The following is a 144,179-nucleotide window of genomic DNA, read 5'->3' on the forward strand; positions in this document are numbered from 1 at the left end:
TTCTGATTGTATCAACACAGCTTGAGACATCTGACTCAAAATTATTCACTTTGTAATCTGTCAGAGATGACAACACCCATAGTTTTTTTTTAAAAGAGTAGGATTATAATAAATTAGTTAAAGTAATTATTAAGTATGCAATTTAATTTGCTACGTTGAAAAGATAATTATGTGCATACAGATATGCAGCCTCTGATGGACCAAAATGAGAGCTCATTTTAATCATGTCACCCATACTTATTTCTCATGAAAACTGTCACCTTTACAGACATTTACAGCCTGGGTGAGGAAATGTGTGGGTGTCTTCGTAACAGCCATTACTCTTTTTTCACATACGAATCTAGGCATGACAGCTAAAAACTAGCAAGTATAGTCCAATTCACTGATACACCAACTTTAGATAATACTACAATATTAGATTAGTAATTAAGTCTTAAAAAATAAACTACATTAGCACACATGTTTATGTAAGGAAGATGATACCAATATGGAAAGCTAGGAATATTAAACATAGAATATTATAGAATGTGCATCTATAAGATGTGCTGCCAGTTTGTTGACAACTCTGATAAAGTAGGACAAAAAAGGTGCAGAATAAGACTTTTGTGATATTTCTCTGAAATTGTACATGTGCTCCTTTTAAAAGCTGTTGTACATAGAAGCAAAACTATTCCCGAGATTTCTCTTCCAACAAGCTTTCCCCCATGTGTCCTGACTTCATGCTGTTCTTCCCTGTTGTACAATGGTTTTATTCAGCTAGTCTGTTTTTTCTGTTTTTTTCTGGTGTTGTATTTTATAGTGTTTTAAACGTAATGAGCTGTTTTTATGATGTTTATATTGTAGGTCTTGTATTCTGTTTTTGTATTTCTTTTGCCTTGTAACCTGCTTTGATCTACCCTGGAAAAGCGGGCTATAAATATAAATTATTATTATTATTATTATTATTATTATTATTATTATTATTATTTCAATAGGACTATGAAAATGGTGACCACCAATACTAGAGCTAAGTAAGGTTGTAGGAGTCTACATTGTAGGATTCTACAATGTGATCCTAAACATAGTTACCTGGAAGTACAACTTCCTGTGTCCAACATGGTGTACTGCCTAGAAAGTGTGTTTAGCATTGCCATCCCATGTTTTGTACATTTCAGAGCACAATCATATCCAGAATATGCTTCTCTGTATAATTTGACTTACTCTACCAAGTAAACATAGGATGCATTTACACTTCAGAAATAATTCACTTTAACTGCCATGGCTCAGTTCTTTGAAATCCTGGGGTTCGTAGTTTGTTGTGGCACCAGAGCTCTTTGACAGAGAAGGCTAAATAGCTCACAAAACTACAAATCCCAGAATTCCATAGAACTGACCCATGGCAGTTAAAGCATTGCCAAACTGTGTTATCTCTGCAGTGCAGATGCAGCCTCACTCATAACTAAAGTTGTATATGTGTGCTTTACAACGACTACATATTCTTATATTAAGCTGGCTGGCATTCCTTCTTGCATAAAGGAGAAGCAATTATCCACTTCTCCCTCTATTATCAACTTAAAGCAGAGGAAGACAACTCTTTGGCCTGTTACAGACAGCCAAAATAAAGCTGCTTCGAGTCACAGTGGAGGTATTCTGTTTCAATGATGCATGCGTCCTAAGAGTCCAGAAGTTGCACCAAAGCCACGCTCCAGCCCTAAGGACTGGAGCGTGGCTTTGGTGTGGCTTCTAGACTCTTAGGACGCATGCATCATTGAAACATTATACCTCCACTGTGACTCGAAGCAGCTTTATTTTGGCTGTCTGTAACAGGCCATAGTCTTCCAAAATGCTGTTGGGTTGGAAATCCTGGCACTCCCCATGCTTTGGGGCTGTAAGGCCAGCTATCCAATGGTGAGCAATGATGGAACTTGCAATCCAAAAACATCTAGAAGGCCACAGGTTGTTCAGCCTTAACCTAAAGTAAGCTTGACCCCATATTCTTGCTAGCTTTCAACCAGACAAGTCATTGGAGTGCCTTTTTCATAGATTATTTAGAGGTGCAGTACAGTACAGGATGATGTACTGTATTTCACTGCTTTTGCCAAGCAAAAAGGATAATAAATGGTTCAGTCCCAAAATGTGTTAACTGAATTGTTAAAACCAGGTTTTTCAAGGAGAACTCCACTTCTGAATTAGAGGTTGTCTTCCAGGCTACTCTACCCATTTACAACAAGATGGAAAGGAGAAGGTTTGGTCAGGCCTGCCATTGCAAATCTGGATTCAACAGAGGGAGACAGAAGCTGAATATTTCCAAAAGGATTGCTTTGGGGATGTATACTACTTTTTGTGTGGATCATTCTACCCATTAAATACAACATTATATGGCCCTTTAGTTCTTTAAAGCACTGTCATTATTTGAAATTTTATATATTAAACTGAGTCTTAAAGAATGTTGGAAAATTAATTTGCGATTGGGGTAGAATTCAGAGACATAGCCATGTTAGTCTGGAATATCACTATGCAACGAGACCTTGTAGCACCTTTGAGACTAACTGCGCAAAAGAAGTTGAAGCATAAGCTTTCATAGACTTGGGCCTGGTACAGACCACCCAAAAACGGTGCTCTGCAAGCATTCATTTTAACTCCGGAGGGACTCCACAGCTGCTAGACTGTGCAGTGTCCCTCTGGAGTTAAAAGAACCTGTTTTTTCTGGGTTCTTTTACTGGCCCCTAGGTTATGTCATGAGTGCACCAATGGTGCACTAGTGAGGTAACTGATGTAACGCGATGTGCTGACACTATGTGTCCATTATGTGAAAATGGCAGCGGCTGTGCAGACGGGACACGGCCATCAGGCCGCCATCATTACATACTATGGTTCCAGACTGTGCAGTTGCTGTGCAGTCCGGAACCCTACTATTGCTGCTGCCACACTCCTTTCGGCCCATCTGTCTCGGGTCTTGGTCTACTTCCTCTGAGTTCATCCCATGTATCTGAGGAAGTAGACCAAGCACTTTATTACCCACAGATTTTAAAGCACCTCTCCCTCTCATCTCCCTCCATTCACTGCCTTGTTCTGGAAGGCTGATGCATTTGGGAAATAGACCAAATATATGAAAGCTTAATCTACAACTTCTTTTGCAAAGTTTAGTCTCAAAAGTGTTACAAGATCCCTTTACACCTGATCTTTGTTACTCTTTTGGTTCAGAAGCTTGCGGAACTTCTTGGAATGAGAATTTCCATGTTGGGCTGTTATTATTCTTTATATCCCCACATTTTCCCAGTCTGGAGCCCTACAAAAGTTAAAACACATACAGCTAAAACACTGTCTAGTACTGTATCTATATGACTAAATACAAAATCTTTAGATTGTGTACTTTGTTGAAGTCTCTGATAAGACATGAGAAAAGCTTTGGGGATTTGAAGCTGCAGTTTATCTTGTTGCCGTTGAATGTTCTCAATAAATATTAACAAAACAACCAAACATCTCCTTCTGAAAATAACAGCTAATTAGTTCTTATTAACAAATCCAAGTTGTTGGCTCTATTGTATTAGTGCACTTTTCCTTGCTAGAGGAACCAATGAATCCCATCAACAAAATATCTGCCCTTTTGCTACTAAAAATGGATTTCATAGGACACGTGACAGAGATGTAAATGTTATTTTTATAGTTTTTTTAAAAAATCAGTATTAGTTCTCTTAAAAGTAGGATTGTTTTACTGCAGTCTACCAAGATCACAGGGACAACTAGTATGATCATTCTAAACAACTGGTTGTTGTGAGAAATCAATCCCCTAATCAATTGCTTTTCACTACATAAAGCACTGCTTCTGAATATTGAACAGGATAAACCTGCTACATGATGACTGTAGCCATATGACTAAACTGATAAATAGTTGACTTTTCATTCTGTTATTGCATCAACTATAAAAACTCTAAGGAGACAGTGTGGCCTAGTAGTCTGAGCATCAGACTATGATCCTGGAAACCAGGGTTCGATTCCCTGCTAGACCAAGAAACCCACTGGATAACCTTGGGCAAGTCACATACACAACCATGGGGAAAGGCAATGGCAAACCCAATCTTGCCAAGAAAACCTCATGATAGGTTTGCCTTGAGATTGCCATGAGTCAGAAAAAACTCGAAAGTGCACACAACAACAACAAGAACAACACCACTTCTCTTTACAGACCTTTGATTTAATCTTATAGGCTTTTGACAAATGTTAATAGGAAGATATAACAGAAATGTATTTGCCAGGCTAGAAGAAATCTATGGCCCTCTATGGACAGGCCTTTTAGCACGTACGGAGTACGTGCTAGGGTTGCCTCGGAGCATCTTTTACAGATGCTCCCTAGCCCTAGCACGTACTCCATACGTCAAAATGGTGGTGTCCTGTTCACACGGGCGCCACCATTTTGACGTGACAGCTGTGCCACGTCCAAATGGCCCGGCGTGGCCATGACATGCTCGTGCCGCTGCAGGGTGCTTGTGGCACCCTTTCAGTGGCGCTGAAAGGAGCTCCAAAATGGAGCACCTTCCTGGAGGGCGCCTCGTTCCCACGGCAACCAGATTGCCACGGGAACGGCACCAGGGGGAAAGGGTCCCGAAAAGCGCCGTATTGGGGCCTTTGGGCTGCCGCTGTGGCTGCCTGGTCCCAATACGTGGCGCAAAGGGGCGGCTGCAGGCTGCCCCAAATCGGCAGTCTGTATCCCACCTATGATCTGCAAAATCATTTGTGTGTATGTGTTGATGGGTCATGAATGACCAAACAGCCCTTCTAGAGCATGAACAACTTCCTGAGCATGCTTTTTGGCCACAGAATACTGATAGGAGCAGAGATCAAATATTGTGTGAAGGGGAATAAAGTGGAATGATCTGAAAGAGGGTCTGGCAGGCAGACTAGAACACTGGTGTGCTCTGCATTACAATATTTTGTTGTAGGTTATACTGCCCATTGAAATTTATATTCTATTGTGATGTAATCTCAAAGTATAACACAGTATGACTCAAGTTTTGTGCAATACTAAACCGGCTTGCTTACTTGCTTTTCAAGTTTCATTACTACTCTGGGACTCCACAGCAGCATTCCTTAGAACTCCACCCTCACTTGATGTAGCTTGATCTCTAGCTTTTGTGACTGACAACTGTTATCTCTACAAATAATCACTGTAAACATTATTTTATGCTGCTTCTTCACCTTGAGCAAGAGTACTTGTATAGGTACACTTACTTTCTAAACATGGACTTGGAGAGTTATCTTGCATTTCTGCATGGAAATAAGTTGAACTCAAGGCAACGGAGTTACTTCCAAAAAAGGCATTTGGAATTGCAATGACATTTTCCATAAATTCTTGCCAGTTTGGAGCAGAAAATTGCAATGGCATATGAGTGCTTATTAATAACAGATTTTTTTTAGGAAGCACAATTTTAGAGCTTCTCTGTATCAGAAAGTGCCTGGAGTTACAAATGTGATGCCAAATTCTGCTACTAGGTACATCGGCAGAACAGAGTAACAGATTACTCACCTTTAGAAAGGGTGGGTTTGAAAAAAGGATAGGCACAGATGAAGTAATCTTTTTCAAAACACAACAAGCCAGGTTTCCAAGAAGACATTTATTGGCAACCTTCTTTCTTTTAAGGATATTTTGAGCCAATTTCAGCTAGTACGGCACCCACTCTTCCTTAGCTATCACAAAGATCCAATCCATACTGTGGAAATAATCCAGTTTGAGATAATTTTAACTGCCCTGGCTTGATGCTATGGAATTCTAGGAACTGTAGTTTTCTCTTTCAGAGAGCTCTGGTGCCACAATAAACTACAGTTCCCAGGATTATCTAGCACTGAGCCATGACTGTTTCCAACTGTGGATTGGATCAAAGTGAGACATTTGGGCACAGGAAGGAAGGAAGCCAAAGTGATGCTCCTGCACAGCTCATTATGGGCCTCCTCACACAAAACTATTATAGCACTATGACTCCACTTTCACTGCCAGGATTCTTTTGGAATCCTGGAATTTGTACTTTGGTGAGGCACTAGAACTCTCTGGTTGGAATTCTAAATGCTAACCCTTCCTAAACTGAAAATTCCAAGTTTCTATAGAATGGAACCATAGCAGTTAAAGTGGAGTCATAGTGATGGAAATGTGTAATGAGAAACTGAGATGGGAAGCAGGCCCACTTTATCACCCTATGGAAAGATTACTTCTTGGAAATCTCCTCCCTCAGGAGTCTCCACTGGCAACCATTCCAGGAAACAATGGCCTTTGTTACATGGGGGGGGGGGGGGGATTGAGGGTTTAAACAGGCATTTTCCAGTGACACTTGTGTGATCGCAGCTAAGATTAGAGAGGACTTATCCTGGGAATAACCAGGAATGCTCCAGTAACAAATCATTCACGGGATTTTCCAAGCAGGGTCATGTGAAAATCATGTCTTTCAAGACTGTAAACAAGGAGACACTTGACCATTTTTATAAGTGATATAAGTGGTTTGGAGAGTCTTTTGAATGAGAAGAAGGAGAGCAGTGATTATTGTAGGTGTAACTGTGTGCTTTCAAGTAGTTTCCAACTTATGGTGACCCTAAGGTGAACCTATCATGGGGTCTTCTGGGGCTAAGAGTGCATAATTCATGCAAGGTCACCCAGTGGGTTTCCATGGCAGAGCAGGGAATCGAATCCTGGGGGTCGTTCCCACTACAATTTGAAGTGAATCGTGATTTGGGGTATATGACCCTCGTTCCCATTGGAAACTGATTTCAATCCTCATTGGATCGATTCCAGTTAGGATAAAACGGGACAAACGCCAAAAAAACAAAACAAAACAAAAACCAGGGTTTCTTGACAGTAGTTTGAAAGTGGTTCTTTTGAGAAGAATCGATTCTGACCCATGTGCAATAAGTAGTAACACCAGATGAGAATTGATTCTTTTAGAGGGGAGGGACAGATGGCAGGGGGATGAGTACCATCCTTCCCCAGAGATGTCACACACACACACCAGTGCTGACTTAAAAAAAAAAAGTGATAAAAAATGGATAGATTGGTCAAGCAACTATTTGTGAAGGCAGGTAGTTGCTTGACCAATCTATCAATTTTTTGATGATTTTTTTTAAAGACCCTGCCATGCCTAGATCAAGTGATCCAGGCATGACAGGAGTCTTTTTTGGGACCCTCCAGACCCCTCTCTTGTCTTGGGAACTAAGGAAGAAGTGGCCTGCCAGCTCTCTTTCATTCCTTCCCAAGGCATGAGGGGGGTCTCCAAACTCCTCTCTTGCCTTGCAAACAAAGGTAGAAGAGGTCAGCCAGCTCGCTTTCCTTCCCTCCTGAGGCATGAGGGGGTCTCCAGACTCCTCTCGTGTTGGGAGCGAAGGAAGAAGCTGCCAGCTTCTTCCTTCGCTTCCAAGGCATGAGGGGGGTCTCTGGACCCCTCTCTTGCCTTAGGAATGAAGGAAGAAGTGGCCAGCCAGTTCTCTTTCTTTCCCTCCCAAAGCATGAGGGGGGTTCTCTGGACCCCTCTCTTGCCTTGGGAATGAAGGAAGAAGTGGCCAGCCTACTCTCTTTGAACAGCATTGAGCCATGGCAGTTCAAGCAGTGCCAAACTAGATTATTTCTGCAAGGTGGAAGCAGCCAAGTTGTGAAAAGAGGCCTTCCCCATATGAAGAAAATGAGGGTGGCGTGTGAAGAAAATGAGTGAAGAAGGAAGAAGCGGACAGCCAGGTCTCTTTCCTTTCCTCCCAAGTCATGAGGGGGGTCTCCGGACCCCTCTCAAGCCTTGGGAAAGAAGGAAGCGCCCCGCCCACCCTCCTTCCTTGGGTCTTTTTTGGGACCTTTTCAGTCTCAGGTCACACTCCCTCAGCCTCCACCTCCCCCCCCCCCCCAAAATTTCCACGCCAGGCTGCCGCTTACATCAGAGATGATTGACAGGGGGTTCTGAAGCAGCGCTGTCAGTGGGGACAACAATCATGCCAAAAAAAGTGATTCCACTCCAGTAAGGAAAAAATCCTCTTTCATAGTGGGAACAGGGGACCTTTTAGAATCGCTTTCCAAACCGGGGCAAAGGGGAATCAGGAAGCGATTTATCCTGCCAGTGGGAATGGTGTCCTGGTCTCCTAAGTCGAAGTCCCACACTCAAACCACTATACCACACTCACTGTCTGTAACAACTCTACCAATAAATTAAGTTTTCAATATCTTCTGTCTCTTTGCCAGTATCTTAGGCCTCAGTAAGCTAGACCACAGCTAAACCAATCTCTCTATTCACTACATACCAAGACAAGTTCAAGTGGCAAGTAAACCACAAATAAAAATCTCACCCTAAAGAGGACCAAGTAAACTCCAAAGTACTTTCTAGCTCTAAATCACATGGTTTTATGATGATAAGAATACAACATTGTAGTTCGCATGCTAGTTCAAATCCAAAGTTTTGCTGTGTAATTTGCCAAACAGTAGAACTTGGAAAGGTTGCATTTTGGGGACCACAGCCATGGTACAAAGTAGTGACTATGGATGGCTTCTGTGTCGGCAGGCAATGAGCGCACTCTGGGTTTTAGTCTAAACTTTTAAGGCGTTATACAAGGGTTTCAAATCCCTATCTGGCATGGAAACCCACTGATGAGTGGGCAAGTGCCACTGTCTCAGCCAAACCTCTGAAATCGTGCCAAAAAAAAACGTCCAAAAACTAGGTAAGGTTGTCCTACGTCAGAATTGACCTGAAGGGGCATTACGACAAAGATGCTGAACCCAGGACCAGGCACTGTAAAATGTAAGGCATTCAAGAAAAATGTAGGACATTACACAATAAAAGCTAAAAAGTCTGGTATAAACATAAATCCATGCCTCTTAATTATGCTGTAAAATTGAGGATGTCTTGGAATTCCTCCTGGACAGAAGGTTGGGCCCACAACAAACTCCAACTCCCAGAATCCCAGAGCCTTGAGCCAGAAAGAGTTAAAGCGGTACCAAACTGGGTTATTTCTCCAGTGTGGATGCAGCCTTTAAGTCTCATGGCTTGATGCTGTGGAATTGTGGGAATTGTAGGGGGGGGGGGCAAGGGTGGCACCAGAGCAGGGTGACCAGAGATCCTCCTTTTCCAAAACACGTCCTACATTTCAACAAACTACACTTCCCAGAAACCTATAGCATTGAGCCATGGCCTCTTAAAGCAGTGTCAGACTGCATTACTGACGCGGTGTGGATGCAGCCCTGAATGCATCAGTCCAAAAGACAAAAGCGGAGCGTGGTTTCAAGAGTGCTGACGCCCCCTTAGTGGGTCGGACAGACCCTCTCTCCGCTGGAGCCCCGCCCACCACCCTGGCCCCGCCCCTCCCCAACACAAAACAGCTGCTGGGCGGAGAGGGCGTGGCTAGAGAGGAGGAGGGGCGTGGCTTGAGCCACAGCTGGGGAAGCCGAAGCTGCTGGGTGGCTGGCTCCGCCTTGGGCCCCGGAGAAGAAGAGGGAAGAGCAGCCACAGCAGAAGAGGAGGAGGAAGCAGGGAGGGGAAGGGAAGGGGAGCCAGCCAGCCCCGAAGAGAGGGTCCCAGCCTGAATCTCTGGCGAGGAGCCGCCCTATGCCTCCAGACGGTGAGGATGCCGCCGCCTCTGCTGCCTTCTTCGCCCGGTAAGAAGCCCCGGCGCAGAGCCCTCTGCTGCTGCTGCTGCAAGTCCCTTGCCTTGGCCGCCTCCCTCCTCCGCCCTTTGCCTGCTCCGTTCTCCCTTGGACCAAAGCTTTGCCTCTCTCTCTCTCTCTGTCTGCCTGCTTGTGTTTTCCCGTGAATATATGTGTGTTTGTGTGTGTCTTTGCGTGTGTACCATTGTGTGTGTGTGTGTATATGTGTGCCTTTGCCCTGTCTGTGTGTGTTTGTCTGCCCATGTGTGTCTTTGCCCGCCTGTGCACCTTTGTGTGTGTGTTGTATATATGTGTATCTTTGCCTTGTGTGTGTGCTTGGGTTTGTCTTTGCCTCTGTGTGTGTGTGGACCTTTGTGTGTCTTTGCCCTGGGTGTGTGTGTGTGTGTGTGTGTGTGTGTGTCAGTCCAGTCTTCGCTCTGGGCCCACAACAAACTCCAACTCCCAGAATCCCAGAGCCTTGAGCCAGATAAGAGTTAAAGCGGGGCCGAACCGGGTTATTTCTCCAGTGGGGACGCAGCTGGATGGAACTGGCTTGGGCTCCTTTCCCGGCCGCCGAGCCTTGTGTGCGTGTCCCTTTTGTACCGTTGCGTGTCTGCGGGTGTTGTGTGTGTTGTGTGTGTTGTGTGGAGATGGGTCCAGGGCGTGTGTCTGGGAAGCCCAGCCAGGCAGCCCTCTCGCTCTTTGTTGAGTCCCGAGGCTCCCTCCAGGTTTCGGCGAAGGGAGCGAGGCTTGGTTTGGGAGCCTTAGGGAAGAAGGGCTCTGCAATGGCCGAGGGAGAAGGGAGAGGCAGCGAGACAAAAGCCTGGGCCAAGAAGACGCGAAGGGGATGACAGCGAGAGCAGGCTGCCCGGCCCCAGTGCCAAGGCAAGGCAAGGCGAGCGAGGGAGGGAGGGAGGGAGGGGAAGTGGAAACGTGGCTGGAAAGGCTCCCCCTCCCTCTCTCCCTCTCTCTCTCTCTGTCCCCTTCAGCCCCGAACAAAGAAGACTCTGCAAAGCTGGAAAGGGGGAACTCCTGGGAGAAGCAGGTACAAAGGAGGGGAGGCAGGGAGAGCAGATGGGGCAGCGGGCATCTTGGGGGCAGTTCTGGGGCACCACGATTCCAGAAGGAGGTTGACAAGCTGGAGTGGGTCCAGAAGAGGGCGAAGGGTCTGGAAAGCATGCCCTCTGGGCTAGGGATGTTTACAAGAGAAGGCGAAGGGGTGCTAGGGATAGCCCTGGGTCAGTGTTTGGATACTGAGGAGGGAGCAAGCTTGTTTTCTGCTGCTCCAGAGAACAGGACGCAGAGCAATGGGTTCAAGCTACAGAGATTCCACCTCCACATTCGGAGGGACTTCCTGACAGGAAGAGCCTCTGGATGCTGGAGCGTGGTGGAGCCTCCTTTGGTTTTGGAGGTTTTTTAAACACAGGTTGCTGCTCCAAAGAACAGGATCCGGAACAATGGATGCCAACTGCAAGAAAAGAGATTACGCCTCAACATTAGCAGGAACTCCTTGACAGTAAAGGCTGATCGACAGTGGAATACACTCCCTCGGAGTGTAGTGGAGTCTCCTTCCTTAGAGGTCTTTAAAGAGAGGCTGGATGGCCATCTGTCGGGGATGCTTTGATTGAGAGTTCCTGCATAGCAGAATGGGGTTGGACTGGATGGCCCTTGGGGCTCTTCCAACTCTATGATTCTATGACTGTCAGGAGTGCTTTGACTGTGTGTTCCTGCATGGCACTGGATGGCCCTCAAGGTCTCTTCCAGCTCTCTGATTCTACATGAGAAGAGAAGGCCTGGGAGGAAGACTCTTGGGCTTTGCAGTCACTTTGCCTTCTCCAGGAGTGTAATTCTAGGCTGTTAGGTCCAAGGGTTTGTATTTTAACATGTTGAAGAGAGGCAGGGAAGAATTAAAATGTGTTGTTGTTGTTTGTTTGTTGCTGTTGAGGTTCTCTGGTGAGATTCAGGGCATAACAGAAGGGATTGAGTCTCAGCTTGGGAACATTTGTAGGGCTTGGATCTCACTTAAAATCAGATCCCCCTCATGTGTGGAAGCTAACAAGTATTCGTGATGCTTAATTTTCAGGTGAGGGACAGAAGTGGAGTGTGGGGAGTGACCTCAGCAGCTGAGACACCTGGAGAGGTTTGGTGAAAGGCAAGATTGTGAGGAAAGCACATGGCAGATGTCAGCTGGAAATAAGATTCTCCTGTTTTCATCTTGAGCTCCATTAAACGTCATAACTGTGAAGGACTTCAGTGGACCACAGAAGCTTGCCTGATCTTCAGCTAAGGACTTTGTGCTAAAGTGAGGCAGATCCACCACATGTCGGATGTCATCTATAAACAAGATTCTTCTGTTTTCATCCTGTGTTCCATTAAGCATCAGAATTATAAAGGACTTCAGTGGATGTGCCTCAACTGCTGAATTGTGGAAGACTTCTCACTAAAGTGAGGCAGATCCACCACATGTCAGATGTCATCTGTAAACAAGATTCTCCCGTTTTCATCTTGTGTTTTATTAAGCATCATAATTGTGAAGGACTTCAGTGGGCCACAGAAGCTTGGCTGAACTTCACCTAAAGACTTTGCACTAAAGTGAGGCGGATCCATATCTTTGCATTATAAACTGCATTCATGGAAGGGGAGAAAAGAAGTCAATTGTTCTGTATTTCCTAAGGCTTCACTTTTGGGGAAGGGAGAGGCTATGTGAGGCACAAGATTTTGCAATGGCAGGGATTTAGAGAAGCAAGAACGTGGAAATTCTGCATGCATGTTGACATCTGTTTTTTTGGGAACACTAATTGCATAGGGGAACATGTGGTCCTATAAGCTGCAATCATGGCATGGTGTGACCTTTTAAGCTATATGAGAAGTATTACTGAGCCTTGGTATCAAACATCGCTTTATCTCTAAATCAGATGAACAGCGATACATCATGTGCTAATCAGGAGAGTTGGGATGGAGAGATGTAGCTTGTCTTGCAGAGATGCTGCTGACCATTGTGTGAAGAGATGAAGCATTTGCAGGTTGTATTTCCCTCTCTGACAGGGCTCCGTACAATGAATACATTGGCTTGGATCTAAGGACCTGCTTTAAAAGAATCTTAAGATGCCTTGCTGTTTCTGACCTGTCCCAGAAAAGAAAGTCTGCAAAATGGCTCAGACCAGCTTGCTGCAGGGGAAACCGTTTTATTGTCGAGAGTGGGTTTTTCACAAGCTTCAACACTGCCTCCAGGAAAAGACTAGCTGCAGCAACAGCATTGCCAACAAACCATCCGTTGTGCTGAATGCCGGGACTAATACTTGTGTCGTCCCTGGCAAAGGAGCTGCCTGGGGGGTGTTGTTAGTAGGAGGACCTGGCAGTGGCAAGACAGCCTTTTGTACTGAGTTACTGTGGCCAACCTCACCTGCAAGTCTCCAAAGGGGTTTACATCACCAAGCCCTGGCCTTTCACTTCTGCAAGGCTCAGGACTCAGACACGCTTTGTGTGGGTGGCTTTATTAGAGGGTTAGTTACCCAGATAAGTCACAGTGGACTCATCCAAGGATATGAAGATAAACTGAGAGATCCAGCTGTTCAGTGCCTCTTGCAGCCTGGGGAGTGTGAGAGGAATCCTGCAGAAGCATTTAAGAGGTAAAAACAAAGCCGTCGTCCTATCTCATAATCTGATAAGATATAGTCCTTCATAAACAGGTAAAACCTCCTTCTCATGTGGGTGGTGTTGTGTATCTGCATGAAATGTTCCAGTAGTCTGTACCAGGGTGGTGGGGACTCTGTCACAGGCAGCAAGTATTTCCAGACAAAATACTCTAAAACATATTCCATCTGAGTTGCTTCGGATTACTCTGTAATCTGTGTTTGAGAACAGAGTCATTGACTGGAAAAGAAGGAAAAGGCTAAAGAGGGGAATGAATTCTGGATTGTATTGGCAGGTGGCCATGGATCTACAGATAAGGTTTTGTTTTGGCATGATCTTGCTAAAGTTTTCCTCCTCTCAGTAGCTATGTGGGAACTCTTCATATGGCATCAGAACCAAAACAGACACCCATGTGAGATTGTTTCCATCAAGGCACTAGCTCTGCTTTGGTCTTCTTGTTTGAAACATTAGTTTTAGGTTTGCTGATTATACAGGACACCAAAAATAGGCTTTAAAATGATGTAGAACACTATCTGGATCAATATAAGATACAGAGCTGTCAGATTTCTGCCAGTTTTTGTTCATTGGGATACAGATTATTGAACTAGGATTTCAAAGGAGGAGTGAAAGCTCATATGGTGGACTCTTGCCCCTCATGCGAGAGTATCCTATGTTTAAAAAGCTAAAATTCATCCCTTAGAAATAGACAAATGGGAAAACTTGTAGTATGAGAGATGGGAAGTAAAGCAGTATTTGGGAGATTTGTTAGTAAACAGTGCTCTTGAACTTTCCAAGCTCTTCTGATTGGAAGAGTTAATGCAGTACACTTTCTGTGAATTAAACATGACAGCCCTAATGAGTTTTAAGGATTGTTTCTTCAAAGGTATACTGACAGTTGTGCGTATTCACTCACTGTAGGTCATGTGGTTGCTATCACTTGAGGTAGAAGGTCTGCTATTACATTGAATAGTTAAAATGAATAACAATACCAAGCTAAAGATGCTTTAATGTATACTTGTGTCTTTGCAGCTTTTAAAACCCATGAAAAAATGTTGTGTTTTCTTATTGTTGGTTCTGGACTATAGTTTTCCAGTGTTGGAAAACTATATATTGGCCTGTTACAGACTGCCAAAATAAAGCTGCTTCGGGTCTCTTTGGAGGTATGCTGTTTAAATGATGCATGCATCCTAAGAATCCGGAAGCTGCACCAAAGTTGCACTCCAGTGCTTAGGAATGGAGTGTGGCTTTGGCGCGACCTCCGGACTCTTAGGACCCATGCATCATTTAAATAGCATACCTCCAAAGAGACTCGAAGCAGCTTTATTTTGGCAGTCTGTAACAGGCCATTATTTTGCAGGAGTGAGGAATCTTGGCTTTTCAAATACTTTGGACTGAAGCTTTCATGAGCAGGGCTGGTCATAATTGCAGGGTAAAAGATCTGCTGGGCCAACAGTTCCCATACCTGCTACATGGCAGTATTTTACTTACTCACTTACTTACTTCATATGCTCCCTTTCTCCTGAGGTGGAGCCCAAGGCAGCTTCCAAAAACATTAAACTAAAAAAGTTTATAATAAAAAATTAAAAATAATTAACAAGTAGGAACCTGTTTCCATTCCAGTAGCTTGGAAACAAAAGTTAACATTACACTGGAGACAAAATGAATATTATAAACTTGGTGGCCTCCAGCTGCTTAGGATTACAACTCGCATCATCCCTGACCACAAACCACCAGCATTGGATTGTACTGGTTGTGGCCAATGGCAGCAGTAATCCAAAACATTTGGAAAATTCCAAATTATGGAAGGCAGTTGAATAATCAAATCTTGTTGTCTGGATAGAAACGGCCCAGGGAGTGCTAGCATAATCAACAGACATTCAAAAACATTTATATTACAGTTATTAATCATCAGTGAAGATGATCAGTCATCAACTGATGAGAACCTATTCCACAATAGATTTGATCAGATGGAAGAGTGACATCCTGAAGAAAGATGAAATGGTTTCTTCTCTCTCAGTGCTATGGTCACATCCCTTCTCTCATTGAGTGAGGTTGGTTTTGCTGTATCCAGCACAGTTTTAAAATTGTAGCAGTTCTTATATCAGATTCCTGCACAATTGTGTACAGTGGGTTGGCATGAGTCTAATTTATGTTAGGCTGCTAATATAATCCATCTATATTCATCTACCTGTTCAGAACAGTGGTGCAGTTTATGAGGGCATGTGCCATCTCTGGGTGAAAAGTTGCCAAGTCTTTGGGGTCTGTGCTGCATGAATCAAAGTAGTTGCCTCAGCCATATCTCTGAGGTGATTTTCATGTGGCTTACTTGATTTACCCTTAGTTCTTCTGGTTCACCATTTCTCAACTTGGCATACTGCATATGGCTTGGACTAACTCTCATCAATCCCAGCCTGCAGTTTTGTAGCCATGAGTAATGAGAATCATCTTCCAAAGTATTTGGCCATATCACTCCTTCTCTACAAACTAAAGGGCTCTTGATCCTCTGTCTCCAGGTTTCACAGGCTAAGCTGTTTCTTCCTGGAGATCAGCTGCTTCTCTGAACAACTGTAGTATTGCTTTGCTGCTCATCATTAGCCTTCTTGAAATGGGTTAGATGCTGGTTCTGTGAAGCACCTTGCATTGTGCTGTATGTTGTTGTTGTTCTTAACTGCCTTCAAGTTGACTTTGACTCATGGCAACCTTGTGGATGAGACATTTCCAAGGCCCCCTGTCCTCAGCTGCTCGGCTCGGGTCTTGCAGGCTCAGCTGTGTGGCCGGCCTGATTGAGTCTAACCATTTGGAGTATGGTCCTCTTCTCTTTCTACTGCCTCCCACCTTTCCTAGCATCATTGTCCTTTTTAATTATTCATACCTTTTCATGATATGGCCAAAGTATGGCAGTCTCAATTTATTCATCCTGGCTTCCATTTGTTTGTCTTCTTCACCATCCATAGTATCCTCAGCACTCTTCTCCACAACAAATCTCTGAAATTAGTTGATTTTCTTTCAGTCAGCATTCTTGACTATCCAGTTCTCACAGCTGTATGTTGTGATGGGGAATACATTGACAGTCTTCACCTTAGTGTTCAGATTTATAACTTTGCACTTTAGGATCTCGTCCATTTCTTTCATATCTGCCCTTGCATTTTGATCAATGTTTCATCCAAAGTATGTGAACTCTTTGTTAATTAAATTTATTAACTCAGTTGCAATTTTCTTGTTATCTAGGATGAATTCTTGTAGATCTTCCATGGTCATCTCGCACCCCCCCCCCCCCCAAAGTAATGTTTAGCATTAAGCCTAACTTGGCACTTTAATCATCCACTTTCTTCAGTAATTTCTCCAGGTCTTTGTTGTTTTCTGAAAGTAGTATTATGTCATCTCAATATCTTAGAATAACAGGAGAACTACAGTTCATGATGGCTTGATCCCTTTTAGCCCCCCAAATTAGATTCATTTGTCAGCAGACCAATGCTAGTTTGGTAAAGAAGTTGTAAGTTTCATTTGTATCTGTACAGTCTTGTATCAAAGAGAAAGCAAATCAGACTTTTTCTACCTTATTCCCATGTTCAGCTTAGTTCTTTTTGTGCAAGGAGATACCTTCAGGCCACAGTGGAATAGGCATAGTGACAACTATAGCAGCTAATAAATTTGGTCAGTTTTGATGAAGAAGTTTATATCAGGGTATTGGCACTGGTGTTGTCTAATAAAACATATGTGATGCAGAACATAAGGCTTATTTGAAACATCAGTAATATGAGAGTTACTGCATCTCTGAAACACTGATGATGATCTGTATTCAAACACCTCCATTTGGAATCATGTTTTCAGGCAACTGCTATTTTAAATTCTTGTAAACAAAGCTGCAGATTGAAGCTTTGGTTGCTCATGGAATGCCTGTAAAGTTCTTTCAGGATGTACAAGAAAGCACAAACCATGAACTAAAGATGAGAAAGCTGAATCTTGGTACTATGAAAACAAGAGTAGTATGCGTTCTGCACAGGCTTGTAGGAACTTGAACTTTGTGTACTTTAAAATCTTAAATATAAAACACATTGCTGGGACATCCTCAGTTAATATTGAAATTATATATAAGAGGCAATAGGTAACTGAATCTTAATGGGGCAAATGGTTTAAATATTCATAATCACAATGTGAGAAGCACAGGATTTATTGAAATCAGCTTTTTTAAAATAACCAGAGAAATAGTTTAGAAGTTGGTTCCTTCTTGCTGTATTATTTGGATCAAAAAAGCCCTATCAGTTTCAGGCAATCTCTTTAACACTCTCATACTGCTTGTATTTTACAAGCAGGCTCTAATGTGTGTTTGGAGAACCTATGGACTCAAGATGTTTTGATGTCTAACTCCCACAATCCTTTGGATTATGGGTGTTTCGGTTTTTAGGTGAAAACAGCTTTAAGTTAACACCAAAGATTCCCTATCTTTGGTCTGATATTTATAAACATCTTGCCTTATGTCCTGGTTTTACAGTGGATCCTTGTTATACACTGGGGTTTGGTTCCAAGATCCCCCGTGTATAACAAAATCCGTGTATGCTCAAGTCCCATTAAGTATAATGACATAGCAAAATAGTGTCCCTAATAAAAAATGGAACATCAAGGTAAATTTATACTTTTTTGGAACATTTTCAAACCGTGTATGCTTAAATCCGTGTATAAAAAATCCGTGTATAAGAAGGGCCGACTGTATATTGCGAACAGCATAAGCACCTAAATATGTGGTACAGAATGGTGGTCTTCCATTTGATTAGTCATATTTATAGGTTGTAAGACTTCTTTTGTCTGTGACTGGAGAATTGCCACATGATGTTTATGCTTCAAAGGCAAATTTTGTGGTGTAGAGAATAAAATGCATTTAAATGAGCCCAGTGTCTTGCTGTTCTTTATGCCAAAAGATCTCCTGTTCATTGACAGCATGATGTTGCCTTAGCACTCCAGTTTACAGTTCTTTTAAAAACTGCTAGGATATACAGTGAATGTTTTTATGCCATGGGTACTAGTGCTGCACCTGCAGACAGGTTTGCTAGGAGCTACATTACAGATGCACGCTTATAGCTGTGAAGCCCTAACAAAAGAGCTTGGAATCTGGAAGGGACATTTACTCCCAATATGTGACCCGAACATTTGAATGCCATGTACGTAAAATACTTTTGACCTTGATTTGGGCCCAGCTGGGAGGGGTAGATACATGAGCTTCTTAGTTGATATGGGAACACTATGGTGATTTACCTTCGTAACAGCATGTATCTATATAGGCTATTTGCAGGTTGGAGAGGTGTTGCACCCTAATACCAAGAGTCGGTTGAAAAAATATGAGTTTTTAAAAATTTAAACATACAGCCTTGTAAGGTTGGTGTGCTTTTTAAAAAAAACCTCTTGTAACTATATAGTATCTTTCCAGAATGACTTGGGAACTTGCTGCTATCCAGATATTGTTGGACAAAAAGTCTTAGTATCCCTGACCAGTGTGGCAAATGGTGAAGGATATTGAAAGTTGCAGTCTAATAACTCCATGTCCTTCATTTCTGTTCTGGAACATGTTTATGTCCTTTATGCTTCATTTTTATCATGCATGGCACATATATGCCAATGTCACAATAGATCCCTTATGGTGTGTAAAAATTCTGAGCTTTGATCTGTTCCTGCTTTCTGCTGTTGAAGCACTCTATACCTAAAAAGGCAATGAAGCTGGTCTGAGCTTTGAGGCTTATATCCTGGTGCATGGAACAGGAGAGGGACTCGAAGATGTTGTTGGATAACAACTCCCAGCAGTCCTAGGCAAAAAATCCAAGGGGGCAGAAACATCTGGACTGGGTCAGCAACATCTGGTGTTCTAATCCCCATACCTGCTATAGGACATGGGCAAGCTATTCTCTTTTTGCGCATGCAAAGATTGCAGCTTTCTTAAAAAAAATCTGAATCCTGCTATCTCCAATATTTGAGCTGTGCTGATTTTAGTTGCAGGATAGTGAAGCTGGAAGTGGTAATATAACTTCTGTCTCACCCCACTGCTAAGACTGACCCATTCATCTAGTAGTTCCCATTCTTCCCTAGATTTCTTCAGATCAGACTTTTCAATCCATGCCTTAAGGGGAAAGAGAATTTCTTGTGGAAAGGTACTTATGGGGCAGACAGCTGAAGGCGATTTTCACAGTACAGGTGAAAAAGCCACAAACTATATATGAAAGAGAGAAACCCCTGGTTCCTTTGACAGTCTGCCTGGAAAAATTCTTTGTCTCTTCCCAGACATGGTGCTAAGTCTCTTCTGAAGTGAGAGTAAAGCCAATTAATCCAATGATGCCAAGAAAAAAAATGCCTGTTGCCAAACATGCCTGGTGGCTTTACACATGAAGGAGTAGTAAATACCTGTTTCTTTTGTCTTTGCAAACAGGAGACTATTCTCACCAATACCAGAATTATGGCATGTATATCCAAGTTATGCATGAAATAAGGTTGGATAAATAGGATCAGCAAAGATGCCACAAAAACTTGTACAATCATTTGTTGTTAATTGCCCATGAGTCAACCTTGACTCATGGTGACCCTGTGAATGACACATCAAGCCCCTCTGTCCCCAGTTGCTTTCTCAGGGCAGGGAGTATATGGTCTTCCTCGGTTTTTGTTACCCTCTACCTTTTCTAGCACTGCTTTCTTTTCTAATGAGTCATGCCTTCTCATTATGTGACTGAAGTGTGACAGTGTCATCTTGTCTTCCAGGGACAGTTCAGGCTTAAACTGTTCTAGGATTTATTTGTTTGTCTTTTTGAGCATCCACAGTATCCTGAGCAATGTACTCCAGCACCACATCTCAACTGAGTCGGGTTCCAAATAAATCTGATGCATAAAACAAGGAGAATGGGGAAAAGTTCAAAAAGTGTCCCAAGTGTTGTGGACAAAATGACTGCTAGTCTCTAAATGAATCACGGGGAGGTAGACTCATAGTATTGGAAGGGGCCCCATGGGTCATTGGGTAGAAACCCCTGCTCAATGCAGGATCTCCAGTTTAGAACATCCCTTGCTGTCCAGCCTTATTTTGAAGACATGTAGAGAAGGAGACCTCACCACCAGTTTAGGCAATTGGTTCAATTACTGGACCACACTCACTCTCAAGAAGTTTCTTCTAATGTTCAATTGTAATCTGTTGGGTTTTGCTTAGCGATACATACAGTGATGAAGAGTCAGCATTGGGTTACACTTAGCAAATACATGGAGTGATGGAATGCTGGTGGATGCTCTCAGTTTCTCAAGATAGAAGGTTAGTTCAAGGATCTGTCCCTTACATTAGGTGAAGAATGCAGGTTTCTAGGTGAGTATAGAGCAGAACATAGATTTCCATATTATGTAAGTGTTTGGACATTGTGCACATGTGCCTATATCTACACATGCAGGTACACAGACCTTCTTGTGTGTATATACCTATAGTGTAAAACAGCATGAGTGCTTTACAGGAAGATGGAGATTCTTCCATGTTATGGATGACACTTTATTAATAATAATAAAATGTATTTATATCCCACTCCTCCAAATGACTGAAGCGGCTCACATTAAAATAAACCAATAAAATACAATAACAAAATAATAACATTATAACCCTACCCCTCCCATCAATAATAATAAAATATAATTAAATTATCAATATCAACCGTTAATTAAATGATTAATTATTAAATACTTAACTATTTTTTTTACTGTTTATTTATAGCCCGCTTTTCCAAAGGAGATCAAAGCGGGTTACAACAAGGATATAAAACATTATACAATTTGGACAACAGTATATAAACATCATAATGTGTGGCCCTAACAATAACCAGAGCAGAGGCAAGTAGGATGAATTAGGGAACAGGACTGTTTGTATCATAGGTAACAGTTCGGTCAAAAAGTCTCCTCCTGGTATTCAGGGACTTTTTAGTGCTCCTAAGTGGCGCTTTAATGTCCCCAGGTACCCAAAATAAGGAATGCCAGGCTGGGACTATGTGGGACAGTGATTGAAAACAGTCCTGGTAAGAGATGTCAGTAACATCACCAACGAGGGCCCAGAACTGTATATGTTGCCATTGAATATATTCATATCATAGATCAAAAAGGAAACCTTTCTGAGAAATACAGTATGTGGTCACAGTTAATAGATATAGGCTTTGGAATCATTCCGTAAGAGAGTAGAGACCTGGAGGAATCCAGACCAGACAAAACCAATGTAAGACTTATATTATACTTTAACACAAGTCTGCTTAAATTTAGCCAGGTTTTGTTTTCCTTTACTTTAGTCAGGGACAGAGCTCATCCTAAACCAAAGGTATATGATGGAGGCTATGGTAACCTATGTATGCAGGAGCTTCACTTTTATGTAACATGTCATGCCATCTATTCCTGAGGCCTTGTTTTGCATATTTTCCTTTGACTTTCTTTTGGGGGCCTTTCTGCTTCAAAGGCTGTGAAAATTAATTTTTAATAGACTTCTTCTTGAATACAGCTGCAACAGCACATCAGATGGGACTGTTTCTAATGTTAAAACACAGCTGTTGGTAGAGGCTTCCAGAAAATTCAGTCACTTTCAATCAGAGGTTGGAAGAGTTGCTTTTTTGAACTATAAGAGGGATGATCATCATGTGGTCTTTCACATATTGTTGGTTTTCAAATCCCATCAGCCTGGCTAGCCTTGTGAATGATGAGAAGCATTTGCAGATACAATCCAATAACATCTGGAGGATGATTCCCACTGCTGCATGACACCTTTTAGGATCCCCAAGCCAGCATAGTTGCAAGCAATATTTTGTTTTGTTTTGTTTTTTAAAGCAACTTTCCAAACTTTAGTGTCAGTCAGAGAGAGATGAGGCATGCTAGGCATTCTCTTTCTATGCCTAGAGCTTTTAAGTTGTGTTTATTTCCAAGTGATTGTGTGTAAGAATTGCAATTGTATTGCCATAAAGTCTTAAACATATTTGCTGAGAAGTAAATTCCCACAGACTTCAATGAGACTTACTGTTTAGTGTGTTTAGGACTGGAGCCTTTTTGTAAAATCAAAGAGCTTGCAGTGGATTTGGAACACACCTAATTTTCTCTGCATCGTATCCCTTAGCTGCAGAACTGCAATGAACTGTTGCCATTTCTTATTAAAACAAACTAATAGAAACTATGTATCGCTGAGATGAGAAGGATCCAGACACATTGTTTCTATTATTATTAAAACAGCATACAGTACTTACTTGCCAGGAACTTCTATTGAGTTCAGAGGGATTTTAAAGACAAGCGCACTTAGGATTTGCCTGGGCAGAACCATAAAAAGGTAAAGCTGTACATGAGTAATGTTGCTTGACTTCCAGTGTGTTTGTGTACTCTGCATAGAGGGCTTCCTCACTCTCTCCAGAATGACAGGGAATGCCTCAAAAATGTTGCATTTCATTGCATGCAAGTTAATTTGATGGAGGCTGCATTTACACTGTGGAAGTAACTTTGGCCCAGTACATATGGGTGGGAAGTGATATGCCAGCGCCATTTCTAGGGATCAGGAGCAGCAGCAGCCGCACGCTCCCGAACCCTAGTCTGTACGAATGCTGCCATCATGGCAGCCTCTGGTCTATATAGGGACCACCATGATGATGCCGCTGCTGCCACCGTACAGTGAGCAGACGTTGCTGGCAGGAGGTGGCATCATGGTGGCGCCCCTTCCTGTTTGTGGCGCTTCTTCTAGGCAGCTTTTTAGCAGTGCATCGGTGCTGCAGTGTGCAACCCTGTAGCACCAACACAGTGCAAAGACTGGCAGCATGGAGCTGCCCGTCTGTTGAGTCCCATAGTTTGGCGCCACTTTAAGTGACAGTGGCTCTCAACCTCGAGATGATCAGAAGTTTTTGACTTCGATTCTCAGAATCCCTGATGCTGCCTGGGCTTCTGAGAACTGAAATCCCAAAATCTCTTGGGAGCTCACATATGAGAACTACTGTTCCATTGCAAGACCTGGTTCTTCAACCCTCATTTACCATCCTCCCATTTCTATTGCTGCTAAAAACCTTACGGCTACAGGGGACAATGAGGAAAGGCAGGGATGTGCAATTGTAACACCCTATAAAAGAAAGGTTGTCAGAGGCTTTAACTGATGCATCTCTGTAATTACACTTAAAAGCCACACACTATATGTTGCAGTATAACCTTTTCAAAATGATATGATCTGAGAAAGGTCTCTGCTCTTTTAACTTTTGCTCTCGGCTAATATTATGCTGGTTCTAAATGTTAATATGGCTTATGCATTTTGATTCAGTTGACCAAATAGAGAAGCTGTTCTGCAATAGTTTGTATCAGGTATAAATCTCTCTGCAGTCCCAGATATGCATGACTGACATTGTGTGTGTATGTACTTTCAAATCACCTGTCAACTTGTGAAAACCCCATGAATTTCATAAAGTTTTTATGGGCAAGGACTAGTCAGAAAGCTTTGCAAGTTTCTTCCTCTGAAGAATAGCCTACAGCACCTGGCATTCCTTGGCAGTCTTGGATCCATGTATTAAACCAGAGCTTATCCTGCTTAGCTTCCAAGATCAGACAGGAGCTGTGCAATGTCTGATAGTATCACACTTCTATTTGACAATCCCCATATAGCGTTGTGTCTGAGAACTGGATCACCTTGCAGCTTGAATGTTGTAGTCCACATTTTTGCTAAATTATCATTGGAAAGATTTTGTCTTGTCCCAGCAATCGAGGAGAGTCAGCATAGTTTGAATGCTTTATGACTCATTTTGACAGTATTTAAGTATGTGTGTTTTTAAAAACCATATACCTAGCCTTGTTACACCAACTGGATGAGAGGAGGGTTATAATTAGATACCCTTCACTAGTATTATATTAAAATCTTGTCAGTATGGAATGAAGTTGTGGCGATATTACACCTGCCTCTTTAGCATTGGGACAAGAATCATGGATCCCTCCAGACACTGTACAACTGAAACTCCCAGCATTCCTTACTACTTGATATTTTGGCTAGGGATCCTGGTACTTGTATTTCAGTGACATTCAGAGAGCAGCACAATTTCCACTCTTGGTTTAGACTAAGTGGGGCAAATTGTGGCGTGAGGGCCACCTGAACCCCTTGGACCCCATTTGTGTGGCCCCTGAAGCCTTACCAGTTTCCCAAATTCCCCCCTTGGGTGCCAATTGTAAAGAAAATGGTGTGGTTGTCAGGAAATTTTTGCCTACAAACCACACAGAAACATGTGAAAACAGATGAAAATACCCTCACCCACAGCACCGCAGAACCTTGTTTGCTCTTGTGTGCCTTCCAAATCATTTCTGAATTATGGTGACCCTAAGGCAAACTTATCATGAAGTTTACTTTGCATAAGTTGTTTGGAGGAGGTTTGCCATTGCCTTGCCCTGAGGCTGAGAGCATGTGACTTGCCCAAGGTCACCAGGAGGTTTCACGGCTGAGCAAGGCAAGGAATAGTCAGACATAGACTATCTGGAGCAACATATAAAAAGGATCAAAACCCTTTTGCTGATGAGTTTTGCTAACTGGTATATTTCCAGATATTGTCCTCCCTTTTGTTTGAAGGTGTGGGATATGTTACTTTAAGTCATTTTAATAGTTTCTTAAGCAGTTCTTCTCATATTGAAGGGTTTTATTTTCCTGAAAAGAAAGAAAGCCTCATGTGAAAAGCAGTATTTTTTCTGTATATTCAGAGGGTCTCTACATTGTCTGTAGACATCTCTTTCTTTCCCTGTTCTTCAGAATTAAATTTCCTGTTGGAGAATTGTTAATTAAAACATGTTTTAGAAATGATTTGTAAGCAATTTGTGTAATCCATTTATCCTAAATGCACCAGATTCTGTCTGATCCTGAAAGCTAAGCAAGGTTAGTCCTAGTTAGTATTTGGATGGGAGACCACCAATGAATACCAGGTGCTGTTTTTCAGATGAATGTATTTTAGAGGCTATATTTTAGAGGAAGGAACTGTCAAAACCATCGCTGAGTATTCCCTGCCTAAGAAACCCCTATAAAATTCATGGTGTCACTATAAATTGACAGGTGACTCGAAGGCGCACATACACACAATCTAGCATGTCAGCAAGCAGCCCTCCAATTCAGCATGCTGAACTGCTGAGATGCGTATACTTTGTTTTGTTTTTCCTTTAAATATGTGATATCTTTTTTGCATGAATGACAGTACTGTAGTCTTAGTCATAGCTAGATTTTACTCCTCTTTATATGTGGCTCCAGATCTATGTCTGGTTCTTTTTGGATGAGTTTTGCTATTTCAAAACAACTGAAGCTATTTATGTGGGGGTAACTCCTTGGAAAAAATCCCAGTAGCTCAGTCAGAGATGCTAGGAGAAGTAGGAGGCTGTTAGATTTCCTACCAGAAAGTATTCTATGCCTTGCTGAGTAATAATGATCACTATTTTAGAGAAATTTCATTATTATTATATCACTGGGATTCTCATATATAAAAAACTGATTTTAACTCTTTAGTGAGCAAGGCACTTAGTATTCATTTGCTGCTTATTCATTTGAATCGACAAAGTATGGTCCACTCTCCTCCTTGGGTAAAAGAGAAACCTTTAATCAAACCTTTAATCAAAATGTATTTTAAAGGTTTTCTACAGCACTCTGTGAGCATTCTTGGCCTAAACTACCGTCTTGTTCACTTGGCTGTTACCAGGTCTTCATTCTGAGGCAAAATCTTGTTATTTCAACCAGCTGATCATGAAAATACCATTTTATGAGCCTTGGGAATCAGGCTTACTGTGTTTCACTCCTCTTTAAAAATCTAATTTTCATAATGGAAAAATATACAAACACACACACACACACACACACACACACTAGCACAAAGCCTGACAGGGTTTCCTGGAAGTTTACTCCCAGATAAAATGATATTTGTTATTTGAATTTTCACCTCTTAATATTATAAAATAGCATCCACAATGCTTTATACTGCCCTTTGGCTTTCTTTTTAAAGCAGGGGGGCATTGTGCAATGCAGTTCTCTAGCTGTGACCAGCACCCCTCACTAGTATAATGGCAGGCAATACTGAGAGTTGTAGTCCAGCAGCATCTAAAGGGATACATTCCTACCCTTGATTTAAACCTTTTAAAGGATAGGGAACGTGTACCTCTCCATAAATTGTTGGACTGCACTTGCCATCATTCTACACTAGATCATGCTGACGGAGGTTTCAGGGCTGTATGTGGAAGGCCACATGCTTTCCGTCTCTGCTATATAGCATCCATGCAGCACAGGATTTAAATGAACTGCATAGGCCACCAATACACTTTTAGATAGAGTTTAAGCTATGGGTATGGATTGAATCTCTCCTATCTGAAATTCTTGGGACCAGAAGTGTTTTCGATTTCAGTTTGATTATTAATTTATATATTGGATTTTGGAATGCCTGAGTCTGCATATCCTTACATAATGAGAAGTCTTAGAGATGGAATCCAAGTTGAAACATACATTTATGTTTCATATACACCTTATACACATAGCCTGCAGGTAATTTTATGCACAATAATTTAAATAATTATTTTCACGAAACAAGGTTTGTGTAAAGTGAATCGTTAGAAAGCAAAGGTGTCATTATTTCAGCCACCCATGAAAAGGGTTTCGGATTTTGGAGTATTTTGGATTTTGGAATTCCAGATAAGGGAGACTCAACCTGTAATGATATTTCACCTTGACCTTGAAGCAGTCATGTTTTGAAGGACTGCCTCACCTCATTTACATCTGCCCAGACATAAGGAGAACCTTCTGGACTACCTCCTATGGCTCATAGTTTGGGAATGAAAGATAACTCCAAAGAGTCTTCTGTTATCTTAAACTTTATTTTCATAAACATTCATGGATTGAAGCCCTCAGTTGTGCATAATACAGAGCTGCAGGAAGGGGCCATCACAAAAATTAAAGGAGATACAGACAAATTTTCTCATCAGTGAAAACATGACAAAAGTTGTAATTAAATGGAATCAATTGAATTAAGAAGCAATTAAAAAAAATTGAAAGCAAGAAATAACCACATTATAAAAACTTTCCCCCGTAAAGAGTCATTTCCCAAAGATCTGGAGGGGGGGGGGAAGGCATCACTGATCACTGGAAGGACACTGTGAGAGGGAGGCCCCCTTAGAAAGGGAAACCCAGATTCTGGGAGCAGCCACCAAGAAGGCCCACCCTGCATTCCCACTATACCTGCCTGTAAGGGTGGTGGGACTCCAGGCTGTGGTTCCCCAGTTTGGAAGTCCCTCTGATGGCTGGCCTAATTTAATAGTGAAGGTTAAATCTAGCATCTTTGTTTGGGTATTTTTAGCTCCTGGTGGATTTTGAATTACCATTGTTGATGTCGATTATTATTATTTTACAGTTTTATATACCATTGTGTTTCTTGATTGCATCCCACCCTGAGATTTGCTGAATCTCAGTGATTAATGTTTAACCTGTAAGTGAGAAGGAGAAAGCAAAATGTATGCAGCAATGCATAATTACAGATGGTAAAATAAAAATTCACCAAGCTCCTTCTCAAAAACGTGTTGGTAATAACTGGCCCTGTGGGATAGAAGCATAGCCAATTTCAGCTCTTTCCAATGTTTCTCATGTTCCCAATCTCATTCAGCTGGCATGATCTTCCCCAGGGAACATATTATAGAAAATATGTGACCTTTAGATGTTGTTAGACTACATTTGTTACCAGCCCTTCTCTTCATAACTGATAATGAGAAGTGATGGCAGCTGCTTTCCAACATCTGGAAAGCTAACATGCTCCCTATCAAAATATATAAATCAAAATAAAGTGTACAACATCCAGATCGTATATGGAAAATACAGAGCATGTCTCTATATAGGTATGGTCCATACCAGAAGTATCTAGAACTCATTTCCTTTGTTCCCATCAATACAAAATGAGATTGATGTTAAAAGGTAAGTAAACTGTACAGCTATAGGACCCAATAGGAAGTGGTTGACTAGCCAGTGAAAGAGCAACTGTGTCCTCCTCCTCCATTTACTAAAAACAAGCCTGTTCTGGTGGTTTTGAGACAGTAGAAGCAGAAGATTGGTGTTTTGAGTTTCTGCAACCATCTGGAGAAAGAACTGCTGTGCTGATAGCCACCTTGGGCCACATATATAACTAAAGCTCTCAGAATCCCTCAATCAGCTTGGGACCTGTAGTAAAAAGCAAAGAAAAAAAACTTTTCCAATCTCTGCATTTCCTTATATGTTTTCCATCTCTACTTCTTAGGCCTCATCTGCACTGCAGAAATAATCCAGCTTGACACTGCTTTAATGGCTGAGGCTCAACACTGTGGAATTTGGGGATTTTTGTTTGTTGTGACACCAGAGCCCTCTGGCAGAGAAGGCTAAATATCTCATAAAGCTACAAATCCCAGAAATCCATAGCATTCAGCCAAGACCATTAAAGTGGTGTCAAACTGCATTATTTCTGCAATGCAGATCCAACGATAGATTTTATATATGTTTCTCCTTTTAGTTGACAAATGCATTCACTGATTCTTGAAAAAGCCATTCTCAACCTTACCATTCCCACTTTTAGTGCTCTTTACTTTACCACATGACAGTCTTTTTTCATCTTTTTAGGTGCTACATTTTTCCAGTACCACGTCTTCCAGCAGTATTTGACATGAGGAACTTGAACAAATAGGAGTGAGCCAGATTACTTCATATTCTATACTTTGTTTTTTCCATTGAAGCACTGTGTGGAATCATAAATAAATAACCTGCAGTCTTAAATGATGGTGATTTGCCTATAGTTTTAGCTACAGTTTTATGTATATTATGTTTCATATATTTGAGATCATTAAAATAATTAGATGAGTCATGACCTTTATGCTGCCTTTCGCCTTTATGCTCCACAGTCTGTGACAGAACCCAAAACCTCCAGGGAACCACTAGTGAATCTGAGTCTTGCCATTCAGTGCTGACCATACTGTCTGGATATGGTATAATCCATATTCACATGTTTTCCTTCTTTTGTGAATGGAATCTCACAAAGGGAATGTGAGTTAGAGTTGGCCACTCATAAATTGCAAAAGTAAACACAAATTTACTTATTATTTGATCTACTGATGTACATATTTATAGAAATTTAGAGGTAATTGTTGCAAATTAAATACAAATGTAATACATCTGGGGAAGACTGTGAAAAGGTGGCCTGTGGGTATTCTGCTGAATCTGTTATCCATTTACTATCTTTTGGTGGTCCCATTCCCTCTGCATCACCTTTCCCATAGTTTTTTTTATCCTGAAACTGGACTTGACCTGGAGACAGAGGATGCCTTCAGGTAGATGATTGTCCTGTGAAAGCCAATTTAGATGAAATAAGCAACATTCCCCTACAAACTATGCCCATGGCCACCTTAGTAGGATGTTGGAACTGGTGTGGTATCTGTTTGGATGTCTTTCTTATAAATTTCTGATGGTCTGGTAATACATGAATTTTGGTAAAGTCCAGAGCCAGCATCAAAATTTTACTTTCAAATATTTGAATCTCAGGATATTCATGTTGGAGAATGAAAAATCTCTCCATTAGTTTTTCAGGCTATTTATTATTATTATCTAGTTTTGCTACTCTCCATCCACTAAAGGGTAAATATCTGCAAGAGGGATCCTCTTGTACTTGTGTTGTTTTTCTGCATGGCCTAGAACCCTTATTGAGAGGTCTTTGGATTCAATTTCAGGGACTTTCTCCCCAGCATCCAATTGCTTAGATTGATAGAAACAACTTTGAACCCAATCCAGAAGTGGTTACATGTGTTTAATTTAGATTTCTTTTTGCAGTATATTAGTGTTCTTAACAATAGTTTGGGGTGTCAAATGTGGCCTGCCAGATGTTGTTGAACTCCTAGCAGGTCTAGCCATCATGCCTAGTAGTGAGAAATGGTGGGAATTGCAGCTTAGAACATCTGGAGGATCGCACATTGCCCACCCCTGCTGTAGATGATATCTATAACCAGACTTCTGGGACTCAGGAAGAACAGTTTTGCATTATCTATCTGATAGTGCCTCTGGGAGAAATTGCAACATAAAATATGTGATGGCAGTAACAAAGTGGGATCACTGCTATTTAAAAATTGCCTTTCTCTTCTTACAGCCATATTGTGTCTAAAAGACTCAAGTCATAAATTGTGAAATAGATTTAGTTAACAGTGTTGGTGTGATATATGCCACTATTGGTCTTGGGCCGAGTCATTTTTTCATAGCTCATGACTGCTTGGTAGATGAGAAAGTGTTGGGACAGAAGAAGAATGAATGTCAGAACAAAGCAATTTGTTTAGGGCTGGAGGTGAAAAACTAAATTGTAGCTAGAGAGATGTGTGCTTTGTTCCAAGTTTAGAAAGGAAGAGAAAAGTGTCCACAACATTATGCAGTTATGGTAAACTTATAATGAACACTTCAGCTGAATCTGAACACAAGGGAATTCTGGCTCCATGAAGCGCAACATAGTGCATGAATTCTGTTTGCCTTCCTTTGTGTTATCAGTTAAAGTAGGAATATGATCACTTTATGCTATGTCTAAACTTAGTACTCTACCCTTCATTCATATTGTTACTTATTAAAGGCAACTTGTATGAATGCAACCAGGAGTAAAAAGTTGTGCCTTAATTTTGTTCCAAATATGTTTGTTGTCCAAAACGCAATGTCAGGGGGTCATAGGAAAAGTTGCAAAGGTTTGGGGGAGTAAAGTTTTCTTTATTGGAAATGGTCTCCATGCTTCACATCATGGAGAGCAGAACATCCTTCCCCTAGTAGTTGTAAGATACAAAAACAATGCAAATTGTGATATCCAGAAAGCAGCAGAAAACTATGGATCCTGTTGTAACCACAGTGATAGGAATTGGCAAAAATTGACTTATCTAATCTTCTAACCTTATGTGGGTTCTAGACAAATAGTGTGACAGTGGAAGAGAAACTGTTTTTAATATAATTTTATTATAAATTTACATGGTATAGTAGTAAATTCTTTCCCCATGCCAGACAACATTCCATGATTAGAAGTGCAATCAGAGAATAACAATAGCAACAGACCATAATCAATATTTAACAACTGCTCAACATGATAGCTTCCCAAAGATCAGATGGTTCAATGATGAGCCATGTCTAGAGTTTGCATGTGACATATGTGATAGAAATGCATGTCAGTAGTTGCAAAAGTGTCTGAAGTTATTTTGCTTCTGGCACAGCAAAGTTTGAATATCAGTTTCTCTAACAATCTGAGAGTCCTTACTCTGTTTAACCAGTGGCAAATGGATAAACCTTGTGAGTTCTTCCATGTCCTTGCTACTTGTGTCCTCACTGCATAGAGAAATTGTTGTATATTTGACATGAATATTGGAAACAGTGGCCTGATACAGACAGCCAAAATAAAGCTGCTTTGAGTCACTTTGGAGGTATGGTGTTTCAATGATACATGCGTCTTAAGAGTCCAGAAGCCACACCAAAGCCACGATCCAGTCCTAAGGACTAGAGTGCAGCTTTGGTGCAACTTCCAGACTCTTAGGACGCATACATCATTGAAACACAATACCTCCAAAGTGACCCGAAGCAGCTTTATTTTGGCTGTCTGTATAGGGCCAGTGCAATTGTAAACAGTGGTTAGTCTGTTCAGCTATATTGGAAGAAGGCCAGCTCCTCTCCAGGATTTGAGTCAACAGTTTTTCTGAACACCGCATAGCAATGCTCTGGCTTGAACATGGAATTACACTGCTGAGCTATGGCTAGTTGCCTAATCTGGGCTGTGGAGAACCAGTCAACTGCCTACTTGCCACAGAGTTTACTGGGTGACCTCATGCCAGTGATAATCTTCTGTCTTAATTAGTTTTACAGAATAGGAGAAAAAGTGAGTTAGTGGAGCCATGCTTGATTTCTTAAACTCCTTTAAGGAAAGACTGGATAAAAATAAACATAATAGCAAATTCTGTGTTGGTCCCAGCTGTAATAATGGTGCTTAAAGGAGCAGTTATTGACAAGTCCCATTTTGTCCCCAGTTGGTCTACTCTAATTGGAACTAACATTGCACTTGACCCACTTTGTAGAAAACTTAATATTTCACATCAGAAAGTTTTCATCTGTGTAAAAACCTTGTATAGCCCTTTCTTGGTAGGTCTGAAGTATTTCACTGCAAGCTTTTGTTTCTGACCCTGCTGTTCTATAAGCAAATTTTGGAAAGTGGATCTTTTCAAAACAAGAAATGCACAGAGAGAGAGAGAGACAGACAGACAGACTTACACAATATTAACTGCAGCTATACATGGTAGTGCTAAAAGCTGCTGTAGCCATAAATCAAGATGGTATATAGAAGGAATTTTCCTTGATTTAAGATGTGTTATGACCTAGAGAAGTAGCTTATGAGTGGAAGAGAACAAATAAGGGAAAAGCTTAAGTTTTAGAGTGCATGTTACCATTTATGGAGTGATGTTATCTTTGCTATAATTTTACAGTTTTTAGTGCATGTTGAAGTAGAGTGTTTCTATATGAATATTGACTGTTGTAGTATAGATTACAGGCATTTGAAAACTTGGAAGACTTATACATAACATGTCATTGATCTGGAACAAGATAAAAGAAAGATAGATGTGTTTAAAGCAGACTTATAGAATAAATTGTAAATAGCAAGCATTGAAATCCCATGGTTACTGTTACTGTTTTAGTGTCCAAGTATGAACTTGTTAAGAGGAGAGTGAGCCATTTGAATTTATTACCTTGTATATCTTAAGTTGTTGTTGTTGTTGTGTGCTTCCAAGTCATTTTCTATTTATGAGAGTCCTAAGGCAAACCTATCATAGGGTTTTCTGGATCTGAGTGTTTGACTTGCCCAAGGTCACCCAGTGGGTTTCCATGGTCAATTGGGGAATCAAATCCTACTCTCCAGAGCTGTAGTCCAGGGCTCAAACCATTAAACTATAGCTTAGCTGTGGGTGTTGAAGAAGAAGATGGTGTCAGTAAATGCAGTGTTCTAAGAAAGAGAAGGGCATGTTCTTTACAATCTTTAGGTTGTTCCCTTAAAAAACAAAAGACAGTTGTATCTTCTAGTGCTGCTGTTAGAAAAGTAGTGTAGATTGTCATTAAAAATAGATGAGTGTCTTTATCTGCAATTTATCATCTTTACCTAATCATACATACTCTCAAGGAGCTGGAAAAGCTAGGTAAGACATGTAATTCCCATAAAGGGAATCCCTTGGAGGGAATTGTAGGAAAATCTGGATCTTCCTCTTGTAGGAAAAAGGGAGGCCCAGCCTCCAAGGAGGAGATCTGACCTCACAAAATTATTCTCAGGGAAACCTATACAGTGGCTGCCTTTTCAACATATGCAGAGCCAAAAAATAGTGTCCCATGAGTGTTTTGTATCAGGGGCCTTACATACAGTCAGTCCTCAGTATCCACAGATTCTGCATCCATGGATTCAACCATCCCTGGCTTTAAAAAAAAAATCCAAAAAGCAAATACTGATTTTGCCATTTTATAAAAGGGACAGCATTTTATTATACCATTGCATATAATGAGACTCGAGCATCCATGAATGTTGGTATCCACGAGGGTTCCTGGAAAACCAAACCCCAGTGAATACAAAGGACCCACTGTACTACTCAGTTATAGCATTCTGGTTCCATTTTAAGACTCATGGCTACATCCTGAGGAATCCTGGAGTTTGCAGTTTAGGGATGGTATGTATAATTTGCAGCCAGAATGCTCCAGTGCCTACAAACCCCAGGATTCCATGGGAAGATAGTTAAAGTGGAATCATAGTGCCATAATTATATCCCCTGGGGCTCTTTCTGCAGCATTCTCTCAAAACTGGGTGGAATGTGTCTCAGCCTTGGGGCTGTTTTATACCAGAGTTCCCTTTCTGTTATAGACAATGGGACAGAAATATTTAAAAGAAGGAAGGTTAAAGAGAGAGAAGCTTTGTTTTCCCCTTCCTCCTGATCTGTTAATATGAACTGTGCCACTGCACAGTGGAATAATATGGTTCTGCTCTAGTTAAACTGGCCCAGTTCACTCAGAACTCTTCATTTGATGATATAAAGCATTTATTTGATTTATCTTTGGTTTGATCCATCTTTGGTTTATTTGAAAGAAAAACAGGGTCTGTTGAAAATATTAACAGTTAGCCCACAGAACTGATTAAATGACCAAGGTCCGTGAACTTTTACTTTGAGTAAAACTACATACCATTGTACTGATCCATTCAAGAAAAGAAGTAACTATTCCAGGTCATTATAAACTCTTAACCCAAAATTTATTAAAGGCGGGGCCAGGGGAGTAATATTAAAATCATAATTCAAGATATGGAAGAGTATAGCCTAATGCAATGTGCATTTATCACAATTCTATGTCTGATTTGTTTTTGAGCTAAAAGAAAAAAGTAAAATCAATCAATCTAAAATTCAGTACAGCAGTAGTGGGAAAGAGTCCTCTAATTGACTTAAAGTGAAGATGAGAGAAAGTAAAAAAAAAGTGAATGTTTAAATGGAGAAATTAGTGACAATCCATGGACCTATTTCATTATTTTTACTAATAGCCTGGGGTAGGGAAGTAGAAGGATGTTGGTGAAATCTGCAGATGTCATTGCAAAGAGTTGTTAATATAAAGAGACACTCAGAAGTTATGCAGGATGAATGGGATGACCTCATGAAGTGGAATAACAGAAATGGAATGTAATTCAATAGTATCTGGCGTAAGGTCATGTATTTTGGGGGCTAAATCATTTAGTATCCGGTTTTCCAGTAGAGCGGAAATGAGACTACAAAAACAATCTAGAGATTTTGGTGAATGAACCATAGTCTGGTATACTTTTAGATGAAATGAGGGATGTCAGGCAGGGCATTTTTAGTAGGCATTAAAAATTCCAGCAAATAACTACAAGGTCTGTGTTGAGATATGCAGACATTGTACAGTTCCTGTGTGGTTTCATGTATCCTGCCTTGATTTTCAAGGACTAAGTCTTTTTTGGTAAATCATATGTAAAACATAGCTCAGTCAGTAGAGGAAGTAAGAGTGCTGTCATTGTGTTTACTGGTCAAAAAACTCACATTCTGTTAGGCAGTATTGTTAATTTAAGCTTGTTATAAAGAATGTTTATTCCCTTTCTGGAAGTCTCAGTGTAAAAGCCTTTACTTCTCCATTGTCTTCAGCTTCCTTTTAGATTTGTCAAGGGAGGAAATCCTTTCATTGCTATAGAATATGAAATTCTCTGCAGAAAATATCTAGATTTGTCTAGGCTGTTCCTTGTTTGTGTGATATACATTTGCATAAAGAAGTAAGAGATGTATTTTTAATTAGAAATCTTGAACATCCAGGTGTTTAGGAGCTAACTCTGCAAGCTGCACAAGAAAAATTCACAACCAATGTTTCTTTGTGAAGAAAAAGCAGAATTGGCAGGCTGAACAGTACAAAGTTAGTTTTCCTCGATTTCTCAATCCGTTTTTGCAACCCTAAATTAATATCTAAGGTGGTTTCCCCTGTGCTGGAGCATGCACCAGTGTGACTAGATGGAATCCTGTGTTTTCTAAGGATCAATGACAAAAGCATATGTGAAGGACATATGTGAAGTAGGAGTGCCTGATTTGCACACACAGGGCCCCAGATCATTTCCCAGCTTCTCCATCTGTGGCTAGAAAATGCTTCTATCTAAAGCAGGTGGGCAAAATGCAGGCCTCCAGATGTTACTGGACTGTAAATCCCAGGATTCCTTAGCTTTCTCTATTCTGGTTAGGGCAACAGCTGGGAGTTGCAGTTTTTATTCAGGCTATATTTTGTTAGTTTTTGTTATGTGCCTTCATGTCATTTCTGACATGCAGTCAGCACGCAAAGGGATCTTGTACAACTTAAGGTGAACCAATCATGGGCTTTTCTTGGCAAGATTTTTTCAGAGCCCCCCTTTGAGACTGAGAGAGTGTGACTTGCTTCAGGTCACCCAGTGGGTTTTCATGGCTGAGAAGAGATTAGAACCCTTACCTCCAGAGTCATAGTCCCAACACTCAATCCGTTACATAATACTGACTCTCCAGGGCGTAGTTTTTTCACCCCAATCTAAAACTGTGTAGCACAGACAGTACTGACCCAGAGAGACCCCAATCTTTCACCTTCAGTTTTATTATATCATGTGCCTTCAAGTTGTTTCTTACTTGTGGTGACCCTATAAGACAGTTTTCTTGGCAAGATTTGTTCAGAGGAGGTTTGCCATTGTCTTCCCCCCAAACTGAGAGTGTGTGACTTGTGCAAAACCACCCAATGGGTTTTATGGCCTAGCGGGGAATCTAACCCTGGTTCCAGTGTCGTAGTTAAATACTCAAATCATTGTGCCATACATAGCTTTACCTAAAACTCCTGATAATATTTATTCTACAGAACTAAAAGATTGTTAATAGAAAATAAAGACATCTTCCCAACAGCATCTAACCTGCTTGAACAGAACTAAACTTGCTTACAGAAGCAAAGGTATACTTTTGTTTGTATGTTAACCCCTTCCATCGCTGGGTCAGGGTCCACCTGCAATACTGCATTCTTAAGGGAGACCTGGTAGTATTCTGGGGGTTCCACAACTTGCCCAACAATAGCACTAAATTAAGGCTATCTTTTTTTCTCTCTGCTCCTCTTTAAGCCTGAATGGCATGCAGGTACAACATGATCCTTTCCATATTAGGCATAGCTCTCTGTATTAGTTTTGGCCAGAGCCAATTGCTAGGTGATAAGGGTGAAAAGTTTTCCGGTGCTGCTTCATTCTGTGGAAAATTTCCCATTTCTTAAAAAAAATATACAAAATTAATTTGTAACAATTGCAAGTGCAATGTCAGACAACTTTGTCAGTTTCAAAGTTGTCTGAACCTTCAAAATAATGTGTTTATTATTAAGCAAGATTGCATTCATAACCCAGATTTGTTGTGCACTACCTTTTATAACATAAATGTTCTTCATGTGCTACAAGGAATCTTGTAGTATCTTTGAGACTAACTGGGGAAAAAAGTTGGTAGCATGAGCTTTTGAAGACTTCAGTTTACTTCCTCAGATGCATGCAAAAAGTAAGATGAAGTCGTCAAAAGCTCATACTAACAACTTCTTTCTTTCAGTTAGTCTCAAAAGTGCTACAAGATCCCTGTGCATACTGATTTTCTGGACTAACACAACTATACCTTTGAGTTCTGCATGTGATTATCCTTAATAACTACAGGTATGTGTGCATGTATATTTTACTGATTTGTAAAGCATGGTGTGGATGGAGATAAAGCGCAAATACACTAAACAGTCCTAATCAACATCAAGTTATGAATGTACCTTTGACTGTTCAGTGTTTAGCATTCATTCCACTTTCAATAAACACATAAAGCAATGTCTTGTGTCTTTTCTTGAATTTTTGAGTTTTTATGTTAACATCAGCCCCCTCTAAGTGCCACGCTAAACTGGATCTCCAGTTAAGATTCTGTGTGGTCCACCAATGTGTTTTAGAATTACAGTTTCATGGCTGAGTGGAAATTTGAAACCAATTCTTCTACTTCTAATCTCACTCTGACCACTGTAGCAAAATATTTCATTTCAAATACTTGCGGGTTATTGGGAGTTTTAAAATTTGCTTAGTAAACATAAGTCAAATAAACATACTAAATAAGGTCAAGCTTTATTTTACAATTTGGGATTTTCAGGAAACCCCACACTGTTGAAGCCTGAGCTGTGACAGACAACATTATTCAAAATATCTGTGAGATGGCAGCTATTTTTTAAACATAAAAATGCTGTGAGGATAATATTACATAATTAAATGGGAATTATTCCCAAGGACATCTTACCACGTACAATTTGGTCAATATGATAGATGAAAATTCTTTCTAATAGTACAAGATGAAATATTTAGTCAGAATACACCCTTCTTTCTTCTGGGTTGTTGGTTAAACTTCTGTATTTATTTGTTGTTTATAGACAGACATAATTTATCCAGATGTCATGAGCTGGCAAGATGGTATTGCTGCTATGCCTGAATGTGCATGAATGCATGTAACTACTTTTGCTTTTTTGGGGGGACTGGATGTGCTGGCCAGTTCTGATAAGCATATATGACAGATCACTTTATGTAGGAAAAATCATGTGAGTGAAATGTGTTCATGTTTTTGCCAGTTAAAAGATTCATGTGTATATCATTATAGGCTGTTGTCAAAAGATCAGTTCCAGGAGATTGTTTTGGGTAGCACTGCTATGGAAGCCAAATGAGCCACTCTAGGAAACCTGTTTAATGGCAGCTACCAAAATGAAACTCTTTTTTAACTAACAAAACTTTTTGTCACCAATTATCATATGCGTGAACATACAAAAGAGAAGGAACATGCAATGGCATCCATACCTCTGGTGCCACCCAGTGCAGGGGGGACTGCCGAGGACAAAAGTCGTGCACAAAAGGGCATGCTGGGCCCTCTCCTTCATCTATGTGGCAGAGGCAAAGTTAGGAGGAGCATGCTCAGCCCTATCCTTCTCCAAGGTGGGAGAGCAGGAGGAGCATGTTTGGCCCTTTTCACCTTGCAGAGGGTGTCACTCGATGTGGGCCACACATCCCACACTCTTGTAATGAGGCAGTCTCTACCCCACCCCACCCCACCCCATACTGGGTGATACCAACCCCAGCAACACCACTGCCAGCTGCTCATTATTTATAGTACCTTTCAGACCCATATGTTGAAGGCCCTTTTATGGTTCTTTATTTTTGAACCAATTTTGGGCAGGACATCCCTTGAAAACACAAAAACACTCCTAAAGGTCAAGAGCTAGTGTGTCCTGTGAAGTAGAACATGTAGCCTCTTGATACTAGTCTGTTGCTGGTGCAGCAAGTAGTGAAGAGGACTTCTTGGTACTGGAAACAGACTTTCTGCAGGAAGTGTAGGTTCCAGAAAATGTCATGTGGCTAGGAGTATTGTAGGAAGCAGATTCAACAGTTTTGGTGGTGGTCTTGGGAAAATATCAGTATTTTGTGAAAATGACATTTCAAGTCCATTCACCCTCATTTCATTCATGTCACTTTACAAATCCTTTCCCTGCTCCCACTTACATATATACAGTATGACCCCCTTATCTATGGGACCAGTACCCATGGTTTCACTTACCTGTGTCAGAAAGAATATTGTATCTCTAAGCATCTGGACTCTGTGGTCAATTTCTGGTGGAAATTTTGCTATTATCTGTGATTCTCTCTATTTGTGGTAAGTCTGGAAACATATCCCCCATGGAAACGAGGATCATATTGTAATTTAGTTTGTAACAGATTGTTTCTATCTTGTTTTATATGGGCCATTCTTATTTTCAAAGGCCTAGCCTTAAAAATGACTGCTACCTCTCATGAGGTCCAAAATATTTATATGAGACAAGCAAAGTAAAGAACAGTTCATTCTCCTTTGAAACCAAGTTGGGATTTTAAATAAATAAATAAATAAATAAATGGATTATTTTCTAGACAAGACTTAATTTCACTGCAAGAACAGATGCCTTATTGAAGAATCTGCTGAATAGACCTGCGGTCACAATGGAGTTGGAAGTTAGAAAATGGGCTGCTGGATGCACTCAAGCAAAGGCTATGGGGGGTTTTCTTTACCATGTGATTTCTCCGGTTGCAATTCATAACACTCTGGCCTTGGGGAATTTGATGATAGCTGTAGTAATGCATTTGTAATAACATTCCTTTTTTACTGATGGAATTTAATCAGTGTTTTAAAACCTTAATCAAAATGCACTGATTCTGAATGACTGGGAGGGGGGGAGACAGGATAACAACATGGTTGCAAATACCGAGTAGCTTGCATGGAATGTTTTTGACAGGTTAAGAATGTTATGTTTAGAATTGCAAACTGCCATGAAGTAACTGCAGCGCTGCAAAGAAACTTTAAAAAAAAATTCAAATATTCACCTGTTAATTTTCAGTCCCTTAGTGCTGGAATGGGAAACTACAGTACTGGCTTCCAGATGTTGTTAGACTGCAGCTCCCATCAGCTCTAGCCGGTAAAACTAATAGTGAAGAATTATGGGAGTTGTAGTCCATCTCAACCTGAAGGACCACGTTACTCATCCTAACTAGAAATGCAAAATGGTTGGAAATTTTAAAGCCATGGGAACAAGGACCGCTTTGCAGTACCTATTTGGGGGCAGGGGTGGAATTGGAACTCTTCAGAGAAACTTTACAGATTAAAAGTCACTTTTGCTAATTTATGAACATAGACTATATTATTTATAATTCTGTGCTGCAAAACATCATAACATTTTGTATATTCAAAGTTTATTGAAGTAATCATTACTAATTCAATTTCCTTTCGAATTATATTATTTTATTTTTTTTGTTATGAATGGAGCTGCAAGGTTTTCAACTGTAGGAAACCTCAGGTTTTTTTCAGGTTATTAAGAACAAGAGAAAAACAAGTGTAAACATTATTAAAACCATAAACATTAGTCTCTTTAGTCCTTTAGAGTGCAAAGTAAACATAAAACACCCAGTTTCACAAAAAGAATTGAGGAAAGAAAACCATGTCTTGGAATTGCAATGATAACGGGATATTGTCTTACATAAAAGTCTTCCTGTTACATAGTTTGTACATATAATTTGTGGCAGGGGGAGATATATGAACACTTTGTCTTATACATTGTATCACCCTCCTAATAGAAGTACTGCAAAATCCTTTTTAAATCCCCCCCTTTTTAAAAATTTTTTTAGGGGAACAAAGATTGGAGGGGACATAAAAAAGAGGGGTGATTTCCTGCATTTTCTGGGTTTTCCCCAGGCCTTCACATCTCTTTCTTAGGAGTTTATCACAAAAATGGGATTTAAAAGGTAGAAAAAACCCTCAAAAGTGGGTTGATTTTCACAAATGTCATTGTTAAACTTGTGTTAACCCAAACAAAAGGTAAGCAAAAGCCACTCTTGTCTACTTTCCCTCCACTTTCCGTTCATGTTAACATTAGTTTAACAATAACGTTGTGTGAAAATCAACCCGCCTTTGTGGGTTTTTCCCCCCAATTTAAACCCCCCGTTTTTGCATGGGATTTGCCCCATGTGATAAACTATAGAGTGTAGGAATTGCTTTTTGCAACCAATTGCTGCCAAATAGGAATGTAGTGAAATGAGAAGCCAGTTTTATACAGACAAGGAAAAAATACAAATTCTCAAGAAAACATATGCTGGTGGAAGATACAGTACATGAGTTAGTAATACAAAAAGACACATTGAAAATGGATTGGATCTTTTGCTCATGTGGTCTGTCAATGAGACTGTATTACTAGAAGTGGTTAGTGAATCATTGCTTTGGTATGTCACAAATGCAAGTTATGCTGATTATTTGTTGTTGTTGTTGTTAATAATGTAGTACTACAGCATGATTCATCCCAATAGCTATGTTGAATGATCAGAACTTTAGATAATTAGTAATACTATTTAAAAAAAAACAACTTATTTTAAGGTGTAGCTTTAGATAACTAGAAGTTCAGTGTGAAATAGTCAGTATTAGGATATTAAGATCTTTAGGGCTGAATCCTTAAGCTCTGATTGTCAATTTGAGTTACTTTGGTGGTGCTTTTTCTGGTCTTAATTACATTTATTTTGCACTATTATTAGGGATTTAATATCATAATCAGAGACTAAATGTGTCCTAGGTTGGTTTTGTTTTTTTTTACTGTGAAATATTATGTCCTATGATGAAATAGTTAGGTAAATTCAGACTGAAAACACTTTTTACTGCCCACACTTGGTGTATTAAAATGAGTCTAGTTTTGGACTGTTTTTAGCTCTACCATTGGAGAGGACTGAGATATTAGGACCTGTGCAAACTAACCTTTGTGAGTTTTTCAGTTCTGATGCTGCTCACACAAGGGACAACTTGAATTTAAGTATCCTAGAGGCTACTTCATGCAGCCAAGTGATTACGGTGGCAAGGATTCTATATAGCTATTTGTGCATATCCCTAAACTGCTCTCTTGCTGTGTGTGTGAGAGAGAAATATATACTTCTTAAAGGAGGTACTTACCTTTGGGGGAAAGATGGGTAAGGGATCTGAGCAGGTTGCCATATAACACCAGCATATTATCATGCAGCATAAGTTAGATAGTTCACTTTCAGCTCACTGCAACTTTGGTTTTGCTACTTAACAAATTTGGATGGTGAAACAAATTCAGCAGTTGATATCTCAAGATGTTTCAGCAAACAGTCAGTTACTTGAACTTTTTCTGGTCATAGATTGTCTCACAATTGGAACATTCACCATTAGCTTCTCATTCACCCGGTCAAAGAAATGAGTGGGTGTAGCATAAAAGACCACGGACCTTTAGTTCTTTTCCTTAAGCTTGGGGTAGAGGGGGATTGTAACTGACAGTACTGCACATCACGATGATAAATTATCCATTGCGATACATATCCATCCAGTTCCTACTGAGCTTAGGTTCCTGTGTTTTACTACAGCTTTGTAGGTAGCTGCATATCCATGCATATCACACTAGATATGAATGTAGTTGTTCTCCATACTTCAACCTAACATTAAAAAAACAGAATCTAATGTTTACAAACTAAAGGACTGAATTAATCTGGCTGAAAGTAAGCCAACAATCTCACAATTACAGGAAAAGCATTTCCCCTCATCTGTTTTAGTGCATAAGGTGGAGCAGAGAGAATCTTTGGCCCTCCGGATGTTTTTGACTTCAGCTTCCAGAAAACCCAGCCAACATAGCCAGTGATAAGAAATTGTGGAAGATATAGTCCAAAACATGTGGAGGGTCAGCAGTTTGCAGTACTACTCTGGCTGAAAACAAACATTACTATTGAGTATATGTACAAGCTCCATTGTACAGGGATGGGAGGATCCAGGTACAAGTAGAATATAATTTCAGAGAGAAAGAGAAACAAAAAGAGAATGTGTGTGTGTAATCTTTTTTCTTTCTTTCTTTGTTACAGATGCATACTTCTTCCACTTCTTGGAGCAAAGGCTCCCCAGCAAAGTCTCTTCCTCCTCGTAGATTCAGTAGATGAAGGTTGTAACGTTGCAGAAAGTGATCAGACATCTACAAGCTTATCTGGAACTATAGCTGAACTTTTAGCTAGTCACTATGAATTTTTTCCTCCATGGTTGCTGCTTCTATGCTCTGCCCGGAAACAGAGCAAAGCTGTTACAAAAATGTTTACTGGTGAGTATAAACAGTTGAGATTTGCTTTTGGATGTTCATGTGGAACACCAAATGTTGGGGATAAATGTATTTTTTTGAAAGGGCACAGATTCCACAAGCCAGCCTGACCTGTGGATTTATCATCAGAAGTAATTTTCCCAAGATCAGGAAAAATTTGATCACTTGAAACTTTTTATGAAACTTTTTATTTCTTTCAAAAATGTCCGTATTCCTGGTGCCCTTATGCAAATGATTGTGCTTATTGTACACCAAGGAGAAATTGTAATGTTACCTTTTGAAAAGGTACAGACAGGTCCACTACCATGCAGATCCACCTTTTCAAAAGTAATATGTTATTCAAAAGAAAAAAGAGAGGGCAAGGAAGAGAAATGTTCTAGTACCTTTCAGACTAACTGGTTTATTTTTTGCATGATCTTTCATGGTTACTTATGTTCTTCAGATGCACTAACAATGTAATATTAAAGCCATAGGTTTTAAAGCATATTTACACATTTGTGAAAGTGGGATAGAAAGAAATAAGATACAGAAATTTTGAGTTCTTATCATTGCGCTGTGCTGTTGTTTAAGTTCTTTCATTTTTCTTTACCACTCACCCTCTTTCTGTAAAGTAGTCCATGAGTGCAAGGCTTCTATACCGTCGTTAAATATATGTGTCCATAGGCTGAGGCTGTCGTACTTCAGACACATCATGAGAAGGCATGATTTGTTAGAAAAAACAGTAATGCTAGGAAAGGTGGAGGGAATTAGAAAGAGGAAGGCACATGCTAGATGGATGGGTTCTATTAAGGAGGTCACAAGTATAGGTTTGCAGAAACTGAGCAGTACAGTGAAAGGCAGGGAGTCTTGAAGATGTCTCATCCACAGGGTTGCCATGGGTTAAGATCAACTTGGGGGTGGTGAACAACAAAACAAACCACAAACCGTTTTTGACTACTCTAGCACCAGCTTTATTTACCCCTTTCAAGACTTGTGTGACAGTTACCACCTGTACTGCTTACAGTGTATCTTTGTTCTGTTAATAGGATACTCTAGGCAGGAGTAAGAAACCTGCAGCCTAGTAGGCATGTATTCTCTCCCCCTCCCCCCACGTCTTCATTTGTTCAGTCTTCAGCCCTTATAATATTCCTTGGACTGTCATTAAAAAATATGAATCACCTGTTCTTGAAGCTCCCATAAGAGGCTTTTGAATAGTTTAAAATATGTGTGGACAACTGTATGGAGACCATGGGTCAGTTACCTCACCCAGACACCCTTGTACACCACACCCAAATATTTCCATTTGTCTCTGCAGTCCATCTCAAAATGGCAACAGGAATTGGCATTGCAATATTTCCTGATGCCATTATGAGAGGAATTGCTGAGAAAAATAGAGATCTTTCAAGGTAATACAGAGTTCTAAATACCTTGAAAGCACTATATCCTTTCTGATCTAGGAAGCTAAGCAGGGTCAGCCCTGGTTAGTAAGTAGATAGGAGACTGCCAAGGATTATCTGACACTGTAGCTTATATTTCAGAGGAAGGATATAGCAAGCCACCTCCTGAATGTTCCATGAAAACCCCTGACATTTATTGGATCATCATAAGTCAACAGGCAACTTGAAGACACACATACACACATACAGGGTTCTATAGTACTTGCAGGCATGTTTCATGTGTCCCATGTGTGGAGGCCTTCAGTGTGCTTTATGGAACAAAAATGGTCTCAAAATTGCATCTGAAACTTAGACAATTGGTGTTGGGGTAATTTAGGGGAGAGGTGGAGGGCTTCAGAAGCCACAAAAATGTCATGCAGGGGCAGCATGCAATCCACAGTCCTCACTATGCCCACCCCTGGTTTAAACCTTTAAATAGTTCTCTGAGCGGGTGCATTGTATAGTATAAAATTGTTTTTCAGAACCAGAAGTAGACTTCCAGCCACTTTTAATTTATTGTTTCTGGGTTTTGGCAATCTCTGTGTCCCCCAGAGGTTCCTGGGAACAGATTATTATTGTTAGAAAGGGCTATCATTGCGCTTTGCATGAAAATGTAACAATAAAAACATTACTTTATAATGTGTTACAACTAGGTTCTGTCACAGAAAAGTGTTGCATTATATTGTGATGTATCTCCAGGGTTTTCTGTGGCATTTAATGTGACATTCTTTCCCTGGGACTTTGAAAGGGTGAAACTGACATGTCTGTAACAAAAAAATTGAGTCGTCTACTCCAATCTCTAGTTTTCTCTGGTGTCCTCCAGGGTATTGCATGAGTTTCCACCACTGACAGTCAGCATAGCTTGAGGAACCCTACCCTGGACTTATCTACATTTGAGAATAATTTCCAGGTTTTGCTTCCTGCCTAAAAATCTAGATTTGCCACCTTGTTTTTTTGGGAGTGGAGGCTGTGTTTTGCAGGCTCATTGCATGGGTGTAGCTGTATTTGATCCTGAGAATATGCTGTTGGCAAAGACTATTGGGAATCTGTTTACAACTAGTAGATCCAGTTTTTGCTGAATTGTGAACTCATTTTATCACTCTGCTGCTATTGTTCTTGGGATTTTTCTTAAATGCAGAGAAGCATAAAGACTCAGCCTTTATGTAAAGCCTGCTTGTGTTAAAACAGTGACATGAATACTACTATAATTATAAGAACCCTAGTTTAGTTCAGCAGGTTGTATTTTTGTTCCCTCTAGAAACTCCCTGATGTCTTTATCCTTAGAAACAAATGGGTTAAATGCACAGGTGAGTGCTGCTGTCCCAGGAGTAGGCGGGGGTGGAAGAGGTGAAAAAAAACTTTATAAGCAGGTCAACCCTGCCTAATACTTGGATAGAAAACTGCCAAGGAATACCAGGTGCTGCAGGCTATATTCCAGAGGGAGGACCTGGCAAAACTACCTCTGAGTATTCAGTTTCTGAGAAAACCCTATGGAATTCATGGGTCACCATAAGTCAGCAGGAGACTTGAAGGCACATTTATGCACACTCATAATCTGCGAAGATTGCTTTGTATAATAGTGCACGTGAATACACCCACCACATGCGCACCCAGATATGTGTGCATGTCCTATGCACACAATATGCCTTATAGGTCACAACAGTCCTAATTTGATTACCTAGTCACCCTTGAAGAAAATCAGATTAGGATTTATGCTTGGCCATGAAACCCAGTCAAATGCTCTCACCTTGGGGGAAGGCAATGGCAACCCTCCTCTGAAGAAATCTTGCCAAGAAAATCCCAAAATAGGTTCTCCGAGGGTTACCATTCGACAGACACAACTTGAAGGCACATGACATACGCAACTGGGAAATCAATGTAAGAGATTATATGCCTCAGTGTTCTATTCTTTTCATTTCAAGGCATTTTGCCAAACTTGCCTGCTTTGCCCCAATCTCAATCTGTCACCATCTCAGAAACAAAGAAAATAGCTAACAATCTAGGAATCATACTATCTGTAACCAGTGTGTAGGCACATGTGTCTTTGTTTAGAGACAGTTGAAACTCCAGTATCTTCCAGAACTAACTAAGCAGTTGGTTACATTTCAGGGCAGTTTATTTGCAGGAAATGAAAAGGGAAATGTTTGTTTGTATGGAATGTATGTAACTTCAGTAAAAGCAACCATAGTTGTGTAAGCATTGCTTTTGACACATGCATCTAGATTATAATAAGAAATTGTTTGATCCGATTTATAATTCTTAGTAACAAAGATACTTTGATTATTGCTTTAGAACAGAGCCAGTGGTTAAATTTTAGCAGATCATAAAGGTAGGCTTAATTTGCTTGCCTGGGATTTAAATTTAACTTGATGTAATCAACAATACTTAAATTTAAAATAAAATCCTATTGTTACCTCTACCTTATCTAGTTCCAGAAATTGATAAGAGACTTTGGGCACTTCTAGTATTTTTATAACTGATGATGGGATGAGATGTGTTGTGTTAATGATGATGTTGGTTGCTCACATTCCTGGGGCATATGTGTGGGGAGTTGATATCTGGCTGGGAGCTTCAAGGCCAGTCTTTTGAGAATTGGCTGATATGAGTGAGGTTGGAAAGAAATTTCCCCTGGAAAGGGGGAAATGCAAGTATGTTTTGTTCTATAGACGAATGGTATGCAAGCCTGCCCAAAGTTTGAATTGCTATGTGCTTTTATGACTGTATATACTTATGTATAAGTCTAGAAATATTAGTCAAAAAATTGGCTCCAGAAACCTGGGTCAATGTAAGTACAGTACTTTAATTCTTATCAAAAAAAGGAGCCATCCCCTAGAGCTTAGTCCATCCCAGGAGCAGCTAAAAGAAGCTCTGGTCCCCTCTATTCTCTCTGCTGCAGCACTTATAATTGAGTATGTACAGTATGCTGTGTAACTGCTGTTATTTCATTGGTTTTCTGAATAAAGTTTGCTTGTTTTATTATGGAAATGTTGACTCCTGAACTGTAGTGACCCTGTAACGACACTCAGAAGGTTGTAATGAGGATAAAATGGAAGGGGAAAGAAAATATCACAAGGAGCTTGGTGGATAAATATCAATGGATCTTAAAAGATTTTGCTTTAGGTAAAATTACTTTGCTTATTGTACTGTTCCAGGCAAACTATTATTAGAAGTATTATTGTTATTATGTTTATTTATATCTTGCCTTCCTCCCAGTGCAGGGATTCAAATAAACTAGTTTATTTGTAATATATAAAGTTTGTAATACTTTGGAATTTTATAATCCAAATAAATAAATAAGAAAAAGAAAAAGAGTAGGTACAAAACATTCCTTGAACTTAGCACAGGTTAATGCACTTTGCACTTGGTTGTTTAGATTTGTTACAATTACAAAGTTTTCAAGAAGCTATTAAAATACCACCTGTGCCTCAGAGCCAAATATCTTCAATAAGTGTCTGGATCTAAAATACCTGAGGCTATTAATTTATCATGGCTATGCTTGCTTGCAAAGTATCAAGTTTCTCAAAGGAAGTTATTTTTAGGTGTCCGTCCAACATATTTCTAACAGGCAGACTCATTTTAAAGTACTTCTGATATTAATTTTAGTTTTAATTTGAAATATAACCGCAAAGTTGCTTCTTGATCAGGAAAAGGGCAGCCTGTGGGCCTCACCCTGAAGTTAGCACAGCCTTTGGCATAGCACAAAAGGTCCCTGAAAATGCTGAGTTCATTTTCAGATATGAAATGGATGACATTTGTCATCTGCAGGATCAAAGTTTCATGTCCACAGCACCTTGGTAGATGGAAAAAGAGAAGGGAGTGGCTTTGCATTTTTTCTGGCTCTGAAACCCTGTCATCCATGTGTATGTGCTCCCAACCTACTATCCTCATGGGAATGCAGTTACACAGTTAGACATTAACTGTCTAAATGTAATTTAAAAAATTATTTTTCACATTTCAGCTCTATGCAAGAACAAAACCCTGAAATCTACCACACCTGAATATAAATCTTAGTGACTTGACAGAATGCAAAATGTCTGTTTGACAGAATGAAAATGATTGTTTTTAAGTTCATAGAATCATAAAGTTGGAAGAGACTACAAGAGCCATGCTGGAACTCACGATCAAAGCATACCCAACAGGTACACATCCAGCCTCTATTTAAAGACTTCCAAGGAAGGAGACTCCACCACTCTCTGAGGGAGTGTGTTCCACTGTCGAACAGCCCTTACTGTCAGGAAGTTCCTACTAATGTTTAGGCGGAATCTCTTTTCCTGTAGCTTGCATCCATTGTTCCAGGTCCTGTTCTCTGTAGCAGCAGAAAATGAGCTTGTTCCTTCCTCAAAATGACATCCCTTCAAATAGTTAAACATGGTAATCATATCACCTCTTAACCTGCTATTCTCTAGGCTAAACATCCCCAGCTCCCTAAGTTGTTGCTCATAGGGCATGGTTTCCAGACCCTTCATCATTTTATTTGACCTCCTTTGGACATGCTCCAGTTTCTCCTTTTTGATTTTTGCTGCCCAGAACTGGACACAGTATTCCAGGTGGGGCCTGACCAAAGAAGAATACAGTGGTACTATTAATTTCCTTGATCTAGACACTATACTTTTATTGATGCAGACTAAAATCACAACAACATTAGAACTAGTTCTTACCTGGGACTAACAGACCATTATTTTTTATTTTGTTATACTGAATTGGATTCTATCCCACACAGTGTTTTAGTGCTTCACTTCAGCTTTGTGATTGCTCAATATTCAATGCATCCCTACATCTCCTCCCAAAGTGTACTAAAAGCCTTTGAACAAAATCAGTTCAAAACTGGGCAACTCCAAAGTTCCTTCTCTCAAACTTGAATGTTTGTCTTTAAGCAACATTCTTTGCCCTTCAGGGCTTGTTTACAGGAGATCTTATCTCAGAAAACAGCCTAAGTTTGGTCTGATGTGAATTGGGGCTGCAGACCTCCGTCCTGAAACTACAAGAGTTCAAAGCAAAGTGACCATATTAGAAATAATCAAAGACCCTTGATTGGCATGACTGTTCATGTCAAGATAAGCAAGCGCATCGCAAACAGGAGCACAATTATCTGTGGCAGAAGGGAGTCTGCAGTTCCATGGGGACCAGTGAAACCACTCAGAGGAGTCTGCAAGCAAAACTCAATTAGGTCTTATTTGCAAAACAGCCTTTCATTCCATACATTCTGTGCACCATGCTTGCCTCTGAGACTTCCATGCTAACAAGCCATAGACCTCTCAAGCCTTGCTGGGCAGCTGCTAGGAAAGAACCTCATTAAATGGGAGGGTTAGAACTCCTCCTGGAGCCAAGACAGACTTTAGCAGATCTGTTTAAAATCTTGGAGCCACCAAATCTTTTGGTTTGCTCTGGAATTGGCTTTTTCTACCATGAGGAAGGAGAGCCGTCATGTTATAGTGGTTTGAGCATTGACTATGACTCTGGGTACCAAGGTCTGAATCTCTGCTTGGCTGTGGAAATCCACTGGATGACCTTGGGCAAGTCACGCTCTTTCAGCCTCCGAGGAAGGTAAAGGCAAGCCCTCTCTAAACGAATCTTGCCAAGAAACTCCTTAGGGCCGCCATGAGTTGGAAACAACTTGAAGGCATACAACAACAATATCATGAGTAAGGCAGCCCCAATTTAGCTCCTTCCCCCTCTAATTTCTGTAAGACCAGAAATAAGTCTATACTGTGCAGGAGGTATCATTTTCACTCTGCTCAGCACTTTCCTCTTTTATCTTAAAATATCAATGATCCTTACATCTATATAGGGCCAGCCATTTTGCTGTGTGAGGCCTGGAACAAGATGACACCTCTCGGCCATTTTATATTCAGAACCCAGCTAGCCTGCTGATGTTTTTCAACACTATGGATAAGACACTTTATTCTACTGCACCTAAAGTTACTTTAGAGCAGCGGTTCTCAATCTGTGGATTGCAACTTCTTTGGGGGTCGAACAACCCTTTCACAGGGGTCGCCTAAGACCATCAGAAAACATATTTCGGATGGTCTTAGGAACCGAGACAAACTGTATTAAAGGGTCATAGCATTAGAAAGGTTGAGAACCACTGCTTTAGAAAAAGGCAGGGCCAGCTGTGCAGCACCTATAGGTCTATTCCCCATAGACAGCTGCTCTACATGCTGCCCCCTGCCCACCTGACTCTTTCCAGTTGAGGAGACTCCTAGTGAATCTTTGCAGTTTGGAACTTATTCTGTGCAAAATATGCACATGAGGGGTTTCACACAGAAAATAGCATTTTTATACATCGAAAACAAGATTTTTTGCACACAAAAAAATGATAGTTTCTATGTAAGAACCTTATTTTCTGTGCAGAAAATGTTGTTTTCTGTTCAAAATCCACATACATTTATTAATACAGTATGAGTTCCAAATAGTCTTCAAAAATGCCCCAGTTTTCAATGACATTCTCACAGCAAGTGAAAAATGGTAAAATTATTTGTTCTTGCCTAAAAGAACAAAATTTACAAAGATTACATGCATAGGAAGGAGTCTTTCCATTGATGGCACACACTCTCTTAATATAAGCCATAGCATTTAGGGACCAAAAAACAGGTGATTGTCTGGAAGTGATAGAAAAGAAAAGGAGTAGAGATCCTTGTTTGTTATGAGAGACTGAGCTATCAGTGTGATGCGCTGTAAAGAAGCCTAATGTGATTTTAATGGATTTTAGATCAAGCCTCTCAGGTAGGACAGTACTGATAGCACTGGATACTGGCAAGGTCATTATTATGAGTACTACATCCAAGTTTTGGTCAATCACATTCAAATTGGATGTATTCCAACTAGGAAAAATGCAAAGCACAAATATAATTATTACAGAAATGGAGAGAATATCTTTCTTCACTGCAGCCAAGTGTGAATAAAGATGGGTTTCCCTCCACCTTTCAGGTGCTTAGTTTTGTAGATGTATTTAAGAGAGATGGTGTGCAACTTTTCAAAGGATTTTTTCTTTTTTTGGTCCTCAGCACATTTTAGGCCTACATTAAATATGCCCAATCAATACCTTATCTATACATGTTCTTTAAAAATTGCAGTGCCAGAAGTTGAACATAGAACATTGCTTGGGAAGAGGAATTAATATTTACCTCCAAACTGCTATTTTCCCTAAAGGTAAATGGTTAAATAACAGGATGAAGAGCACATTTTTAACTGAAATTCCGTATTAACTGTCTTCTTCCATATGCTTCAGAATCCCAATTGTACCACCCTCTCATCACACTAAAGCAGCTTTGTGAAAAGCTGTCCCATTGTCTCTTCAGTGTAGTGAGTAATGCCTAGCTTATTCCCCACCAGAATCCTATTAGCCCCAGCTAGAGTAGACCCATTAAATCAAGGGGGTTTATGTAAGTGTTGACCCTACCCATTGATTCATTATGCAGAGAAAGCTATGTAGGATTCTGGCCGTTAAGTATAAAATAAAATTTATTACGTACAGACAAAGCCAAACTAGCAAGAGTAGAATCTATTATTCCTCCCCTCACACACACACATAGACACAGGAAAAAGCAATGTTGTATTTCAAGAAAAATATACTTTTGTAAATTATACTAAACTGTTTCAGTTTAGGAACACAGTTCCTGCATTTTGCCACACGTCGTAATTAAAGAAATGGTATTGGAGATCACTAGTCAAGTGCAAATTAAATCTAATCTATCTACACAAAAGTCATAACTTAAAATTAGTTCCTCCTAGCTTCATTGTTTAGTTCATACAATGGCACAAAACAAGTAGATAAAGTAGAAAATCCAATTAAGAAAACAAAGAAAAGAAAGGATAGTGGCAACATTGTTTGAAGAGCAATATATCTAATCTACCCAGAAAAGAGAGCGAATTAAAATTGCAAATGTAGGCAAATAATTCTTGGTGTTTTTGTGCTGCTTTAAACAGGGCGGTTACAGAAGCCCTAAAGAGCTTTTTTCAAGCTCAAACCCAGCATAAAGGATGACCAAAAAAGAGAGAGAGAGAGGGAAAAAAAACCTTTGCAGTTCAATTATGACAATGACAAACTCTGAAAAACAACATTATTGCCTAAAGTACTTAACATTATTCTGGCTGCAACATTAAAGCAGCATCATTTCCTCACTAATGTGTATCTGATTTAATTGGCACATCTCCAGGGCTGAAGGGCAAATTTACTTTCTCACCAGCCAAATGTTTTAAGGGCAAATCTGTCTATTCTCTCTTCCCTCACCCCACCCGCATTTATTTTTGCCCCAGGAAGGTTAACTAGTGACATCTGAATCAAGTACTATTATTAATAAGGTTTATAGAAACAGCTTCATGTATTTTATTGTATTGCCTTACTTTTTTGAAGAAGCATAGGACACTGATTTAGGACCAAGAAACATGGTTCAAAGAAGTGTCTGTTGTGATCGTTGGATCTCCAGGGTCTTAGGCTGAAGTCTTTCACATCACCTACTTTATGATTCTTTTGCAGATATCCAGTATTGAACCTTGGACATTTTGCACACAAATTGTGTGCTCTACTTCTAAATGAGCTATGCTTTATTCTTAAGACAGTTGTCATTACTGAATCATGTCATCCTCTATGCAACAATGTTTCTGTTTAAAGATACATTTCTGTGGAGGATTCAGGTTCATTCATGCCAAAAATAAGATCAATCAGTTTGCATATCTCTTTAGCTTCCATGGAACATTTGTGTACAAGTACAGTGTGCCCTTGCCTTGTGCAGGGACCCCACTGTGTAAGGCAAGTTGTGTGTGTGTTTGAACCCCATTGAAACTAATGGGGCTCATTCATGTGGTGCGCTATGGGTGTGCACACCATTTCCTCTTTGTCATGCAGCTTTCAGCATAAGTTGTATATCCTAACTCATTTCCAATTTATAGTGACCCTGAGGTGAACTTATCTATTTTCTAAGGCTTTTCTGGACCAAAGAGTGTGTGTGTAACTCCAGTGGGAAGCTGAAGGCTTTCACGGTTGGCATCCATAGTTTTTTGTGGGTTTTTCAGGCTGTGTGGCCATATTCTAGAAGAGTTTATTCCTGATGTTTCGCTGGCATCTTTAGAGAATGCTGGCATGGAAGTGAGTGGGGTATATATATACTGTGTGAGTCTATGTTGGGAGGAGTGATTTACATGTTAATCTGTGTATAGCTCTGTTGTTGAACGGTAAGGCCTCAGGGTGGGAGGATATGCAAGGAGGATTTATGTCTGCTTAATTAGTGGTCCACTGTCTGCTGGGGAAAAACCCTGATCCTGGGTGGTATTCATTTGCATTTTGCTGGGTTTTAATTTTGGTGTTTTTCAGGACTGGTAGCCAAACTTTGTTTACTTTAAGGTTTCCTAAAGTATCCCAGTGGGTTTCCATGACTGAACAGGGAATCAAACCCTGATCTCCAGAGTTGTAGTCCAATGTTCACACCAGTACACCATGCTGGTATTGGTGGCCAGCTGGTAGATCTTTGCTTTTTTAACTTCCTGGGGGTGCTAGTGAGGCAGGCTTATCTTGGTTGTTAGCTGTCCAAGCTTTGTCCCTGACTCATGGCAAAGCTTCTGCTTAGGTCCTGCAAATTCAGACCCATGACCTCCCTAACAGAGTCTAGCTATCAGGCATGCTGTCTTCTCAGACTGCTGCCTTCAACTTTTCCCAGCATCATTGCCTTTTCTAATGAGTCTTTCCTTCTCATTATGTGTCCAAAGTACACCAGCCTCAACCTCGGGCTCATTTATCTGCATTTTCACTCTGCTTTGATCTGTAAATGGCTCTGGAGACAGCTGTTGTTTACTTTTCCTGCTGTAGTCAGGCAGTCATGAATGTGTGCAAATCTTATGCAAAAAAGACCAGCAGTCTAGCATTAAAAATAGCCACACTTCTGTAGGCTTCTTGTTGGCAAAAAGATTTTTGTTGTTCCCAGGCTTTTATCTGTGCAAAACCCAGCCAGCTTGCACAACAAATACCTTCCACAAAATAGCTACATAGTTCTGTTGTGCAAGATTGCTTTTTTTCTGTGCAAGATTTTTGTTGTACAAGATTGCTCCTTTCTGCACAAAAAGACAGCAGTGTTGTACAAAAACACACATGGCTGCCTAGAAACAGTGGTTTTTGCACCAACATCCACAAGTCTCATGCAAAAACATATGTTTATGTGCAGAATGATGTCATGAAACACTTTGAAGTACGTGAATACCAGTCAAAAACTGAGTAGAAATGCATGTTTTCTCTGCAATGAGGAGGAAACTGGAAATGATTCATCCTTACTTGCAAGGACAAAATAGTAAAATATTAACATCCCTAGCATGTATGTCTGGATTGCAAGCATTTTTGTAGTAGAGTTTTTGTGTTCCAGGGATTTTTCTTAACTACAGTATGTTGAAATCACACCCATAATTTTTGGTACCGTATTTTCTGGCGTATAAGACGACTGGGCATATAAGACAACCCCCAACTTTTCCAGTTAAAATATAGAGTTTGGGATGTACTCACCGTATAAGACTCTTCCAACGCACACCAAATAAAAATTTAAAAAACATCAGATTTGATTTCAATATGATAATTTAAATTCAAACACTTATGACATACAGGTCCTTAGCAGGAACCCTTGTTGCATACAAAGCCTGCTTGGATTGGTCAGCTCTCCCTGCCTGGCCAGCCCTCCCTGTCTCCAAGATTATCAAAGTGGTAGCTGCTTTCATACGATCGCTGCATATGGTGGGGATGCGGCCGCGGCCGTTTTTGAACTCCCCCCACCATATGCGGCAACCACAGATTCTCCAGTCCAGCTCGGAAGTTTCAGCATCTGCCCTATAATATGACACCCGGCATATAAGACAGCCCCCGACTTTTGAGAAGATTTTCCTGTGTTAAAAAGTAGTCTTATACGCCAGAAAATACAGTAATTCTTAGACGTTTGGGTTCACTAACAGTATTGCCTCTGATAAGTCATTCATTGCTCAACCTTACTTCAATTTCCGTTTACTTTTTTCATTTTCATTTTCTCTCTCTCTCATTTTAATTAACTGGTTGAAAGTTGTTCTTCTTGAGCAGCCATTTGAAATTCTTGAGCCACAGTTTGGCTATCCTTGGAAGATTCTTCTTTTCCTACTATTCATTCCAGAAGGCTTTGGTTCTGTAAACAATTTTACAATTCATTATAATTCAATTCATTATAAACATTATAGAAAACACTTCTCTTTTTTTTGCATCAAGCTTCTGTTACACTAAAGGCAGAAAATGTGTTTGAAACAAATAACATTAGTTGCACTTTGGTCCTACTGAAGGCAATGCAAACAGTTGAATCATCTTTGTATATACCTTGATATTAAAAAACCTGTTTCTTTCTAGCCAGTGCCATCTAGAAACAAACTTGACTGCAACATTGTGCATATGGAAGCACTGGTGAACAGCTCCATGGATGCTAGTCCAATTGAAACATTTACACATTTGTGCATCTAAGGGGTTATCCAAGCCACCATTTTTTCATGAAGTGTCATCTGAATGGACTTCTAAATGTTAAAGCAGGCTGGGAAGCATATTAGCTTTTTAAAGTATTGTGTCCTTATTGTTTACGTACATATAAATTAATCTACACATTTTAACTAAAACTGAGTTAATCCCTATTTTCACAAATTTGCTTGTGCCCTGCTGATGCAGAAGTACTTTGATTGCTTCTGGCTTTATTCAAATGGCCTTTTTTAAAGGAGAGACTTTACTTTTCTGATTAGTGTTTCACTGCTGAGGGATTAGTTCCTTGTGAGTAGGTATGCACAAAATGTTAATATAAATGCCTAATTCTACTTAGATCAGCTTAGATTGCAATGTAAATTATTCATACTAAAGTGCTGGAATATTGCTCCATCATTTAGATTACATATTCATTGAGTGAAGGAGAAATATGGAAAAGGTTGGCTTTGAAATTTCCATACTGTCTTGGGAAACAGCAGCAAGCAGATTTAAGATAATAAAATTCAGTGTTATAACAGTGTTATAAATTCTGCAGGAGTATATTTATTAGATTTTATAGGGAGGGGCAGATAACTATTGTTGGCCTGTTAAAAGTAACAGCTTTATTTTGATCCCAAAGTTTATGCCATAAGGAGGTGTCACATGACTTTTTTGTTTTATTTTATTGTTTTATTTTCAGTGTTAATTTTTGTTGTTTTATTAATGACCAGAAGAGATACTTCAGAAAATTCATATAGCACTGATCCATCTTACATTGATCCAAGACCTTTGTGAGATGCCAGAAACTAAATTTGGAACAGATTTGTTTACAGAGCCAAAAGGAAATTTAATAAATCTAAGGAATCCATTTTGGAACTCATATTAGGGAGACAATCTGTGTTGGGAAACTCTGAACAATCTTGAAGCTAGGTCATGGGATTGTAAGTGATGCCTGATCATTCTGACTTGGAGAGTTCAAGAATTCATGAGAAAGGCAGTACAACAAGCTGAACTTTCCCATGTACTGATCTTCTTATTGTACTTGTAAGGCTAATGTAAATATATAGTTTTGTTGTGTGAGCTCCCATATGCAAGTGGCAAGAAAGCTTGTAGGACTTTGCTCAGACTTGTTTGGTGTTCAGTTGTTCAATCTGACAATTGAAAATCATTTGCAAATTTAGTGCTTTGCTTGGCTATGAGCTGAATTGAGTAATATAAGGACAGTTTGTTTCTAGAGGAGATGTCCTTATGTATGTGAGAGAGATTGAGAGCCAGGACACATGTATCCCAAGACAGTTTTCTTCCATTCATTTGAGCTACTTCTTATGGATGAATCCAAGTGGAGATATTATAATCTCCCTGTATGCCAAATCAAGGTATCAACTACAAAGCCCACTATGGCTGTATCACTCTTGGATGTTGCTAAAATAGCGTAGCAGACTATAGACTAACATGAGGGGCATTGGTGACACAGTCCAAACAGGGACTGTATTAGATCCTGAACCTCCTGCTACTTAGCTCTCTTTTCTGATGCTATAGCTGTGAGAAAAACAGCACTCTGCCTGTCTGATTGTATGTATGATCCTTATGGACTTTGAAGCATTTCCTGTGCGCTTGGCAAAAGATTAGTGAATATTGTAGGATTAAGCTCTTCTCATCTTTTCCCAAGATCAACTGTATTCTAACTACTGCATTGCTATTTACCATTCCATGCAACAAAATATACATTCCTGAAGTTCTGTAGGTATTTCCATTCCCAACAGATTGCATGTGCTCCTTATTCTCATTTGGCATGTGGCAGGTTCACACATGGAGGAGGGGGATTCTCAGTAACTACAATACACAGCATGTTAGAAAATTATCTTGTCGTATCTGGATGATTTATGTAAAGTATTAGATTTATGATCTTGTCCTTGGAGCACTAAACACTGAAGTGCTTAGGAGAAACAATAAATCTTCAGTAGATCCTTCACTGGAGTCAGTGATTAAGGTAGATGCTGTTTTTAGTGTGAGTTTGTGCTAAAAGATTATTGCAATGACGTTACACTTTGGTCACATTTCTTTTGACTATGTCACTACAAACACATTTTTAGAATCAAATTTATCTTACTTTCTCCAGTTCTGAACAGGGATCACAGTTAAATGAATAACTGCATTGGTCTATTTTTGGCACAAAGGCCGTGGAACTTGGACCTGTATGTACAGGTCTTGAAACTCTGCCTGGGATCTGTTATTCTGGAAGACAGTTTTCATCTAACAGATAGCAAGTGCCTATCAGAGGGCAGCTGGTAGCAGACAGGCATGGCTGATCATTTCACAGGATACGATAATGATTGGGTATAACCATCCAATATCAGGTTGTCCCTTTATAACTTGTTTGCTGCATGGTTTCTGAATTGACATAGTACATATTTAGCTTTAGCTAGTTTTACTGTTTTGAGACACCCTAGTTTCCAGGACTCTTCGCTGCACTTATAAAAAAATATATATTGCTGTGCCCAGCAGCACGTCTGTATTCTTGTCTGCCTTTAAGGGGGGAAAGTGTTTTGTCTTCGCTTTCTAACCTTACAATGGCGGGGTACAGACGGGCAGGGGAAGATGTCTTGGAGGTGTATTCTGCTGAATACGGAGCCTCCAGACCGCCCGCCCCGGGGGCGTGTCTCAGGTGTATGGGGCTTCCACATGGGGGGCAGTGAAGACGCCTCACCTGGGGCTGTTTCTGACCCGCAGTTTCCATACCGCCGCCTCGGAGGACGCTGCAAAGAGAGAGGCAGCTTCCACACGGGCGGCCAAAAACAGGCCTTTTTTTTTCTTTTGCCGGCTGGCGGATGTGCAGCTGTGCAGCTGCGGCGCTCAGCACCGGCGGCAGAAAGCCTATGTGCACATTTAAAGCGCCCAGGCCCCTTTAAACTTTTTCCCTCACCCTGCCCAAGAACAATGGTGGTCTCCTGCCAGCTGGTGATCAGCTGGTGTTGGCATCCTTGTCCGCTTGCACGTTGGTAGTGTCACCAGCATCATGGATGCCTCCTCTCCTTTGGTCCCCGCGCTCTTGCTGAATCTGCAATGCACAGCCACAGCTGTCGCCGCTGCCACCGCTGTCCCCCTGCCATCCCCCATCACCTCCCTTGTACATATGTAAATATTTAAAGTTTTAGGGGGTTTTATTGTTAGGTGAAAATGGCACAGGAATGTGTGTAGGGGTTCACTTTAAATTCCAAACTTTCCCCAATTCTAGCAGCGCATGCGTACATGTTGCTCTAGGGTTAGGGTTAGGGTTAGGGTTACGAGCATTAAAATAGAGTGCAGCTGTGCTGCAGCTTCCACATCTGCATGGCATCTGACGCTCTAATTAGAGCCTTGGTGCAAACTGCGCATGTTCCAGGACCCCGACTCATTATGCGACGCAGCAGACACGGAGCTTTTAAATGGGCAATTTAAATTAGCGGCTTAACAATTCTGGCGTACTGGTGCAGCAGCTTATAGACAGAGATACGCAGCTGCGCAGTATATAGAAAAGAAGCGGGGAAAAGCAGCACCTTTTTAATGCCGCTTCTTCCCACTTGGGGCGTGCGGGCGGCGTGTTCATGGCGGCATTCAGGTAAGGGCCATCTGGAGGCTATACCTTCATGACGTCATGAACACACCCCTTTTTGCCCGTCTGTATCCCGCCAATGTATCCCCAAAAAAACTTTCTTGTAGAGCAAAACACTTTGATTTAGTGTGCTTCAAACACAATAAATGTGACTTAAAACAATTGTACTTTAAATTAACTCCTAAATGTATGGTTTAAGATGGCAGGATTGTTTATAATTTAACTGCATTTACCCCATGCTTAATGACCATTTATGGCTTCACATCCAAAGATGTTAGCAATTAGAACTGGGTGAAAATTACTAACCAGAAGGCTCAAGTTAGTTGATTGCAAGAAGAGGGGTAAGATTGCAGTAGCTATATAAAATCAGTTTTAAATTCATCTGGTTGAAATTTTGCCATTCCTTTCCCTTGAAAACTGGTTCCAGAAAAGTACGTGCAGACTGTATAATTCTGGAATTGAAAGAAGTGGCTCTGGGAGAAATGCCAAAACCTGACATGATTTCCAAGGACAAAAAAACACCACTGACTTCACATCTTCAAATCATACACTGTACTCTGTCATCCTGCTGCATTTTTTTAAAAAATGTTATTCTCTCTCTCTCTCTCTCTCTCTCTCTCTCTCTCTCTCTCTCTCTCTCTCTCTCTCTCTCTCTCTCTGTGTGTGTGTGTGTGTGTGTGTGTGTATTGGATATATAAGCCTAATTACAAATTCAGTAGGATTCCCCCTTTCACTCTTGTAGGAGAATAATCTTTACCATCTGAAGAAAAAAATACGAAGATAAGTTTATAAAAGTAGTTAATAGAGTTGCTAGTAACTGTGTTTTGTCAGTTTCTGTAGTCTGAAATAGTTGCCCCGAGTCAGAGAGGATCAGAAGTAAATTAAAGTCTAGAAGATGACTGGCCAGTTTCTAGAGAATCACTTAGTACTTGATGGTTGTTATTATTCTGTCAAAGAATGTTGAACTAAGGGACCAAGAGGCATGTATACTTTCAAACAAAAATCACAGGCTCAGGATCACTGTTTACATCATACTCTTGTGATCTTGAAGGGAATGCTCATTTTGCTTTACAAATTAAATCTAAGGGATTCCAGTTACAGAATTATAAACAAGGCCATCATAGACTGTCAGTCCTGTTTCAAAGAAGAAGAAACCCTTCACTTGCATGATGTATAGAATAATGTTGCATTAGCTTCTCAAAGGCTTGCAACCATATTTTAAACATTTATTGCTAAATATAGTTGTCCCCTTGCATTTGGAATAGTTGCACTGTTTTTTTTAAAAAAAAAATCAGATCCCTGCTATATGAATAAACCATTGCTAGCATTTGAAATATGAAATGCTTTTGATAACAAAGCAGTATCCCAAATGACTGAAATATTTCCATGGTATAATATAAATGCAGTTTTTCATAAGGGTAATGATGTGTGCATGCGTACACACACCTTCAAGTTGCCTGTCAACTTAAGGTGACCTTGTGAATTTCATAGGGTTTTCTTAGTTAGGCAAGGAATACTCAGAGGTGGTTTTTCCAGTTCCTTCTTCTGAAATATTGTCTACAGCACCTGGTATTCATATTAATGTTTTTGTATTAATGTTTTGAGGTCCAAATAATTCCAAAATTATTTAAAGTGCTCAGTGTGAGCTGGCTTACCAGGGGTGGGAGTAGGAGTAAGGAGTAAAGGAGTAAGAGGTTTTTACAGGAGTAGGAATAAGGAGTAACAAAATATATTTGTTACTCCTTATTCCTGTTACTATATTGTACATGAAAACACTGAATAACAATTTTATTATATTGCACTGGGAAAGGGACTGGGAGACAAAGAGAGACATCTACACACACACACCCCAGCCTTACAAAGCAACCAGGGCTTTTTCCCAGGGCTTGGGAGTAGGAGTATGAGTAGGAGTAACATTGAGGAAAAATAACTTACTGTGTAGTAGGACAAGGAGTGACCCCAAAATCACCACTACTCCCCAACTCTGTGGCTTACTTATCAGGGATAGGGTATTGACACCTCAATTATCAGTATCTTCCTATTGGTTATTCTGAGTAGGAGTGCTTGAAATTGATGTCAAGTGATTTATACTCCTGTTTTCCCCACCTGATATCTGCATTCTGATTTAAGTGGTTTTGTTTGGCTCCTGAATAATTTATTTCATTGAAATTGGAAGACAAAATAATAAATAGGGACATAGAAAATAATCCAAATTCCAGAGATCACATATTGGTTTGTATTAAATGACTAGACAGGTTATTTGCTGACACTGTGTTCTGTAACTTTTCATTCTTAATTGAATGAGAGAATTGTGAGCTGTAGTGTTTGCATCCTGTTTTAACTTCTAATAAGTCATTATCTGTTAATATCTCTTTCTGTATTTTGTGTTTTGTTGTGGCAAGACCTCAAAATTTCTTGAAACATTCACTTTGATGGCTGTATTATTATTATTTCTTTGTCATCACAAATTACTTCCCTCATCCCTTAATATATTAGTGAAATAATTTCTGATCGAGATTTACAGCCTGGTCTTTAACTTGTGTGGTCATTTCACAGCAATTCAGTATACATTTTTATCTGAATATATATTCTAAATTCTTTAAAATTTATGCCAGTTGCAGGGCAAATATTAAGGCTGATCCTTACATGTGTCTTTTTACGTAACCATATGAGGACAGGTTCAGAGAGAAAGAGAGAGAGATTTGTTTGTAGTAGTGCCTATGCATAAATTCCAGGACTTTTTATGATGAGGAGAAGTTAGGTTTCAAGCTGGGTTTTTTCCCAGCTATGTTTCTTTGGAGTGGTTTTCACATAGGTAATACTAAGAACAATATCTGGACACCTGAAAATGAGATGAGACTGTCTAAGCACGTAGGCCGCCCATTCACTTACATCCAAAACACACTGCAGAAATAATCTAGTCTGAGACCACTTTAACTGCCTTGATTCAATGCTAGGGAATTCTGGTAACTGTAGTTTTGTGAGACATTGAGCCTTCTCTGTCAGAGAGCTCTGGTGCCACAATAAACTACAATTCCCACGTTTCCTTAGCACTGAGCCAGGACAGTTAAAGCAGCCTCAAACTGGATTATTTCTGCATTGTGTTTTGAACCTTAGTTAAAAAAAAGAATTGCTACTCTTCATTGTAGCCCCCTCTGCTGAAGAGAGAAATGAAGCCCTGCTGGTGCTTTAGAGAGCTAGCTCAGCTACAGATGCTGTTTAAGATTATTATTGTTATTTAACATAGACTTAAAATGTAACCTTTTTATACCTTGAGTTTAAGACATTTAAATAAATATATTCTACATTTATATGCAGCTGTCTGTAATAACAATTGATAAACAAGAGTTTGAATGAAGTTAAACTTAATATATACATACTTTTCTCTTCTCTCATCCCTTTTTCTACAGGCTTTCGAAAAATAAGCCTTGATGATCTACGAAAGGCCTATATTGTGAAAGATGTTCAACAGTATATTCTTCATCGCTTAGATCAAGAGGAAGCACTGAGGCAACACCTCACAAAAGAAACTGCAGAAATGTTGAATCAGCTTCACATCAAAAGCAGTGGGTGCTTCCTGTACCTTGAACGTGTCCTAGATGGGGTCGTAGAAAACTTTATTATGTTAAGAGAAATCCGTGATATCCCCGGAACACTCAATGGCCTCTATCTTTGGCTTTGTCAAAGACTTTTTGTGAGAAAGCAGTTTGCAAAGGTCCAGCCTATTCTGAATGTTATTCTTGCTGCTTGCAGACCACTGACAACCGTTGAATTGTTCCATGCAGTATGGACCAAAAACATGGCATTGTCAATGGAAGATTTTCAGCGCAAGCTAGATGTTCTTTCAAAAGTTCTTGTTGATGGTCTTGGAAATACAAAGATCCTTTTTCATTATAGTTTTGCTGAATGGCTGCTGGATGTAAAACACTGTACACAAAAATATCTGTGTAATGCAGCAGAAGGGCACAGAATGCTAGCAATGAGTTACACCTGTCGAGCGAAGGATTTATCACCCCTGGAGGCTCAAGAATTTGCTTTGCATCTAATTGATTCGAATTTGCAACTGGAGACTGCTGAATTGGCTTTGTGGATGATCTGGAATGGTACACCTGTCAAAGATTCTTTGTCAACACTGATCCCCAAAGAACAAGAAGTTTTACAGTTGCTAGTCAAAGCTGGTGCTCATGTCAACAGTGAGGATGATCGGACATCTTGCATTGTACGGCAGGCTTTAGAAAGAGAAGATTCCATTCGAACTCTGTTGGACAATGGAGCTTCAGTAAACCAATGTGATTCAAATGGAAGAACACTGTTGGCTAATGCTGCATATAGTGGCAATCTTGATGTAGTCAATTTGCTTGTTTCTAGGGGTGCAGATTTAGAAATCGAAGATACACATGGGCAGACAGCACTTACTTTAGCTGCCCGGCAGGGACACACCAAAGTTGTCAATTGTTTAATTGGTTGTGGTGCTAATATAAATCATACTGACCATGATGGGTGGACAGCACTGCGATCTGCAGCTTGGGGTGGGCATACAGAAGTGGTTTCAGCACTTCTTTATGCTGGAGTAAAAGTGGACTGTGCAGATGCTGATAGTCGAACAGCCTTGAGAGCAGCAGCCTGGGGAGGACATGAAGATATTGTGCTGAATCTTTTGCAACATGGGGCTGAGGTTAACAAAGCTGATAATGAAGGTAGAACTGCTTTAATTGCAGCAGCATACATGGGACATAAAGAGATTGTGGAACATCTGCTGGATCATGGTGCTGAGGTAAACCATGAGGATGTAGATGGAAGGACTGCTCTCTCTGTTGCTGCCCTTTGTGTACCTGCTAGTAAAGGACATGCTTCAGTTGTGAGCCTGTTAATTGACCGGGGTGCTGAGGTCGATCATTGTGACAAAGATGCCATGACTCCACTGCTGGTGGCAGCCTATGAAGGACATGTAGATGTTGTTGACCTGCTTCTGGAAGGTGGAGCAGATGTGGATCATACTGACAACAATGGCCGCACTCCTCTTCTTGCTGCAGCTTCAATGGGCCATGCTTCAGTTGTAAATACTCTCTTGTTTTGGGGGGCAGCTGTGGATAGCATTGACAGTGAAGGACGAACAGTTCTTAGCATTGCCTCTGCCCAAGGCAATGTTGAAGTTGTAAGGACTCTGCTGGATAGAGGACTAGATGAAAATCATAGAGATGATGCAGGATGGACTCCTTTGCACATGGCAGCTTTTGAAGGACATAGGTTAATATGTGAAGCACTTATAGAACAAGGTGCTCGAACAAATGAAATTGACAATGATGGACGCATAGCCTTCATTTTGGCTGCTCAGGAGGGTCACTATGATTGTGTGCAGACTTTACTGGAAAATAAATCTAACATTGATCACAGGGGTTATGATGGGAGAAATGCCCTCCGTGTTGCTGCATTAGAGGGCCATAGAGATATTGTTGAACTCCTCTTTAGCCATGGAGCTGATGTGAACTACAAAGATGCTGATGGCCGTCCAACACTTTATATTTTGGCTTTAGAGAACCAGTTAACAATGGCTGAGTATTTTTTAGAAAATGGTGCAAATGTAGAAGCAAATGATGCTGAAGGAAGGACAGCACTCCATGTTTCCTGCTGGCAAGGACATGTGGAAATGGTACAGATGCTGATAACGTGCCATGCTGATGTTAATGCAGCAGACAATGAGAAACGATCAGCTTTGCAGTCTGCTGCATGGCAAGGCCATGTCAAAGTAGTTCAGCTTTTGATTGAGCATGGGGCTCTAGTTGATCATACATGTAATCAAGGTGCTACTGCACTCTGTATTGCAGCCCAAGAAGGGCATATTGATGTTGTGCAGATTTTACTGGAACATGGTGCTGATCCAAATCATGCGGATCAATTTGGACGCACAGCTATGCGTGTTGCCGCAAAAAATGGCCACACACAAATAATCAAATTACTGGAAAAATATGGTGCTTCTAGTCTAAATGGCTGCACTCCTTCTCCAGTGCATACAATGGAGCAAAAACCTTTGCAATCAGTATCCTCAAAAATGCAGTCTTTAACCATAAAATCAAACAGTTCAGGAAGCACTGGTGGGGGTGATATGCAGCCTGCTTTGCGTGGCTTGTCTAATGGGCCAGCTCATGCCTTTAGTTCTCCTTCTGAGTCTCCCGATTCTACAGTTGATAGGCAGAAGTCCTCCTTATCCAACAATTCTTTGAAAAGCTCAAAGAACTCATCACTTCGCACAACATCTTCTACAGCAACTGCCCAGACAGTGCCTATTGATAGTTTCCACAGTATGTCCTTTACAGAGCAAATACAACAGCATTCATTGCCCCGTAGTAGAAGTAGACAGTCCATTGTTTCTCCTTCTTCCACAACTCATTCCTTAAGTCAGAATCACAGTTCACCAAACAGTGAGTTTGAATGGAGCCAAGTGAAACCTAGCTTGAAGTCAACAAAAGCAAGCAAAACAGGGAAAACAGAGAATTTCAACAAATCTGGGTCTGCTGGCAAAAAACCGAAACAGAGTGTCTCTTCTCAACCAAAAGTTCTAGAATATGAAATGACTCAATTTGATAAAAGGATACCTGTTGCCAAATGTGGGGCAAGCATGCCCCTTCAGTCAATGCCTCCTGACACTCAGTGTAAAATTGTGGTACCTCCATCCCAGCAAGAAGTTTGCAGATCTCAACAGCAATTTTTGATCCACCAACAAAGTGGAGAACAGAAAAAGAGAAATGGAATAATGACAAATCCAAACTACCATCTTCAAAGCAATCAGGTTTTTCTTGGTAGAGTTTCAGTACCACGAACAGTACAAGAAAGAGGGCATCAGGAGGTTTTGGAAGGCTATCCTTCTGCAGAGACAGAGTTAAGCCTTAAACAAGCCTTAAAACTTCAAATTGAGGGAAATGATCCAAGCTTTAATTATAAGAAGGAAACACCATTGTAAAGAGGTGAGCTACTTTCAGCATTGTCTGGTAAAGTTGACATTTGGAAAAGCATCAGTTGATACTGCACATCAAATATTGGATGGCCATATCTTGCAGTAACTGTAGTTCTGTATTCTCTAAACAGATTAAGAGAGATTGGCTAAATGATAGAACAAAAGGGACCTTCACAGTCTCTAGTCCAGTTTGCTGTTTTTCATGGGCTGCAGTATCCCTTCCAAATATGTGTTTCTGTATTTGATCGTATAGTTGAGATGATACCATACTTGATGAGGTATTACTTTTAAAGCAAAAGGTTTTTCAAAATGTGTTCACACAAATCCTATAGCTGTACCCTGTTTCATAACAGTATAGGCTACTGGCTTATTTGAACTAGAACCTTACGCATATTTATCTGGGAGTAAGACCTATTACATATGCAGGGATCTATTTCTGAATAAAATGGAAAGGTTTCCTGCAGTTTGAAATAAAATAATATCAAATGAGGATTAATTTGCATGTACTTACAGCAACTATAAGTCAAAATCTTTTTTGGGAGATAATAGAAGAGCTATCCTTTTTACTGAAGGCTCAAAAGTCTATAAAGATTTTCAGTAAGTGTGTGCAAGCTAGATTCAATGTGTTATCATATGTATCTTTTTATTTTTGAGAGCAACCTGCATTTAATGAAAGTAATTTTTTCACAATGCTAATATTCAACATATTTAAAATAATAATAATAATAATAATAATAATAATACACAAAAATCTGTCATTTTTGTCTGCCTTCAGGTCTTTTCCCACTTATGGCTGTCATAAGACTACCCTATCATAGGGTATTCTCGAGAAAATTTGTTGAGAGGGAGCCCTCTTAGGCTGAGAGAGTGTGACTTGCCCAAGTTCACCCAGTGGGTTTCCATGGCCAAGTGGGGATTCAAACCCTGATATTGCTGAGTCTTAGCCTGCATCCATGCTGCAGAAATAATCCAGCCTGACACTGTTTTAATTGCAATGGTTCAAGGCTATGAAATTCTGGGAATTGTAGTTTTGGGAGATATTTAGCGTTCTCTGTCAGAGAGCTCTGATGCCATAACAAACTACAATTCCCAGAATTCCATAGCACTGCACCAAAGCAGCCTAAGTAGTGTCAAACTAGTTTATTTCTGCAGTGTGGATGCACACTCAGTGCAGCACTCAAACCACTGCACCATGCTGACACAGTTTAAAAATAGAGTGGTTATATATTAATATGGTTATATATTAGATTCGCATATGAATCCACAAAAGTCAATGTCTCATCAAAGACTTTTACTAGGTACCCTTAATAACTTAGAGAACTCTACGTTGTAATGATGAGAAAACTCTCAAAGTTACAAAAGCTTTCTTAACTATCTGTATACTGTACTGATTACATTTCTAACTAATTTCTTTGGGGGGTGGGGTATAATTAAAACTGAAAATAAAGTGACCAGTTTTTCAATTATCATTATTGCCTATCAAATATATTATAAACACTTACTTATTCTTTTTTTTTGATATTATCGCATTACAATGTACCATTCTAAGTTTATTTTCTGTTCATTTTTTAAAGGCAGCTCACAGCACCATGATTAAAAAAGAAGACCTTCTACTTAGAATGATTTGTCAGCTGGGCTGGGATAAAAGCATGTCTTGCTTCTGGAACCACACTGAAAATTACGAATGTTATCACTGCAGTACCGTTATCTCAATTACTGTAATGTGCCTAAAAGTGTTAAGGCTGCCTTCTCAATTTAACCTTCTGTGCTTCACAAATTGTATTTTCTGTATTTTATACTTCATACACAGAATAAGCACTTTCTCTCTTCCTTAGCAGCAGAACAAGATAATGCTGTATCTTCATCACACAGCTGAAAAATTGTAAGAGCTAGAAACTGAAGTTTCCTTTTCAGAAAGGCTCATTGTAAATGTGCCACAGTGGACTTTGTATCAAAAGGCAATGCCTTCTGTATTTATTTTATGTTAAAGAAACTGCATACAGCCAAAAAGTCAAGGAGTGTCCTGTGCCACCCTGAAGACTATACATTGACCCTCTGATTTCTCAAAACCCTTGTACTGTCAGTTAAATGCAACCTTTCATCTTTGTACTTACACCAGCTATGTTGCAGCATAATTTTAGATTTTGAAATGCCATAGGACTTTCTGTCTTTTTTGCTCTCACATTCACATATTCTAATTCCCTGGAAGGCCTCAACATATGCCCCAAAAGTGTGTAGAAAATAATGTGTAAATTGGCATATCCGTACACAGAAGCCATTTACACTCAGTTTGGTTGCGTCAAAGCCACTTCTGTAGTCCCAGCCATCATCTCCTGGGTCACTGCAGTTCTAGACATGGATGCACATGACATTCCTCATATAGTTGTGGTCACAGACAAGAGTCGTTCTCAACCTTTGAATTGATCTTAAGACAAAGCTGTTCTGTATATCTTAAATAAGAGTTGCATCACTGCAATGTATTTCTGTGTAGCTGAATGTTTCTCACAAAAAAGGATAAGGATACTACTGTACCAATGTTGGCTACACTGCAGTACTTGCATCTGCTCTTGTCAGTAGTGAAGAAATGCTGTGGTACAGTTTACAGTATCAAAAGTTGTTCATGTTGTCCAGTTCAAAAGTCTGTTCATGAAATAACAAATCTTGGGTTTCCAGATCAGTTTTTATGTTGCCACAAGGTATCACTGCATTCAAGTTGCTACTTTTAGTCTAATGGAGGTAAACAGTACAGTTATCAGTAGTTCTAACTCCCAACATTCAATAGCCAGCCATTTTGCTTTCCTTCAGGCTTACCTATGAAAGAGTGATAACTTGATAATAGAACACACCTTTTGCATAAAAGCCCATGTTCAGTTATTTGTAGCTGAGAGTGGCCCTGCTAACCACAAGGTTTCTCGCACAGGTTGGGGTGGGTGGACATAAGACTGATTTTGTGTAAGGCAGCTTCATATGCTTAAATATAAATTCAGGAGACATTAAGAAGAGAGCCTTCATGTAGTAGTTAACTCCTTCTGGTAGCAGTTGCCCCTCTTTGCCGCATGCGCCAAACATTGTTATATCTCTTTTCAGATGATTAGTTTACCACCTGCTAATGTTATCTTTGTATCACATGTCATTTATAAATCCTGAGCTACTCATGGTCTCAATAATTAGTCAAATGTCACAGTCCAAATCATAATCCATCTAAAAATAACATTGTACAGCTGTAGGTTACCAACTCCCCCCACTGTAAAACTCTTGGTCATTTCTTTTTCAAATAATTTCTTAAAATATGGCTGGAGTTCAGTAGTTGCTATGTAGAGGAGAAAATTGTCCCAGGATGCCTTTCAGAGCAGCATTCATCTATCTATGCAAAAGTCCTGTCTCAAATATTTTGTGACAGTTTTGTGTTGCTAAGAAACAAACCCCAAGATAAACAGAAGATTGAATTCTTAGGGAGAAGAACCCTTTCATTGCAGCAAGATAGTTGACACATGCCACTGTAAGAAATGGCAGGAATTAATTATACTTAATGGGACTCTTTCCATAATGTGCAAACCTGCTGTCCAAGCCTGTGTAGATGACTGACAAGGGATGGGGTATAGCAAAAGTCATGAAACATGATTCCTTGTATACTGAACACAAAACCATGCCCCAGCTGCAACATTAAAAATGACCTCTGTATGCACTCCACCCATCATATCAATTAGTATTGCTGGTTACTGATAATTCGGGACTGAATTATTTCTTAGGCATTTTACAAAATAAATCCTTTGTTTAAAAATATTGAAAGGATGTCAAAATATTGTTTCCAGCTTAGTTCAAACCTCCAAGTATTGGTGTTTGTAATACTACACAAGAATAAAGCTTTTCTTATTAGATGTATGTTTTGAATTGTAGAAAGACATCTATAAAGAGGTTGCCTTCTGTTTGGGTCTTGGCTGTTGCTGAAATTGTATTTATTTAAATGTATTGTTTAATTGCAGTATGTCACTTGTAACTCATTGATGACCTTTCTGGCCATTTTCACAAGGAGGCTGTGCATTGCAGCAGCTTTTGTGAGTTTCAGCAAAATAATTTCCATATCTGAAGAAGGTGGTAGTGTATCCATTTGGACAGAAATCAACTAAACATCAGTGACAAGAGTGGTACCTTTCAGATAATTGAAATGAAAGTTCCTACACATCTATGAAATGGTTTAGAAAAACAATATATATATATTTTCTGTGAAGAAGTATCCATTTGACATAGTTCTGCATTGCTTTAATGTACAATTTCAATATGTAGGTCCATATGGTATCTCAATAAAAAAGATAATAATGAATTGAAATCTTGACAATTCCAAAAGAGAGGGAGCTCTGAAACTGAATTGTTGTGATTCACTTTTGTTAAATCCTTTCATTTGACAGAGTTGATCAACCATAATTTAGCATTTTCCAAAACACTCTATTTCTCTTCCTCATTCCACAAATCTCTCTATTTTTGTTTATATTTTCAGCTTTCTTTCCCATATATTGTCTGAAAGCCATCACTGCAAGAAGGTAGGGAAAGTATCACAATTCATGACTGGGAGACTAGGGAAAGTACTAGTGGACTTTAATATCTATGCTACACATGTGCCAAGGAAGCCATCTTTAAAGAGAAATGGTAAATTGATGAACGGCTAACATGTTAAAGTAGAGCAGTGTTCCTTAGCCCTTTGTAATGACTGGTAATGGAAAATGTTTTTGCTTTTTATTAAAGCATCATTTTCTCTTGCCAGCTATGCTGCTATGCAAATGCCTGTTTATGCTCGATATCCTCCACTGAAACTCTTCAGATAACGTGGTGCACAGAGGAGACTTTTTTCCTGGACTGGGTTGTAAATAGCCTATAATGTACATTGAATTTCACATTGTAAAATTTTTATTTTATTTCTTGTATTATATTAAGCAAAAATGCTTATGTATATGAAAGTGCATAATAAATATATTTGCTTTTCAGCAGATATTTACACCTTTTTCATTCTTTGGAACAACAGGTCTAGATATATACACGTTGAAAAATGTGGACACGTGCATACCAAAACAAGTGTAACATATCTTTCCGTATCACTTTGTCCCTAATTTTCCTGCTACAGTTCTCATTTCCAATGCATACAAATTTTTGCCTCCCTCCATAATACACAACATAAGCTTGGAGAGGATTGTGATGTAGCTAAGGCTATGCTACGCTAACAATTTTCTTAAATAAATAAATAAAACAGGGAATTGAAGTTCTATGGGGTAAATATATGTGTGTCAATTTTTAAGGAGAAAACCAAGTTGATAGTGAGGCAAAGAGTGTGGAGAAAAGACACAAGATATATGTGTCAAAACTTATGAAATGATGGCCGCAATACAGCTCAAACAGTTGCTTACAATCCACTGGGTTAGATCCAGGTTTAGGCATATTTAAATTTAACTCACTGAAATAGTGTTTAAGGCATAGCATTTTTTCCTCACTAATTGGTTTCTTGAAGTAGGGATGTAATTATTAATAAAGTTTGTGAAGCCTTTTCCACGATATGGAACATATTCTGCTAAAATTTATCTGTAGGGTTATGTGAAGGAAACAGCATCTTCTGCACCAAAAATAGCAAATAAATTTGCAATTTTTTTCACAGAATAAGTCCCAAACTGAATATTATCATCACTCTAAAATTCTTATCAATGTTCCCTTTTTTCCCAATCATTTTTAAATACTCTTGCCTTCCCTAATTATGGCTAAACTTAAATCCAAGGTATATGACTTGACTTTGGATAATTCTCTGAAGATGTAGCCACTATTTTTAATGAAGCCCTGAGGTTCATGTTCGGAAATGAGGGAAGGGGTTCCTGACTGGAGATAAATAAACAATAGGATAAGATCTCCCTTGCAAACATCTTTTAAATATATGTTTAGAATGCTTGATTGGAAGATTCTACTGGGATTAGTTGGCAAAGTAGATTATGCAAACTTTCTAAGAACAAGGTCCTATAAAAAACAGTAGGGCAAGTTTGGCATGGATGCAAATTCTAATGCTGGAGAAAATCCCAGTGACTGAAATAGGATACACAGTAGAAAACCAGACTCTTGTGTCAATGTTTTTGATTGTCTTCTGATAAGATTCATGGAAACTATTTGTAACTGACCACAATATGGTATCACATTCGAAGTCCATCTATTTTATTCATCAGAGGAAGCAATAAGCATATAGATATGTATCTTAGACTATAATATAGATATTTCTAGGACTTGTATGTGTTTATTTTACTTTCATCACAGGGTAAGTGATTTCTGACTACTGAGCTCCACCCCTCAGTAAAAGCTGTTGCCTGGGTACTCTCAGCAAGGAAAAATTTCTTACATCATAGGCTGAGCGAGATTCCACTCTCTTGCCTCGGACTTTTTGGCCTGATGTGAAACCATGATGAGGAATAATAGCAGGGAATGTTGGCTAAATAATCTCAGTTCATTGTGGACACTATTGTGATTTTTGTTTCTACGCCATTATGTAATTTTGAGAATCTTTTGCAAGGCATTTTGACAGCTTTTGGGGGTACAAAGCAGAAGACAAGTATTGTAAATGAATTCCTGATTTTTACTGAAGCTTCATGGTTTAGGATAGCAGAGAATAAAAAAAAAATCTTACCAATTATCTTTTGTATTACTTGATAAGGTATAACAATGTAAAGGTATTCTTGATTGGCTGTTTTACTGAAATGATCTTCAACAAAGAGTTTGCTGTAATGGGGAGGGGGGTTCTGTCACCTTTTCTTTGGAGTTATATATGTGAACAAGCACTTTCTGACTGCTTTTCACTGCAAACATATTTTTTCACATCCCAATTTGGGGCAAAGTTTTTATCCCCACAAAAGGAAGAGAGAAGTTATTACTTGGCAACATGGGGGGTGGGGGAGAGAGAGAGAGCCATAGCCTCTGGAGGGCCATTTGGGGTCCTATGTGGTGATAGAGACATCTAGTCTGCATTTTAAGATATAGGCAGGAATCATTCTCAGAAAACAGTTTTCTATAAATATTCTTTGGCATCATGAAAATCATTAGTTGTCACTAATTTCTTCCCATGTCAATAACTATCTTCCATGTGTATATGTGTCTTCATATCACACATCAACTTATGGAGACCTCATAAACTTCAAAGACTTTTCTTAGGCAAGGAATCCTCAGAGGTTGTTGGCCATTGCTTTCCATCTGATATGGCCTGGGTCCCCTCTACAAGTACTAACTAGGCCTGACCCTGCTTAACTACCAAGGTCTGGTTCCTTCAAAATATTTAGTCCTCAGCAGTCTTATAGCCCAAACTATTTCCCATCCCCATCCCTGCCAAAGAAATTAGTGAAAATCTATGAGATGTTTGTGGGTTAAGATGATATATCACCAACCTGTTCAGGCTTGGCTTCAGGTCCTGCCCTACAGAAACATATTGCTGCATTGACACAGTTCAGTGTGGACATTTTACCAAATAATCAAAGATCTATATAAGAATTCATTTTAAGATAAGAAGGGGTCAATATGAAAAGCTGATATTTAGCTCAGTAATTCCCTCTATTAGATTAGCTGGAAAACTAAAAGATTATGAAACTCCTAGATACCTCAGCACATTTACTCAAAAGTAAATGACAATTTTGCATGCATCAGGGGTAGGAATCATGCTGCTACCCAGATGCTGGTTCAAAGTTCCCAATCATAGCCAATGTAAGAACTGCTGTTGAGCAATATCTGGAGGTCCACATGATGTCCCATCTCTGTCATAGAAATATTTTCTAAGGGAGGACATAAATCCATTGTCTCTTATAGTATAAGATGTGAGATATATATGTGTGTGTGTGTGTGTGTGTGTGTGTGTCTTTCCCTCCAAACATTCCCCATTTCATAGGTTTTTGTGGGTTTTTCGGGCTATGTGGCCATGTTCTAGCAGAGTTCCTGACATTTCACCAGCATCTGTGGCTGGCATCTTCAGAGAATGTTTGTCTGGAATGGACTTGGCTATATATATTGTGTGATCTGGAAAGACAGGAGTGATTTGCATGTGTATTGTTGGTTGCTAATGGCAGTCCTCAGGGTGTGAGGGTCTGCACAAGAGGACTCCCTGAGGACTGCCATTAGCAACCAACAATACACATGCAAATCACCCCTGCCTTTCCAGATCACACAATATATATAGCCAAGTCCTTTTCAGGCAAACATTCTCTGAAGATGCCAGCCACAGATGCTGACGAAACGTCAGGAAGAAACTCTGCTAGAACATGGCCACATAGCCCGAAAAACCCACAAAAAACAATGGATGCCGGCCATGAAAGCCTTCGACTTCACATTCCCCATTTCAATTAATGAGTAATGAAAAACAAGGATGACAGCATCCAAGGATAGGATGCTGTAAAATGAGCTGATATATTTTTACATGTTAACAACATTCCAGTATGTGTTGGCAATTAGTAATACTGAGACTAGCAGGCAATTTGCCACAGTATTACTGGCCTGAATCTCTCGTTCCTTTGCTTTTAGCTATAAAATGTGGATATGGAGTCTGAAGGAAACTCAAGGATCATCTAGGTCAATTTCCTGCCTATACAGAAAATCCACAACTAAAGATCAAGATAAAGTGTTGTGTATAACATATCAAACATTTGCTGAGACCACTGCAGCCTGGGCATGATGTTATTGATTTCAAATTGAATTTTCAAGTAAACATATTAAAGATCACACATTTGGGGTATTGTCCTTCTAAATACAGAAATGTCAATGGAAATGTTGATTATAATTTTATATTATAATATCTGAATATGAATATATCTAGAATTAGCAAAAAGCATAGCTGGGCATACATTATATTCTGGATGACAAGGATTAACCCTCCTTTAACAGATAGCTGTCCAAGACACATTACAGTTCCTTCTGAATGTTATTTGCTTCAGACCCACCCTTACTATGGTTGTTGTGTGCCTTCAAGTTGTTTCCACCCTATGGTGACCCTAAGACAAACTCATCACAGGTTTTTTTTGACAAGATTTTTTCAGAAGGGCTTACCATTCCCTTCCTATGAGGCTGAAAGAGTGGGTTTCTATGGTCAAGTGGGGATTTTTTTTCCAGCCAGGAAAAAAAAAGAGCACCAGTGTTTGACTCCTAGTACCATTGAACTTCCTTCCCTCCCCTTCTCCCCTGCAAATATCCCAGATGCTCAAAAACCTGCTCTGGAGAGTCCCATCCATCTATGGCAGGTTTAGAGGATAAAGAGGTGTAAAATATTCACCTTGGGATAGAGGGATTAAATGTGTTCTGGTTCCCTTCCAGATTTGATTAATATTTCTAACTTGATTTGTGTACTCTGTCTTAGTTACATAATTATATCATCAGTATCTGTGTTGTAGCCCATAGAGGTGTGCTAACAACAATTTGTCTTAACAAGGTAATTTGTCTTGGGGCAAGACTGTTCTGCATTTAATTTTTAATATTGATTGGGTTAAATTATTCATAAACAGGCCCAATTAGTCTTGTAGAGACTTGGCCAAAAGGGACAATTTGCTGGAAATCCTTGTATGCCCCTCAAATGTCTATATTGTCATATACCGAGAGGAAAAATTAGATATTTCACTGGTTTGTCGGGATAGTAATTTTTAAAAATGAAAGAAAAATGTGGCTTAAAGTTCACCCCATTTCACAGTAACATATTTTTGAATTCAGTACACTATCTGCCCTTTCCAGAAATGGTACAGATAAAAAATGGAAATTACTGTGTATGACAGGTGCAAAAGGTGAAAGCAGTTTTAGAAGAATGGTTATATTAAACTATCTTGCATCATTACGATAGGTTGTGTTGCTATTTTTTTTTTAATGGCCAAGGATTGTTTTTCACATACAAGCATGCAAACATGTGCATTCATGCACACACAGCTCTAAAAAAGACATTTGATCCAGTCAAATCATTTTGAACAAAGTAGTCTTCATCCTAACTAGATGTGACATCAATTGAATCAATGCCATGAAGGTGCATACTTTTATTTATAATAGGTTAGGGAGTTTTTAAGGATGAAAAAGGAAATTTAATACAGTCAGTCCTCTGTATCCATGGATTTTTTTTATCCACAGATGTAAGCATCCGCAACTTGAAAATATTTTTTAAAATATATGAATTCCAAATAGCAAACCTTGATTTCGCCATTTTATATAAGGGGCAATATTTTGCTATGCCGTTGTATTTAATGGGACTTGTGTATCCACGGATTTTGTTATCCACGGGAAGTCCTGGAACCAAACCCCAGTGGATACCAAGGGCCCACTATATTCTCTTTTTAAATGCAAAAATGTTCATGCATATGTTTGTTTGTTTTTTGGTTAAATGGACTGCAATCAGGCATTACAAAATACATTCAAATCAGCCAAAGAGGGGCTATACAGACAGCCCCTTTGGGGTGGTCTGTACAGTAGCTGCCCTAGATCGAGGCTATGGCAACCGCATGCCATGGCCCCAATTTGGCCTTTGGAGGGCACAAAAAGGAGCAGCAAAATGCAGCTCGTTCTTGCACTCTCTAAAGGGTGTTATATCCACCATGTCATGGCGTGATGATGCTCTTTTGGTATTGCAACTAGTTTCTGATGAACACTGAGCCTCTACAGACCAGCCCAAAAGACTGGCCTGTGGGAGGAGTCACACTGGAGCGCCCACATGCTCGACGCTGTGACCCTGCCGCATGGTGCCATTTTGGCACGCAACCAATTACATGGTGTGTGTCATGATGACGCCACTCTGGTGCTACATCATATAGCCAAAAACATGCATATTGATTATATTCAGGTAATTAATGTCACTTCTAGGTTTCTTCTGTGCTGAAAAGATGTAAGCTATTGGATCTCTCAGAGATCGATGTTTGTGACAGTGCTTCTTAACTTACTCATAAATGAGCTGGAGTTTAGGGTGAGTAGTGAGCATTAAATTTGCTGCAGATGGTAAATTATTTAAGGTGATGATGACAAAAACAGATGGTAAACATCTCCAAAAGGATCTGTTCAAATTGGGAGAATAGCCAATAAATGGCCAAATAGGATTCAAAATCAGTATATGTAAAGTTTTGCATAATAGGGTAAAATATCCTAATTTCACATATGCACTGACAGCATCTAGCTGGCAGCAAATGACCAACAAAGGAATCTTATGGTAGTGGTGGCTGGTTCAGTAAAAATATTGATGGGGCTTGTGTGGCTGCTTCTTTTTCAAGAGTGCCCTTCTTGTGCATAATTAGAAAAGGAACTGAAAAGAAACTGCCAACAACATACAGCCCTTGTGCCTAACACAATACATGTCATGTCCTCATGTGGAGTACTATGTACAGCTTTGATATTGATATTGTAGGAAAAAGTTTAGAAAAGACTAACTTAAACAAAAAAAATGGGAGCAACCTCACTATGAGGAAAGGTTACATTTGGTGCTAGTAAGCATAATCAATGGATGATGAATAAGAGTTCCAAAACCTAAATTCAATAATGTGTCCAAAACATATACCCATAACTGTAGTCTGGTGAGTTAATTCTCACATATAGAATGCCCTGGATTTCCTGTTCTTCTGCTCTTTGCTGGAGCTAACACTGTCTCATGGCTTTTACAGTGCTGCTATATTAATGATTAAGACATCATTCCCATCAGCATGGACTGGTTTCCTGTGCTAAATCATTTATGATTGGTGCATGTACATGTTTTTTTTACAAGAAGCTTTGAAAAACTTCATCCAACTATTTTTAATTAACTTCCAGAACAGTTCACACAGTCCCTGACCCTTAGGGGAAACAAAAACTATATATTTAGGAGACTGAACAGAAATAGGGGTGCATGATTCATTTCTTTCATCAAATTTCCTGTTTTAAAATATAATTCCTGGAGAAAAATTCTCCAGGCTTGCAGTCATTGTGGGATAAGCCACTGCTATAATTAATTCCCATTCACCTTTCGCCAAATACGTAGTTTTAAATAGTGTCTGTTAAATAAGTCTTGTTTCAGGCAGAAGTTGGGGTTGTTTGGCATTTCTTTCTTTGTTTGTTCATTTATTCCTGTTGCTGAGACCATTTTAAAACTCTGTAGTAAACTAACCCTATGAAATTAATGGGGTTTCCATAAGTCTACAGGTGATTTGAAGGCAAACACAGTAAACAGATTGGTGTTACTGTTTGACAAGGCTTGCATTAAAGATACACAGAATCTTCCTCTTAGTCATCTGTATAAACATGCCATGCTTAACACTGATCATGTTCTTAGGATCCAGACCTGATTGTTTATCTTTTACAGGAATGGACAGTTGGGAGCTTATGAATTGGATCCAGCCCTGAAGAAATATTACCTTGCCCATTGGACCATCTAAATTTTGACCAGTCTGATTCTTTAAAACAACAACAACAACAACAATGATATCACTTTGAAGGAAAAGATGGAACAGGGTGCCAGACAGCTTTCATGTGTCAGGTATATCCTGTAATGTAAGCATCACCATTTGGCCATTCAAACAAGGTGTTCTGTGATTGTGGAAAGATGACTAGAATGAATCTGCTTCTTTTGAATGTTAAATCACCAATACTGTAACAAGTAACTTGAACCCTGGGTGGTAAATGGATTTATAGATAGGCATGGACCTATCTATAAATCCTGTCCCATCCCTCCCCAATTTTAGGCCCCAAAAAGTCAATTTTATAAATAGGAAATGATTCTGGGATTTGACTCTATGGAGTTTATCACATGAAGGAGATCAGGAGTTTATCCTGTGAATATCCTGGGGAAATCGCATAATTATGCACAATGATTTCACACGATGTTGCACAAAATCTTCCATTAAAGTAGTCACAAAGAAGCATTAATGTGCATCTTTTTTACTTTTTGGATTTCAGTGGCAATGCAATTCCATTCTCCCTTTATTTGCGCAAATACTTGCCATTTCCACTTGATTTGTAGGATGCTTTAAATGAGCCTTAATCTCTCTTTAATGTCGAAGTCAGTCCCAGTGTGATAAACTCCCATGACTGTGACTTGAGGGATGAAATCCATCCATCCTGATCTATGCCCATGAAGACCCTGCTGCTAGGGCAGTATTATAGAAACTTGAAATATGACTATCTGTGAAACACATCATTCTGTCCCCTAGAATAGTGATTAAACAATACTGTTACATGTATGCTATTTCTCATGTGGAGAAGTTCCAGGGTTCATCCTCTCTCGTTTAGCTAAGCCCTTAACATGGGAGGTTTCATTCCTCACCCCATCCATTCATGCTCTCTTTCTGTCAACATTGAAAGACCTTCCTAATTCTTGAGAACCAGCATGGTGTAGTGGTTTGAACATTGGGCTATGACTCTGGAAAATAGGGTTTGAATCCCCACCCAGCCATGAAACCCACTGGGTGACTCTGGACAAGTCATACTCTCTCAGAGGATGGCAATGGCAAAACTCATCTGAACAAATATTGCCAAGATAATTCCATGATAGAGTTGCTGGCACACAAGCTGTAACTATGCACATGCTCTCTTGGCCACTTCCAAAACCTGAACTTCCCAGCTCAGAGCTGAATCTAGAAGTGCACCCAAACTGCAGACCTCCCTCTTCATCCCGCACAAACTAGATCACTATTTTTTTATCCAACTTTTGACTGACCGGGGGCATCTCCTTCTTGTCTGGATTATGTTCAATTTGTTTGCCATTATCCAGCCTGATGACAGACAGTTCAGGACCAAAACAGCTTCCTTGGATTGTGTTGTAAAATAATAGTAGAGTAGGATGTCATCTGCATACTGATGGTATCAAATCACCAAACCCCCAACTACCTTTCCCAGTGGTCTCATGCATTTGTTACATACTATAAGGAACATGCTATTTTGATTGTTTAATTTTTCTAACTTTTTCAAAATGAGATTTTAGATGAACTTTGTTTTAAAATATTGTATGCTTTGGGTCCCATGATGGGAGAAAGTTGGGGTGTGAATTAAACAAACAAACAAACATGGTATAGCGTCTAAATGAATAAAATCACTTGGCACCAATAATTTTGTCAAAAAGAGAATTTCATGTGGTGGCCCCAGCTGAAATTTCCTTTTCTATGTAGCTATTAAAGGTGTAGAAGTCCTTTACATTTTGTATATGTCATTTAACCTATGACAGTTTCAAGCCCGTCACCTAGGTTTTATGACCTAACTGTCACCTAGGTTTTATGAGCACTGTCACTGCTATTTCAGGAAAAAACATACTCTCCCTTAATGAAAATAAAGCTCCCCACATTGAAAACAAAGCACTCCAACCAACATTAGCTCTAACTAAAGTAGGTCCTTTGAAATCAGTGGGACTGACATAAGCAAATCTTATTCATTCTACTCTAGTTGGGACTAATATTGAATTTAGCTCAAGCACACCAGAAAGAACTATTTTTCCTACTTTAGTCTCCCCTTTGGCCTGGTAGATTTCTATGTGAAAGGATATGGGTGGAGTGGTAGTTAAAATGTTATGTTCCTGAAATGGTCCCATATATGCTTCACATGCGATACACTGTTGTGCCACATGATTTGACAGTAGGTTGCTACAGATTGTGCCTTCTCAAAGACAAACATGGCATTTGGGTATAACAAAAAGTGCTTTGTAAACTACATGGAAGCTGTCACCTCAGTATGGGCATACAAAAGAAAATAAAATGTTTGCATTAATGTAAGATACAGCACATTTATTATGATACAAGAGACTTGGCAGAAATTTTTACATTTTAGCTGCTTTTGAAATGCAAGCAAAATACCTCAAAGTGCAATTTATAAAGGCTTCTTAGCATTTTTCTCTTCAAGCTAAACCATTTCGAGACATAGGCTTGACAGCAAGCAATAACTTATGTTGCACATTCTCTCCCAATGACTTGTTAGGAGGTAATGCTATCTTTTATGCTGATAACTCAAATACAAGAATTTATAGAAATGCACCACTGTTGTATTTTTATATAAGCAGAGGTGGAACTTGATTTTCTAAAGGGCTTGTCTATGTTGAGCTTATGATTTTACTTTCCAATAAATCTGAGTGCTCTGCATTTACTCATATATATCAGTTCAGTACAACTGCCTGAATAGAAATTATCTCTCTCTCAAGAAAGAGAAATGAAAGCTAGTCCTGAGATTATGTACTCTTTAGTACTACGTTTTAGATTCTTCCAGAATTCTTTTGTACATTGTGTGCACAACCCATTTTGCTGTCTGAGGCAAAGGAGATGGGAAAGCCACTTCTCATTCTGTGTTGCAAAACGAACTGGACTGGTAGCAAAATCTTTCTCTCTTCAACATATGAATGAAATAGCATCACCCCACACCTGAGGGCAGGAAGCTCACTTAGAGGCCACAGAGCAGGAGGCTTAGCTACTTCCCCCAGCCCATGCTACCTGTGGTAACCACCATGCTCTGCTTAATATTAGGGACAGACTCAGCAAGATAAATTCAGCGAAAGGCCCTGGATACTATAAGAGCAAAATAAGAACCACTATCTTTAAAACTATCAAATGAACTACAGCTTCTTTATGGGACAGAGATGTTGAAAACCATACTTAGTCATGACTGCAATGTAGGATTCCCCAAGACTAAATCCAATTGTTGATTTCAAGTACAGTAGACACATTGAGTCAAAGTTACATGAGGATTAACTTATCAAGTTCTTATTGATTTAATGGATCTATTCTAGTTAGAGGTCACAAGTGAATGTAGGTTCTGGTGTCTTCGTCCCTTATCCTTTAAAACCCACCTTAAATGTGAAGAGCACCACTCAAATTCACCAGCATAATTGTTGTTAAATTCAGTGGACTGAGCCCCACAGATGTGGAAGCCATGAGCCACCACAGTGAGGTGCACCCTAAGGGAAGGTTATGTCCCCACCCACCCCATACAGCCTTGGAGGACCAGGTATTAAGAAATCTTTCTCCAAGCACATAGTACTTACCAAGTAAAAACCAGAATCTTTGTACAAATTCTTGTGCATCTTACTATACAGGCAACAAAGAAGAAAATATTGTGCTTTGGGACATACTGTGCATTGGGATCATCGTGCAAAGGCTACGCTGCTGGATCCATCAGTGTATTGGTCCTGGAGATAAAACTAATTTCCAATGTCCTCCTGAGAATATGAGCATTGGGCAACATCACAATTCACCTTTACAATAATGTAAATACCTAACAGGAAGCCAGCCGTTACATAAGAATTAGACACTCTGTCACACAGAGATGAACAACCAAGACATTTTCAAGTTAGGTTCATATTGTGTTAACAATCAAAGATGTCTTTATCCCCACAGTGTCACAACTGGCTCAGTAACATTTTTATACCAATATGGAGCACCTGAAATTGTGCTTGGCATTGCTCTCCTTGCCTCCTTTTGCCTTCAGCCTGGAGCTGCATCTACGCTGCAGCATTGATGCAATTGGACACTGCTTTAATTTCCATGGTTCAATGCTACAGAATTCTGGGATGTGCAGTTTTGTGAGATATTTAGCATTCTTTATCAGAGTGCTCTGGTGCCTTAGCAAACTGCAAATCCTGGGATTCCATAGAATGGAGCCATGAGAGTTAAAATGGTGTCAAATGGCACTGATTCTGCAGTGCAACAGTAAGGACATCACTGTGGTCCACTCAACACACCTCCTCAGTCTTTGGAACAGGGCCTGCCCTTTCATTAGGCAGAACAAGGAATCTCCCCCAGGTGGTAGAGCATGAGGAGCAATGAATTCCTCATCACCATGACTCTGTAACTGCTTTAGAGAGTCTCACAGGCTGCCATCAAGGTGTGACAAATGTCACACCTAGGAAGTTATCACCTTACTTCTCCAGAATGGGGCACTGGGAGATTCTAGACAGCTGTAAAGGCCTGTCTGTTTTAGCAATGCCACAGTATAGAAATGGTCATCATATGCCTCCCCAGAGTTGAATAGGCCACAAACACCTTTCTCTAAGGGATGTGCAGAGATTTTAGGACACTATGGACAGCTTCCCTGAGGGATTTACTCAGGTGCAGCAGCATAGATGATCCCCCAGGGCACTCCACCCACCCATGCCTGGCTCTAAAGACTTGGATCTGGACAGCTCTGTGAGAGCTATATTGGCCATTTTGTGGCCCACAGTGTCTGACTTGCTTTCATAGAGGGTGGGAAACTAATGCAGGGATCAGCAGGAGTGCAGGATAGTGGAGATGATGGTCAGTAGCAAAATTTCTCTTCACACATTGGAGAATAAGGGCCATTGCTGTTCTGAAACACATATGCTGGACAAAAAAGTGTGTAAAGACATCTAGTTACATCCTTTTCAACTTGACTGGTCAATCTGGCTGGGACAGTCTGGCATGCACTCCAGCTATTTCCAGAGTGCAACATCACCATGTCTTATTTTGAGGTATATATGGAAAAAATTGAGATAACTTTCACAGCACTTGCTGCTTAAAACAAAACAATAGATTCATTTAAATCTATTACATTAATGGTTCAAGTCCAAAAGAGGCAAGATTTGCCAACAAATGTGGGGGAAGTGACTGGATGTGCAAACGTAAATCTGAGACTGACCAGGGTAATAGGAATTGAAATTCAGAACCCCACTTCACTGTTCTAATCAACTTTTGTAAATGCAACATCATATCAAGTTATAGTTCAAATACTGACTCTTCTGGATGCAGAACTATCCCAAATGTCTGTGGTATTTGAACAAGATCGGTGTAGTTCAAATTTATGGCACCAGGCAACAAAACTATAATTGATCAAACATTCTCCAGCACAACTGGATGACCTGAGGAAATGTGATAAATCATAAAAATGGGCAAAAATGTAATAAGCACCCTCAACTCAAGCTGTAAATGTAATTTGACTTTCTGTCTTTAAATACAAAATTGCAGAAGTGGCCAGTAATTGGAACTGTATGATAAATGATGTATACACTGGTGGTGGTGGGTGGAGGAATGTTAGCACTTCAAGAGTCAAAATATCTCAGTGCACTTTTTCCACAGAGTCACTCAAGCCCTAAATAGGTCAACACAGCACTGCTGAGAAGCTAAAAGGTCAAAACAGTTTAGTAGTTTGTATCAATTTTGATTCACATCAGAATGATCAACTTGACCTATACAACTGGATTTCAGATAGGATAGATACTAAAATATTGGAGGCCAAGTAATATTTCTATAATAATTTTCTGATTGTACAAGGCACTTATCATTTTTTTCCTCTGATAATTTCAATGCTTTGAACTTGACTCAGAATCTCTGAGGCATAAGCTATCTATTTGGCATTTAATAACCATTTGCAGTTTTTGAAGAAACCACAACAACTAACTTTGAACTGTGGGCCCCCTAATGCTGTCTCCATAGATATGTATTCTTCAGTACAGTGATGCAGTTGGGTATTTAAACTTTGAATTTAATGGTCTTATGCCCTCACTCTCTTTAAATAATAATGCATATATGACTTCAGTTACTTCAAAATGCATTAAGGCCACTCTACTCTCTTTGAGGATCCTCCTGCTGATGTTCCTGAACAGAACCTGGGCTTTTGCTTAAAGTCTGGTCCTGATGACACTGATGCCAAACAGTGTCCTAAAAAACAAAGGGGGAAAGCAGTTACTTTTTCAGCATAGCAGTACTCCAGCCAAAGAGTTTCAAAGATGCTGCAGTTTAGGGAACTAATTATTATTATTATTATTATTATTATTATTATTATTTTATTTATATCCCACTCCTTGAGGTCAATCGGGGCGGCTAACAATAATACAATACAATACAATATATACAAAAACTTCCCTCCCCCCTTTAAAAAGTTATTAAATCAATTATAATTAAAACCAACAAATTAAACAACATAACACATGCACACCATTACAAAACAGACAAAAGCAAAACAGCAAACTGTGGCAGCAATCCACTCAAATTTCCAGGGAAATGACATCCACAGTCCTTCCTCCATTGGAGGGCATGTAGAGACGGGGCTACCGAAGAGACTATTTGGGGCCCTGCTGTAACTGTTTGTCTCAAGGACTTTATTAAATTATATATAGAGATGAAAGAGAAAGACTATAAGGTGGTTGGGTAAAATATAAATATGCAAATTTAAAACATGTAAAGGCCCTTTTTTCAAGGGTACAGACTACCCATAGATTTTGTGTTCTTGTCATGCCAAGCTAGGTACAGACAGTCAGCTCTACAATTACTGTGGGAGAAAGGCAGATGCCTCGAGCAGCACATCTGAGGCATCATAAAAGAGCAGCAACTGGTTAGTTAATTTGTTATTGTTATGTTCTTACTGTGCAGGAGAGAAAAAGAAGCACCAGGATATTTTACCACCTTATTCACCAGAATAATCTGTCTCATTTTTAAGTACTCTGTATCTTGACTGGGGTAGGTGTGGAGTATGTGAAATGGAGTGCTCTGTCTCCAGCAGAAAAATATTTGGGCCAGCCCAGCATGACCCAGCTGTGACATAGTGACAAGGAGCTCCATGTTTGGCATGCACTGAATGCTACATTGTTTGATCTAAATATCTTCTAAGCATCTTCAGTTGAAGGGGAAAAACTGCACAACTCATTAGGCAGCTGTGAGGGTGAATTATGTATTCTTCACATTTTGACATTGCAGTCAGTTTATAGCAGTGGGAAAAATGCAGTTTTTAAGCCAGAAAATATGAAAATAACAACCTAGTCCAACATGCCATAACTGGAGGTGCAGATAAAACATTTCAAACTGGAAGCGGGGAGAAAATGAAATGCAAACCACATTTTCAGTGTGAAATTACTCCGTTATATTTCCATACAAAGGCAGAACTGTTTTGGACTGTTTCACACTATTTGCTTGCCTACAGCCCTCTGTCAGAGAATACAATAACAAAGGTTTTGTGATTTCAAAACTATCCTTACCTTTAAAAAAAAAGAAAGAAAACATTTAAGATAAAAAATATTACAGCTGCACAATGCACTTGCCACAGCAGGAAACTAATTTAAACCAATTTAGAAACAGAAAGTGTGAAAGCAAATGCAAATCTTCTAGTTTACTTGAGTTCTTTTTGACTCATACTGTGACATTGTGATATATAAAATGAAATGAGAGAAAAAAATGTAAAATACTGATGTCACATCTGATAAGTCTGGTGGTCATGCCAGTCATCCAAAAATGACTGGTTGTGGGCTAACAAACTGATCCTGAATCAAGTTAATAGAACTGACTCATGGATTGGTCTTGCAACTTTGGACTTTATTGCACAGGCCCTGGACTGGGCCTGGCGTGTTCTAAAAGGGGACACAATGAGAATGGGAGGCAGCATAGAATGCATCATACCGCACAGGGAGAATGCTGCCACCACTGTAGAACATTCCCATCGCGTTCCGGATGCGTCCCAGAGGGAGGCGATTTCCAGTTCCTGAAAATCACCCCCTGGGGAACACATCCGGAACCCTGTGGTGGCAGCAGTGTTCTCCCTGTGCAGTAAGATGTGTTCTATGCTGCTTCCCATTCTCATCACATCCCCTTTTAGAACACGACAGGCCCTGTGTGATAAAGTCCAATTTGATTAATAGTATTCCTGCTGAAAATATTTTATGGCTTCCTCTGGATTCAGGCCTGATCTTGAATGCCCAGGGCATGACTGTGGCTAAGAACATGTTTGCCTTTCTGAAGTTTGTGTCCCAAGTATGTTCTTTATTGAAGAATGAAGACCTAGATATGATGACACACACTCTAGTTGCATCACATCTAGATTATTATAGTATTTACATGTTCCATTTGGAATCTTCTTTTTTATGTCTGTGTAATTGAAATAAGGACAAGATACAGCTTAAATTAACGTAGTTGGGTAAGGAAGGATTAAATATTTTTCCATAGCCATTCCACTCACCCAAATTCACATCTATGCCATTGCAGGGACTTTAGAAAAAAAGAAACCTCTATTAGAATCAACTGACATTTTGGAAAAAATGACTGAGAGAGATTTACTGTAGGTCTCTCCTACCTCAACATGGTGGCCTCACTATGAATTGAGTTCCTCTCCAGTGACAGAGAGCAAATGATTGCTAGTAGCTTGTTAGCTTTGAATCTCTCTCTCTGCTGATTCTGATCATGAGACATAAAAAGGCATTTCTATCCAACTATACCTGAAGGTGTTAACATGATGCAATTACTGTCGACCTCTCTGGAACCAGATTTCAACAGGCAGACAATCATTCCTAGGATTACTTCCAGGCTTGAAATTGCATTAAGCATGGATTCAGTATGTATAGCAGGGCTACGCTTAAATTAATCTGATCAACAGATAGGGATATAGGTCCTCAACCATTTCATCTTCACCTACACGGAGAAATAATTACAATAGGTTTTTTCCCCCCAGTGCAGGACAAAATGAATATTCCTCCATAGTATTCTCCCTGTATGTGAACATCTCAGCTGAGGAATTTTTTGCGCAAAAAGAGGTTTGCTGCACAGGAAACCTTGCTTTCTGCATAGAAGCCCACATTCTGTGCAGGAAACAAGGAGTTTGTTTTGCATATACATAAAAGCCATCTGTTGTTCTCTGAAGAATAATACCTCTGCAACACTTTGGAACATTTGAACGTCAAGAGAAAATTGTGCAAAATTCTATATGGTCTCATTCCTCCCAATGGAATTATGAAATCCATAATCACTATTAAGAGATGTTTGATTGTGGCTGCAATACAAAGTTTGTTTCTTTTGCACCTTGTTTGAAATCTACCATCAGACATTGAACTGCACTGTCATCTTGTATAGCACCCTACATTAAAAGAGACTTGTTGCCCAGCACAAAGGCTGGCATTCTGTATTACAGTTATGAAATCATAACTCAGAGTTACAGATCCATAATTGGTTTGTGTCCAGTGAGATTATGTAGCCGTGTGTGTGTGTGTGTGTGTGTGTTATGTGTGCCTTCAAGTTGTTCACAACTTCTGGTGGCCCTAGGGTGAATATATCATGGGGTTTTCTTGACAAGATTTGTTCAGAGGAGGTTCCTTGAATCCGACACTGAATTGCCTTCCCCTGAGGTTGAGAGCATGTGACCTGCCCAAGGTCATCCAGTGGATTTCATGGTCAAGCTGGGAATTGAACCCTGATCTCCAGAGTTGTAGTCTAACACTCAAACCATTATACTATGCTGGCTCATATGTACCACAGGAGATCCATTCAATTTCAGACTGGTATGCAAAAAGAAAGCTGTTTCTCCCCCTCCTCCCCCCCCCCCACACAGAAATAAGTGGTTTGCAACAATCAGAAGCAGGAACCTGTCAATCACTGGTGGGATGGAGTAGAAACACTGTCCTCCTTGCAACCTGATCAGGAGCTGAATAGACCATCTTTGCCCAATCTAATGGCTGGCTCTTAATCTGGGCTGGGGAGGGAAGAGGTCAGGCCAGAAGACGTTACAAAGGGCCAGTACAGACAGCCCTAAAGGGACAGCTTGAAGCCACCCCTTTGATTGCCATGTCAACCACACACTGCAGCCCCAATCCAGCATTTTTCTGGCCCAAAAAGAACAGGCAACATGCCTCTCCTTTTGAGGGCAGGAAAAAATGCCCTGTCCACCATGGTGGCACCTTTTTGCTGCTCTTGCAGCTTGCAGCATCTAAATGCAATGCCACCAGAGCATTGCAACACTGTCTACAGTTTGGTCAGGCAGGTGGAGTGATGCCAGCCTGGGGGCAGCGTCAGGGTGTGCATCATTGAAATGCTATGCTCCCATGCTGCCTCCAAATTGGCATTTTATACTGATGTGTTTTGTCACTTAGTTATACAGATCTAGGATTCCAGCAAAACTCTCCAGTACACACCAAATATTGATAGTCTATGCATGTATTTGCATTAGCTATTTGTAGCAGTTTTATACAATTTTAACTGATTTGATTCTATCCTATGGAGCCCTAGTATTTGTATCCTGGTGAAGGATTTAGATTTCTCTTCTACTACAAAGTGCTGAACTAGTTTGTAGCAGAGATTTCTAAGCAGCCTTCCACAAAGTACAAATCCTTAGATTTCATAAAATGGAGTCAAAGCAGTTGAACTGGTGTGAAACTGCTATAACTAGGTAATGCAGGTACACATCATGAGCAAAAATAGACAACCAATGTGCAATAAAAAGGTAGCACTGAAGGTGGCCTGGGTTACTGTGCACCTTAAGTTAACCATCTTAACAAAAGTAATATGCATGCATTCCAGAAGTGACCCAAGATATTTTGCTGCTTGAGACAGAATATGAAATGGTATCGCCCTCCTATAAATTCTAATTAAGGTGCATAGTAATACAAACCAGCCTATGTATTTTAGCATATGGTGTAGATAATACCTGAAGCCTATATAATAAAATGCAAAAACAACAAATTGAATAACTCAAAATTTGATGCTCTTCTTGTCACCACAAAGCTACCGTCTGAGATGGGCACCTCACTTGCCTAATACTATAGCTAACTCCATGTGTCTAGCTTGGTATAGCACAAATGTAGCACCTTTGTATGGTCCAGGCCTTATCATATTCATAGAAGGGAAGTCCTGATCTATGCAGCATAAACCAGCATAAAGAACCCCTAGCGAACTTTCAAAAGGCAGAGTAGCTTTCCTCCAAAAGATCACCAAGAAAACTCTTAAAATACTGAGCACCAAGAAAACTCTTAAATACTGAGCTGATTTCCAAATGAGCTGAGAGGAGCTTGCTCATTTCTAATTATAAAACATTTTCCATGTATTAAAATCATTCCATACACTTAATCTAATTAATTACTACCCCACTGTAAGGCAGGTCAATAATACTGCTGTATTGCAATTGGGGAAATTGAGATATAGTAGCTTGACTAAAACCTTAAGAGCAAACACAATATTGAAAATGGGGACTTTCAGTTTCCCAGATAAGGTGACTGTGTGTTTTCTTTTACAGAGAGCAATCCTCTATTTGAAGGATAGTCTAATTCAAGTCTGATTTAAAGATAAGGGCCCACAAGAAGGGAGAGCAGGGACCATCCACAGGGGCAGCTGGGCAGCAGATTCATCAGGCATGAAGTTAATCTCTCCTGTCATACCTGCTCTGGGTAAGACTTAGGAGTTTATCACGTGGCTTAAAATCCTGACTTACCCTTGCCACGTTAAAGTATCTTTCAGGATAAAGTCAGGTATTATCACATGCAAAATGCTACCAATGCTGCCACCCAGCTAAATCCCGGATAACTTCTGGCTAGAAGCCATGCTCAGCCAGCCTCTTTTTCCAAACCGGGACGCTCCCTATTTTGCAAATTGGCTAGCCGAGTGCAGCTTCTAGCCAGACGTTCACTGGGATTCAGCTGGAAGGAGGCATCAGCAGCATTTTGCTTGTGATAATATCCAACTTTATCCCAAAAGAGATGTCAATGTGGCAGGGTAAGTTGGGGTTTTAAGCCATGTGATAAACTTCATAATGTAATGCTGATTAAATTATGTAATAAAAATCTTATTTTTCATTTGTACAAGTAAAGTAGAAAATTCAGGGCTTTTGCTAATCAGCATCCTCTTCTGTCATTTTTGATGATATGTGTGTTCTCTGTTTTGGTGATGTGCAAGTGGTCACCATATTTTCAGCTCAGCCTCGCTAAGAAATGCTAGTTCTTCCATCCCAGTTCAAGCTTGGCAAGCCCATACTCTTCTAGATGAACTGTAACTCCTATCAGCACTTATCAGCATATCCTATCATAAGGGGTGATGGGAATTGCAGTTCCACAAGATCTAGAGGCCAAATGGTGCCCTTTCCTCTCTCCTTGGTTCATTTGTAAGCTCAATCTGACTAAGAACACAATGATATGTTATTATGTGTGCAGCTGTATCGAAACCAAGAGAAATATATTCATGAAGACATGGCTCTTACCCGATTGAGGAAATAAAATACTTTTTAAAAAACCATAATAAGTTAAATGATAAAGATGAACTAAACTGAAATGCATCTTTACACAGGAGTGCAAAATATAATAGGAAATAAGTCCTCAGAAAGCAAACAGACAACAGACATATTGTCTGATAAACAGCATTGGATGTTGTCAGTTTAGAAGCTGATGTCAATGTCTTTTTATGGAAAGGATTAAATAGGAACCAGAGTCTTGTCATATTTCCTTTACTTCTATTCTAGCGTACAAGCACCAAACCTGGAATAGTAGGACTGCCTTTGAGAGGGGATTGCTCACATTTCTAATAAAAGTATACTTAAAGAGATGAACATTTTTACTTCTGTAGTTCAAAACAGTGTTTGCAAACACAAGCCTGCAACATTGTTTAGCAGTATTAGCAAGTATTGTTTTAAAAGTAGGAGTTTGTATTCACTGAACTGTGCTTATTTGAAGGTACACAACAACTACAAATGTATCTACTGTATTTTTAAATGTACAAATTGCATTTTAGGAAACACTTCCATGGTAACATAAAAACAATATTAAAGCTCAGAAGACATAATAAGCATGATAAGAATAAAATATTAACATTAACAACTGAAAACAGATAGAGACTTATGCACAACAACACCCAACAAAATCTTAATTTAATTATAACTCAGGATAGACAGATAAGTATTTCGGGCTGCCTTAAAGGCTGTAATTATTGTCTGGTGAACATCAACTTAGATGGACTGGCATCGATAAAGTTTCAAACAATCTGGACCAAAACTTTTAAGGACTTTAAAAGCCAATATTAGATCTTCCAGTTAAACCAGGACACACAATATGTACAATATAAGTGTCTCATGATTCAACCACCTATCATTACATGAGCATCTACAGTACATTTTGTACTGATTAGTTTACAAACCATATTTAAAGGCATCATTCATTTGAATATATTGCAGTAAACCAATTGGGGTGTTACTAAAATATGAGCTATATCTGTACTGCAGAAATAATGCATTTTGACACTGCTTTAACTGCCTTAAGCCAATGCGATTGAATTTTGGAATTTGTAGTTTTGTGAGGTATTCAGCCTTCTTTGTCAGAGAGCTCTGATGCCAAAAACAAACTACAAATCCCAGGATTCCATAGCATTGACCTGTGGCAGTTAAAGTGGTAGAATCATAGATTATAGAGTTGGAAGAAACCACAAGGGTCATCCCTACCATGCAGGAATATGCAATCAAAGTACTCCTGACGGATGGCCATCCAGCCTCTGTTTAACAACCTCCAAAGAAGGAGACTCCAACACGCTCTGAGGCAGCGCATCCACTGTTGAACAGCTCTTACTGTCAGGAAGTTCTTCCAAATGTTTAGGTGGACTCTCTTTCCCTATAGTTTGACTTTTATTGCTCTGTGTCCTTGTCTCTGGAACAGCAGAAAACAAGCTTGCTCTATCCTCAATATCCCTTCATGCCACCCCTTAATCTACTCTTCTCTAGGCTAAACATATCCAACTCACTAAGCCACTCCTTATAGGGCATTTTGCTCACCCTCCTCTGGACATGCTCCAGCATGCCAAAATCTTTCTTGAATTGTGGTGACCAGAACTGGACACAAGTCGATTGTGGGGATATGTCTGTGCATGTGTTTTATATTAATGCTATATAAAAATACATAGGCATATTGTGTAGAGGACTCATCTTGTACATGTAACTTTGCCCCGAGACCTAGCAATACATTATTTTCAAGAGAACACATGCTATTAAGGGAGTCCATCAAAAGTAGTAATACAATAATACTACAAATTATACTAATACTGTAAAGTATTGAATATCTAATTTAACCTTGAGACAGCAGTACTGCTTTTTTTGTTAAAAAAATATATCATTTTACAGAACAAAAGGCTCTATGCAGTTTACATTCTTTCTCTTCTCCCCATATTTGTTTACATTGGAAAATGCAAGAAATGTATAAAAGAAGGGGTTGGGTTTTTAAAAAGAAACTTGCTCAACAGCAAAAAGTTTAAATGGCTTGAGAATAATTTCAGCTGCCCAAGCTGAAGGAGCAAATTGTCATTAAAATGTGATGTATCTCTCTGAAAAACCATGTCCTTCCAAAATATGCTGTTAAAACTAGAACTAGGAAATATATGGAGAGAAGCAAGATGACATGTCATGAAGAGCAAGATATTCTGTGAAATCACTAGTGAATAAAATAAAATAAAAATAAGAACCTTCAGTTTGTTGGGGGCAAAGTGTAAACCGCTTAGACACTTTTAGTTCAGTATGAAGCAGTATATAAATGAAGCTGTTTGTTTTATTTTGTTTTGTTTGTTTTAGGACTAAGAGATTACTATTATGTCAGTGAACAGAACACTGGTTCAATCTATCTGGTTTGCTCCACCAAATCTGTTCCTTCACTATTGGTGGTGGCTTCCTCTACCTGAACTGTTACTGGTGCTACATGACACTCTAACACCAACATAGGACTAGCTGACCTAGCCAATATCTAACTGTGGTTTGCTTGGTTAAGTTCTTCATGTGTCTAGCCATCGTTTCTTTGGTTAAGTTCTCCAGCAAGACAAGAAGGCAGAGAACAGTGTCTCTGGAAAAGCAAACAAACAAAGGAAAAGCAAGAATGAAGCTTGAACCAGCACTGAATTCAGATATTGAATTTCTTCTCTGTTAATTTAATTAAGGATTCACAGTTCAGCTTCACATTTAAACCCCATACATTGTGCTATATTGGCATTCAGTATAGGATTTGTATGACATAACTCCACCAGCAGATAGTTACGCTACACTCAAGCAATGTAGAATCTTGGCTATGATAGGTTGAGTGTGTAGCACTTCTTTTATAATTGTTTTAAACTTCTTGATTGTATATAAACAATACTGGTGAGCTACTTAGTTAAGTATACAACTGTGACTAAGTAATGATTGTGAATATGAAACAGTATCTGCAACTGTTCTGTATTCACAGTCACTACTTAGTCATGGTTGTGACACTCTTACCATGATCATACGTCCCCCACCCCCAAGAGAAAAATCCTGTACTTTCTCAGGCATCAGTCCATTGTGTCAACTATTGGAGCATGGGTGAATGATGTTTTCTATCAGTGTTTGGGGGGAGGGGAGGGGATGGGACAGGCCAGAAGAAATTACTTAGTTAAGTATATTTAACAGCTGGAATCCTGTTATCAGGTAAGCATATGATTCAGCTGCATAGTCATATTAATCTAGAATATCAGTAACACCTTTGAGACTGTGTGAAAGAAGTTGTAGTATAAGCTTTTTTAGACTTGGGGTCATTCACACTTACTTTTTTGAATGAAGAGATTCACAGCTCTGCACCAATCCAGAACTGATTCAAAATCATTTCCATGTTCCCACTACGTTTACCATGATCGATTCTCTCCGTGCCATTTTAACCCTGTTGCCATTCACATTTGCCACCATACTGATTTAAACTGGCAATGCCTGCATTTCTGGAAATGAGGTAGCATGATCCAAATCGATTTGGTAGCATACTCACATTACTGAAAATGTGGATTGTTGTGGCTCTTAAAAAAAGAACTGCTAAGGAATCCAGTTCCAAATGCACCGGTTTAGGTGGGCTTTTGGGCCGCTGCCACCTCCCACACACACACACACCCCCCCACAGACTACATCAATTGCAGATGGGGCTACTGGGAACGTCATGAAAATAAACCAGTTCATTTTCATAGTGTGAATGACCCCTTGGTCTACTTCCTCAGAGGCATGCAGCATAATTAACTAAGTAGCAGGATTCTGGCTGTGATATGCACAACTAGTCGGGCATTTCCACTCATGCAATGAACATGAGGCCAGGTTTCCATATCATAGCAGAGACCTTCACATGTACAGTACATACTCCTCTGTGGTCAACAGGGGTAAGGCATACTGGGGGAGGAGATGCATGTTCAATGGATGCAAACCTACTTTCTTCCTGACATGATTGTCAACTGCATGAAAGGGAATACCTGCCTAGGCTACAACTGAAGGACTACATATTTTGAATTCCATGCCTTGCTTTCCACCACAGATTTATAAAAATAAAAATAAAATGTAAATCTAGTCTGTTAGTCTGTTTCTCTTTTAATCTAAAATAAAAGACACCCTTTGAAACCAACTGGTTGACAGCACACCCTTTTGGAATGCCACACCCAGGTTTGTGGTTGGCAGCAGTGTAGGTTCACAACCAATGAAATGCAATCAAAGAGGTATCATATGGCAGAGAAGTCAGCCTGTAAAGAAATGGAGGAATTGAAGCCTTACCAAAATATGCCTGGTTTAGACTTCTGTATAAATAATGGTCTATTTAGAAAGTCATAACTGTGATAAAAGGTTCTGTTATGAAACATTTTGATGAACATAGTTTACTCTAACCTATTTAAGAACCACATCAGGTGGACTGCTGTCCAGATCATTACAAACTTTATGTACAAAGCTAGGCAATCCTTTTATTGGTAGTTTATTTAAGCAAAACATCATTGCTGCTCATGAGATAACCATAGCATGAGAATGAACCTTGGTGTTTTGCCTGCTCACAAAAAGGTGCCTCCTCCCAGTTTCAGAGATTTTCTTCCTTTTCCAAGCACCTCACATCAGTCCATTTAGCAGAGTTCCCCAATCCATTGTGTAGCATATTTAGGGTGTTGGAGGAGCTGCTGTGAGGAAGAAGACTGGGAAGTCATCTTTCACCAGTCCAACTAAATCTGCTTCATACCCCAAATAAAGCTAATTGAGAACATTAGTTTACCTTGACTTGTACACTCAACAAGAAATGTTTAGGGAGGTATTTCCTTCTTTAGAACTGTAAACTCTGGAATTTGTCAAAAGGTCAAACAAGATTAGAACCCTTAACCTGGATTGCCCAGGTTCATCATCCCTAGATACCAACAGACAGGTCCTCTCACAATATGCATTAGCTAATGAGGCAGAATAAATAACCTCATCAAAGTTTTTGCACCATCTATTTTAAATCATCACACATCTTTGTGCTGCCACAATTGGTGATGTATAGTGGGAAAACTGAACTCCTGCTGAAGTGCTAAGAATATATTTCCTGACTGATCAGTTCTTCCATGACCTTGGGAGCAGTTTTATATATAGTCTTCTCAAAGCACACAGGGCCAAGGGAAAGGACAGAGATCCTTCATATGGTAACAAAGTAGCTGGATATATAAATGGCCAATATCGTAGAAAAGCCAGTTGATACCAGATACGCAGCATTTCCTCTAAAACATGGGCATTGTAATGGATGAGTACTCCTTGATCCATCTTTGTAATTTGAGGCTTCCTTCACATTGACAAAATGCCATATTAAGATATTACTATTCAGTCTGTTTGCATCCCCACCCTATGTTCTGTAGGAAGAACCAGCAATTGGAAAAGTTAACCCTTCTTTTGGATTACAACTCTCACTTCCCCCAGACAGCATAAAAACACTATTTTAAAAAACTACACCAAAATCTGGAGAAAGGTGAAAACAATCCCTGCACTTGTTGAGATGATCCTTGATCTAGATGATGTACCTCTGAACTGGCCCTTTTCTCCTTGTACCAAGATCTAGTGTGGGTTTACACACAGAGAAAGCAGCTACTCTTTTCTAGCATGTACAATAAAATTACTGACTTCAGAAAGGGATGAGGAAAAAACAAATGAACTGTCAATGTAAGGAGATACAAGTCCTTAAAGGTAAGCCAAGAAAATGTATTTATTACTATAGATTTATTCTGCTAGACAGAAACAAGACCTGTAGCCCCCTCACAATACCTTTCTACTCAAATAAATCTTTACTTTAATAAATGCATGTGCCCTGTTCACTGGTGCGATTAATGCTCCCCCACAAACATCCAAAGGCTAACAGTTCTACCTTTGATAGTCTCAGGAAAAAAGCAGAAACCTTTTTTCAAGCTCAGCTGTTTAGACATTACTTCCCTCCATTTGCTGCTCCTTCAGTATCATTTTGAGGATTTTATCTTCCATTTTAGAGTTCACCCATCTAGTCAAGACCACATCAGCCCTATTCAGGCATTCATTTTTAAACCATGCAGTAGGTTTGGGGATCAAAAATTGGCTCCGACAACCAGAATCATCCAGCCAGAAGGACCAAGCTTTTCTAAATTATTTTGGGAACACATTCTTTACTCTCAAATTCTCTGCGTTGACTGGGAAGGCCTAAAAAGGAAATATCACCTTGTTCAAGTAAACCCAATTACAAAGTTCCATGTAACTAGGAAATCTGACTTCTCTGGATTTCTGCTTTCATGGTGCTCTAGAAGCATATTCAGCCAAATAGGGAGGTCAGAGATGGACAGGTGAGGCTGAAACGTGCACAGCTGGTTGTTGCAGCTGGTCGGTCCCATGTCAGTGGTGCAGTAAATCCAATTTGGGTTTTAATTCATATTTTAAGGTAGCTATCAAAGGTGCTCATCCCAGTTCCCCCAAACAGGTTCAGAACGTTTACAGTTCAGAATAAAGCCCAAGGGAATTCACCATCCCATTGATTTGAGTGAAAGCCACCAGATGTTACTGGGTACTGGCAACTCCCATGCTTTTAGAAACATGAATGCCTGAATAATGACTGCAACCATTTTAAGAATGCTAAAATTCCACAAAGCCACCCAGAACTGGCTATATGATTATTTGATCACACTAGAATACACTAAATGCATTTCAGAGTGAAGGCAATGCTTTCTGTATCACATTGCCCTTCCTCTTACTAGATGCTGGTGGAAGAATCCAAAAGAGTAGAGCTCATGTTTTACATACAAAAGTTCAACACCACCCCTAGAGCAAAGAATACTAAAGTAAATTGGCCAATGGACTGAGTCAGTATAAGGCAGATTCTTATAGCTGCTGACTGCATGGGTAACACTGAGAGGGCAGCACAGCTACCACCAGACAATGGAAATGCTTCTCAACCTATTGTTGTGAAGCAGCTCAAATCTTCTGTGTCTTTCTCATCAAATCCATTTGCAAACACTTTTGTCCACTTTTAATTCCTTCCATAATCAAATAGGGATATGTTCATTTTCAGTTGGCTGCTCACAATCAGCCCCTGATTCAGCTCAGCACTAGTTTTGTTTTCTATTTACCATTCAGCTATCATTATTTGCACTTCATAGAAAAAAGGAGTGGCAGCTGGTGTCTTCCATAATAGTGGAATGGTGAATCTGCTCTGGATTTTCATCTGAATTTTAAAGGAGCTTTCCAAAATGCTGAAGCCTATTCCCCAAAAGATCTTTGATACCTTAGATAGGTCCTCTAAAGTATGACAGGTAGACTGGAATAACTGGGAACATGGGCATGTGCCCTGGTCCAGCAGCAATTGATGGCAAGTAGCAGCTCTTTGCTAGCAGCTCAATCTATTTATTGAGCTATCAATAAATCTATCAATCTATTCCTAAGGGACCATTGGTTTGGTGGCTCAGATCCTAGGGGTTACAGCATGAATTACCAAACTGGGGTGATACCAGCTGTGGTGACACCACTGAACTGATATACCCATCTTCTCCTGTGAGCACTATTGTATGTAACAGGCAGAAACAGGATCCCTGTTACAATTTTCCCTCATCCCATTCAAAGGGGGGGTATTAGCTAACTGCTTAATGATCAACAAGTAAATGGACTGTCCCATCAATCACAGTGGCTGCTGCCTAGTAAAGGTGGGATTGGGGGATTTTCACAGTCTCTACATATTCCCTTATCAAGGGGTTGCAAGGGGGATCATGAATATGAAACAATCATGAGTATGTAAATCTAGGGTATGTTTTCATAGTTGTCCCAAAAGGATTCCAGATGTGATAACCCCCCCCCCCCCAAACACACACACACAACCTATATCTTCTTAGGACAGCCAGTCACCTTTCCCTGCTTCTAGGTGAAATTTCTGTATCCAATTTATTTTTCACTGCTTTTGGAACAGAGCACAAACGCTTCCTAAATATATGAGATAGCTGCTGTTGCCTGTATGATAAACTTACTAAGACGGCTCATGCTTTTATTAATAATAGGGTGGGATTGAATGGCAAGGATGGGTTACAGAGGTGAGGCTGTCCTTTAAAAACACACTGGCAACCCTTTTGAACATTAGAAGATCCTATTAAATGACTAAACCTTATGTGACAGGGCCTAGTTTCCTTTGCCAAACCTTTAAGGATTTCTGCTGACTATTCTGTCTGTGTCAATATACTTTTGCCATCAAGACCAATTCCTTTCAGAAGCTTTGAAGTGGAAAAGTTCAAACAGTACTATGAAGGTGATCTACATTTAAGAATCCCACTGACTAAGCTTCTCAATAAAAGATGCTGGCAGTCTTCACTCACCTGTTTCTCCAAAGTAGCCCCATTTGTTTGGCAGTCGTTTTAAGCAAGAAATAGTGGGGTTGAGTCCCTAGATTGCAGTCCTATGCATCCTTACTGTTGAGTAAATCTGTACTGAATTCTACTACAAATCTCAGGCAGGTTACAGACCGCCATTAAAGTACGTGCGGAGCGCGTACTAGGGTTAGGAAGGGGTCTTGCATCCGCACCCCCTAACCCTAGTACGCGCTCCGCACACACAAAATGGCGGCGGCCGTTCCACACGGCCGCCGCCATGATGGCGTCATGAACGCGCTGCCTCCAAATGAGGAGGCGCGGATGTGACGCCATCGCTCCGCACGAGGGCGCTTAATGCGCCCTTTTGGCAGAGCAGGAAGGAGCTCCGAAACGGAGCTCCTTCCTGGTTTGCGTCGCTGGTGCAGCCGTGTGAAAACATCATTCACCCATGCTCCAATAGTTGACAGAATGGACTGATGCCTGAGAAAGTACAGGGTTTTTCTCTTGGGGGTGGGGAACATATGATCATGGTAAGAGTGTCACAACCATGACTAAGTAGTGACTGTGAATACAGAACAGTTGCAGATACTGTTTCATATTCACAATCATTACTTAGTCACAGTTGTATACTTAACTAAGTAGCTCACCAGTATTGTTTATATACAATCAAGAAGTTTAAAACAATTATAAAAGAAGTGCTACACACTCAACCTATCATAGCCAAGATTCTACATTGCTTGAGTGTAGCATAACTATCTGCTGGTGGTGTTATGTCACACAAACCCTAAACCCTATACTGAATGCCAATATAGCACAATGTATGGGGTTTAAATGTGAAGCTGAACTGTGAATCCTTAATTAAATTAACAGAGAAGAAATTCAATATCTGAATTCAGTGCTGGTTCAAGCTTCATTAATTAAACCATACTCCTACAAATCTAACATTGCTTCCATAGCTTTCCAGGATTCTCATCAGTTTATACTAATATACTATATAGAGTGCCAATTTGTGACATTTAGGGCTAATGGGAGAAGTCTTGACCAATCCTTGTATGACAGAGTTATAAAATTATACAAATTAATGTGAATTAAGTTCTTGAACAATTCATCAGTTAGTGGCATACATATAGGGCTCATTCACTAACTTCTCTGAGAGCTGCATGAAACATGATATTAATGAACATGTCTATGTATGGATGTGAAACTCAGACAATATAGAAATCTGGCAGGAACAAATTCTACTAATTTGAAATGTGATGCTGAGGGAGTGTTATACTGAAACTATGGATTACCAAAGAGATAAAGATGTAGATCTTAGATCAAGCCTGATGTCTCACTAGAAGTTAAACCATGAGAAGAAATGAAAAAGGAAAGACAATAATGCTGGCCAAAGTTCAAGGCAGTAGGAGAAGAGAAAGCCTGTATTGCAGGTGGATTAACTGAAACAAGGAAGCCATAGCCCTGAACTTGCAAGATCTGAGCAGGCTAGTTAATGACACGGTCTCCTGGAGGTCTCTCATCTATAGAGTGCAATAGGTTGAATACAACAACAACAACATCTTTGAAAGAAATAGTTGTGAGAATATCTGAACATCACTGTGGTCATGGTGGAAAGTGAGAAGATTATCACTTCTCTCCACCATTCAGTGTTTCTATAGCCCATGCTCATGCAACTGTTGTTTGTCTCTGATGCTCATGCAACTGTTGTTTGTCTAATTGTTGATGGATACTTCCTTCCCTGTGGAGAACAGTATCCTTTCAAAAATAAATATTTTCCTCAGAACTGGTATGCACTCTTTACTTGCCTCCCTGCAAGTTGTGCTTCTGCAGGATTGTTCACAGCAATTGTTTCTGTCATACTGGTGGAAGATAGAACAGTTAACTCTGGGGAAAGGGGTTTCAAAGGTTCCAAGTAATAACAATAAACTACAGGCTTGCAAACAGAGCAACCACAGCAATGGAATTAGATATTTGCACATGACTGTTTGAATTTGTGTCTACAGTTATTACGGAAGGTAACATGAGAAGGAGACAATTATCAGTCAATTTCTCTCTGGCTTTGCTTCGCAAACGAAAATTCAGGAAGGATTCATCCCGCGCTATGTACAAGCGCGTTGGTGACTAAAAAGGCCAATGCGGGATAAACAGGTCCGGTTGCAGAAAGCACAGCAGAAAGTCTCCTTGGGTGATGTTTCTGGGTTGCGATTCTTTCTGCGTTGTCATTTCTCTTCGAGACTCATTCGGCGTGAGCTTTCGAAAAAGGCTGCAACATCGTGGATAGTGCGTCTTCATGCCTCCCGATGCGAGGCCAGGGCAGACCATTGTTGGTGATCAATTTGGCCAAGCCTGAGATGTTGTTTCAGGGAGTACTTGTATCTCTTCTTTGGGGCGCCCCTCTTATACTGACATGTGGCGAGTTCACTGTAGAATACTATTTTTGGGAGGCGATGGTCCTTCATCTTAGAAATGTGTCCTGGCCAGCGCAGCTGCGTCCTCAATACCATGGCCTCAATGCTGGTGATCCCTGCTTGCTCAAGGACAGCAACATTTGTCACATAGTCAGTCCAGTGTATATTTAGAATTGTGCGTAAACAGCGCTGATGAAAGCGTTCAAGGAGTCGTAGGTGTTGCTGAAAGGTGACCCATGTTTCAGACTCATAGAGGAGAATAGACAGTACAATGGCTGATTTTTGTGCTTCGCTTCAAGTGTTTGTTACTCCAGACTCTTTTGTGAAGCCTTCCAAATGCACTATATGCCTTTGCCAGTCTGTGATCGATCTCTTTATCAATCTTGGCATCTGAGGAGATGATGCTTCCCAAGTAGGTGAACTGCTGGACGGACTTAAGCACAGATGTGCCTACAGTAATGTGGGGATGGTAGTGTTCTTCCTGAGGTGCCGGCTGGTAGAAAACTAAAGAGGCTTTGGAAATGTTCAGCCCATCGGTTCAGAATGGACACTTTATCTGTGATTAGTGTTTGACCATCTGTACTGTATAGGGAGTTTTGGATCTGATATGTAGGTCCAAACACTGATTTAAGAGCTTCATAAAATCCTCTGGAATCACCCAGATCTGCACAACATTGTGTCTTTTCTGCTAAGTTGATCCACCACTTGTTCTGAATGTCTCGGAGTTTTTGTTGGAGTTGACTACATGCAAGGCGAAAGGCTGCTTTTTTTACATGGCAAGCTGGCTGGGCGAGGTGTGCCTGGTGAGCAGTTCTCTTCTTTGCCAACAGCTCCTGGATCTCTTGGTTGTTTTCATCAAACCAGTCTTGGTTTTTCTTGAGGGAGAATCCTAAGGATTCTTCCGCAGACTGCAGGATGCTGTTTTTGATATGTTGCCAAAGCACTGTAGGAGAAGAGTTGACATGATGGTCTTCAAGTTTTGTTTGCAAATTTGCCTGGAAGTTGTCTCTCATGGCAGCTTGTTGAAGATTGTTGACTTGGAGTCTCCTCTTTAGGATGCCACCCCTCTTAGGTTTGAACTTAAAATTAAGATTTAGTTTGCATCTTACGAGGCAATGATCTGTTTGACGTTCTGCACTGGGCATCACTCAGGTACGACGGACATTGCGAATATTTCTCTGGCACACTAGGATATAGTCAATGAGGTGTCAGTGTTTGGATTGGGGATGCATCCAGGTTGTCTTCAAGCTATCTTTCTGCTGAAAGATGGTGTTTGTAACAGTCAACTGCTGTTCTGCACAAAACTCTAGCAGGAGGCGTCCATTATCATTACAGTTTCCAACACCATGCTTGCCTAAAACACCTTTCCAGGCTTTGAAGTTCTTTCCTACTCTGGCATTGAAGTCTCCAAGGATGATGATTTTGTCTTCTGCAGGGACTTTTTGTATAAGGTGGCGTAGGTCTGAGTATAATTTGTCTTTCTCCACAGGGTCGGCTTGCATAGTTGGGGCATATATACTGAAGAGAACAACATGTGGGAGGCATAAGGAGATAATGCGATCAGAGTGTCCATATGGAGCAAGCAGTGCTCTCCTTAAAAAAGCCTGCTTGGTCATTCAGGATGCTGCCGAACAAGACTGTCATCCCCAGGTCAGTCTCAAGTGACCAAAGTCCTGAACTGCCTGCATGCAGGGTTGGGTCTGCGGCTTCCAGTGCATCTTTACACCTGCCGTTTTGTCCCTCGCCTATTGCTACAGGGCTTTTTCGGAGATTGGATGTATCCTTCGAGCCTGTGCAATGGATTTTTCTGGTGGAGCGCAGCGTGCACAGAACTGGCTCACCCTTTAAACCAGAGGTTTGACTGCTGGGGCCTTGACAAGCATGGACGGTGGCAGCGAGGTCCTTGGGTCATAGGTTTGATTAGAGTTTCCTTCTATTAGATGGTTGACCTTACAGGGTTAGACGAACACCATCTGCCTGGGTTTGGGATTAGAGTTTTCCTTCTCCTAGGATAGTTGCCATAAGGCTAGAGAGTGCATCCTGCCCTTTGGTGCTCTTGGTCAGGCCCTTCAGTTGTGACCTGTCTGGCATGGGAAGCCCTACCGGTGGCTATTATACCACCAGCAGCATAGCTCACAACATCATTAGGGTGCGCAAGCCTCTCCCCCACGACAAGGGGGCGCCAATGGAGAGGATCAGTCAATTATATACCTTAGAAACTTGCATGAATCTGAATGGAGCATGTGGAATATAAACTTACCATTACATGAGATTTGTGGGTCTGAATTATGTCAGTAGTTAAGGTATATCCATTAGGGTCTATCCATTGACTAAATGGTAGAAAAACGAATACATAATTCTATTGATTCAATTGGTCTATTCTAGTTGAACAGTAGGATTTAGACCTGTTTATATTCTACCTTCCATATTATCCCTCACTTTTATTTGCCATAGAGAAGTATTTGCCATAGAGGAGGGTGGCTGAAAGCACCCCCACTTCTACACTAGCAAATGGTGATGGGATCATTATAAAAAGAGAATTAATACAACTAAATCAACTGTTATCAATTTGATATGTTTTCATAATGTATACCTAAGAAATACAAATGTGGATTCCAGTAAGAAACAGATTTACTGTTTTTCTTCCTGCTGTTTGAATCCTCATCTGGCTGTCCATCTGCATACTTCCCTGTGTGGGAGAAGCAGAAACAGATATCTCTGTCTGCATTCCCAGTGCATGGTAGCTCCTTCACTCCCTGACGTATAATGAGTGTCCTATCAAATTCCAGCTTCCTGTTTCCTGTCAACCAGCTGCAACCTGTCTTCTACCTGTTACATGAGATATGTCTGGCTAATTTCCTATCTTCTGTTACTTTCTCTGATCATTTGACACTTCATCCCCTCATATCCTCAGTGGGAAACAGAGATCACCCTTTTTGCTGGACTAGCAAACCAACTCTTTACCAACTGATCTGTACCAGTAGTGGGATGGCAGGATTGCTATCCAACTCCAGAATAATGAGACCAGACACAGAAGATGGAATAAAACAGGGCCATTTATTGACATATTTATAAAATTCTTAACCGAACTGCAACTAATTTCTAACAACAAAGCATGGGAGAAGCTGCATCCTGTGTCTTTCCCAGACCACTTCTATAGCTTATCAGGATGATAGCACCTGAGCCCTCAACGACAACCAAACAGCTGGATTATTCACTGGCTGAACTGCATCAGGAAGTCTAACCAGAAAGCCCCCTTCCCAATCTGCGAAGATTAAAGATGGGGTTTATCTTTCAAACCAGGCACCACTCGCCAGGTCGCAAGGCCTAAAGAAGTGGTTCCAGAAATGTCCCTTCTACCCAAATGTGTCCAAGGTGCTTGTCAAAATATAATCCAAATATTTATACCAGAATTAGGTAATTCTACAACTCTAATTAAAATCCAAATTTTAAGCCAAATTAGGTATTAACCAGACATCACCCAAACCAATTTTCCATACACCACTGGGAACAGTATGGGGTAGGTAAAAAAAAAAAAAAACATGGAAAGGGGGGGAATTGCTACCCGGCCCCTAAACAACCAAGATAACTTCATACTCTACCAGCAATGAGTGGGTGGGTCGATTCTTTCTTCACAATGAATCAATGGAGGCAGTGGCAAACCTTTTTCCCAACCATGCCCCCAAAGCCTCATGCCCTGCATTATCCCAGGGAAGGGCAGCAAACAGTCCATCCCCACTCCAGCTCCTCCATCATGGACGGGGGGGGGATGGCCAGTGACAGGTACCTGTTTTGCTTCTTTTATCTTTGTTCAGTCTCTATGACAACTACTACTTTTAGGCATCCTTTCCTCCTCTTACTTTTTGAAGGTCATTCTCTGTGAGTGCCTCTTCTTGTGTAAGAGAGACAACAGCACATGGTCTATTCATAATAGCTAGAAGCTGATGTATATACTGTAGCTGGAAGCTAGCGTTGAGGGCGTCTGTGAATATGTATAGAGATTTATTTGGAGATCTGGAGTAAGAATTCCCCCCCCCCTTTTAAAAAATTAATACTAGTTTTTAGGCTTAAGTCTAGCACTAGGCTGATGCATCTTCCTAGTAGAAATACCTAATCAACTTAGCCAGAGCTTAGAAAATGACTACACATTCAAAATACATATTGATTCTGTAACTTGTTAACTATGTTGACTTCATGTTCAGCTGATTTCTACTGGAATAGGCCATTAAAATTCTTTTGCTCAATGTTGTCCATCCTGAGATCAAGGGAAAAATTGTCCTTGAAGACTTTGGTTTCTGAATTCTGCCATTTCTGATGTCAGATTTATTTTGGAAAGCCCTGACAAGATTAATTCTGATAAGCATCTTTACAGTTCAGCACTTTGTGCATATTTGCACATGTTTTTCCCCGCTGCTGCTTCTTTCTCAGGAAATGTTTTCTCCACACACACACACAACGCCCATACACATTTTTGCAGACACCAGCTACAGCATTTTCTGCACAGTGAGTAATTTTAGCAATACTTTCTTGCTATGATAAAGAAAACTTCAAAATATTTTTTTTTGCACTGAAAATGTTTCCTGTGAAGAAAACACTGTTTTGCGTGTGGCATTTTGAGACAGGATTAGTCCCAAACTGACAAAAGGTGTTGAAAAGTACACAGTTTTCAGAGACTAGCTGCAGGAAGAAAATTGCTAAAAAGTATTTGTTGCTTCCTTCAAGAACTAATTTAGTAAAGAATTGCATTCCAAATGTTGGTGGACCACATTTCCTACCATTGCCAACTATTGGCTATGCTGACTGGGGCTGATGTGAGTTGGAGTCCAGCATTACTACAGAAAAAAAATGGAGATTTTGAGAGCAGAACAGCATAGGAGGACTCTCAGTTTGAGATATTGAATCAGCATGAACAGTAATCTGGTAGGATAATTTTTTTAGACACCAAACATCATGTCCTCATTCAACTGTCCAACTATATGATTACTGTAAAGCATGGGGACATTATCTATTTCATCTATTTTATATCTAGGTATTTTTAAGTTTCCACAAGCTGTAATATGTATATTTCATACATCTAAAAATAGGAATAATTATAACAATCTCCCTTCTCTCCATGGCTATACAGAAATAGTTTTGATTATAGCAGTCTGTGCATCTGTGTGTGAGAATGAAAAATGAGATGTGTGAAAATGATGTTATATTTAGGTTTGGGAGTGACTGGAAAGGAGTGGTCCTATATTTGAAGTTTGAAAGTTACTTCAAGAATGACAGGTCCAATTAATTTTGATGGGAATTGTTTGCATTTGATATATCAGATATTTGTTAAAACCAGTGTAGCAGAAATTTTAAAGAAAGCAGTTTGTTCCTGTTACTTATTATTTCTTCCCCATTGCCATTTGCTCCATAAATGTTTGAAAATTTGCATAATCCCAAATCCTACTGCACATAGATTAAAAAACCCACAAAACTATAATTACAGTTTCCTTTGGATGGGAACTAAGTTCATCATGGCTTGGGAAAATAGAAAGCTTGGGATATCTTCCAACATCTCAGATCCAATGTACAACTTTCACTCTGTATTGGCTATAATAGGGGAATTAATAAATAGCTAAATCAGATTTGTAGGCATGGTAGAGTTTTCCCCCTGAGCAGATAAGACCTGTGAGATGTCAAAAAGAAAGGTACAAGTTCCTCCCTCCCTCCCTCTCTCTCTCACACACACACTCACTTTTAGCAGCTCTAACATTGGTTCTAACAGCCATGTCTGCTTTTCCTTCCAGATACCAGTGGTGGTGGCGACAGCGGCTATACTGAGCTTTACCATATTCTTACTTGATCACTTGTGGTATAGATGAGATTTCATTGACCTCTGAAAAGATACACTGGAATGGGCAAAGCCTGTATACTACATTTGCATCCCAGTGGTTAAAAAATGATTATCATTTACTCTGACAAAATGCCTTTCCTATGCTTTGTAGACCATGTAAGGATAATTTTGAAACATGGGGTTGACCTGTCTGAGTCTGAGTGAAACCTTCTCCCAAACATTGAAGAGATTTATGTTGCTTTCAAATAGGGGGAAAGGCCTCCTTGGACCTAAAATGCACAGAGGAACTCAAAGTGTGTCAAAGTTTCTCCTCTTGCCCTATAAAGTATGGATGGAGTTTTCTCTCATCCCCCCCCCAAAAAAAAGCATACAAACATACAGAGGCATTGTGTGGGATATATTACCCTCCCAGGCCCAGGTCTGGGGTGCATTAATTTCATGTATTGGGAACTGTGGGCCTGAACAGACAGGCCAAAAGAAAGCCTTTGGAGGTCACTTTGGAGGTATGCTGTTTAAATGACACATGCATCTTAAGAGGCCAGAAGCTCTGCCAAAGTTGCACTTCAGTCCATAGGAGTGTGGCTTTCCATCCTCTTAGGATGCATGCATCATTTAAACAGCATACCTCCAAAGTGACCTCCAAAGGCTTTATTCTGGCCTATCTGTTTGGGCCTTATATTAACTTAAATAAGCTGGCATTACTTTCAATCCTAGAATGGTGGATAGAAAAGGTTTAATTATTCTCCCAGTAAACTGGCTCACTGTGCCATCGGTCTATACAGCATAACCGAATAAACCCATGGTTTATATTTGTTGTCTGCCTGTCTATCTGTCTATCTGATAAACATAATGGCATACAGTGGCTCATTGGTATCCACTGGGGTTGGGTTCCAGGATCTCCTGTGGATGCTCAAGTCCCATTGAATACAGTGGATAGTAAAACTGTGTCTCTTATATAAAATGGCTAAATCAAGGTTTGTTTATTGAAATTTATATATTTTAAAAATATTTTCAAGCCATGGATGCTTGAATCTGTGGATAAAAATATCTAATGGAGGGCTGACTGTACCTATCTAATCTAATGCACAATGGGCAACATATTAAAATGCACTGTGGGCACAAATTTCCAGTTATTGTACAATGGTGCGATCTATCATGTACCTGTACTCAGCAACTGGAAAAGTTACTGATAGAAGTGTACAGAATCCTTGAGTCAGCATGGCCACTGGCCATGGGAATGTGGAAAATAAAGTGTTAAAAAGTAACATTTTTACTTTTGCCCAGCATGAAGTAATATTAAATGCTGCACAATTTAATCTCCAGCACTGGTACTCAGGTTAGAGAGATGCTGACTTTGCTGGCAAGCCATTCTTGTTCAACATTCCTTCCTACCATGATGAATCAGGACAAGACTTGTTCCCTTCTAGTCCCAAGCAATTTAAAGCCATCTTGTTGTCATTAAGACAAGGACTATATTGGTGCAGACATCTTTAAGATGCCAGTGTCTAACCACATCTCTTTCTCTGTCAGATCTGTTTGACTCTTCATGGAACATTTTTTGCATTGAATTTCCTCTTGTCTATAGCCTTTGTTTCCTACTCAGGGCTGCAATGCAGGTTACTCATAATCAGACATTTTCAGAATCACCATCCCTCTATAACATTTCCAAAGATTAAAATAAGGAAGAATATTTCAATTTTCCCATAAACATGAAGTCACCAGTTGGCATCTATCCATGGCTATGGGGAGAGAAAAAGTCTTATTGCTTCAAGAAGTTAGGATTTGCTGTTCATCTTTAAGAGGTGTTGTTGCATCATCATCATCAGCATCATCATCATCATCATCACCATCATCACCATCATCATCCTTTGTTGTTGTTAGCTGACTTCAAGTCAATCTCAACCCATGGTGAACCTGTAGATGAGATATCTCCAAAACTCCCTGTCCTCCACTTAGCTCCTGCAAATTCATATCCATGACCTCCTTAATAAAGACCATCCATCTAGCATGTGGTCTTCCTTTCTTTCTAGTTCCCTCCACCTTTCCCAGAATTATTATTTTTTCTAATGAATCCTCTCTTCTCGTGATGTGTCCATGAGAAAGAGAAAGGCAGGATAAAAATAAAATGAATGAATGAATGAATGAATGAATGAATGAAAATAATTATTGAATAAGTTGTACTTTCTGGAAAGCCATCCTAATAAAGGATGCACAAGTAGCAGAGCCACTACACAATAGGCAAGCATGAGGCATCTACACAGTTGTGAAATCTATTGGGCAACAGTGTGAGCAAGGGTGTGATCCAATGCAGCTGGGGCCTCATTATCTGCAGGCTTGCCATCTGCAATTTCAGCATTCATGGATGGCAAGCCACCATTGTCCCCAATGGTGGTGCACGCACATGACTGTGCCACCATTAACTACCAATCATGCCTGCTGGGGTTCCAGCTCCACTGCCACCCCCTTGGGTGCCTTGAGGGGGCTCCCACCAGGCCAAGGTGCAGCAGACTGAGAGCAGGGAATCTCCTCCCTAGAAAGCATTAATACATCAGGGAAGCTTGAAACAAGTGCACAGAACAGCTGGACTAGATGCCCTTGAAAGGTAAAATTGTATTCTGTTTTCAGAAAAAGCCCAATTCTTTAATTATACATCTTTGAAATTTACAAACAAAGGCCAGAAGTGGCAAAGCGTAGATGGCAACCTTGTTTTATCTTCTTATAGCAGAAAGAAAGAAAAGCAGGAACTTTATTGATTTCTCAGAGGTTCAGAGTACAGGAAGATCCATAGCAAAAAGCTGCTGACCTCTGTCATTTGAGTTCCTTCAACACAGTCAGAAGTCTTAAAGTATTGTCTTTTTGTTCCATTGTTTCCTCAGTCAGCAGAGCTAGGAAAAAGGTAAAAATGTTAATACCAAAAAAGAAAAGGTAAAACTTGCCAACTGTGAAATCAGAAAGAAAGAGCATTTTTTAAAAAATTTATTTAGCTTGGGAAGCTCAGTCGATACAGAATGTGTGGAGAGTTAAGTTATCTTTCTGTGTACAATTTCCCTTTTCATTCCCAAAGGAACTGAAAAGCAAAGAGTGCTTTGTTCTGGTGTGCACTGGATACTGGCACATGAAGCAAACTGGGAACTTTGTAAGAATGTGAATGCATATTATATTTTGTGTGTGTGTGTGTGTGTCGCTGTTGTTGCTTTAGAAATTTCTTACATCTACCCTTTCTATACATACCCTATCCTATATTTTCTTACACTTTCTAAAATCTACAGTAAATTCATGTACATAGTTTGTCCAAAGCTGGAAATCTGAGTGAAGTAACTTGATCAAATTCAGAATAGATCTGGATTGGACTGGAACACATGGGTTCCTGATCAGGTTGTGCTGTGCCAAAGTACTCCAGCAGTTGCCATAGCACTTTGAAGCAATGCACATCAGCATGGGAGGCAGGGAGAGACTGGAAAGACTGGGAAAGTCCCCTGGGGTTGGAGTAAAGTGACAGCTGTAGCTTCCAATCTGTGGCAAGTGTCTCATTCGTATCTTCTAAACCACCCAGTTGTGGTGTTTGCAGGATGTTGTGTGTAGTGTCATTCATGTTTTATTTCCATTTCCCATTTTTCCCAAATACTTAGCTTCCCTCATTATTTGGGGTCTGCTGTGGGCTAGATAGACTAGCATGAAACTGTGTCTGCATCTATACTGCAAATTTAATGCAGTTTGACACTGCTTTAAATGCTCATGGCTCAATCCTATGGAATTCTGGGGTTTGTAGTTTTGAGAGACATTTAGCCTTCTCTGTCAGAGAACTCTGGTGCCACAATAAACTACAATTCCCAGGAAGTCTCACTGGGTTGAGAAAATATCTCACAACCCACACAATTCAATTTGTTTATATTAATTCATGAGGATTAAAAATTCATGAGGATTAAAAATTCAGTGGACAAGTTAGTAATAAGGCTATATTGGCACTTTTAGCATGCAGTCCAACAGGTTAACTCAGAATTGCTACTGATTTCAATAGTCCAAGTAAATAGGTATAGGGTTGCAGCCTTCAGTTATTAAATGTATATCTTTTAAAATGGACAAAGAGAAACAATGAATCAGCCATAAAACACAGAATATTGATGCTGTTACTTTTATTGAAAATAATGATACAAAATGGGAGAAAACTAGGATGGGTTAACCCTGAGAGAAGATTTGCATGATGGAAGTACTGTTTTCCTTTTGTTCCTTACATGTTCTATAAATATTTCATATGCTTGTTAGAGCCATGTTATTCCTGGCAGGTTGCCTACTCCCTTGTTTAATTTTCTCCCTGATCCTTGAGGTTTGCAGATAGCTTCAAATATACAGAGATTTAACATTCTATATTTAGACTTTTTTAATAAGCACCACATGAAGATTAGGAATGTGAACTAGTGGTGGGGAACAGAACAAGGAACTATTCTAATGGTTTCATAAATGACCAAGCTAAAAGATTCAACTGGAAAAGCAGAATGCATTTATTAGAAAGTTTTTTGTGAGCTTCTGTTGGTGCAGTTTGCAAGGAATGAGTGAAGCAGCAAATAAAATAGAGATATAGAAGTCCAAAAAATAACTACAGGCCTGATCAGAAGCTGATGTGAGAAACATTTGTCATTGCCAGCTTCACAGTTCTTACAATCAATAACCAACTGTAGCAGGCAACTCCTTTTCATCTTCATTGAGGAAGGCAGAATGTTATTTATCAACACGCCTCCATCCATGTCAACTACACAAATGCACACCTAATTGAAAGACATGTTATCTAGGCAGCTTTCTTCATTTCCATGGAACCTTATACTAACAGGAACAAATGTCAGCTGATAATAGGATTCATCATCATAAGTGATTTCATAAAGTAACATGTAGAAAGGCTAAAGTCTATACCATCATAATATCTTCATTAGGCCAATCAAACTAGATTCAGAATTCTCTGGAACATTTTCAAAACTATATTTTAAAAAATGCTAAAGTACTGTTGAGAAAAGTTAAGAGTAACATAATGTGGCTGCTGTTTTGGGAGAGAATGGTGATAATATACAGGTGCTTTAGTTTCAGTTTGTTTAAATCTTTTAATGGCTGGAATCAGCACTTTCAATAAAGCTCCTGAACAAATCAGCAGCTGGTAAAGCTAGTGCAAGATAAGTAAAACATGATCTGATGAATTGGCTACCACCAAATCTGGCCAACATATTTTTGGAACAAATGAACTTTTCAGACTGGGTCTTCAAGGGCAAGCCTCCACTCAGAACACAGTGCAGAAGTTTAATCTGTAAATGACTATAGCACAGACCTAGTTTTTCAGAGAAAACCGAAAATGTGTTTGGAATTTGTCAAAGATAAAAAGCAGCTTCTATCAGTGTTCATCCAGAAAGAGGGCTGCATCTATAAATATTTTAAACTTCCTCAATATATATATATATATATATATATATATATATATATATATGGCTTCACCAGTGTGGTATGCTTCAGATGTTTTGGGGCAACTCCTGTCAGTCCCTGAAAATGGGGACAGTTATCAGGAAATTTCAGGTGTTTTTATTCTAATCACACTCTTAGGCAAGGGTATATATCCCAGCAAGAAAGGCTGGGATATAAGATTTCAGCCCCAGTTAAACTATTATTTGATCCCTTAAGAATTAAGCCTCTTATTTTTAAGGCTTCCAAGAGATCAAGAGATAATAGAAATCTATTAAATCCTATACATAATTGAAAGTTTGTTGTTCTTGTTGTGAACTTTCAAGTCATTTCTGACTTATGGTAATACTAAGGTGAACCTATCATGTAGTTTCCTATCATCTGCTGTCCCAGCCCAGGATTTCCTCTGCCCCATCTCGGATTCACCCCTTTTCACTCGCTGCCCCTCACTCCTGGAACCTTCTTGAAGACCGTCCTGTTCAGAGAAACGTTCCCAGGCCTTGCATAATTGTCACTTGCCTCCCTGGATGAAGATTAACCATCCATTATGAAGCCAAGCACTCCCTCCAGTCCATCTGCCTCGGTCCAGGCCTTGGAGGTAGAGAGGAACTGCTGGACCTCATCCCCTTCCCCACCACTACTCCCTTCTCCTTTTGTGTCGCATCTTTTTAGATTGTAAGCCTGAGGGCAGGGAACCATCTAATTAAAAAGACTGTATGTACAGCGCTGTGTAAATTTACAGCACTTTATAAATAAAGGTTAATAATAATAATAATAATAATAATAATAATAATAATAATAATAATAATAGTTTTCCTGGCAAGATTTATACATAAGACATTTGCTTTTGCCCTTGCCTAAGAGTGTGATTTGTCTAAGGTTACCCATCTCCAAAGTCATTGTTCAGTGATTAACCACTATACCACACTGGCTCTAATTTACCCAGTAAACATGAAGCAAAGAAGTGGTCAGTGTGACACCTGACTTGTAGTCAAGCCAGGATTCTTGGGGTCCAAATTTCAGAATGTTTTGATAGGCAGAGACTGTGAGATCATCTGCTACATTCCTTGGACTTCTCTGTGTCATCCATTCTGAGTTTAGCTTCAGTCCTCACAGTAACAAGAATTGAATTCTTGTTGTTTTTTCAAGCACACTTCATTATTGTGAGGTAATCCTGCTGCAATTCAAAGTATTTTTGGATGACATGACCTTCAATGGGCAAGATCCATTCACTCGACAAAGTCTTGCTCCTTGTGGATGTGAAAACAGCTGTAAATGGAGATATACAGCAAGGCAGGCAACCTGGATTTTTTACTCTCCTTGGGAGTGTTGCTAAAAGGGCTGTCATGATGATGGTTGGCATTTCAAGTGTTCTGCTACACAACTGAACCTAAGTCCTATTATGAAAAAGTTCTGTCACAACCTGCACAGCATTCTGCAAAAAAATATGTTTGATATTGAAGAACTTCCTAACAATCCACAATGCACACTGAATGATACTATATGAACAGATCTAGTTACAATTGCACTTCTTTTCTCTATTTATGTTAAATCTTTGGCCTGAGGAGTTTCCCTCTGGAATATGTAAATGGCACAATTACTTGTTCCATGGATTTTGAATTCACGACTTGTCTGAATGCACCAGTACTGGAAAGATCTTGTGAAGTTCATCTGCTATTTATGGTATGCTAAAATGATTTGATTTTTAAGGGAAGTTAAAAGTTTGCTACTGCTGCTTTCAAAATCAGAGATTCGTATCTATGGACTTACAAAAGCACCTGCTTGACTCTTGTTTATCTCTGTTTGTTTCCATTGTGTAGAATCGTCGTTGTTGCACTTTTCATTGGAAAGCCTGTATTTAGACTTTCTGGCAGATTTATCCTAAATAGTGTCTCTAATCCCTTTGTGGATGTATCCTATCGGGTGAGAGAATGGGATTTTCTGAGATAAGCAGAATTTTTTTAATGTGTCTGTGGAGGGATGACTTAACTGAAAGACCCAATCCTCTTTAAAACATGAAACTCTACACCAGATAGACACTAATTCCAATTTGTAACAAAACCAGGAAAAAAGGGAGAAACTCCGGTGGTTATGTATAAGTCTCAGTGTGAGCCAGACAACTTAATAACACCACTTATTAGAACAGCCTTAAAGGTAATCCCATTAAAGCTATCCAGCAGAACACGGATATGTCTCTGAAATCTGTCTTGGAAGCAGATGGGATTACAAAAATGGAATGTGAGTGGCTGCATAATAAACCTCACCCCCAGATTTACTCCTAAAATGTGTATTTGGTGAAAACACTTGATACATGGAACTAAATTATCATCTTAGCACAAAGCAGGGTATTGGAGTCATTATCCAATTGTCTTCATTCTTAGTGAAGTTCAACAAGAAACCTATTTGCCTTGGCATAGGCTACTGAGGAAAGTTACTTTTCTGGAATTTCAGATTAACATACAGTTTTTAGGGCTGCAGTAAAATACCTCAGAACAGTAACAAATGATGTAAAGTCTATGTATGGATGAATAATATGAGTCTTGTTGTTGTATTGCCTCCTCCTCCTTGCTTCTGAGCCCCAGTATGTTTCTATAGTTGCATATTTGTCAAGAACTGCTATTCGATAAAATATAAGAAAACAAGAAGGCCTCAGAGAGACACTCACTTGAATGTTTTGTTCCCACACTGTCTAATCAGGTGCCCGTAGGATCATAGAATCATAGAATTGGAAGAGACCACAAGGGCCATCCAATCCAATGCTCTGCTATCCAGGCACTCACAATCAAAGAACCCCTAACAGACGGCCATCCAGCCTCTGTTTAAAAACCTCCAAAGAAGGAGACTCCACCACTCTCCAAAGGAGTGTGTTTCACTGTCAAAGAGCTCTTACTGTCAGGAAGTTCCTCCTAATGTTGAGGTGGAATCTCTTTTCCTGTAGCTTGCAATCATTGTTCCATGTCCTAGTCTCACCAACAGGACATGAAAACTTGTCCTGCTTGTATTCCCCAATAAGAACTACTCAGAGGCATGCTCCATTTGGTCTTGGAAGCAGTGTAAGGACATCTTAATCACTAGCACCCTCTGATAGCCTTTTCTTCCTTGAAGTTGTCTAATTCCTTATAACAGGGCAAACCCTTTTTGTCCCTGAGAGGTGCATGTGATGCAAGATTGGGGGAACATGTGCTGAAATGTGTGTCCATGTTATGGGTCCTGGGGGACAATAAATCCACTATGAGTTTAGTCCACATATTAATGGGATGAGGTTTATTATGCATTGAGCCCCAGATGTTCTTCAACTTGGACAGATCCTTTAAAGTTTGCTCTGAACTGGATAGCAGATTCACTACTGCACTGACATGGGGGGAAAGAGCAAACACTCACAGCCTTGCTTGTTTGTCTCATACAGTCTCTTCCTTTCATTCATACAAAGTCATCTATAATCTCACAAACAACTTTCTCCATGTTTACATGCACAGTGAGACAGAGGGAAAGTTCACCATCCCCATGTACTGTCTCGCTTAGAAATTCATTCTTCCCCCTCCCCCACCATTGGCAGCCTATTCCCATTATACCATTATAATACTGTTATTCCACTTTAACTGCCATGGTTTGATCACATGGAATCCTGGGGTTTGTAGTTTGGTGGGACACTGGAGCACTCTGGTGGAGAATTCTGAATGCTCCTCTCTAAACTGCAAGTCTCGGGATTCCATAAGATAGAACCAAGGCAGTTAAAATGGAATCAAAGCACTATAATTGCATAGTGAATGGGCCCCAGGTCAGTGAAGGGAATACTGTGCATAGGAAAATTCAGCAACAGGGCCTAAGCCTTCTTTTCATAATATAAATGTTTTCATTGTCACAGTTTCCAGTGAGAAAGATACTGCACATCTTGACTTTTTTTTCTATTTAAAAATGGAAAGCTGTGAGCTTCCTAAAAAAAGTCAAGATGAACATTAACTTTTTAAACTTTTTAAACTACATTTTTGCAATGTTAATAATAATAATAATAATAATAATAATAATAATAATATTTATTTGTATTCTGCCTTTTCACAAAGGAATCAAAGCGGATTCCAACAATATAAATAAAACATCAAACAAAAATTACAATTTTAAAACCCCAAAACCCAGCCCCTCCCCCCAATCATAAAAACAATAATCAATCCCTAAAAAAAGATTAAACGTCAAAAAATTTAAAACTGTCCAATATGAATACACTAAAATTTCGGGCCGATTAGCACTAGAAATTAATCTTCCTCTAGAGGAGGGGAGGATGGGGGCGATGGTATCAATCAATTTTGATATCAGTATCAATAGAGGCAGAGGCAAGTCTAATGGATCTAATGGATCTAATCTAGTCTGGAAATGCCTGCCTGAAGAGATCTGTCTTAGTAGCCTTTTTAAAGGATTCCAAGGTGGTAATATGGCGGATCTTATCCGGCAGATTGTTCCAGAGCCTAGGGGCAGCTGATGAGAAGGTCCTCTGGATCACCACAGAGAGTCTGGTCTTCTTAGGTTGTAGCAGATTCTTTCCAGAGGACCAAAGTGTGTGGGGAAGATTGTATGGAAATAGGCACTCCCACAAGTAGTCAGGACCCAAGCCATGTAGGGCTTTAAAGGTTAAAACCAACACCTTGTACCTTGCCTGGAAACTGATAGGCAGCCAGTGGAGAGATTTTAGTATCAATGTAATATGGGCAGTTTTGGATGTGCCTGTGACCAGCCTGGCTGCCATATTTTGTACCAATTGAAGTTTCTGAACTTGGCACAAGGGTAGCCCCATGTAGAGCATGTTACAAAAGTTGAGTCAAGAGGTTACAAGCGCATGTAGTACTGTTTCTAGGTCTTCCCGCTTCAGGAAGGGGCGTAGTTGGCGTAACAGCCGAAGCTGATAGCAAGTGCTCCTGACCATCGCATCCACCAGAGCCGTCAGTTGGAGCGACGAGTCCAGGAGCACCCCCAAGCTACGGACAGAGTCCTTCAGGGGAAGTGTGACCACATCCAGAACTGGCTGGCATAACTCCATTCCCAGATTAGGGGTCTCTATTACAAGTACCTCCATCTTACCTGGATTCAATTTGAGTTTGTTTTCCCTCATCCAGTCCATTATTGCATTAAGCAGGCATTCAGAGGAGAGATGGCATCTTGCATCATCAGTCTGAGACATCGAGAAATATATTTTGGTGTCATCAGCATACTGATAACACCCTGCCCCATGTCTCTGGATGATCTCACCCAGCGGCTTCATGTAAATGTTGAACAGCATTAGAGACAGAATCGCGCCTTGAGGCACGTCCAACTTGAGCTCCCTCTTGGCAGAACAACTGTCCCTAAGCAATACCATCTGGAATCTGCCCAAGAATTAGGACCGGAACCACTGTAAAGCAGTGTCTCTGATACCCAACTCTTCCAGGCGTTCCAGAAGGATACCGTGGTCAATGGTATCGAAAGCTGGGTCATACTTCCCCTGTTGATGCCCAGACAGAGATCATTGACTAAGGCGACCATGGCTGTCTCAACTCCATAACATGTCCTAAATCCAGTTTGAAATGGATCTAGAAAATTCGTTTCTTCCAAGACTGCTTGGAGTTGAATGGCGACTGCCCTCTCGATTACCTTGCCTAAGAATGGTAAAAGCGAAACTGGCCTGTAATTGTTTCTGTCCAAGGGGTCAAGGGAAAGCTTTTTTAGAAGAACCACTGCCTCTTTCAGGAAAGATAGAAGACAGCCTTCCCTGAAGGATGCATTAATTATGTTTTTAGAAGCATCTGATGGTATCTTCCCCCTGGATGGCCAGCCAAGATGGGCAAGGGTCAAGTGAGCAGGTTATCTTTTTCATACTACCAAGGAGCTTGTCCACATCCTTGGTACTAATCGACTCAAATTGATCCAGAATAACAGTATAGGCAGAGGCACAAGATACCTCTTCTTTTTAGAAGGTCCATTAATGTTCCTGCAGGAAGATACTTTTTGCCTAAATACCTCGTGACATCTGAAGTCCCAAGATCATATAGAGAGAATCCATTCTAGGACTCTTTCACATGGCAGTACTATTTCCATTCCTGGGAGGGTTAACACTGATGTGATGTCAGCTTCTCTCCATTCAGATTCAGACTTCACTTTCTGAAGGAGTCATGTTTGTCTACTGCTTTCATGATCATCAAATGGGCCAGAGGTACTGAGGTAGTAGATTTATCTCAGCACTACCTTCACCATTTCAAAATGTCTCAGTTGGACAAGTGTTCCCATTTTGGTTTTGAAAGTAGACATAACTACAACAGAGCTGTGTTCTTAAAAAAATAAACATCAATCAAGAAAACTCCATAACAAAACTCATCCAGACCCAACTATTCGGCAGGGAGAAAATACAGAGGCATTCAGCATCACAGAAGTCAGGCCAAAGATTAAGACAAGTCACACTGATACTTAAATAAGAAAGAGAAGGATGTTTTCTCTTACAAGAGTTTGACCTATTGATCTCATGTGGAAAAGGTCTGGTAATATTGCTGGGGTGGTTCACACATCCCACACACAAGCATAAAAATGGGCAGAGAAATTATACATTAATTTGCTTGACCTTTCTGAGTTATGTCTACATTTTGAAGTGCATGTATGATAAAGAGAAAGGGAGGAGAGGGTTTTTTTGCTCTTTGAAGGGCCTGCTATCCTGGATGAAATAAGAGTACTTTGCTTAAATTTATTGAGATTGGTTCTGGCCTCAAATAAGGCTGTGACATTTAAAAAGAAGAACTCACTCATCTATCTGTAAGCCAGCAACAGCAGATGAAGATGGGGACAAGGAAACTTTACTAACACATTTTGCCATAGTAGAAATTTGAGGGCAGAGTGGGAGAGAGAAGTACGCTGGTGTTACACCAACAGCCCTGCAGGCTCCATAATGTCTGTTGTTTTGTCATCTCACTGATATTTTTAACTCAGCCAGCCTGAAGTGCATAAACATTCAGCGGCATCACTAAGCATGTGGGTAGTGCAGACCACACCAGGTGACATCCTGAGGGTGAAAGGGTAGACACCACTGTTCCCCAAACAACTTCATTTTGGCAGAAAAGGATAGTGGCATTCACCTACATCCTTTTAAAACACTGTATATGGTATGAGTGGGGTGAAGATAGAGGAGAAGGGAGAGTACTCGGAGATTTTCTTATTTTAAAAATTCCCAAAGTTTTACATTTAAAAACATCACATTTTACCAAATTTTCATTTTAACTACATGAAACTATGTGCATATAAATACATTTTGGCTGGGTGTAAGATATTGTAATTTAAATATATAATTTTAATGTTGCCAGTTGTTTATGTCACAACTATTGCCATTACATTCAGTGATACACAGGCATTATGATTTATGAGCAAATTTAGTACAAAAAACATAACTAAGGATACTTTATGATGTGGTATGAGATTAGGTACCTCACTGAGTGACACCAACCTTAGTGATACTACTGTAAACACATAGCCTTCAGCACCATTGTTAGTGGTGGCTTTCCCTTGTTAACTGGTGTCAAGTTGACTTTGACCCATGCTGACCCCATAAATGAGAGATCTCCAAGTCACTTTGTCATCAACAGCTCTGCTCAGATCTTGCAAACTGAGAGTTATGGCTTGTTTGATTGAGTCTTTCCATCTGGAATGTAGTCTTCCTCTTTTCCTACAGTCTGCTACCTTTCTAAGGATTATTGTCCTTTCCAGTGAGTGATGTCTTCTCAGAATATGTCCAAAGTACAAAAGGCTTAGTTTAGTCATCTTGGCTTCTAGGGAAAGTTCAGGCTTTGTTTGTCTAGGACCCATTTATTTTTATTTTTGGCAGTTCACAATGTCTGCAGAATTCTTCTCCAAAACTACATCTCAAATGAATTGATTATCTTCCTATCAGCCTTCTTCGCTGCCCAGTTTTTGCAACTATATGAAATACAATGGTATGGACAATCCTGATTTGGATATTCAATTATATATCTTCAGACTTGAGGATCTTGTCTAGTTTCTTCACAGCTGCCCTCCCAAGTTCTAGTATTCTTCAGGTTTCTTGACACCAATCTCCATTTTGATTAATGATAATGACTTAGCAAAAGTATAGGAAAATCTTGTACTATTTCTGTGTCTAAATTGTCTACTTTACAGTGATGTAAATCATCTGAGGTTATTATTTTTGTTTCTTTTAATGTTCAGCTATAATTCTGCCTTTGCACTCTCTCCTTGGACTTTCTTCAGTAATAATTTCAAGTCTTTGCTATTTTCTGTTAATAATATGGTGTCAGGTGCACACCATAAATTGCTGATGTTCTTTCCTCCAATTTTCATGCCTCGTTCCTCTAATCCAGTATGGTATATTCAGCATGCAAGTCAAACAGAGTGATAAAATGCAGGCTTGCCTGACCCCCTTGCCAATTGGAAACTATACTTTTTCTCCACATTCTGTCCTAGCAATAGCCTCTCGTTTGATTACAAGTTATACATTACAATAATCAAATGTTGTGGTACACCCTTTTCTTTAAGAGCAATCCATAGTTTTTCATGATCTACACAATCAATATAATCTATAAAGCACAGGCTGATTTTCTTCCAAAATTCTTTGGTATGCTTCTTTATCCAACATACTATATATTTTCAAAATGATCCCTTGTGTCTCTTCCTCTTCTAAACATATGGCATTTCTTGTCTGTACAGTATACGATTGTTGTATGATATTCAGCATCAGTTTGTTTGCATGGGAGATTAAGACAATGGTCCTGTTGTTAGTGCAATCCTTAACTTTCTTGCTGATGCGAATGTATAGTGAGTGTTTCCAATCTGTGGGCCGTTTGTTTTCCATATTTGTTGACAGATTTAGAATGTGAGTTGGTTCTGCCTCTGTTGCCTGAAACAACTTTATTGATATGTCATGTGTACCTGGTGATTTATTTCTCCCAAGTGGTCTGAGTATAGCTTCTACTTTACTTTCTAATTTTTTTTTTTTTTGTTAATCTTCAAATGCTTCTTCCTTTAATGAATCTGTCACCCTTTCATTTGTTTTATATTGTTTTTCAGTGTACTATTTCCATCAGCTTTTTATTTTTGATCATGCTGTACATTCCCCTGCTGGTTATAGAGCATCCCCACTCTTGATTTAAATTTCCCTTTGATTTCTCAGATCTTGAAGGAGATGTCTCTTGTTCTACCATTTGTTGTTGTTGTTATAACCTTCTATTTCTCTGCATTGGTTGTTATCTTAATTCTCTTTGTCCTTGTACACAAATCATTGCATAGTTGTGTTCAGGGCTCTAACTCTATTTCTGTCCTATTTTGTTTCTCATATATCTTAACTTCTTAAAGAGTTTCATTTGTTGTCCAGTGAACCTTTTTTTATTTCTTTTTGGGTGCAGATAGTCTTTTTGAATTCTTCCCTTACAATGTCCCTAGTTTTAGTCCAGGGTTCTTCTGGCTCCCAGTACACCACCATTAAAAGGAAGCACCATGCTCAAGGCTTTGCTCAGGGCTTTATAAGACAGTATTATGAACATAGTTATTCCAGGATCACAATTTGGTTTCACATTTAATGAAGAGTAAAGAGGCTTGAGAGGAATGGAGCAATGTCACAAAGGTCCTAAGGGCTGTTCTGAGATATTATCAAACTGGAAAAAGTAAATCATATGAATAGCACTAATGTATCTTTGTGTATTTTATTATATCTCCCATAAATCAGGGCAATGCCATTAGTGTTTTGTACTGTTTCTTAAAAAGGCAAACCTTTTCAAGAAGGCACAAATGCTAGCAGAAGAAAGAGACATGAATGCCTTCAGGGTGGGACAGAAGATGGAGGGAGCAGTTTGGAGGTAGGATGCTACATAGCTCTGTGGTGGGTGGGTGATTGCTTGACTTCATGAGCTAACTTTCCTCTGCCTCATGGATAGAAAAAACTAACATTAAACTTCAAGAGCAAAAAAGAAGAAAGATAAAAAGCTGTGAAGCAATTAGAATAGATAAAGCAGGAGTGGAAGATGAAGAGAAAAAGCAAGGTCATGGCTGGAATAGATAAACGGAATGGAGGAGAGTGAAGTTTTGAGAAGGAGGTGGCCCTCATTCAGCTATGGCCTCTTCAGAATGCCAGGCCATTTGGAGCTGAAGGGCACTGTGTTTCTTTCTCTCTACGTTTTATTGATTTCTTTCGGTTTATGCTGTGTATTATTTGTGGTGAGCTGCACTGAGCCACTTCTACTTCTTTTTAAAAAAATTGCTCGTACAGTGCTAGGAACTGGATAATTAAGTGGAAGATTTTTCTTAACCCCCAATCTCCTCCTCTCTTGGCTTCTCTCATTTTTTCTCCCTACTCTCATGCCTTTTCTTCTTTTCATTCACACACTGCTACAGTAGGTCACACATTTTGTAGGGTTTAGAGTGAAATGATGCAGCCAGCTCAATCCTCCCCTCCTTCTACCATTGTCTTTCTTTTTTAAAAAAAAATATGTGTTTACTCAGACGTATATCCAGAAAGCAAAAAAACAAACAAAGACATTTACTTCCAAGCAAGTGGATTTATGATTGCTGCATCCATTTCTGGTAAGCTCATTTTCCAGAGATGACGGGGGGGGGGGGGGGGGGGGGGGTAATGAGGTTTTAGGATTTGGTCCCTGAGGACCAGAAAGACCAGAGTGCCAGGGCAAATGTTTTGGACTGCTTAGGTGATCATGGGTTTACCAGTTCCTGGGCCACTTTCATTCCTTTCTCAATGTTTGCCACCAATAAATAATTCTTCAAGGCAACAGTCCTCCCTGGTTAGTGGTCATCACCTTCTAATTTTATGAGGTACAGTGGACCCCTGACATTGATGGGGGTTAGGGGCACAAGACTCCCCATGAAAGTCAAAATTCACAAATAAAGTGGGGGGGGGCAAAAGCAGTGCACACATGTGCTCCCCATCTCCCTTCCAAAGCCTCAAAGAGCTCTAGCAAGCTCTCTGAGGCACTGGAAGGGCAGGGGAGCATGCATTTGCAGCTCCCTCCTTCCCTTCCAATGCTTCAGGGAACTCTGGGGATCTCTCTGAAGTCTTGGATTGGCAGGAAAGAGGTTGTGTTCACTTTCCTCAAACCCCTTCCCAAGGCAAGCTCCCTGTCCTGGAAAAGGGTGGGGGATTATTTCCCCAAACTCCTTCCCAAGGCAGAGAGCTGCTCAGGGAATGAAGCAGCTCTCCGTCCTGGAAAAGAGTGGGATTGGAGTGTGCACCTTCCCGGCTTCTCCCTCCTGGGGGTTTTTCCCTCCCCAGGGAGGGAGGAGGAAGAGAAGTGCATGCACAGTGGACTTGACCTCATGAATAATCGAAACCATGAGTGTCAAAGCCACAAATGTCGAGGGACGACTATATATTATTTCTGAAATAGCTATATTGACTCTGGCTCTTTGATTGACACCATTCACATGTGTCATGTGAAAAAGAAACTGATAACAAAAAGAATGAGTGCAAATATCTTTTTCTTTTATTAGCTTTACAGTTCCAGGTTAAGAGCAAGTATTAAGGTAAGATGGTTTAGAAAACAGTGGGCTTTTAAGGTAACTGGACTGAGATCTGACATCAGCTTTGTGAAGGATAAAGCTTCATCCTCAGAAAATGGGTGCTTACCTTCCTCTTGCCAACAAATACTAGGTGCTGTGGGCTATGTTTAGAGGAAGAAACTGAGAAAGCCACCTCTGAGTATTCCTTGTTTAAGAAAACCCTGTAAAATTCATGGAGTCACCATAAGTCAACAGACAACCTGAAGACACAAAACATATGCACAGACAGTGGATTAGTAAATGCCATAAACTCTTTTTACCAACCTTTAACATCACTCTTTGCTAACATTCAAGAAGTCATTTCAAGGATGAGAGAACAGTTTACATATTGGTGAAGTGGGTGATGATGGAAAGAGGAGAGATGTACATCAGTAACAATGGTTAACTGAAAACATTGTATGATAAGATCCCATACTTTCGGCCAACTTTTCTCATCCTGACACTTTCCAACTATGTTGCAATTCCTTTGTCAATAGTTGTATTATTGGATTTGTAATTCATCTGATCAAAAATGCCACACTAGCAAAAGTTAACTTTAAAAAAAGAAAATAACATTTTTGAAGAGAGAATAGCAAAATCTGTCCATAAGAGTGAAATGTGACAATCTGTTTTGAAATCAAGTATCTTAAATAACAAATTAAGCTATGCAGTATACCAAGCTACTTACTGGCAATAATGTTACTGGAGCCCTGGTGGCGCAGTGGTTAAATGCCTGTACTGCAGCCATTCACTCAAAACCACAAGGTTGTGAGTTCAAGACCAGCAAAAGGGCCCAAGCTCAATTCAGGCTTGCATCCTTCCGAGGTCGCTAAAATGAGTACCCAGACTGTTGGGGGCAAATTAGCTTACTTGCTGTTCACCGCTATGATCTTTGGAATAGCGGTATATAAATAAAACAAATTAAATGAATCTTCCCATTTCTAGGGATTAACATTAACAAATTTATTCTCAAACCTGCTTACTAATTTGTATGTTTCTTGCCTTTATTTATTATACTAGTATGTATGTTTTAACTGTAAACTGCTGTAACAACTTCCTAAAAAGTTGTGGATAAAACCAGTTACTGGTGTGGAGTAACAAATTATGGAGTGATTGGGTCTCTTTCTGTAGTTTTCTTTGTCTCTAATTTATGTATTATTTGGAAGACCAGCAGTGTAAAAAAATTGTGAATTTGGAAGAACTCTCTGCATGTTGCATGCAGAACAGGTCTGTGTCTGGATTTAGACTGAGTAATAAAGCAAAGTATACAACAATAGTTTGAGACATACCTGAGGATATATCTCCAATCACACTTGAAGATTACTGACCCATAAACATGTCAGAAAAAATACAATGCTTCGGCATGCTGTATTATTTCACACTACACATAGTAAATTTAGTAGTCAATAGCCTCTGGCTGAATCTGGCTAGGCTTTGTAAGCTACATATCATGGAAGGATGGAGCAGAGAATCTGGCCCCTGCCTGTAGCTACTCCAAGTGCTATGGTGAGGTCAGTAAGAGTTCAAGGTACAGCACATCTGTCATCATAGATCCTAAATTCCTTTCAGCACTGCTACCCAATGACTTCATGGCTTAACAGGCAGAATGTTTACTTCTGTAGGGAATTTAATTAATATTAATAGGATTTTTGTCTAGCTCTGTAATTCAGTTAAATTTCCTTGCTAAAAGTAAGTATGCTACCATTCAATGGTAACTTTTGACTTGGAGAAGTCAATTTAATAGAAATAGTGAAAGAAAAAGGAAGGAAGGAAGGAAGGAAGGAAGGAAGGAAGGAAGGAAGGAAGGAAGGAAGGGCTGTGAAAAGAAACCTTTCAACTTGCATTTGATTATAGTATATATTGTATTGAATTACAATGATGGAGAGACAGTAAAAACAAAATAAGCTCTGTACCAGTAGGCTTCCTGGAAGTCTGGGATAATGTCCTTTTCCTTTTTCCTATACTTTCTGCTTATCCTTGTCAGAGGGGTTGAAAGGAGAGAAGATGGCAACCCTTAAAGAGTATGACTCAGTATGCTTTTATCAGCGGCAATATAGGCATACCACAGTTAACAAAGCCTCTGTCCTAGATGCTCTTCTTTTAAAAAAATCTTATACCTCTTCTGCTTTGAAATTCCTTTCCCCATCCTCTGTCTAGCTGGAAGTTTTTTTAGCAGCATTAGCACTGGAAAGATGGTGAAGAAGGGATAGAGAAACAGATAATATTGGCCTCAAGTTGCAACAGGGTATCTGCAGTAAACAATGTAATAAGGCTTGAGCTGGGAAAGAACAAAAATAAACCATAGAGAATAGGGGAGAGTAGATAAGCCTGCCTCACCAGCTCCCCCAGCATTTTAAAAAAAAACATAGAAAATTTTGGACACCAACATTGGAAATGATAAGAAGGTTGGTCAAAGAAGCTTGTGAAAGAGAAAGTTCTCACTCCAAATGCCTTCAAATGGTCTCTAGAAACCTTCAAATGGTCTCTAGAAACCTTCAAATGGTCAGAGGCATCACAAGGGAGGGTGCAGGGCATGTGGACCACACCAGGGGATAGATCAGGGGTGTGAACAAATGTGGAGCAGTCACATGTCATTCTCCTTGCCCATCACTGCCACCAGCCAGGATGCTTCTGCCTAAAAGGAGAGGAATGGAAGAGGAGGATGAAGATGCCACCACCATTCCTTCTCTGTCCTCCTATTGTCCAACCCTCCCAGCCAGTCTCAGACCTTTCCAGGTCCAGCTGAGTGAGGGCTGGGTGATGAATTGGTGAGCAAGGAGGGGAAGGAAGGGAGGTTGGGGCAGGCAACCCCCATTGCCCCCTGGCAATCATTTCCTGGTCTGGCCAGGTGGGCCACCAGGTGAGTGAGTCAGGGAAAGGAAGAGAATGTGGGATGGACCACCACTACTGCCCTAAGAGATGTGGCTGGTTGGCAGACAGGTGGGGGCTGTCCATTGCCACTGTCCCCCCCCCCCCCCCAGCAGCCTTTTCTAGGCTCCCACACTGGGTGACAGGACCAATAATGACCCCATTGCTAGAAGGTTCAAACTGTTTTTGTTCATTTATGCTTGCCTGATCTGGCTGTTTCATTTGATATGAGTATGTTGTTAGTTTTAAATAAAGCATTTAATGAAAAGTGTTCCGCTGTTCTTCTTTTGCCTAGTGTAGAAACCTTTCCCTCTTCTTCCCATGTTATTTGTACCTCTGGTTCTAAATTTTCCATTAAAGAAATAATGCCCAGGAAGACATCTACTCCATTAACTGAGGTATATCTGTGTGCTTCGTGAACTTAGAAGCTGAGAACCATAAACCAGGGAGGGCTGTTGCCTTCAAGCATCATTTGTAACGTTCTTAAAGTAGGGCTGGCAACTTGCCAGAATTGTATATTGTTGTGAGCCTAGTTGGACAGGAGAGGATTAATGGAAACAGTGAAGCTGCTGGGAGGGTGTGAGGGACACCTTTTTCTCTTTTGAGAGCAACAGGTCTTGGGATAGCAAATGTTACAGCTATCTTTCATTGGTTTCTATGAATGCACTCCCTTCTATTTTTTCTACATTAGTTGCTGGCACAAGGTACCTATTAAGAAGATTAAGTTGTAGAATACGTCACATTTTCAAGATGACTACATTCTCTTCTTTCCAGTTTGCTGTCACCACATACTTATGCCACAATTCCAAATATTTTTATGCAGAAAATGAAGCCACTGAAGCCAATTGGACATACAATTCAGTAAGAAGGAATAGCTCATCATGACTATTATTAGTATTATTTTATTTTCTTATATCCCACCTTTCACCTAATATAAGGACTATCAGCATGCCACTCATTCGACAGACGTTTAAACCACTTAAATTCATTATGGTCTGATTTAACTTGCAAAAATGTATACAAGGGGGAAACCTCCACCAGCCTTCTACCATTATGTTCTCAGACTTCTGCTTCCAGCTAGTGTCTCTGTCAAGATTATTTCCTTTCTGTCACTCAGGTGTGGCTTGAAAATTTTGCTGTTATTTTCAATTTTACACTTAGGGTTTTTTTTATTATTATTCCACCAGCCAACCCATCCTCCATACTCATACTTCACAGTCATTTTACCCCTATGAAACTAGATTCAGTAATAATCTCATAGGGTTTAGATCAATCTTCTTAGGCCTAGCCAGTTTCTAAAGATGTTGGTCATCATTCAAAGAAATGTTTTTAAAAGAATTTCAGGTATGTTATTTTTAAGTGTTCCTTAAAGTAGTCTCCAATCTTCTTTCCTCATTTGTCCAATGTAGCTGAAGTCAACACTATATGTAACTATCCAACATAAATTGAGAGCCATTAGGGCTGAAGGGCGGGATATAAATACCTAAATAAATAAATAAAACCATGCAACTCAACTGCTTCCTCAGAATGAAGAGGAAATACAGCCAAAAATAGTAACAAGTAATGTGACACAACTGTCCTTTGGCCTGAAAATTGCTTTGTCAATATGAGTCTTGGATCCAAATCTCTAGATCTGGCCTCAGAAATAATGTTTTTAGCTGCCCAAATGTTCCTATCCTGCTGTTCAGTGTAAGCATTAGTGCTGTACAGTGATATTGGCTAGCTTCCACCATTTCTTATAGTATAAATGTGTGTTGGATCTATAGAAGAAGAGGAAGAAGCTCTGACATGCTACAGAAGGAGTCATCTTCATTTGACTGTGCCATTTTTGTGTATGTGTCGTGTGCATAAAATTTGTGGGAAAATAAAAATTATGGTGGCAACTACTGGTACAAGGAAGAGTGGCAAGGGATGCATAGAAAAATGGACAACACAGCAGACAAAGGCAAAAACAAAAAACATGGCAACTAAGGGGTTCATATTGCGTGGGTTCATACTGCTATGGAAGGAATCATCCATCCAGCTTACTGAGAGTTCTCCTTTGCAGAAAGGCAAAGCAGACAACCACAATTTTCTGAATCCAGCTAGGAATGGAAAGAATATCTGCAAATATTCAAATCCTGGGTTTAAAAAAAGGATTCATGAGACTTATTCTGGGTGCAAAACACATATGGATGTTTCATGCACAAAAATGTTGTTTTCTGTGCAAAAAACTCATGTGTGGAATTTTCACAGACTAAATCCCAAAGTGAAAATAGTCATTGATTGACACCTGCTCATTTTTCAATTATTTCTTGCAGCCTGGAAAAAAATTGTTCATTCATACCTATGAAACATAAATTTCTGAATATTTACATCCCTATACCCCATAGTGTGTTTTCTCCCCAGGCTGCCCTGTGGTGAATGCAGACTTCCTCCAAACAGTAGAAAAGCTCAAACAGTCTGGAGGCTCTTTGCCTAGCTGAAAGTGTTGTTCCCCAGTGCAGATGTTAGAAGTCCTTACTCCAGTCCACCTGGTGAGCATATAAATTCTTCTTGGTTAGTACTCCAGCCAGTTTTCCTCTGACAGATTTACCCACCTTCCCTCAACTGGATTGTGGTGTAGCCATGTCCAATCATGAATTTCTAATTTTGGTATGTGTGTGGTTTGTCTTTTTCATACCTTTTGTGATGTGGGTTTGGGCACTGGATTAGGAATGGGAGGAATGAGGCTTGTGTGCTCATTTTCCTACTTCGGGAATCCCAAGCGTAATCTTGGAAGTTAGAGGCATTCAGGGTAGGCCTCTCTCAGGTGTCTGTTATTGCTGTACCCACAGATGGCATTGGAAACCATGCAGTGCTTTCTGCCCATGTGGATCAAGTCACTTCCATCCTGTGGGTCTTCCCACAACAGGCCTGGTGGGGGCAAGAGTCACTGGGTGACAGGTCAGTTTTTTGATGCTTGGATCTATGCCCTATGCAAGACCAAGTCTCTAACAGCCATAACCAATAAACTTGTAGCCATTTCAACTCCAACATTGTCTCCTGTTTTTGGTAATGGGGACCCTTTTATGTAAACTCTCATTATCATCCTTAGTTCAGGAAGGGTAGACCATAATTGACTCATCAACTCCAGAGAATAGGACCCAGAGCAATAGCAATAGCAATACACTGGACCCTTCCCACACATGGGGGATCCATTCTGGATCCCCCCCCCAGCATAAAAGGAAAAACATGTATGCTCAAGCACTGTTTAAAACAATGGGTGCACACATGCACGGTGCAGCGCATGAGTGGCGGGCACATGTGTCATTGTTTTAAATGGGGATTGCCTTCCGCATAAGGTTAAAGCCACGTATGGCGCACCTGCATATGGCGTTGCCGCAGTGTAGCAATTACAAGTACACTTCTATACTGCTTCTCAGTGAACTAACACTCCGATTTACGATGTGTAAGCTAATTGCCCTCAACAAGCTCGGTACTAATTTTAGTGACCTATGGAAGAATGTAAGGCTGAGTGGACCCTGGAGCCCTGTCTGGAATTGAACTCACAACCTTGTTGCAATGGATTCAAACTACAGGAAAAGAGATTCCACCTCAACATTAGGAAGAACTTTCTGATGGTAAGAGCAGTGGTTTTCCACACTGGGCTGTCACCCAGTGCAGGAGGCTGGACTTTGGGTGTGGTGACAAAAGAGATCCCTCCCTCCGTGACCCACACAGCTTTATTTTAGAGTAAAGCCACACATGGGGCAGGGAGGGAGAGGACCCGGCACACTACCTGTCCCTGCTCTGCACGGTTTTACTCTAAAATAAAGCCATGTTGGTCAGGGACTGAGGATGACATGCCTTGCAGCGCAGGGACTGGGAACGCCAGGTCCTCTACCTCCTTGCCGCACACCATGGTGTGTGACAGGGTGGGGGGTATTCACCAGAAATCACCCTCTTTTAGTGGTGTTACCCGGTGCAGTCCACACCTTCTGCACCCTCCCAGTGATGTTACTGGGTAAGAGCTTTTTGACAATAGAATATACTGCCTTGCAGTGTAGTGAAGTCTTCTTCTTTGAAAGTTTTTAAACAGAGGCTGGATGGCCATTTGTTGGGAGTGCTTTGATTGTGTATTCCTGCATGTTGGATGTTGTGGTCCTTATGGTCTCTTCCAATTCTATGAATCTATTATTCTGTGATCCATAACATCTTCCAAGCTCAAGCTCAAACACAAATGTACAGGTTGGTGGGGGAGACTGGGGGATGGCCTGGCTTCTGACTTCAAAGTTCAAACTTGTATAACAGAGAATGGAAATCTCTTCTTGGCTAAACTGCAGATCCTTTTTACAAGTGGGTTTTACAAGCCAAAAGCAATTTGCTAAAAAGGCTTTGAATTTCAGGCTTGTAACTTTCACGCCTTTTGATAAAGCAGATGAAGTAACAACTGGAAATGTCAAATTCCTGGCAATGTGGAAAGAATCTAGCCTGCAAACAGTTTTCTAGCACTGATGCATAAAGAAACAGAAACATTTCATGTACCCACACTCAGTGCAATTAGTTTCAAACATCGCAATCCCTTTTATAGCACATAATTTGAATGCAACCTTTCTCATATTAAGCATTCTGGTTTTATAACAGTTATTGATGTTAGAACAGGAAATAAAATAGTACTTGAATTAAGCCAGTCAAGGCACCAATCATTGAACTTGAATATCTATGTGAATAGTGAAATCATGTGGCTTGATGGCAGTTGTTTTGGATGTCTATACAGTCGGCCCTTCTTATACACGGATTTTTTATACACGGATTCAAGCATACACGGTTTGAAAATGTTCCAAAAAAGTATAAATTTACCTTGATTTTCCATTTTTTATAAGGGACACCATTTTGCTATGTCATATTTAATGGGACTTGAGCATACACGGATTTTGTTATACACGAGGGATCTTGGAACCAAACCCCAGCGTATAACAAGGGTCCACTGTACACATTTAGATAACTGATAATACATTTTTTTATTCTGAAATTCTGAGGGAGTGAGTTAACAGGGGCCAGTTACAAACCGCCACTTGGGACATCCGCAGGACGTCCCATTTTAAAAAAGGGGCATCTCTTCTAGACGCCCCTGGGTCTAATACGGACTCTGTCCGTACAATATGGCACCGGCCGTTCCACACGGCCGGCGCCATCTTTACGTATCGGACGCTGTGCGTCTGAACGTGTCGCGGCGCCTGTGACGTCGCGAATGCGCCCCTGGCACCTCGCGACGTCACAGAGGCGCGCAGAAAGAAGCTCCATTTTGGAGCTTCATTTTTGCTCCGTAAGGGAGCCATGCGGTGTGGCTGTGATGGCTCCCTTACGGAGCAAACGGCGGCGGCAGCAGACAGCCTCAAAGCGGCGGTCTATAACCCGCCAGAGTATCTTATTGTTTGTAGTTGTATTTTAACTCTGGTTTTATATCTGATGTTTTAATAATGTTGTGGGCTTAGGATTTTCAATTAGTTCTTAAATTAATTTTAATTAGTTTTAATTGCAGCTACTTTAAAAAATATAATCTGTCCTAAGGATTAATTTTTTAAAAAAAATATCCTGGAAGCTTCACATGGACACAAATCAGTTGGTCTTTCCAGTCATTTGGGAACTTTACTCTCTATTTTTCCCCTTCATACAGGGATGGTTGTGTGTGTTGACATTGTTGGATTGCAACTCCAATTTGTTGTTGTTATTATCCACCCTCAGGTCAATCTCAACCCATGGCAACCCTGTAGATGAGATATCTCCAAGACTTGCTATGTTCCACTGCTCTGCTCAGGTCCTGCAAATTCATACCCATGACCTCCTTAATAGAGTCCATCCATCTAGCATGTGACCTTCCTCTCTTTCTGCTTCCCTCCATTAGCATTATTGTTTTTTCCAGTGAGTCGTGCCTCATGATGTGGCCAAAGTATGAGGCTGTCATACTTTGGCCACATCATGCCTGGCCAAGGCAAGCCAGGAGGGAAGAGGGCTGGGAGGAGGAGACAGATGCGCACACGCCTCTGTCTCCTCCTCCCAGGTGCCATTTTCTGGCTTCCCGCTGTCTCAGAGAGGCAGCGGGAGGCCCAAAAATGGCAGGGAGGAGGCGGAACGGGCACGCGCCCTTTCCGCCTTCTCCCTCGCCCCCCGTGCCTGGCAAAACTGTGCCACATGCCACCCGTGGCATGCGTGCCACGGGTTCGCCATCACGGGGGAATACAATGGCTTGAATGATTCTAACTTTCATGCTCAGTTGTATGTCTTTACATTTTAGGATATTTTCTATTTCTCTCTTAGCTGCCCTTCCCATTCTTAGTCTTCTTATGATTTCTCGACTGCAGTCCCCACTCTGATCAATATTTGATCCCAGGTATGAAAATTCTTTTACTATTTCTATTTCCTCATTGTCTAGGTTGAATCTGTGTAAATTACATTCAACAATAAGCCTGCCTTTGCACTTTCCTCCTTGATCTTCCTTAGTAGTTGTTCCAAGTCTGTGATGTTTTCAGCTAGTAATACGGTGTTGTCTGTGTATCTTAGATTGTTTATATTCCTTCCTCCTATTTTCTCTCTTCCTTCTTCTGTGTCCAGTACTACTTTTTGTATAATATGTTCTGCTACAAGTTGAACAGATAGGGTGAGAGGATGCAGCCTTGTCTGATCCCTTTGCCAATTGGGAACCATTCTGTTTCTCTGTGTTCTGTCCTGACAGTGGCCTCCTGTCCCAAGTAAAGATTCCCCATTAGAACTATCAGATGTGTTGGCATTCCCATGTCTTTAAGGGCATTCCATAGTCTTTCGTTATCTATGCAGTCAAAGGTCTATAAATGAAGCTCCAAATGAAGTCTATAGTGAAGTTCCATTAGCCCTTGTATATTTGCAATGTGGTCCCTAGTTCCTCGCTTTTCCTGAATCCTGCTTGCACCTCTATAATTTCCCTCTCCATGTATGGTTGGAGTCTATGTTGCAGAATTTTGAGCATGATTTTGCTTCCATGAGAGATTAAAGTTATACTCCTATAGTTGCTGCAGTCTTTTGTATCTCCTTTTTGTGGATGGGGATGTATATTGATCGTTTCCAATCTGTTGGCCATCATTTTGTTTTCCATATCTGTTGACATATGTTGGTTAACACTGGTGTTGATTCCGTTAGTATGGATTGAAGCAATTTGATTAGAATATCATCTGTTCCTTGTAATTTATTTTTTCCCATTTCTCTAATAGCAGCTTCCACCTCTGTTTTTAAAATTTGGGATTCATCTTCATATGACTCTTTGTTCCATATGTCCTTCATTTTGTTATCCCCTTTATATAGCTCTTCTGCGTACTGCATTCAGCATATTTTATTCCTTCCTGATCTTGAATTATGTTGTTTTTATTGTCATACAGTGTCCCGGTCCTTGGTTTGAATTTCCCTTTGATTTCCCAGATCTTCTGCAATAGGTCTCTTGTTATTTCCTTTTTGTTGCTGTCCTTTATCTCTCTGCATTAATTGTAGTATTTGACTTTATCTATTTGCACCATTCGTTGAACCATAGCATTCATGGTTCTGAATTTATTTCTGTCTTCCTTTTGTTTTGCTTCTCTTCTTTCTTTTACTGCTTGTAGCATTTTATCTGTCATCCATTGCTTCTTTTTGACTACTGTAAGTGTCTGTCTGCATTCTTTCTTTAGTATGTCCATGGCTTCTGACCATTGTTCTTCTGGTTCCCAGTCTATTGTGCTTAATAGTTCAAATCTGTTCTTTATATTGAAAATAAATTCTGTTGAAATATTGTTTAATCAAATTTTGATATGATGATTGGCTTTGTTCTTGTCTTACATTTTAATCTTATTTTTGAAATAAATAATCTGTGGTCTGTGCCACAGTCAGCATCCAGTCTAGTCTTGGCTACCAAAATGGTGCTTCTTCATCCTTGGCTTCTGAAAATATATTCTATTTGGTTTTTGTGTTGTCTGTCTGGTGATTCCATGGGTATAGCCTTCGCTTTGCCTGTATGAAAAAGGTGTCTTCAATGAATAGATTCACAGAAACCTATCAGACACTCACTTGCTTCATTTCTTTTGTCTAATCTGAATCTGCCTACTGTTTTTGATTCCTCTTTGCTTCCAACTTAGGTGTTCCAGTCACCAATCCTGATTCATAATTGGATCTGCTGGCTATTTGGAGATCCTCACAACTATCTTTATGGATCTCCATCATACTGAATCAGCTAACAAAGTACATACAGTAATGGAAGATATGGACAAAGATTCCTACTTGGACTAGATAGGTTCACTTCTAATTTATGATTTTATGATACCTGATTAAAATGATTTATAAGCTTGAAGCACTGAAGCTCCACTTACTTTGAAACTTAAAGCCTGATCCTGTGTGCAGTAACTTATCAAGCTCCAAAGGACTTACTCCACAGCCAGAAGCAATCCACTTACTGAACCATATTATAACAAGCACAACAAAGGCAGCACTGGTAAGAACAAGACTTCCAGTTACTTTTGGTTTGACAGACCTATTCTAAATCTGACAATGGCAGATGTTGGTCATGGGATAGGGTGAAGGGTAACATTTGACTGAATAACCTGGTATTTATTCATATAATGAGGTTCAAAGGATACCTCCATTGCTAGTGCTCAGGTTGCACTTTCCAAAGTGCTCGGACACAGATCTTGGTCTTACTATGATACTTACAAAAGATTAATAATAACTAGTCACCACCTCATTTGTTTGTAACTACATCCTAAAGGGAAAGCTGGTTTCATCAAAGGAATTGGCACCATGCTGCATTCTACAGATAATCTGCAACAGCTGCACTTTCAGATAGCTGATATCTTAGGCCTCATTTCTGAGATTGTATCTATTTGTCTTCTCATTTTTGTGGTTTCTTTAGATCTCAAGTATCCTAGGTAATTTTTGCCCATAAGCCCTTTAGTTAATTTCCTTTCTCTGAACATCAGAGATTGCTCACTTCTCTTCTATTACATCTCAGTTTCCATGTGGATATGATCTACCTTCTCCTCCCATATTTAAATTTTCTAAATGATTTGTGTTTTTAATTATTAGTGCAGCTTTCTATATATGATACTCTAGGACTTTAAATTAATTTGATCAGCCCTTACTGGTTAGCTCCAAACTCCTAAATGGTGTGTGCCATTTTTTTGCTTTCTTGTCAAAACCTGTCTTAAGTGGCTTCCTTTCAAGTATTTTGCTGAGATGCTAATGTAGTGTAAACTGAACAGATAACACCTGTTGTTTTGAGAGACATTACTCTATTGTTATTGTTTTAAAATATTTTACTTTTTCATGTTCTGTGGACAGTTATATGGTGTGCATTATCTTCTCTGCAAGAATTGCCAAAAGGCTGATTCTTTGGAGGCAGTTTTGAATGCCTTTTTATTTCCTTTAATGCTTATGTACATGATTGAATAAACAGAATTGTAAGCACTTCATATTTTTTACAGCTGTTTGAGAGCCATTCAGGCTTAAATTATTATTAAGAAAAATAATAATTTCTGGAACCTGTTTTAAATGTTTAAAATACATATCTGTCCACACATAATCCCTCTGTGCTATCCCTATGTACATTTATGAACATGTGCATAAGAAAGAGAGTGGGTACGCTCAAAGTAGAGAAGGACCTGAATAAAACTGGAATGGTATTCATGCATTCATTTACACGAATATTTGTTGTACACATGTTTGATTGTGTGAACTACTGAGTGCATGATAAATGCTCAGGCTGTAACACTGTCTTTCATACTATGGACAAAGTAATGCAAATTAGTGCAATTTGTCTAACCCAGCATATGTTGTACATCGTTAGCATTTTGTATTGTTTTTGGCACAGCTATTTCCTGTTTCATCCCTGCTGAGATACCAACTGGATATTATCCAACATCTTGCTTACATAAGCATATATATTGAAATGGATTGAATCAACCAGTGCACATACAAGTAAACAAATATGAGTACACTGCTTACACATGTGTTTAATGTAGTTCATACCAGGAGTACAGAAATACATTTGTTCCTACCTTGCACAATTTATTTGTGTTATCATGTGCATGGGGTGTTCCTTAACATATGCCAAGGCACTGACTAAAACTTTTCTTGAGGATCAATGAAAATGATCATCTTTACGACAACTTTGCTTCACAATCTTCCTCTGGCAATGGTGAATCATTATACTGTAAAGCATGCCATCTAGCAACTGGGGCACAATCTAGCTATTGTTAACCATAGTAAGGGCCCGGTAATTTCAGCTGAACCATTTAGGCACATGTTTAAAATGGGTGGGACTTGAAATACACAACTATGAGTGGATCATGCCCCTCATATCATTTATCTTATTTATTTGATCTATATTAGAAGTTACCACAATGACACATGGAAGGTTGCAGGCATTTAATATGAAAAATAATGTTTCATGTTCCTTAAGGGAATAATTATCAAAGCCCAATCAATGAATGAAGTTGGGGAATATAAGAAGGAAAATGAAGGATAGATGCAATTGGTTTTATATTTATTTCAAAATTATATCCAAGTAAAGGTAGAATAAACCTCATGTTTCAGCTTTAGGTATCATGATGTTGAGCATCACAGCCTAGCAGCCCCAAAGACTTCAAAAGACCAACCAATTTTCCTACACTTAGTGTAACATCTTCCTAATGGTGGGAGAGGTGTTCCAGTTGATCCAGTGATAGCTTTCCTGCCTCTCCCATTTTTTAACTCATGGATTATTTCATTTTATTAGATTTAATTATACCCTGCCTAAAAAAGAAATTTAGATGGGCAATACAAGAAAATCCCCATCCAGTTTCTTTGTTTTTTTATAAGACTTCCTTTGCTTTCCCTACCCCTTGCAATCCACCCAAAAACATTTTCTTAGGAGTTTCTCCAGTCTTCCAAAGCAGGTTTTGAGGGTGCATAAAGGTCTACAGAGCATTTTGATATTTTCTAGTTCTGTCTAGAAGTGGTTCTATCAGTAGAATAACCCTATAGTATCCCAAACATGGCATATAAAGGACAGCTCCATATTTGTTGTATACCTTCAAGTCCTCTCCAACTTATGGTGACCCTATGATGACCTTACCATGGGACTTTCCTGGCAATATTTGTTCAGAAGGGAGTTTCTTTGCCTTCTTGTGAGGCTGAGAGAGTATGATTTGCCCAAAGTCATCCAATGGGTTTCCATGACAGAATGGGGAGTACTTTTTCATGATTGAGCAGGGATTTGAAACCTGATCTCCAGAGTCATAGTCCAACACTCAAAGCACTACATTACCTTGGCTTATGTAACTTCATATATACATAGCAATATACTGCCTATCATCACAGCTACCAACTATTGATTGCTGTAAAGGAAACCTTTACTTTTCTTTATCTCTGGCTTTAAACTATCAGTGATAATTATAGGATTGTCTGACTGTAGAAATATAATGTCCCTGTAGCATCTACTACCCAGGCTATAAAAGATGGTGGTGGTGGTGGTGGAGGAGGAGGAGGAGGAGGAGGAGGAGGAGAAGAAGAAGAAGAAGAAGAAGAAGAAGAAGAAGAAGAAGAAGAAGAAGAAGAAGCAGCAGCAGCAGCAGCAGCAGCAGCAGCCACCCTTTGCTATGTGGTGCTTCACTGCATTTTTGGACCACCACAGTCTAGAATTCTTAGTGGTCACCCAGTTGTACACAGCATGACTGACAGCTCCTATCATTGCATCTTCCCAGATCATGATTAGGTATTTGGAATCCCTTCCATTGCTAATTAGGCTGAATATTTCTTGTTCAATTCAAATTGTCATTTTCTAATCAACTAAGGTTTTTGAAATTTTAAAATATTATTTTTGTTTGTCCTGTCTCTAAAAGTTACAGTTAGTTAAAATATTTTTGAAAAGAGTCACAATATACAATTGGTCCTCATGCCTGTAATCTGTTCATTATCTTGCTTTCAGTTATACTCAAAAGATAACTGTTTAGCAGATGCTATACTAAAACAGCCTGGAAAATGTCAGCTTGAGGTTTCCCAGAAAAGACATGTCCAGCATAACAACTTCAACATGTATTCAGATAACTGGAACAAAGGAAGAACAAATGGAGTGTGTGTATGCATCTTTCTGTTTGTAAAGAATCAGCATTGCCTAAAGGTGCATTCATACCACACCATTCTTCTATCATAGTATGACCCCCAGAATCATCTCATGGTCACAGGGTAATGATGCAGATACAGCATCATTTAAATAAAATAAAATAAAATAACAACATGGGAAAGGTGGAAGAAAGAGGGAAAGGAGAAATACATAGCATACATTCATGGGCTAGGCTATACAGTATACATTAATGTAAGCTGACCATACGTCCAAAAACAGTTTGAAATTGGCATCTGTAGAACACATTCATATGTAGCTAAAGCTGTAAGATTTTCTTTCCACTTAAAAGTTGGATAGTGAATAGTGAATACTTGCCTTTTTAATCTTGAAGTATATATTCCAAATTGCAGGGATATAATTTAAAGCATACAGATGTCTACACATATGAAAGAATTTTCTAACTCAGAATTAGTACACTGAAATACATCCAGCCAAAAAGGAGTCACCACTGGACATGCTCTCATCATAGAAGCATGGTTTATATTACACCACCAACATTTAGCTCAAGTGTTGTTTTTGAAAAACACATAGTGGTATCCAATGTGCCTGAAACAGTTTGCTTAACAGCATAAGAATAATGCCATGAACCTTAATTCTAAATCTTCTAAGTCAATGTTCATTGGAGCACCACTTCTTCAAACAGAAGAACATGTGAATCCCCAGTCCCATTTCTTCAATGAGTGTCACAGAATCATCCTACCACTGCACACGTATGAATGATTTCAGTATGCCTGTGTATTTATTTATTTGCCACCCTATATCTGAAGTTCTTGGGGTGGCATATAATAAAATAAAATCTGAACAATGTTAAAAAAATAGCAATAAATATAATTCTAAAAGACTAACACATTTTAAATCATTTATCGCTTTAAACCAGGAAGCTTTAAATTGGTTAAAACAATTTATAATAATACAAAGCATCACAGGTATATTATTTTTAAAAATAATTTTCCAAGTCCTTATGATGAAAGGGAGTAGAGGGGAAAACCTTTGAAATCAATACAAAATCTAATTCAAAACCTCCTGAAATGACTTTACTGCGGTTTGATATTCCCCTTTCCTTTCAACAGAAATGTCAGTGGAACCCAAACCAGCAAACAACTAGTTTTAGGGCCTATACAGACAGGCCAAAATAAAGCTGCTTCAGGTCACTTTGGAGGTATGCTGTCTAAATGATACATGCGTCCTAAGAGTCTGGAAGCCACGCCAAAGTCATGCTCCAGTCCTTAGCATACCTCCAAAGTGACCCAAAGCAGCTTTATTTTGGCCTGTCTGTATGGGGCCTTAGAAAGCTTGGAGAGATAGTTGTGACCCCAGAGTAATGAGAAAGAATGTAGAAAACTATATTCTGTTTATTGAATTATTATAATTGAAAACAACAGAGGACTACAGAAGAAAACTCAATGGCTTGGATAGATTCAGTCAGTAATAATCAATATAGAAAAGCATTGAAATTAATTTCCTAATCACAATCATTCTCTATGGATGCTGCTTTGTGTATTTATCTGAATTTTCGCAGTGCTTCTGGCACACTACTTACTTAATCGGTTCATGCTGTTGTCTTTTCTTCCATGTTTTCTTGTCTCTGTATATGCTTATAATGATTCTGTTTCACCCTTTAAAGAAGAGAACTGAATGCTTTCTTGGTCCTGAATAAATGTTGATTTATTATTATTATTATTATTATTATCATCATCATCATTATTATTATAGTAGTAATCCACAGATATTTTGTAAAGTCTTTCTGTCTCTTAAAGGAAGTCTTCTGCTTTTGCTGAGATATGGGAGGATGTGGGAGTACTCAGCTAATCAAAGAATGAAAGTATTCATGGTTGTTAGACACTTACCAGCTCCTTGGTCTGTTGCCGTTATCTGCAAACTGAAAAGATTTTGGCTGGCTGGCTGGCTGTTTGGTAACTGCATTTCAGAGGACCAGAGATGAGATAAGAGGACATAAGAGACAAACCAGTGCAATTAAAAGCAGTAGCAGGCAGAAAGAAACAAAATAAAAGATAACTGTAGCAACAGAAGAATGTCATACTATGTGTGAAGTGGCAGCCTTTTTCCAATTAAGGAAAGTGAACTGTTTTGCCTCTTTCATACATAATATGTACAATAATAAAATGTGACAAAAGAGTTTTGTAGATCTAAGTGTAAAAATAGTGAGCCTTATTCCTAGCCATTTGTGCCAACTTCTTGATTCTCTCTGTATATACTGTTGTTGTTATATGCCTTCAAATAGTTTCCAGTTTATTGTGTCCCTAAGGTGAACCTATCATCAGGGTTTCTTGGCATGTCTCTTCAGAGAGGGTTTGTCACTGCCATCCTCTGAAGCTGAGAGAATTTGATTTGCCCAGGGTCACCCAGTGGGTTTCCATAGCCAAGCTGGAATTCAAACCCTGGTTTCCAAAGTGACAGTCCAACACTCAAACCACTACACTACACTGGCTCTCAAGGGAGAGGGAAACACTTCTGCTCCACAGGCCCCACAGCTAGTATATTGAATGCTGCATCTGAGAAAAGTGGCTGATCCGCCGCCACCACCATTTAGAAGCAGAGGACGTTGTCACATGTACTAACTCAGTGTACAGGACTATTTAAACAAGTAACTTCAGCACTTAAGTTACTGTCACCCCAAGGTTACAAACAGCATTATTTTCTAGTTATGCTTTGAGGGGATGGAGATTGCACCTAGGGATAGAAGGTTAATTCACAAATATTCCCCCATGCACAAAGATTAAACAAAAAATCAAAAATATATTTCCCAAATGCCAGGAAACCCTGATGAGAAAAAATTCTCAGCTAATGAAAATTTTCAGACCTTGGTGCAAAACTTGGTGTGGTTTTGTGGTTGTTATTTTGTTTTGGTGAGAAAACACCATTTCTGTGTGGAAAATAATGTTATTTCTTATTCAGAAAATTGTTTCCTCTGTAGAAAATTTTCTTTTTTCACACACATACTCACATTCATGCACCCCACATGTAAAATTTGTACAGAAAAAAATCTAGAACTGTAAATAGTCTTCAAAAACTGCAGGTTTTTTTAAAAAAAAACTTGCATAAAGCAGGATGAAAACTGCTAAAATTACTTGCTTAGTTCAAGAACCAAGTTAGTGATGAATAACATCCCTAATCTTTACCTCCAAGCTACATCCTACTATAACCTGCCATTTATATGTACACACACACACACACACATTTCATGTTCTGTCTCCAGGCATATTCTCACATGACTGTTCTGTCATTCATACACATTCCATTTATACATAAGAGGGGAGGCTAATGGAAGTGGCAGAGTTCCTGTTTATTTCAGTTCAGCACTGGGAGGAGTGGTAGTGAAATCCAGAATGGATTTGTTGTCCACATAGAAGCAAATCCACCAGCCACCCTTGTATACATGGCTTTTGTTTCTTCCAAGCAGAGTGGGGAATTGAGCAATCTGTTAATGGAGGATACTTTGTGCACCTGGAAAAACACAGAACCAGCTGGTAAGAAGAGAAAGAGAGAACAACAGAAGGAACTTCTTTATGGGCCTCAGTGAGACAAAGGTGGAGATGTGCTGAATTGGACCTGTGGGTTGGAGATTCCCCGATCTACAGCTTTTCCTATGCCTGCCTGTCTCTCTCCACCTTCTCCCGGACAGCTCAGTTAGTAGAGACAAGAGAGATGCCATTGAAAGAGTGAACACAAGTTATGTTTGGAAATTCTGGATCTTTTCAAATGGATGAAGCTGCTTCTGTAGACAATACACTTTAGGTCAAAGAAGTCTAGGAAATCATAGTGGAGAAAAACAGATGAAAGCTCATTTAATATTCAGATTTGACTGTTTCCCCAATAAGGGCAGCTAAGAGACAAGTTCCCCACTTGCAGGGGAATTTCATGATCAAAAACATCTACCTGTGACTTTCAGGCTGAATCTGAGTAGTATTCCATGCTGGTGTTAGTTCAAAAGTTTGGTATGCAATACATCAAACTTCACCTCACCGATTCTTATATCATCATCATGATGGAAGAAAGACAC

General features: G+C 39.8%; 1 protein-coding gene across 3 annotated transcripts; it reads left to right on the forward strand.

The window, feature by feature from the left end:
* The first annotated feature begins 9,474 nt into the window (after window positions 1-9,474).
* On the forward strand, window positions 9,475-71,741 carry ANKRD50 (ankyrin repeat domain 50). 3 transcript variants are annotated; one of them, XM_089525830.1, is made up of 5 exons: window positions 9,475-9,589; window positions 11,661-13,206; window positions 43,129-43,358; window positions 63,216-66,767; window positions 68,332-71,741. In XM_089525830.1, the coding sequence occupies exons 2-4, from the start codon at window positions 12,728-12,730 to the stop codon at window positions 66,761-66,763; spliced, it is 4,257 nt and encodes a 1,418-aa protein (XP_089381956.1). In that variant the 5' UTR covers window positions 9,475-9,589; window positions 11,661-12,727; the 3' UTR covers window positions 66,764-66,767; window positions 68,332-71,741. The 3 variants fall into 3 exon arrangements, with proteins under 3 accessions (XP_089381956.1, XP_089381957.1, XP_089381958.1); XM_089525831.1 differs by lacking the exon at window positions 9,475-9,589 and adding an exon at window positions 10,593-10,622; XM_089525832.1 differs by lacking the exons at window positions 9,475-9,589; window positions 43,129-43,358 and adding an exon at window positions 28,803-28,868 and having other exon boundaries at window positions 13,122-13,206.
* The last annotated feature ends 72,438 nt before the right edge of the window (window positions 71,742-144,179 follow it).

Source organism: Sceloporus occidentalis, unplaced genomic scaffold (assembly GCF_023333645.1).
Source record: "Sceloporus occidentalis isolate IW3139 unplaced genomic scaffold, rSceOcc1.0.p SCAF_5, whole genome shotgun sequence".
In the NCBI taxonomy this organism is placed as follows: domain Eukaryota; kingdom Metazoa; phylum Chordata; class Lepidosauria; order Squamata; family Phrynosomatidae; genus Sceloporus; species Sceloporus occidentalis.

Bases quoted from the DNA above. Each gene is read 5' to 3' on its own strand.
- ANKRD50 (XM_089525830.1), top strand. From the start codon at position 12,728: ATGGCTCAGACCAGCTTGCTGCAGGGGAAACCGTTTTATTGTCGAGAG. The intron at 13,207-43,128 runs GTAAAAACAAAG...TCTTTGTTACAG, and splicing joins CCTGCAGAAGCATTTAAGAG to ATGCATACTTCTTCCACTTC. The intron at 43,359-63,215 runs GTGAGTATAAAC...CTTTTTCTACAG, and splicing joins TGTTACAAAAATGTTTACTG to GCTTTCGAAAAATAAGCCTT.